At 48.6% G+C, this 119,015-nt stretch overlaps 4 protein-coding genes across 6 annotated transcripts; 2 read left to right on the forward strand and 2 right to left on the reverse strand.

Moving 5' to 3' along the window:
• The first annotated feature begins 5,448 nt into the window (after positions 1-5,448).
• Positions 5,449-35,095, forward strand: slc46a1 (solute carrier family 46 member 1). The gene is made up of 5 exons (XM_060848252.1): positions 5,449-5,779; positions 12,184-13,036; positions 13,570-13,653; positions 30,881-31,037; positions 33,073-35,095. Exons 1-5 carry the CDS (start codon positions 5,540-5,542, stop codon positions 33,212-33,214), a joined length of 1,476 nt encoding a protein of 491 aa, XP_060704235.1. The 5' UTR covers positions 5,449-5,539; the 3' UTR covers positions 33,215-35,095.
• Positions 35,096-35,822: 727 nt separating this feature from the next.
• On the reverse strand, positions 35,823-63,531 carry sarm1 (sterile alpha and TIR motif containing 1). 2 transcript variants are annotated; one of them, XM_060848231.1, is made up of 9 exons: positions 63,213-63,531; positions 59,939-60,554; positions 59,337-59,549; positions 57,273-57,364; positions 56,418-56,653; positions 54,721-54,823; positions 52,760-52,949; positions 44,224-44,345; positions 35,823-39,952 (listed from the first exon to the last, which is right to left on the reverse strand). In XM_060848231.1, exons 1-9 carry the CDS (start codon positions 63,527-63,529, stop codon positions 39,823-39,825), a joined length of 2,019 nt encoding a protein of 672 aa, XP_060704214.1. In that variant the 5' UTR covers positions 63,530-63,531; the 3' UTR covers positions 35,823-39,822. The 2 variants fall into 2 exon arrangements, with proteins under 2 accessions (XP_060704214.1, XP_060704215.1); XM_060848232.1 differs by lacking the exon at positions 59,337-59,549.
• A 13,388-nt stretch (positions 63,532-76,919) lies between these two features.
• Positions 76,920-91,150, reverse strand: vtna (vitronectin a). The gene is made up of 8 exons (XM_060847752.1): positions 91,090-91,150; positions 89,397-89,513; positions 88,109-88,501; positions 85,334-85,473; positions 83,590-83,746; positions 83,346-83,495; positions 78,600-78,857; positions 76,920-77,038 (listed from the first exon to the last, which is right to left on the reverse strand). Exons 1-8 carry the CDS (start codon positions 91,148-91,150, stop codon positions 76,920-76,922), a joined length of 1,395 nt encoding a protein of 464 aa, XP_060703735.1.
• A 6,621-nt stretch (positions 91,151-97,771) lies between these two features.
• On the forward strand, positions 97,772-117,278 carry LOC132830465 (ribosomal protein S6 kinase-related protein-like). 2 transcript variants are annotated; one of them, XM_060848203.1, is made up of 12 exons: positions 97,772-97,950; positions 100,173-100,433; positions 102,931-103,014; positions 104,069-104,137; positions 106,122-106,191; positions 110,353-110,460; positions 111,317-111,357; positions 112,268-112,295; positions 113,584-113,673; positions 114,086-114,174; positions 114,704-114,817; positions 115,250-117,278. In XM_060848203.1, the coding sequence occupies exons 1-12, from the start codon at positions 97,864-97,866 to the stop codon at positions 115,460-115,462; spliced, it is 1,254 nt and encodes a 417-aa protein (XP_060704186.1). In that variant the 5' UTR covers positions 97,772-97,863; the 3' UTR covers positions 115,463-117,278. The 2 variants fall into 2 exon arrangements, with proteins under 2 accessions (XP_060704186.1, XP_060704188.1); XM_060848205.1 differs by having other exon boundaries at positions 97,772-97,890.
• The last annotated feature ends 1,737 nt before the right edge of the window (positions 117,279-119,015 follow it).

The raw sequence follows: 119,015 nt of genomic DNA on the forward strand, positions 1-119,015 counted from the left end.
CAGCTCAGACAATGTATTAGAGGTGTGAGGCTAGAGAGAGTGTGAGTGCGTGCGTGACTATCACACTAACACTCACTCACTCTCTCTCCATCCCTCACACGTATACACACATAAGTCTACGGGGTGAATTTGCATTTGCAGAACTATATTTGCAGATACATTCTATTTTTGCTCAAAAAGCACACAACCTGCAGGCAGTCAATCCATATAACATTTTATAAATTCCTACTTTGGAAATAAAACCAGTCTGACTCAAGACTGGGATACAGACAGACTCTAACCCCACGCCTTTAATACGTTGTCTAAGCTGAGATGTCACCTTTGTTCATGAAACCTTATCTCAAGAAGGTGACTTAAAAGAAATTCTGAGATTTACATATTAATGAACTGAAACCTGCAACCTATTCTAAAAGATGAAAGATTTAACAGCAATCCAGGTTTGTTCAATAGATCATTTCAGTTGCATGACACTGATCTTTTGCTAGAAATTCTGTGCCTAATGATCCTGTCCCCTAGTTACCTGATGAAGGAGCAGTGCTCTGAAAGCTAGTGCTTCAAATAAACCTGTTGGACTATAACTTGGTGTTGTGTGATTTTTTTTTCTTCTTCGTTACAGACAGACCCAGCTCTTGTTTGAAGTGATTCACATGATCATCACTGGTACAGTTACCATTATTCCCTGGAAAGGAAATCACTGAATGCTTTTTTAACAAAAAAATTATACAATTGTCGAATGTGGGTGTTGCTGCCCTGATCACCCTGGAATTGTGATGTGGAGGAGCCGGTGTTGGACTGGGGTGGACAAGGTCAGAGGTCACAACACCAGGTTACAGTCCAACAGGTTTATTTGAAATCACAAGCCGTCGGAGCCCTGCTTCCACAACAGTCACCTGACAAAGGAGCAATGCTCCAATAGCTTGTGATTTCAAATAAACCTGTTGGATGATAACCCTGCTATCGTGTGAACTCTGACCTTGTCCATCCTGGAACTGATTAGCTCTCTTGGACATTTCCAATGGCAACTCAGAGTCACCTACATTGCTGTGGGTCTGGAGTCACGTGGAGGTCAGACCAGGTGAGGATGGCAGATTTCCTTCCCTGAAAGACATTAGTGAACCAGACCAGTTTTTATGACAGTGGTTACATGGTCAACATGAACCAGGCAACTGTCTTTGACTTTAATTGGTTGTATTGAATAAAAAGCTCATACCCCATGCAGGGATTTGAACCCACACCCAGGATATTTACCTGGCTTGATGACTGAGGGGCTGGAAAAGCACAGCTGGTCAGGCAGCATCCGAGGAGCAGGAGAATCGATATTTTGGGCATACACTCTTCATCAGGGAGTCCTTTGTAATGAAGGGCTTATGGCTGAAACGTCGATTCTCTTGCCCCTTGGATGCTCTCTGACCAGCTGTGCTTTTCCAGTACCACACTCTTCAACTCTGATCGCCAGCATCTGCAGTCCTCACTTTCTCTTATTTACCTGCCTCCCTGCTCCAGTGACATTACCACTGTGCTATTCTCTTCAGCTCCAATACTCACCCTCATTTAAAATCATGATCCCAATTCACCCAGATACATATCAACACAGCTCAATCCCTTCACTAAATAATTAGCAAATGAACTATCTGGGGATGTTCCTGCAACAGGAAGCTTAGTGCTGACAAATAGATATTTTCTAATCAGTCTGTTCAGAGATGTTATGACACACTTTTGGAGCCAGTGCAAGTGAATCCAGGGCTCCTGACTCAGAATTATGAACACTACCACTTCACAACAGCCCTTTTCACAAATGAAAAGTAAAACTGTCAACATTCCCTCTCCACCAGGACCGTCTGAATGCAATGTCCAAAGCTAAATGAAATTCTGGAATCTTTGTGTATCCAAAACAAGCAGGAGAATTTGGAGTGCAGGACGACACAGACTAGGAAGCACTTTCTCTTATTTACCTGCCTCCCTGCTCCAGTGACATTACCACTGTGCTATTAGTAATATTATCACTAGATAAATAATCTAGAAACTCAGTAATGCTCTGCAGACCTGAATTTGAACCCCACCATGGTAAAGAGTCATACAGCACAGAAACAGACCCTTTAGTCCAACCAACCCACGCCGATCATAATCCCAAACTAAACTAGTCCCCATTACCTGTGTTTGCCCCATGACCCTCTAAACATCAGGTCATAGACAGAGAACACAGGGGGCCAACACCTTCAGCATATTGTCTAGCTATCACTATTGTTAACAGCTAACCCGAAAATGCAACATTTTAAAAAAAGGGTTTTGTGATTTACACATGAAAGAAGTGAAACTATCACTGTATTCTAACAGATGAAAGGTTTAACAGACAATCAATTTTTCAATGTATAATTTCAGTTACATCACACTGCAAATTTTTGCTATAAATTCTGTGTGTTAGGATTGAGCCCTCCACTATCACCTGATTGAAGGTGCATCGCTCCGAAAGCTAGTGTGCTTCCAATTAAACCTGTTGGACTATAACCTGATGTTGTGTGATTTTTAGGAGAAAGTGGGCTCATGCCTGAAACATCGATTCTCCTGCTCCTTGGATGCTGCCTGACCTGCTGCGCTTTTCCAGCAACACATTTTCAGTTGTGTGATTTTTAACTTTGTACACCCCAGTCCAACACCGGCATCTCCAAATCTTTCCTAATCATGTACTTCTCCAAGCGTCTTCTAAATGTTGTAACTGTACTTGCATCCAACCACTTCCTCTAGCACTTCATCCCACCTATGAACCATTGTGTAAAAAAGTTGCCCAGCATGTCCTTTTTAAATCTTTCTCTGCTCACCTTCAAAATATGACTCCCTGTTTTGAATTCCTGCACACTTTACTATTCACCTTATTCATGCCCCTCATGATTTTATAAACACTCATAACGTCACCAGCCTGTTTCCACACTGTAAGTCAAATCTAAAAAAAAAAGTAGTGGGCGGCACGGTGGCACAGTGGTTAGCACTGCTGCCTCACAGCGCCTGAAGACCCGGGTTCAATTCCCGACTCAGGCGACTGACTGTGTGGAGTTTGCACGTTCTCCCCGTGTCTGCGTGGGTTTCCTCCGGGTGCTCCGGTTTCCTCCCACAGTCCAAAGATGTGCGGGTCAGGTGAATTGGCCATGCTAAATTGCCCATAGTGTTAGGTAAGGGGTAATGTAGGGGTATGGGTGGGTTTCGCTTCGGCGGGTCGGTGTGGACTTGTTGGGCCGAAGGGCCTGTTTCCACACTGTAAGTCTAATCTAATCTAATCAACCTCCAGGGAAATTAGCCCCAACCTATTCAGCCAATTTTTATAACTCAAACCCTCCACTCCTGGCCACATCCTGGTAAACCTTTTTTGAACCCTCTCCAATTTAATAATATTCTTCCTACAGTCGGTTCTGCTCTAAGGCATGTTTCTTCAACAAGAATTGACTATAACGTGATTGAAGAATTTAGACCACTATTTGTAGAATGTGAACTTTCCTTACCTGTATTGGCTATAACACGATTCTAGTCCCACTGGTTTAAATGATGCTGCTAGATTTTCATTGCACGGGAATAGAGCTATTGCATTATATCAGAACCAACTGTACTCCACAGGAAACCTCCCCATCTTGTGGAATTCAAATTCATTAGAAAATTTAAAAACTGAAATTAATTGTCAGGAAAGATCCGTCTGATTCACTGGAGGTAAACCTGCCATCCTAACCTCTACATGACTCCAGATACAAAGAAATGGGGTAGACTCTTAACTGCCCTCTGGGCAATTTAGGATGGACATAAATGTTGGCGTAGTCAGCGAAGCTCTCATCCTGACTGACATTAAAGGGGCAGGAACAATTGACCAGGGTAATATGGGCGACCAACGTACCTGTATCTCTCTTCACCACCCCATCCCCAATCCTGGGTCCACACTTCCAGCCATTCCATTGGCCAAGGGTGAGGCTTGTACTGGAATTACTGTCATCATTAAACCTTGATGTCCTGTAGCTGCTCACCAAGACCCAAGGGAGCTATTCCACATCAGCAGGCATCACAGAGCAGAGACCTGGAACAATTGTCAGGGTGGGGGTGGAAAGGAGAGAACCTGGGACTATTCAGCCAGGAAGGAAGGGGTGGGGGATCACTCTGACAAAAGTTTATAAAAGCCTCGAGTGGAAAACGGGGGTAACAACAGGAGCAGGCCATTCAGCCTCTCAGTTGTGCTCTACTAGCACCTAGAGTCTAATCCTGAATGACCCATGACAGGGGCAACAGCTGAACCTGGGGGTAAAGGGGGGCGGGGTGGGCGTCTCATTGAGGCTGTGGTTTTATTCTGAGGCAACATTCCCCCCGGTGCTGGGGTTTACTCCGGATTTACCCCGGGAGGTGTCTGACTCACCCTCGGACCTGGATTAGTCCAGGTTCAAGGATTTATTCCGGGTTTTGGGGAATGTTCTCGGGTTTGGGGGAATATTCCCAGGTTTTGGGGGGAATATTACCAGGTTTGGGGGAATATTTCTGGGTTTGGGGGAATGTTCCCGGGTTTTGGGGTAATATTCCCAGGTTTGGGGGAATATTCCCGGGTTTGGGGGAATATTCCCGGGTTTGGGGGAATGTTCCCGTGTTTTGGGGTAATATTCCTAGGTTTGGGGGAATGCTCCTGGGTTTGGGGAATGTTCCTGGGTTTGGGGGAATATTCCCGGGTTTTGGGGGGAATATTACCAGGTTTGGGGGAATATTCCCGGGTTTGGGGGAATGTTCCTGGTTTTGGGGGAATATTCCCAAGTTTTGGGGGGAATATTACCAGGTTTGGGGGAATATTCCCGGGTTTGGGGGAATGTTCCCGGGTTTGGGGGAATGTTCCCGGGTTTTGGGGGAATGTTCCTGGGTTTGGGGGAATATTCCCAGGTTTTGGGGGAATATTCCCAGGTTTGGGGGAATATTCCCAAGTTTTGGGGGGAATATTACCAGGTTTGAGGGAATGTTCCCAGGTTTGGGGGAATATTCCCGGGTTTGGGGGAATGTTCCTGGTTTTGGGGGAATATTCCCAAGTTTTGGGGGGAATATTACCAGGTTTGGGGGAATATTCCCGGGTTTCGGGGAATATTCCCAGGTTTGGGGGAATATTCCCGAGTTTTGGGGGAATATTCCCGGGTTTGGGGGAATGTTCCTGGTTTTGGGGGAATATTCCCAAGTTTTGGGGGGAATATTACCAGGTTTGGGGGAATATTCCCGGGTTTGGGGGAATGTTCCCGGGTTTTGGGGGAATGTTCCCGGGTTTGGGGGAATATTCCCGGGTTTGGGGGAATATTCCCAAGTTTTGGGGGGAATGTTCCCAGGTTTTGGGATTTATTCCGGCTCCCTCTCCGTGTCCCTGCCCTACCCTGTTTTCGGGCGGAGTTAACTCTCACTGAGCCCCCCCCCCGGCCCCGGCCCCGGCTCCCGCCCCCCGGCCCTCTCCCCCCGGCCCCGGCTCCCGCCCCCCGGCCCTCTCCCCCCGGCCCCGATCCCCGCTCCCCGCCTCTCCCCGGTCTCTCTCTCCTCTCTCTCTCCGATGCCGGGCCTACAGGAGTCGCAGTGTCCGCCCTCGGGCTTGGGCCGGGTCCGGGTGCGGGTCCCCGGGCCTCGCCTGACGGTGGAGCCGCTTGTTTTCCTCAGCATGCTGGCGCTGATGCTGCAGGCCCCGCTCTCCACTCAGTACATCTTCCAGAGAATCAGCTCCGAGCTCGGCTTCAGCGGAAACAGGAGCCGAGGCTGCAACAAGAGCCAAGGGAGGGAGGCCGCACTGGAGGAGGTGAGGCTGGGGATTGGGGATCAATAATCAGTAATCAGGGATCAATAACCAGGGATCACTGATCAATGATCAGTAATCGGGGAGTCATGATCAGTGATCAGTAATCAGGGATCAGTGATCAATAATCATGGATCAGTGATCTGGGATCAATAATCAGTGATCAATAATCAGAAATCGGGGAGCCATGATCAGTGATCAATAACCAGGGATCAGTGATCAATAATCGGGGATCAGTGATCTGGGATCAGTAACCAGGATCAGTGATCAATGATCAGTATTCGGGGAGCCATGATCAGTGAACAATAAACAGGGATCAGTGATGAATAATCAGGGATCTGGGATCAATAACCAGGATCTGTGATCAATGATCAGTATTCGGGGAGCCATGATCAGTGATCAATAATCAGGGATCAGTGATGAATAATCAGGGATCAGTGATCTGGGATCAATAACCAGGAACTGTGATCAATGATCAGTAATCAGGGAGCCATGATCAGAGATCAATAACCAGGGATCAGTGATCAATAATCAGTGATCTGGGATCAATAATCAGTGATCAGTAATCGGGGAGCTATGATCAGAGATCAGTAACCAGGAATAAGTAATCAGGGATCAAGTTGTTGGAGGGAATCCTGAGGGACAGGATGTACATTGTTGGAAAGGCAAGGACTGATTAGGGATAGTCAACATGGCTTTGTGTGTGGGAAATCATGTCTCACAAACTTGATTGAGTTTTTTGAAGAAATAACAAAGAGGATTGATGAGGGCAGAGCAGTAGATGTGATCTATATGGACTTCAGTAAGGCATTCGACAAGGTTCCCCATGGGAGACTGATTAGCAAGGTTAGATCTCATGGAATACAGGGAGAACTAGCCATTTGGATACAGAACTGGCTCAAAGGTAGAAGACAGAGGGTGGTGGTAGAGGGTCGTTTTTCAGACTGGAGGCCTGTGACCAGTGGAGTGCCACAAGGATTGGTGCTGGGTCCTCTACTTTTTGTCATTTACATAAATGATTTAATGCGAGTATAAGAGGTACAGTTAGTAAGTTTGCAGATGACACCAAAATTGGAGGTGTAGTTGACAGCGAAGAAGGTTACCTCAGATTACAACAGGATCTGGACCAGATGGGCCAATGGGCTGAGAAGTGGCAGATGGAGTTTAATTCAGATAAATGCGAGATGCTGCATTTTGGGAAAGGAAATCTTAGCAGGACTTATACACTTAATGGTAAGGTCCTAGGGAGTGTTGCTGAACAAAGACACCTTGGAGTGCAGGTTCATAGCTCCTTGAAAGTGGAGTCGCAGGTAGGTAGGATAGTGAAGAAGGCGTTTGGTATGCTTTCCTTTATTGGTCAGAGTATTGAGTACAGGAGTTGGGAGGTCATGTTCTGGCTGTACAGGACATTGGTTAGGCCACTGTTGGAATATTGTGTGGAATTCTGGTCTCCTTCCTCTCGGAAAGATGTTGTGAAACTTGAAAGGGTTCAGAAAAGATTTACAAGGATGTTGTCAGGGTTGGAGGATTTGAGCTACAGGGAGAGGCTGAACAGGTTGGTGCTGTTTTCCCTGGAGCGTCGGAGGCTGAGGGGTGACCTTATAGAGGTTTACAAAATTATGAGGGGCATGGATAGGATAAATAGACAAAGGCTTTTCCCTGGGGCCGGGGAGTCCAGAACTAGAGTAGATAGGTTTAGGGTGAGAGGGGAAAGATATAAAAGAGCAAAGGGCAACTTTTTCACACAGAGGGTGGTACGTGTATGGAATGAGCTGCCAGAGGAAGTGGTGGAGACTGGTACAATTGCAATATTTAAGAGGCATTTGAATGGGTATATGAGTAGGAAGGGTTTGGAGGGATATGGGCTGGGTGCTGGCAGGTGGGACTAGATTGGGTTGGGATATCTAGTCGGCATGGACGGGTGGGACCGAAGGGTCTGTTTCCGTGCTATACATCTCTGTGACTCTATGTATTTAGATGTGACCTAGTGATACCAAGGCACACAAGGCTACAGGCCAAGTGCTGAAAAATGGGATTAGAATAGTCAGGTGGTTGTTTTTAACCTGTACAGACTCAGTCAGCTGAAGGACCCTTTTCAGTGCTGCTGGACTTCCACGATTTGATGACTCTGCAATACAGCATCAATCAGTACAGAATTAACAATATTCTGTGATCAATACAGAATCAATCAGAACAAAACCATTAAAAAACAATAGTGAATAATCAATAATTAATATAGAAAATCAGCAATCAATACAGAATAATTGTCAATAATCAATGCAGAATCATCATTCATGAATACAAAATAATCAATACAGAATCAATCATCAATAATCCACCCAGAATCAATCAGCAGTCAGTACAAATCATCTACAATTAATACCAAATCAGCAATATTCAATACAAAACATCAAAAATCAATACAGTATTACCAATATTCAATGCGGGTTCATCATCAATCAATACAAAAACATCAACAATTAATACAGGACCATCAATAACCAGTGCAGATTCTCAGCACAGAATCATCGATAATCAATACAAAATCATTGGTAATTAGCACAGAATCGTCTTTAATCAATACAGAAACATCAATAACATCAACAGTCTATGCACATTGAGCAATCGGTGTAGAAGAATGATAGGGAAACATCAATAATCATGAATAATCAGCCAATAGTGAGTAATTGATGAGCAATCAACCAATAATCAGAGCAGAATAATTAGGACATTAATCCGTCTGGAATATCAACCAACAGGATAATAATTGTAAGGGGGTAAATACAGAATAATCAGTAAATTGTCACAAAGTCATCAGTTCAATGCAAAATAACAGAGTCATCAATAAATATAAAAACATTTGAATCAACAGCACAAATTGGCCATTCAGTCCTTCAAGCCTGCCCCACCATTCAATAAGATCATGGCTGAGCTGTTTGTGTTCCAAATCCCACATCCCATCTATTCCCAATAACCCTCAATTTCCCCTTCCTGTCAATCTATCACCTCTGCATTAAAAGTATCCAATGGCCTTGCCTTCTGAGGCAGAGGGTTCCAAGGCCTCTGAGATAAAAAAAACTCCTCTCATCCCGGATCTAAATGAGTGACCTCGAATTTTCAGCCGGTGCCCCCTTGTTCTGGACCTCCTACAAGAGGAAGCATCCTTTCCACATCCACCTTGTCGAGGCCATTCAGGATCTTGTACTTAAATCCTCATTCAGTGGCAGCAAGCTCATTCTGTCCGACTTTCCTCATAAGACAACCAATTCATTCCAGATATCAATCTAGTAAAACTCCTCTCAACTGCGTCCAATGTGCTTACATCTTTAAATAAGGACTCCAGAAATGTACTTGAGAAGTGCTCTCATCAGTACCTGTACAAACGAAGCATCAAACCCTTACCTTTATGTTCAAGCCCTCTCATAATAAAGAATGTCACCCCTATTAGGTGTTTTAATCACTTGCTAAACCTGCATTCTAACTTTGTGATTCACTCACTGAAGCACTCGGATTCCTATGCACTTCAGACTTCTGCAGTTGTTCTTGGTTTAAGGAACACTGCTTTTTATTCCTCTTGCCAAAGTAAACAGTTTCACATTTTTCCATGTTATACTCCATTTGTCACATTTTTGCTCGTTTGACATTTCTATCAATCTTTGTGGCATCTGCAAATTTAGCCGTCATGCTTGCACTCCCTTAAACTTAGTCTTTAATATAAATTGTAAAATGTTGAAGGTTTAGTCCAGACCTCCTGCAGGACTCGCCACGTTCTGGCAATGCAAAAGACCCATAAGTGCACTCTTGTGTTTTCTGCCAGCCCCAGTCAACCTTCTATCCATGTTAGTTTGTTAATTCGTGCACCGTGAATTCCTACTTTCCGTAATAACCCTTGTTTGAGCGGTGGCCTTACAGAAGTTTATAAAATCATGAGGGGTACAGATAAGTTAGAGGGAGGTGTCTTTTCCATAGGATGGGGGAATTTCAAGACAGGGGGGCATTTTTGAAGGTGAGAGACATTTAAAAAAGACACAAGGGGCAAAATGTTTAGAGGGTGGTTCGCGTGTGGGATGAACTTCCTGACGAAGTGGTGGATGTGGGTCCAGTTACAACATTTAAAAGACTATTTGGATAAATAGATGAATAGGAAACTTTTGGAGGGATACGGGCCAGGAGCAGGCAGGTGGGACTAGATTAGTTTGGGATTATGGTAGACATGAACTGGTTGGACCAAAGGGTCAATTTCCATGCTGACTCTTAAATGTCTTTCATGCCGTACATGCCTTTCAGATAGCCAAGTGCAGTCGGTCAGTGGGGCTCCCCTTTATCCATGTTGCACATCACCCCTTTAAAGAATTAACAATAGATTAGTTGAACACAATTTCCCTTCCATGAAACAATGCTGAATTGCTTGATTACCATAAATTTTTCCATATGCTCATCTATAACCTTCTGAATGATCAATGCTAACAGCATAGCCACAACACTTTTCAGGCTCTAGTTTTTGCCCCCCACTCTTCAAAAGAGACATTATATTTGGTACTTCCCAGACTGATAGAATCTTTGCCAATTCTAGTAAATTTTGGAAGATTGACACCAACACATCCACTATCTCATTAGCCATTTCTTTAAAGACCTAGGATGAATTCCATCAGGACCCGGAGAGTTGTTTACATTTCACGTCAAATATTCTCTGGTGCATAGAGCCCAAGGAATTTTCCGTGGTTACCAGTCTCAGTATAATGTGGTAAGGCACACGGAGGCAATCTCTGTGGGCATGCTCAGGACTGGGGCTTGGGCTATCCACCCAGTCAATGTTATTTTTTATGACCCACCGTTAAAATCACTCAAATGATCATGATGTGGAGGTGCCAGTTTAGGACTGGAGTGGACAAAGTTAAAAAATCACACTACGCCAGGTTATAGTCCAGCAGGTTTATTTGGAAATACTAGTATTCACTGTGCTGCTCTTTCAGGTTACCTGATGAAGGAGCAGCATTCTGAAAGCTAGTGCTTCCAAATAAACCTGTTAGGCTATAATCCAGTATGTGATTGTTGTGTGATTTTTAAACTTAAAATAATCAACCAAACAGCTGATCTCAACGGGCACTGCCAAGCAGGGGTGGTGGAACCGTTAATCAACTGAAGGAGGGTTTGGAAGCAGGGAGGGAGCTGGAGGGGGAGATAATGCACTCCAGCCCCTGCAGCGCCCACCTCTCTCCCTCCCCAGTCCATGCTGTTTTAGGTATCTTTGTCCAGGGGGAACTTCCATGAGCATAGATATCCAATGACCCCATCTTGGATCTTTTCAAATCAACTTGTTCAGAGATGTTGTGACACACCTCTGGAGTAGGTGGGACTTGAACCTGGGACTCTTGGCCAAGAGTTAGGAGCACTACCACTGCTTCAGAAGAGCTCCAATTTTGTTTTTAGTAAATCTTCACTGACAAAACAAGCAATTTACAAGCATTACCCACTGGAGATAGTGCAGCGATTACAGAATAGGGGAGAGTAGGAAGAGAGGGAGGGGGGTTAAATTCAAATGAAGTATTCCAAATCCCATGGTGCCCACCTCTCTCAACACAGTCAATTAATCGCAATTAACTAATTAAATAATTGCTCCATTAGCAAACACTGCCTTGAGGAGTCCTGCAGCAATGACCTGGGGCTGATCATTGACAACAATGACCATCATCCTCTATGTCTCGCCTGTCTTCAAGGATCTCCCCCTGATTCATTTGGATTGGCCAACACTAGTCCTGAAACCAGATAACACAAGTTGTTTGGGTTAAACCCAAGCATCTGTGGAGGGTGACACAATTGAGGTGTGATAGAGTCATAGAGATGGATAGCACTCTTTGGTCCAACTTGTCCATGTAGTCCAGCTATCCTAAATTAATCTAGTCTCATTTTCCAGCACTTGGCCCATATCCCACTAAACCCTTCGTATTCCTATACCCATCCAAATGCCTCTTAAATGTTGTAATTGGACCAGCCTCCACCACTTCCTCTGGCAGCTCATTCCCCACATGCACCAGATATGATAGATGGGATAGAATGTATTCCTATTGGTTAGAGAGTCCAGGACTGGCAAAGGTCATCTAAAGATAGGAGCTGTTCAAGACTATAATTAGGAAATAGATCTTCACACAAGGGTTCTTCACAAGCGGCAATTGATGCTCCATCAATTGTTAATTTTAAACCTGAGATCGATAGTATGTGGTTAACCAAAATCATTAATTGGAAACAAGGAAAAGGCAGTTATATGAAGTTAGGTCGCAGATTAGTCATTATCTCATTGAACAGGAGAGAGCTTTGAGGGGCTGAATGGCCTCCTTTCATTCATTGGTTGGTGTGTCAGGATCTCCTGGAGGGAATCTCCTGAAACTGATCTTGCTGCTCTCTCCTAGGAAGTAGAGACTTTGACCTCCCATTGGAACCTCTACATTAACGTTGGGGGTTTTGCTGTGGGCCTGTTCTCTGCGACACTGCTTGGACCATGGAGTGACCGCGTGGGCAGGAGACCGATCCTGATCCTGCCGGCTGTTGGTCTCTCACTACAGGCTGCAGTCTACCTCATTGTCATGTACCAGGAGCTGCCAGTCGGCTTCTTTCTGATTGGCCGCCTGCTGAGCGGTCTCCTGGGTGACTTTAACACCATCCTGGCCGGCTGTTTCTCATACATCGCAGACATCAGCGACAAACCGTCACGCACGTTCCGGGTTGCCGTGCTGGAAGCGTGCCTGGGAATGGCGGGAATGTTTGGCAGCATTATTGGAGGCCAGTGGAGTAAAGCTCAAGGTTACATCAATCCGTTCTGGCTGGTGTTGGCACTGAACGTGGCCACTGTCATCTACGCTGTTGTTTTCGTTAAAGAGTCTGTGACCGCGAAGAGACCGGGCAAATTGTTGACCATGGAGCATTACCGCTCGGTGTACCGCCTCTATTCCAGCGGGCAGGAGACTGGCCGCAGGCACCGTCTCTGCCTGTATGCACTGTCCCTCTTTATCGTGGTGACTGTTCATTTCGGAGTCAAGGACATTCTCATCCTTTTTGAGCTGAGCTCCCCGCTGTGCTGGCGATCCGATCAGATTGGATACGGCTCAGCCATTGAGCACTTGACCTACTTGAGCAGCCTGCTGGCTCTGAAGATGATGCAGTGTTGCCTTGCGGACTTTTGGATTGCTCAGATTGGGCTGCTGTCGAACATGGCTGGTTTGGTGACCTTCTCAATAGCAGTGACCAGCGCTGTCATGTTCACCGGTGAGTCAGTGCTTTGAGATTTGTAGACACTTCCCAACAGACAGTCAGACTAAATCCTGAGATAATGAAGTGTCAGGTCACTCTTATGAATCCTAACACTCACTGGGATTGGGCTTGGCAGCAGGGATAGGGAGCTCTGTGTTTATTTGTCCTCCCTTTCACTTTCCAGGGTTTATACCTGGACAGTGCTGAAGCAATCCCCACTTTGAGCATTGTTCTGTAACAGTTTTTCCCACCAACCTACGGTTGCAGTCTATCTGGCTGTATTCTATTCTCGTCCTAATTAGAGTTGGCTCACTTAATTATTCTGACCCTGGATTGGCCAATGTCATATTACACCATCATCCTGAACCTTATGATGCAATGATTACTGTTCCCCAAATGTTCCCCCAAGATAACCTACACCATGCCACCTCGATCACATCAGCTTCTGGATGGTGTGACCCCATTCGCTTGTTTCCCACAAATGTCTGTCACTACATTGTGACGATTCAGTCTGTTACAAACCACGTCTCCCTTCTCCTTTTCATTAGGTTATGGGATACGGTTTCTTGCTATGGCGACTACACCAGTGATCCGAGCTAAATTATCAAAGTTAGCTGATGTGACAGAGCAAGGTAAGCTCAAAAACATGCAGTCACTCAGAGAGCATGCTTTTACAATTTTGTTCAACAGAATTCTCCTCCTCAGAATCTCTACTGTATCTTTACTTATTCTTGCATAGGATTTTTTTCGTAAGAAAATGTTATGAGTCTGTGATAAAAGATAAAAACAGAAAGTGCAGGAGAAACAACAGGTCTGTCTGCCTTCAGGACTTCTGGGGTCTGAAAAAGAGCCATACTAGATTCAGAACATTAACTCTGTTTCTCACTCCACAGATGGTGCCAGACCTTGTTGGGAGACAGTGAGGTCTGCAGATGCTGGAGATCAGAGTCGAGAGTGTGGTGCTGGAAAAGGACAGCAGGTCAGGCAACATCCAAGGAGCAGGAGAATCGACATTTCAGGCCAGAGCCCTTCATCAGGGATGAGGCTGAGAGCCTCGGGGATGGAGAGATAAATGGGAGTGGGTGTGGGGCTGGAGAGAACGTGGCTCTTAGCTACCTTCTGATGAAGGGCTCCGGCCCGAAATGTCGATTCTCCTACTCCTCGGATGCTGCCTGACCTGCTGTGCTTTTCCAGCACCACACTCTCAACCTCAGGACCTTGTTGGGTTTATCCAGCGCTTTATGTTTTCAAATGTTCAGCATTTGCTTTTGTGTGTTTAAAGGATGTACTGTAATAGCAGAACATTTAACAATACTTCATATGATCAATCAGAGACCTGAGGGGGAGATGGTGCCTGTCGCAGGTCAGTGCTGAGGGAGTGCTATTGTGACCTTACCCCATTGTGATCTGCCACCCTGTCAACTGTTTCTGCTGAGGGTTAGGCTAAGTTTGGGAGAGGAGTGATCTTTATCAGCACTGTGATATGTCACACATTTCCTGCAAGTATTCTGTATGATGTGGAGGAGCCGATGTTGAACTTGGGTGGACAAAGTTAAAAATGACACAACACCAGGTTATAGTCCAACAGGTTTAATTGGAAGCACTAGCTTTCAGAGCGTCACTCCTTCATCACGTAACTAGTTACCTGATGATGGAGCAATGCTCTGAAAGCTAGTGCTTCCAAATGAACCTGTTGGACTATAACCTGGTTTGTGTGATGTTTAACTATGTACTCTCTAGTCAGCCTTATCCTTGCAGTAAAATACTTGAAGCATAAATAGTTTTATCAGACATAGCCATATGATAAGCAAAGATTGCTCACTGCTGGCCTGATCAACAGATTTATTGGGATCTCATAAAAGTGAAGGTTTGCATAGAATCTGGAAAGGGGGAGTGGGAGAAGGGCCGTATCAGTGACACCAACCCATTTCTGAGAGTAAGCTGACTTTGGGGGGTGAGGAGGGGGAGGGTGGTGGAGGGAGTACAGGCTATGTCAGATGTGAGACAGCTGCCTCTCACACACAAGGGAGTCCTGAGCTACACGTCCAAGTGGAATTGTGCCAGGGTGGTCCAACACTGTCCCATACTTTCTCTGGTACTCAGGATTTAGTGGGAATAGGTGGATGTATATGAAGGACCTGTGAAGGTTTGAGCATGGGTGCACCGGGAATAAGATTAGATCCACCCAACCCTTCAAACCTGCTTCCCCATTGGATAAGATTAAGCCTGATCTTCTTGTTGTCTTCACTCTTGTTTTTTTCTGACTGTTCCCCTTCCCTTCCCTTCCCTTCCCTTCCCTTCCCTTCCCTTCCCTGTCAGTCTGAAATCTATCCAATTCAACCGTGAACAACTCACCAGCCCAGCCTGTTCTGCTCTCGAGGGAACAGACTGACAACTCTCTGAGAAAGAGGATTTCTCCTCAGCTCCATCTTCAAACGGCGATGTCTCAATCATAAACTCTGTCCCCAGTTCCAGTCTCCCAAACAAGAGGAAACACTCACTCAATGTCCATCCATCCAGGTCCCCAAAGACTGTGAGAGTACACCCCCGCCCACCCAGATTAGAGTCTGCCTCAGGCACAGGTAACTTCCTAGAAACCAATATCTCCATGAAGCAGGGGGAGGGGTGGGGATGGTGCTGGTGGTCAGGCTGCTGCAGAGGTTGGAGCAGAGTGAGTTGGTTTTATCTCAATGGGGATCAGAGATTACGTCTGCAATGAGGAAGCTGCTGCCAGATTCTCAAATCTCTGGGTTTATGGTGCTGATACGGCGGAAGTTATTGTTAAAACTCAAGGTCATTCCAGGAGTTCACTGGAAGACAGAGTCCCATCCTGCTGCACAATTATCCCGTGGATAACAGAGCAGCTCCCATTCCTGACCAAAGCAGTGCTGAAGGAGCTCTGCCCTTTGCTGCCTCACAGGACCCTGTCGGGCAATCAGCCCAATCTCTCTCTCTCCAGCTTAGCCAGTGAATGAACCCCGTTCAAACAGCGCAGTGAGGGAACACTGACACTTTTGAACGTTCCCCTGGGAAAGAGCCAGGACAATCTGGGAAGGAGCCAACCTTGGGCACTGGCCCTGCTGCATGCTCAGTTTCAGCCCACGTGTCCCAGCGAGATTGGTCTCACTGAGACCTGAACTGGTGGGATGCTGGGGTAAGTGTCCATGTGAGGCACAGAACTAGGGAAGGTCTTAGAATACATACTGGGGACAAGTGATCAAATCTGGGGAGATGCGGTCATTCAAAGAGGATGGGCAAGGCCGAAGTTAAAGGTATTCGTACAGGAACTGGTGAATTGACCGTGACAGGAGTCCAACTCCCAGAGCTAGCCAGCTAGACATTACCAAAATAATAAAAGGACATAATTAAAGGCTCTGCATCTGGGTGCACACAACATTTGGAACAAACCAGACGAATGGACAACTCAAATAGAAATAAAAGAATATGATCTGATGGCCATTGCAGAGACGTGGATCGGGATCTGAGTACTGGATAGTCAGGACAACTGAATAGTCAGGACACTTAGGAAGGACAGGAAACTCGGGGAAGGTATGACAATGTAGCCCCTTTAATGTTATTTTGTCCTTGGTTATTGTTTTGAGAGGTGGAGGTTCAGATTTGTCTGGGAAAGAGCCCTGTTTAACAATGGCAGGGGAGTGTCCAGTTCTCCCAATTCAAGGGTTTTTTCTAGTTTCTTCTAGTTGTAACCGTGAGACACTGCTGCAGCCCAGAGAAAGGTTCCAAGTTCAGCTTGACTGAGCTTCTCTCTCTCTGCCTGAAAGAAGCTGTGTTTGAATTTACCTTTTGCCAAGAGGTGTGTTTATGGGATGTTACGGGAATTGGAACAGTTCCTTAGTTAAGTTGTGGTATCGAGTGAGTTGAGTTTTCAGATAGTTAAGTTATTCTAAATATTGTTTCCTTTTGTTCATGTTTCAACTGTCATGTTTAAAAAATTGTTTCGCTGAAAGTTTGACCATCTCCATCCCACTTCACATCTATCTTTAAAATAAGAAAAAGTTCTGGTCTAGACTACCTTCTTACACTATTTTGAGGGGATCTGGCCCAGTCTATAACAAAGGGCAAAGGACTTGGATCAGTTCATTAATGATGGTATTAGCTCAGGGGGGAGGGACAGACAACCTAAATTCAGGAAACTAAGACAGTTTGATTAAGGTGAGATATGAGAAAACTCGAGGTCATGTGTGGGAGTGATGTACAGACCCCTTTGAAGTCGCCACATGGAGGTTGGAGCATAAAGGAAGAGTTAATAGGAACCTGTTAGAAAGGGAAGGCAATAACCACGGAAGATTTTAATCTAGTTATAAACTAGACAGGAGGACAAAGATTGCTGAGATAAGGAGTTGATAGAATGTTTTCCTGATAGTTTCGTTGGATAGCATTTTCAGAATTGACTAGAGATCAAATACTAGACCTTGTACTGTCTCTGTAATGAGAAATGATTATTGAATAATCTCATATCATTTTCATATCATATCAGTAGTTAATGTTGTTCCTCTGTTTAAGAAGGGAAATAGAGATAATTCAGAAGCTGTAGACTAGTGAGTCTCACCCTGATGGTTGGCAAGCTGTTGGAGAGAATTCTTAGGGATAGGATTTATGTGCGTTTTGAAAAGCATGGCCTAATTAGGGACAGTCAGCATGGCTTTGTGCAGGGCAGATCATGTCTGACTAACTTGATTGAATTTTTCGAGGAGATGACAAAGGTGATCAATGAGGGTAGAGCAGTGGATGTTGTCTACATGGATTTTAGTAAGGCTTTTGACAAGGTCATTCGTGGTTGGCTCATCCAGAAGGTTAACCTGCATGGGATCCACCATGGTTTGGTCACATGGATTCAGAATTGACTTGCCCATAGAAGACAGAGGGTAGCGGTGGAAGGCTGTTTTTCTGGGAGATCTGTGATTAGTAGTGTTGCGCCGGGATCTGAAATGGGACCTTTGGTGTTTGTAATATATATATTATTGATATATAAATGACTTGGACAAAAATGTAATTGGGTGGCTTAGTAAGTTTGTAGATGATACAAAGATCAGTAGAGTTGTGGATAGTATAGAAGGTTGTCAAAGGATGCAGTGAGATATAGATCAGTTGCAGATATGGGCAGATAAATGACAGATGGAGTTTAATCAGGGTAAGTGTGTGAGGTGCTGCACTTTGGGAGATCAACTGTTAAGGAAAAGGATACAGTTAATGGCAAAACTCTAAACAGCATTGATGTACAGAAGGATCTTGGGGTTCAAGTCCATAGCTCCCTGAAAGTGGCCATACAAGTAGATAGGGTGGTAAAGAAGGGGTATGGCATGCTGGCCTTTATTGTTTGGGGAATTGAGTACAAGAGTCAGGATGTCATGTTGCAGCTTTAAAAGATTTTGGTTAGGCTACTATTATGGACTAGGCCAGACCACTCAAAACATTCTTTTTTTTTGTAGATATTTTTATTGAAATTTAACATTTTTGCAAATTTACAAAAATAAACAAAACTCTCAAATACAAACATTGATGTACAATTAAATCATATATACAATAGTCATAATTTAACAAAGAAAAGAGAAAGAAAGAAAACAAAAAAAGAAAAATGAAAGAAAAAAAAACTCAACTTTCTACTAACCTAACCTATAACTAACCAGAGTGTATACCTAAGTCTCTTACATGCTCGGAATGTATAAACATCAAATATAATAAAACCCGTATTCGCGCAGGATTCCTCTCCCAAGGGGCCCCGGAGCAGCCCGGTCTGAAATCTTCACTAAATAAAAGCCCTTGTTAGGATAGCCGAAATATCTGCATTTATATAATTCAAAAAGGGCTGCCATATTTTATAAAATAATTCAGTCTTTCGGTGCACCATATTTGTGAGGAAGTCAAGGGGGATATATTCCATAATTAATCTGTGCCAATTTGAAAGTCCAGGGGGGCCCTCAGCCACCCAGTTCACCAAAATATTTTTCCTTGCACAGAAAGAGAGAATAGAAAATAGTCTCTTCCCATGCATATCCAGAGATGAGAGGTTCGAAAAGCCCAAAAGGAGAGATACAGGGTCCACCCTAATTTCCGTTCCTAAAATTTCTGTCAGGGTATTTGCCACTTTAGTCCAGTATCTGCGGATTTTCTGACAAGTCCACAGACAATGTACAAGAGTACCCATCTCTATTTTGCATTTGGGACACATTGGAGATGCTCCTGCCTTAAATTTTGCCAGTCGAGCCGGAGCTATATGGGCCCTATGAAGTATCTTTAGTTGGATAGCCTGAGTTCTGTTACAGATAGCAATTCTTCTAGCATTTTCCCAAATGTCATTCCACATATCCTCAGAGATTTCTAGCCCCAAGTCCTGCTCCCATGTTTTAAGCAGGTCATCCATGTCTCCTGAGACTCCATCATGTAGCAAATGGTATATAGTACTAACGGAGGATGCCCCCGCTGGTCGTAAGACATTACGTTCTCTGTCTGATTTATAAAGACTATCTATTAATGTAGTCTTCCTCTGTATATAATCTCGAACTTGGAAGTATCGAAAGAGATCCCCATTAGGTATTCCGAATTTCAGACGCAGCTGCTCAAAGGACATCAGGATCCCATCTTTAAATAGGTCCCCTAAGCATGAGATGCCCCTGGATCTCCAGAGTTTAAAGGTGGCATCTGTAATCCCCGGTTGGAATCCCCATGCGCCTACTATTGGTGCATGGGGGGATGTTTTATGTGAGTTACCCTCATTTTGCCGCATTATATTCCAGGCCTTCATTGTGTTTAATATTATGGGATTTTTACAGTGGTCTGTAATGATTTTCCTCTTATCTGAAAATAAAAGGTTAATAAGTGGGTATTTTACTTGGGAGGCTTCGATATCCAGCCAAATTGATTGTGGATCAGATGAAACCCAATCAGCTATGTAACTTAGTAGGGAGCTTAACTGATATTTCCTAAAGTCTGGGAAGTCCAGTCCTCCCCTTGCCTGTGGAAGCTGTAGCTTCTTCAGCTTAATAAGGGGCCGTCTATGGTTCCAAATAAAGGAGCCCAACCAGCCATATAATTTACGTAGGGCTAGCCTTGGCAGCATCAGCGGGAGCATTCTCATAGGGTATAAGAGACGGGGCAGAACATTCATTTTAATTAATGCTATTCTCCCTAGCCAGGAAATCGGAAAGTCTCTCCATCGCTGGAGGTCCTGCCTTATCCTTTCCATTAACTGTACAAAATTAGCCCTATACAGCTGATCAAATACTGGCGTGATAAAAATACCTAAATATAAGAAGCCCTCCAGGGACCAACGGAAGGGAAAAGGGGATCCGTCCATTAAGTGGGGTATCATAGCCAGACCACCCATTGGCATGGCTTCCGATTTTGAAAAATTAATTTTATAGCCTGAGAATGCACTAAATGTATTAATAACTTGAATTAGACGAGGCACTGACATTAAAGGATTACTGAGGAATAAGAGAACGTCATCTGCATAGAGGGTAATTTTGTGTTTACCTGTACCAATCCTCGGGGCCATTATATTAGGATCAGTCCGGATGGCTTCTGCTAATGGTTCGATTATCAGTGTAAACAACAATGGTGAGAGAGGACATCCTTGACGGCAGCCCCTACCCACACTGAAGCCATCCGATCTTAACCCATTAGTAATAACAGCTGCTTTGGGGTCATTATACAATGTTGAAACCCATTTGGTAAACACCTGTCCAACGCCAAACCTTTCCAATGTGTAAAATAAATATGACCATTCAACCCTATCAAATGCCTTTTCCGCATCCAATGAAATTACTACTCCTGGTATCTTTCCCTGATGACAGGCTTGGATCATATTCAAGACCCTTCTGATATTATTGGATGATCTGCGGCCCTTAATAAATCCCGTCTGGTCCTCCTTTATAATATATAGCAGTACCCTTTCTAGTCTTAGTGCTAACATTTTTGAGAGAATTTTAAAGTCTACATTTAGTAAGGATATTGGTCTGTAAGATGCACCCAATCTTCTGGGTCTTTTCCTTTTTTGAGGATAAGAGAAATATTTGCTTCTTTCAGCGTGGGCGGGAGACAGACCTGACTATGCGCAAAATTATACATATCCATAAGTGGGTCAACCAATATTCCTGTAAATTCTTTATAGAATTCAGCTTGAAAACCATCCGGGCCCGGTGCTTTTCCGCTCTGAAGTTGCCTAATTGCCTCAAGTATTTCTTGGACTGTTAAAGGGGTATTTAGGGCCGACACCTGTTCCGGAGTCAGGCCCGGGAAGGTCAAATTTTTAAAAAATGACTGCATCCTCCTAATCCTATCTTCACAATCCTGCGATCTATATAGTTCAGAATAAAATTCTTTAAAGGTCGCATTGATCTTTTTATGATCATGAGTCAGGGTACCTGTACTTTCCTTGATGGTCGGAATAGTTTGAGGGGCTTTCTTTTTCTTTGCAAGAAATGCTAAGTATCTACCCGGTTTGTCGCCATATTCATATAATCTTTGTTTCGCAAATAATATTTCCCTTTTAGCCGTTTGAGTAAGCGCGGTGTTTAAAGCTGTCCTAAGAGCTGTAATCCTCTGCAATTTTGTGATAGAAGGTCTAGCAGCGTATGCTGTTTCGGCTGCTTTTAGGCGAGCTTCAAGCAGACGCTGTTGCTCTCCCTTCATTTTCCTCTGGGTCGCTGAATAGGAGATGATCAAACCTCGTGCATAAGCTTTGATGGTCTCCCACATCATTGACGGATTGCTAGCCGTACCAGTATTAATTTCTAAAAAAGTTTTAAGTTCTTGGGAGAAGTACTTTAAAAATTTGCTATCTTTTATCAGGAAGGGGTCCATACGCCAATGCCGAGCAGATGTCCCATTGTTCTTTACCTTAGTTTCCATGTATACAGCGGCATGGTCAGAGATTGCTATAGTACCTATTTTACAGGTTGCTATAGAGTTTAGAAAAATCGATGGGGCAAAAAACATATCAATTCTTGTGTGACATTTATGTGGATTAGAGTAGAAAGAAAAATCTCTACCCTGTGGATGGAGACATCTCCATACATCTACCAATCCTAATTCTTTATTCAGGTCCGCCAGTTGTCTAGATCTGGGAGATACTCCAGCGGCACTCTTGGGAATCCTGTCTATTTCCGGATCCATAATACAATTAAAGTCTCCCCCTATAATTGTATGACGGGCACCAAAGGCCATCAGTTTTGAAAAAGCTTCCGTTATGAATTTAAAGGGGTGTGCCGGGGGGCAGTATACATTTAAGATCCCATATTCCTCTCCATTTATGAGGGCTTTAATCAAAATATATCGTCCAGATTCGTCTTTTATCTGATTTAGAATTTTCAAAGGGAAGTTCTTCCGGACAAGGATAACGACTCCCCTGCTTTTTGAATTAAAAGAGGAAAAAAAGGCCTGATCAAATCCGCCCTGTCGTAATTTTAAGTGTTCTTTATCCGACAGGTGTGTCTCCTGTAGGAGAGCTATATCAACTCTCTCCTTCTTAAGATTTGATAATATTTTCTTCCTTTTAACTGGCGAATTACTCCCCCTGACATTCCAGGTGCACCACTTAACCGACTGTTCAGCCATAATCATCTGGACAGATCCGAGACCCCTCGGGAGGGGAAACCCTATCTAGAACATCCCGAGCATGGAGCATACAAGATTTACAAAAGTAAAGATTCTCTGATACACTCGAAACAATATAACAAAAAACTCTTTCTAAGTATAAAAAATATAAAACATTCCGAACTGGAGATTTTCTCCCTTGTTCCCAGGGAGCGTCACTTCCTCTCCCACAGTCCATCTTACCCTCTTCCAACCAGTGCCCCACCCTTGACCCAGGTGTTCCTCAATAAAATGAGGAGAATTCAAATATAATATAAAGCTAGAGTTAACAGTGAACACCCCACCCCCACCCACACCCACATCTAAATATATTTGGGAATATTAATACCATATATAACTATAAGATTACAATCTCAATACGTAATACTTAAATATAATACCACAAAATAACAGGGGAAAGAAAAACAACCCCGCTCCTAAAAACAGAAGTAAAATAGAATAAGGTAACCACCTCTCCCCATCAACATTAACCAAACGCCCCAACATATATATATACATACACACATAGGGGGAAAGATAAGAAAAGATGAAGGGATGTAAACCAAAATAATGGGAAAGGCAGACCAGCGTCCACAATCTCTTACGGTTTATTTAAGAGAGTCCAAGAATTCCTTAGCCTTCTCCGGTGATCCGAAGTTATATATGGATCCTTCGTGGCTAAGGCGTAGCGTCGCTGGATATCGTAAGGAGTACTGGATATTTAAGTCCCTTAAACGCTTCTTCGCCTCATCGAATGCCTTCCTCTTTCGGACCAAAGCTGGGGAGAAGTCCTGGAACAGCATGATCCTGGATCCTTTGTGGGTCATAGCTTGGGGATCTTTTCCCAGATTTCTTGAGGCTTCCAGGAGCATCTGCCTCTCCCTATAGCTCTGCAGCTGGAACAGGACCGGGCGTGGGCGCTGGGTTGAGCCGGGCCCACGTACTGTGACCCGGTAGGCCCATTCCACCCTTACCCGGCCTGATCCATTATGCAGATTTAAAAGTTGTGGCAGCCAATGCTCTAAGAATGCTGTCAGCTGGCCTCCCTCTTCCTGCTCGGGAAGGCCCAACAACCGAATATTTTTTCTACGACATCGATTTTCGAGGTCATCAATGTGGTTTTCTAGGTTCTGGACTCGATTCTCGAGAAAACGGATGTGGTCGGCTGTTGATTTTATCGCAGTCTCTGAGGCTGCGGCCTTCGACTCCACCTCTCTGACTCGGCACTCCAATTCCTGAATGTCTCTGCCCAGCTTCTGCAGCTCGGCTGATAGTGCTTCTCTGCTCTGCCGAGACTCATCGATAAAAGCATCAACCTTCGCCTCCCACCTGGCAAACATCTCCTCAAAGCTCATCTTCGTTGGTAAATCTCCTGAAGTAGCTGAAGACACCTTTGTTGCAGCTGAAGAGGGAGAGGGTGGGGGAGGGGTCCCTGCTTTCTTAGAGCCGCCTGTTCCCTTCCCTTTACTCATTTTCCAGCTAGTATTAGACTATTTAAATGTACTAATAGGTAACTATTTAAGGTTAACAACTATTATAAATGGTTTAGTGAGTGTGGTGGGGGTGGATAGCCCACTTTTCCCAAGTTTTGGGTAGAGCACTGTGGACTCAGTCTTGCTGGGTCGCCGCCATCTTGGATCCCCTCAAAACATTCTTAAGCAGACAGCTCAGACGTTAACTTTGTAGTTTGTTTCGGTAAGGGTACAGGGAAAATTACCCGGATTAAGTTAGCTAGGTTGACTACCAGATTTTAAAACAGACAAGAATTTATTCACAAGATTACGAAATGAAACACAAAGAACAGAATAATGAACCCCTTACAGAACTCAGTCTGTCCAACTAGACTTAATTATGCCGTTCTGAATATACACAACAGTCTCAATAAGCAAACTTCCTTTAAAACCAGCATAAATGGAACACGTACTTATAGGTTGAAGTTGAAAAGCAGAAAAGAGAGAGTTTCCACACAGCTCACTGTTGAATTTCTCACTAGGTCAGATTGAACTAAAACTGCTCAGCTGGAGAGCTGACCACTCCCCTTTCATTATACAGGTCACTTCTAAAACATGACCACTTTGGCCTGAAGTCTCATCTGTTTATATATAAACAGAAGGCCTCTCAAAATCCTTTCCATCTCTGTATAAACCAGACTGATCGGAGCCTGGCCCGGTTTATTACCCCTCTGAAATAAGTCAAGGACAGAGTCTCCTTGAGCTAAAGAACAGTTTTTAGAAAAAAAAAGGACTAGCTTTATGACACGGCACGCTCAGTATTGTGTTCACTGCTGGTTGCCACATTACAGGAAGGATATGGAGGTTTTGGAGAGGGTGCAGGAGAGGTTTCCCAGGATGCTGCCCGGGTTAGAGGGTACAAGCTGGAAGGAGAGGCTAGAAAAACTCTGTTTGTTTTCTCTGGAGTAATGGAGGCTGAGGGGAGACTTGATCGAAGTCTATAAAATTATAAGCTACATAGATCGAGTTTATGGTCAGAATCTTTTTCCCAGAATTGAAATATCTAATACTGGAGGGCATGCATTTAAAGTGAGAGGGAGAAACTTCAAAGGAGATGTGAGGGGCAAACTTTACAGAGAGTGATGGGAGTCTGAGACATGCTACCAAGGCTGGTGAAGGAGGCAGATACAACAGGGACATTTAAGAGACTTTTAGGTAAGCACATGGATATGCTAGGAATAGACCGAGGGCAGGCAGAAGGGATTAGTTTAACTTGACGTCATGTTCGACACAACATTGTGAGTTGAAGGACCCGTTCTGTACTGTTCTGTGTTCATACTGAAGGTGCCCATAGTCGCCAGAGACCCTAATATGGCTGAGTTACATTCAGTTTGATGATCAGAAGAGTCAGGCCAATACTAGTGCATTAAAGTTAAATGAAACCAGAGCTGCCTGAAGAAAACTTGCAAACAATGTTAACACATCCATCAGAAGGTCACACGACACCAGGTTACAATCCAATAAGCTTGTGGTTTCAAATAAACCTGTTGGATTATAACCTGGTGTCATGTGACTTCTGACCTTGTCCACCCCAGTCCAACACTGACCCCTCCACATCACAGACCTGTCAGAAGTGATGTAGTGACAGACATTTAAGAGGATGTTTTGGATTATACAGAATAGATATATTCCAACAAGAAAGAAACGTTGCAAGGATGGGACCTATCTCCAATAGTTAACAAAAAGTTTTGCAGATAATGTCAAAAACAAAGTGTTAAATTGTGCTGGTTGGAACCAGGACAGAAAATTGAACAAAATGGAAAGAACAGCAAAGATTTTTAAAATAATGAGGAGGGAAAAAATAGAGTGAGAGAAAGTTAGCCAGAAATGTGAAAATAGACATTAAGAGTTTCAACAGCTATTTAAAAAAGAATAATGTTACAAAGTGTGACTCTGGGGAATTAATAATGAAAAATAAAGAAATGGCAGATGAATTGAACAAATGTCTTGCATTGGTCTTCATTACAGAGGGTGCAGGTAAGATTCCAGAAATAGCTGGAAATCAGGAAATAGAAGGGAACAAGGAATTCAAGTAAATTATAACCACCAGGGAAGGTGGAACTGAGAAAATAGTTGGAACTGTAACTGTCAAGCTGCACTTTCTCCTGGATGGTGGAAGATAAAGAGATTGGTCAAATAGTTGCTGCCATGTTTTTAATTTTTCAGAATTCGCTAGATTTGAGAAGGTTCAGTCTTTTTGAAACAGCTTTATTCAAAATGAATCAGAAAGCAGGAACCACAGGCTTAACATCTGTCTTAGAGGAAATGTTCCAAGCTATGATTAAGTTATTGCAGTGTATTTACGTACATTCAAGGTAATTGACCTGAGTCAAGTGTGGATCTTTTGTTAAAGAAATCTTGTTTAGGGGATATGGGGGTAATATAGACATGAATAGAAGATTAGTTCAGTTTTGTCTCATTCCGCTGTGGGATGTGGGTGTCATTGGCGGGGCCAGCGTTTATTGCCCGTCCCTAGTTGCCCCTTGAGAAGGTGGGGGTGAGCTGCCTTCTTGAACCGCTGCAGTCCATGTGCTGTGGGTTGACCCACAATGTCCTTAGGGAGGGAATTCCAGGATTCTGACCCAGTGACAGTGAAGGAACGGTGGTATATTTCCAAGTCAGGATGGTGAGTGGCTTGAAGGGGAACTTGCAGGGGGTGGTGTTCCCATGTATCTGCTGCCCCTGGTCCTTCTAGATGGAAGTGGATGTGGGTTTGGAAGGTGCTGTCTGAGGATCGTTGGTGAATTTCTGCAGCACATCTTGTAGACGGTACACACTGCTGTTACTGAGCGTCGGTGGGGGGAGGGAGGGGATGTTTGTGGATGTGGTGCCAATCAAACGGCTGCTTTGTCCTGGATGGTGTCGAGTTTCTTGAGTGTTGTTGGGAGCTGCCCCCATCCAGGGCAAGTGGGGAGTATTCCATCACATTCCTGATGAAGGGCTTATGTCCGAAACGTCAAATTTCCTGTTCCTTGGATGCTGCCTGACCTGTTGCGCATTTCCAGCAACACATTTTCAGCATTATTCCATCACACACCTGACTTGTGCCTTGTGGATGGTGGACAGGCTTTGGGGAATCAGGAGGTGAGTTATTCGCTGCAGTGTTCCTAGTCTCTGACCTGCCTCTGTACCCACTGTGTTAATGTGGTTGGGTGTAATTGAGCTTCTGGACAGTGGTAACCCCCAGGATGTTGTTAGTGAGGAATTCAGCTCACGGAAGCAGAGAGTAGTAATAATTTCTGATTGGTGAAATTTAACGAGTGGTGTGCCACAGGAATCAGTGCTGGGAGCCCAGCTGTTTAGCGTTTATGTAAATTGCTTCTTTGAAGGTATAGTTGTGTAATTTGCTGATGACACAAAGATAGGTCAAAAAGTGAGTTGTGAAGAGGACATGAAGGCGCTATACAAGAATGTAGCTAGACTAAGTGGATGGGCAAATGTCTCGCAAATGGGAATTGTCAGATGGACCATTTTGGAAGGAAGAATAATAAAGAATATTCTCAAAATGTTGAAGGGTTTCTGAAATTTGAGATGCAGAGGGATCACAAAAGGTTAGTGTGCAGATACAGCAAGTAGTTAGGAGGGGAGACGTGAATTGAATACAAAAGCTTCTGATTCAGTTACACGGGGCATTGGTGGAACAGCACCTGGAGTACAGTGTCCAACATTGGGACAGCACCAGGGATACCATGTCCAACATTGGGACACCACGTGGGGCACAGTGTCCAACACTGGGACAGCACCTGGAGTACAGTGTCCAATACTGGGACAGCACCTGGGGTACAGTGTCCAACATTGGGACACCACGTGGGGCACAGTGTCCAACACTGGGACAGCACCTGGAGCACAGTGTCCAATACTGGGACAGCACCTGGGGTACAGTGTCCAACATTGGGACAGCACCTGGAGTACAGTGTCCAACATTGGGACAGCACCTGGGATACCGTGTCCAACATTGGGACACCACGTGGGGCACAGTGTCCAACACTGGGACAGCACCTGGAGCACAGTGTCCAATACTGGGACAGCACCTGGGGTACAGTGTCCAACATTGGGACAGCACCTGGAGCACCGTGTCCAACATTGGGACAGCACCTGGAACACAGTGTCCAACATTGGGACAGCACCTGGGGTACAGTGTCCAACACTGGGACAGCTCCTGGAGCACAGTGTCCAACATTGGGACAGCACCTGGAACACAGTGTCCAACATTGGGACAGCACCTGGGGCACAGTGTCCAACACTGGGACAGCACCTGGAGCACAGTGTCCAACACTGGGACAGCACGTGGGGTACAGTGTCCAACACTGGGACAGCACGTGGGGTACAGTGTCCAACATTGGGACACCACGTGAGGTACAGTGTCCAACACTGGGACAGCACCTGGAGCACAGTGTCCAACATTGGGACAGCACCTGGAGCACAGTGTCCAACACTGGGACAGCACCTGGGGTACAGTGTCCAACATTGGGACAGCACCTGGAGCGCAGTGTCCAACATTGGGACAACACCTGGGGTACAGTGTCCAACACTGGGACACCACGTGGGGTACAGTGTCCAACACTGGGAAGCACCTGGAGCACAGTGTCCAACATTGTGACACCACGTGGGGTACAGTGTCCAACATTGGGACACCACGTGGGGTACAGTGTCCAACATTGGGACACCACGTGGGGTACAGTGTCCAACACTGGGACACCACCTGGGGTACAGTGTCCAACATTGGGACACCACGTGGGGTACAGTGTCCAACACTGGGACAGCACCTGGGGTACAGTGTCCAACATTGGGACAGCACCTGGAGCACAGTGTCCAACACTGGGACACCACGTGGGGTACAGTGTCCAACATTGGGACACCACGTGGGGTACAGTGTCCAACACTGGGACAGCACCTGGGGTACAGTGTCCAACACTGGGACACCACCTGGGGTACAGTGTCCAACATTGGGACACCACGTGGGGTACAGTGTCCAACACTGGGACAGCACCTGGGGTACAGTGTCCAACATTGGGACAACACCTGGAGCACAGTGTCCAACATTGTGACACCACGTGGGGTACAGTGTCCAACATTGGGACAGCACCTGGAGCACCGTGTCCAACATTGTGACACCACGTGGGGTACAGTGTCCAACATTGGGACAGCACCTGGAGCACCGTGTCCAACATTGTGACACCACGTGGGGTACAGTGTCCAACATTGGGACAGCACCTGGGGTACAATGTCCAACACTGGGACAACACCTGGGGTACAGTGTCCAACACTGGGACAGCACCTGGGGTACAGTGTCCAACATTGGGACAGCACCTGGAGCACCGTGTCCAACATTGAGCCACCACGTGGGGTACAGTGTCCAACATTGGGACAGCACCTGGAACACAGTATCCAACATTGGGACAGCACCTGGGGCACAGTGTCCAACATTGAGACACCACGTGGGGTACAGTGCCCATCACTGGGACAGCACCTGGAGCAATGTGTCCAACATTGATGGGTCAGCATTGGGAGTGCAGTGTCCAACATTGGTCATCTTATGTCAGGAACGATAAACCTGCTTTGTAAGCATTCAGAGAGTCATTACCAAACTGACAGCTGGAACAGGAGGGTTGCCTTGGGAGGAAACGTTGGATGGGCTGGGCCTGCAGAGGAGTGTGGAGAGCTGCTTGAACCGGCTCAGATCCTGAGGGGGTTTGACAGGGCAGATATGGAGGGGATGTCCCCTCCTGTCAGAGAATGTCAAACCAGGGTCATAGCTTCAAAATCGAGGGTTGTTCATTCAAGGCCAAGATGAGGGAAAATAATTCTCACTGAAAGTTGCAAATCTTTGGAACTCTCTTCCTCAAAAAGCAATGGATACACTGTCTGTGAATCTTTCTCAGGCAGAGGGAGGGAGAATCTTTCCTCGCAATAAGGGAGTCCTAAACTAGAGGTTTAGGGTGAGAGGGGAATCATTTAAAAGGGACCTAAGGGGTAACTTTTTCACGCAGAGGGAGGTTCGTGTATAGAATGAGTTGCCAGAGGAAGTGGTGGAGGCTGGTACAATTACAACATTTTGATGGGTATGTGAATAGGAAGGGTTTAGTGGGATAAGGGCCCGGTGCTGGTAGATGGGACTAGATTAATTAAGGATATCTGGTCGGCATGGACGGGTTTGTTTCTGTGCTGTACATTACTATGACTGTATGACTGGGAGAATTTCCTGTATGTGTCACCCAGTAAAACTGTAAAGATGTTTGAGACTATTTCCCATTCGACTGGATTCACATCAGATCTGAATGCCATCAACCCATCTCTTTTCCCTGTAATTCCCTAACCCAGTAAACATTTGTCAGAATCAGTTGTTTTGTTGAGCCCCAGTCTGATCAGTCTGATTGTGGGAGAGAAGCTCCTGACTCCACTGCCCTTGTGTAAAGCAGTGCTTCCTGCTAGGAACCACGAATGGCTAATTTCCTCAGCGGTCCCCTTTGGCCTGACCTGCTGCACCATGGGAAATAGTTTTCAAGATTAGGTTAATGCAGCCTAATTAGGTGAAAGTGAGGATTGCAGATGCTGGAGATCAGAGACCAGAAGTGTAGTGTCGGAGAAAGTGTGCTAGCAGCATCCAAGGAGCAGGGGAGTTGATGTTTCATCAGGAATCATCCCATCCCACATTTTTTGACTCTAATGTAGCCTAACGCTCAATCTTTGGCGTTGTCACGGAGGAACAGCTGAGGGAGGAGGTGTGTAAGAGATGTGGCTGTTCTCTCTGCAGGAGCCCTGTTTGCCTCGGTGGCATGTGTGGAGAGTGCCTGTTCACTGGTGTCCACACTTATCTTCAGCTCCCTGTATCCTGCAACACTGCACTTCATGAAGGGATTTCCTTTCCTGTTTGGGGCTGCCTTGCTTCTCCTTCCAGCTGGAATTATCGGGTAAGCAACCTCACCACTTACTGGGTAATCGGGATTCGCCAGTGACCGAGTAATCGGGATTTACTAGGAATGGAGTTACTGCGGTTCGCCAGTAACCAGGTAATCGGGATTCACCAGTAACTGAGTAATCGGGCTTTACTAGGAACGGAGTTACTGCGGTTCGCCAGTAACCAGGTAATCGGGATTCACCAGTAACTGAGTAATTGGGCTTTACTAGGAACGTAGTTACTGCAGTTCACTAGTAATCAGGTAATTGGGATTCACCAATAACTGAGTAATCGGGGTTTTACTAGGAATGGAGTTACTGCTGTTCATCAGTAACCAGGTAATCGGGATTCACCAGTAACTGAGTAATCGGGGTTTACTAGGAACGGAGTTACTGCAGTTCACCAATAACCAGGTGATGGGATTCACCAGTAACTGAGTAATCGGGGTTTACTAGGAACGGAGTTACTGCAGTTTACCAGTAACCAGGTAATCGGGATTCACCAGTAACCATGTAATCAGGGTTTACTAGACACCGGGTTACTGCAGTTTTCCAGTAACAGGTAATCGGGATTCACCAGTAACTGAGTAATCGGGGTTTACTAGACACTGGGTTACTGCAGTTCACCAGTAACCATGTAATCAAGGTTTACTAGACACCGGTTTACTGTAGTTCACCAATAACCAGGTGATTGGGATTCACCAGGAACCGAGTAATTGGAATTTGCTAGGAACGGAGTTACTGCGGTTCACCACTGACCAGGTAATTGGGATTCACCAGGTAATCGAGATGGATTATCCTGTGGTTATGTCTATGTAATATCTGGCCATGGTGTTGGAATCAGCCTTGTGTCCCTGATACAGAGTCCTCTGGTACAGTCAGTATTGACAGCAGCAGCTCGTTCAGGATACACTTTATCAACAGCGTGTGTGCATACAGCTATCAGGGTTCTTATCGCTGAGCACAAGCTGGTGCAAGAAACACTCCTCCCCTACACAGTGCTGTGGGCAAACAGAAATACCCCGACTGGGCAAAGCCACTGGCAATGAACAGGTCCAATAAACCCAGCAGTGCAGCGTTACCAGCCTCAGAGCTCGGGTATGCAGCCAACAGGCACCGGAGGCTAACTACAGAAACCACATCAGACCTTGCCGTCAGTCTGACTGAGACCCTGGGAAGGCAGGGAATGGAGACACCAGGGTGGTGGGACACTGCATGTGCGGAGAAACAGACAGTGATCGGAGACTGATCAAGGTAAACCTCCCTCTACACGGACCTCATCAAACCCTCCCAGGACAGGGACACCACGGGGTTAGATACAGAGTAAAGTTCTCTCTACACTGTCCCCATCAAACACTCCCAGGACAGGGACAGCACAGGGTTAGATACAGAGTAAAGTTCTCTCTACATCAAACCCTCCTCAGGACAGGGACAGCACAGGGTTAGATACAGAGTAAAGTTCTCTCTACATCAAACACTCCCAGGACAGGGACACCACGGGGTTAGATACAGCGTAAAGTTCTCTCTACATCAAACACTCCCAGGACAGGGACACCACGGGGTTAGATATAGCGTAAAGCTCTCTCTACATCAAACACTCCCAGGACAGGGACACCACGGGATTAGATGCAGAGTAAAGCTCTCTCTACATCAAACACTCCCAGGACAGGGACACCACGGGGTTAGATACAGCGTAAAGTTCTCTCTACATCAAACACTCCCAGGACAGGGACACCACGGGGTTAGATACAGAGTAAAGTTCTCTCTACATCAAACACTCCCAGGACAGGGACACCACGGGATTAGATGCAGAGTAAATCTCTCTCTACATCAAACACTCCCAAGACAGGGACACCACGGGATTAGATGCAGAGTAAAGCTCTCTCTACACTGTCCCCCACCAAACATTCCCAGGACAGAGACAGCATGGAGTTTAGATACTAGGTGCTGCAACAGGAGGAGATGATTTCAGTTGAAGTGAGTGTGTGATATTGTCCCTGAACCGAGCCCCCCAGCTGATTCCCTTTCCTGATTTGTTTCCTCCTTCAGTGTACTGGGCTGCCGTGAGAGAGAGGTGCCATATAGACGATTTGAAACCCCAGCTGCTCCTGTCGTGAGTGATGCTGATCCTGCCTCCAACCACAGCGAGGACATTCCCACTGCTGCTGCTGCTGCTGCTGCTACCTGCTGATTATATCATGGAGTTTTACAATGAAACTTGTCTCATCGCTGCTGTGTCTAGCTGTCACTGTGAGGTGATTCATTTGCTTTTTCACATGAAATTTCAAATCTCCTGGAGACGACGAGAACAATTCAGTACAGCGGGAGCCGTTGGCCAGTTGTGTGTGTGTTGGTGGTTTGACGATCATGCAAGTCTCTGTCTTCCAGAACCTTTCATCTTTTCAGGCGATCTTCCAAGTACTTTTGAAAATTCCTATTTTTATTTCTTGTTGGTGTCACTGGCTGGGCCAGCGTTTATTCCCCTTCCTAATTTCCCCAGAGGGGAGTTAAGAGCCAACCGCATTGCTGTGGGTCTGAAGTCACATGTAGGCCAGACCAGGTCAGGATAGCAGATTTTGTAGAGTCCAAGAGCACAGAGAAGTCTGTCCAGTCCAAAACAAACACCTCACTGTTGTAATCTATTTTCCAGCACTTAGCTCCTTCACCTTGAGATCACAGCTAAATCCTTCCACAAAGTGATGAGAGTTTCTGCCTCTCACCCTCACAGGCAGTGCGTTCCAGGTGTCCCCCACTCCCTGGGTGATAACATATTTACTTACGTCCCGTCTAAACCTCATGCCTCTTACTTTAAACCCACGCCCCCTAGTCATTGATCCCTCCAGCCAGGGGAACAGTTTCTTCCTACCTACCTGCATCTATGCCTCACAGAATTTGAGACATCCTATTCATGTCCCCATCAATCTCCTGTGCTCCAAGGGAAACTTGCCCCCCTCTGTCCATGAAAACTCTCCAGGCCAGGGCAACATGCTGCTATATCCCCAGGACATTTCCTTCCCTAACCGGCATTAGTTCATATCGGAGCAGAACTTGTGGGTGGCTCAGTGGTTAGCACTGCTGCCTCACAGCGCCAGAAACCCGGGTTCAATTCCCGCCTCAGGCAACTGTCTGTGTGGAGTTTGCACATTCTCCCCATGTCTGCGTGGGTTTCCTCCGGGTGCTCTGGTTTCTTCCCACAATCCAAAAATGTGCAGGTCGGGTGAATTGGCCACGCTAAATTGCCCGTAGTGTTAGGTGAAGGGGTAAATGTAGGGGAATGAGTCTGGGTGGGTTGCGCTTCGGCGGGTCGGTGTGGACATGTTGGGCCGAAGGGCCTGTTTCCACACTGTAAGTAATTAATCAAAACTTTTTTATTTCAGATATTTCTCAAAATCAGATTTCTTCCTCTGTCCTCGAGAACGTGGTGCTGGAAAAGCACAGCAGGTCAGGCAGTATCCGAGGAGCAGGAGAATTGATGTTTCAGGCAGAAGCCCTTCATCGGTAATGGCTTATGCCCGAAAAGTCGACTCTCCTGCTCCTTGGATGCTGCCTGACCTGCTGCGCTTTTCCAGTGCCACACTCTCAACATGGAATTTGAGTCTCTCCAGTAACCAGGCGTCCTATTGCTGGTACAAGATTTCCCCGTTCACCCCATCACACTGTGCAGTATTTGCAATGTCTCAGTATTCCTATGCTTGATCCCATGCTGTCCTGACGTGAATTTCAGGCATCATCATTTTCTTGTCAGTTTTCCAAGTCAAAAAAAAAGATTTGAGTCAATCTTTGAAAAGGCTTCCTGTAAATTGAACTCAAGACATGATCAGAGATCGAGAGTTTGAAATTTTCAGCTGCAGCTTCACAGCACGTGAAGCAAAATACATTTCAGAATTTGCAATGCTTTTTTGAAGTATTATCAAATTTATGGCTGAATCTAATATTTTCAAATTTTGAATTTCTTGTAATTACAACTTGCAGCCTCTCTCTCTGTCCCCACATCTTAAAGACAGGGAAGGGAAGGAGCGGATGTACTTGAACAGATAATGGTGGAAATAAAGTGATTATTGATTCTGTTTCACTGCATTTTGTACATGTTACTTAATGAGTCACATGACCATTCCTGGTTGATAGGAGACACTAAAGACTGTTCCCTGAGGGAAATTGAGGAAATTCAAAGGTGACAGTCATACCTCAGTGGGTAGCCCGTTGCCTTAGGATCAGAGAGGTTGTAGAGAGAGTGCCACACAGTCAGAGGGCAGTGCTGAGGGGTTGACGCACTGTCGGAGGGTCAGCACTGAGGGAGTGAGCACTGTCGGAGGGTCAGTGCTGAGGGAGAGCCGCACTGTTGGAGGGTCAGCGCTGAGGGAGAGCCGCACTGTCGGATGGTCAGCGGTGAGGAAGTGAGCATTGTCGGAGGGTCAGTGCTGAGGGAGAGCCGCACTGTCGGAGGGTCAGCGCTGAGGGAGAGCCGCACTGTCGGAGGGTCAGTGCTGAGGGAGCGCCGCACTGTCGGAGGGTCAGCGCTGAGGGAGTGCCGCACTGTCGGAGGGTCAGCACTGAGGGAGTGCCGCACTGTCGGAGGGTCAGCACTGAGGGAAAGCCGCACTGTCGGAGGGTCAGCACTGAGGGAGTGCCGCACTGTCGGAGGGTCAGCACTGAGGGAGTGCCGCACTGTCGGAGGGTCAGATACTTTTACACAACGAGGTTGACACCTTTCCAATTGGCCAGAGTCTGGAGTCTGAGCGCCTTTGTCACTAACAGAGAAATAAGGACGCAGCTGTGCAATCTCAGAATCTCTCCTGTAATGTCTACACTTTATTAAAGAGTTTGCTTAATACAGTCAACTGTGGATTGACTTTGTTCCACGTAAATTACATTATTGATAGGTCAGCAGGCCCTGCAATACAATAGGAGGTTGATTATTTCAGCATAATGCCCCTGATACGAAAGAGAGGTTGAAGGCATTTGGAGTAAATTCAGGCTGGGATCAGAATCTGATCTGTACTCACACCATTTCTGGCAAGTTAAATGTATTCCCAGAGAGTTAATAAAGGCACAGGAAGGGGGCGGGTGGGGGGGGATCAATCAGGACAGCAAATCTACCTCAGCTTATAACCTGAGAAAGTAGCAGTGTTGGGTAAACGTGCATAAAGTCCTTTAACACATTGACTGAGCTCACCAGGGGGATAGGATAACCAGCAACAGACCCGGAACCAACATGCAGATACAAGAGATGAAAGAGAATGGGAGGGACAGAGCAAGTCCTTATGAAGGATAAGCAGAAAACGAAGAACCTGAGAGATGGAGTTTTCTGATTGACAGTTAACTGCCAAGCTGTCCTCAGGCATTCTCCATGGAAACACCTCTACCAATCATAGCTGACCAACCAATCATAGCCCACCAACCAACTATAGGCCACCAACCAACCATAGTGCACTAACCAATCATAGCACACCAACCAATCATACCCCATCAACCAATCATAGTCCACCATCCAACCATAGTGCACTAACCAATCATAGCCCACCAACCAACCATAGCCCACCAACCAACCATAGTGCACTAACTGATCGTAGCCCACCAACCAATCATAGACCACCAACCAATCATAACCCACCAACCAACCAGAGTGTACTAACCAATCATAGCCCACCAAACAATCATAGCCCACCAACCAACCATAGTGCACTAACCAATCATAGCCCACCAACCAATCATAGCGCACCAACCAATCATACCCCATCAACCAACCATAGCCCAACCAACCATAGTGCACTAACCAATCATAGCGCACCAACCAATCATACCCCATCAACCAATCATAGTCCACCAACCAATCATAGCGCACCAACTAATCATACCCCATCAACCAATCATAGCCCACCAACCAACCATAGTGCACTAACCAATCATAGCCAACCAACCAATCACAGCCTACCAACCAACCATAGTGCACTAACCAATCATAACCCACCAATCATAGCCCACCAACCAATCATAGTGCACTAACCAATCATCGCCCACCAAACAATCATAGTGCACTAACCAATCATAACCCACCAACCAACCATAGTGCACTAACCAATCATAGCCCACTAACCAATCATAGTGCACTAACCAATCATCGCCCACCAACCAATCATAGTGCACTAACCAATCATAACCCACCAACCAATCATAGCCCACCAACCAATCATAGCCCACCAACCAATCATACCCCACCCACCAATCATAGTGCACTAACCAATCATAGCGCACCAACCAATCATACCCCATCAACCAATCATAGCCCATCAACCAACCATAGTGCACTAACCAATCAATCATAGCCCACCAACCATAGTGCACTAACCAATCATAGCCAACCAACCAATCACAGCCTACCAACCAACCATAGTGCACTAACCAATCATAACCCACCAATCATAGCCCACCAACCAATCATAGTGCACTAACCAATCATCGCCCACCAAACAATCATAGTGCACTAACCAATCATAACCCACCAACCAACCATAGTGCACTAACCAATCATAGCCCACTAACCAATCATAGTGCACTAACCAATCATCGCCCACCAACCAATCATAGTGCACTAACCAATCATAACCCACCAACCAATCATAGCCCACCAACCAATCATAGCCCACCAACCAATCATACCCCACCCACCAATCATACCCCATCAACCAATCATAGCCCACCAACCAACCATAGTGCACTAACCAATCATAGCCCACCAACCAATCACAGCCTACCAACCAACCATAGTGCACTGACCAATCATAGCCCACCAATCATAGCCCACCAACCAAAGCCCACCAACCAATCATAGCCCACCAACCAACTATAGCCCACCAACCAATCATAGCCCACCAACCAACCATAACCCACCAACCAACCATAACCCCCAACCAATCATAGTTCACCAACCAATCATAGCCCACAAACCAACTATAGCCCACCAACCAATCATAGCTCACCAACCAACTATAGCTCACCAACCAATCATAGCTCACCAACCAATCATAGCCCACCAACCAATCATAGCCCACCAACTAATCATAACCCACCAACCAATCATAGCCTACCAACCAACCATAATGCACTAACCAATCATAGCCCACCAATCATAGCCCACCAACCAATCATAGCCTACCAACCAATCGTAGCCCACCAATCATAGCCCACCACCAATCATAGCCCACCAACCAATCATAGCCCACCAACCAATCATAGCCCACCAACTATAGCCCACCAACCAACTATAGCCCACCAACCAATCATAGCCCACTAACCAGTCATAGCCCACCAACCAACCATACCCCACTAACCAATCAGAGCCCACCAACCAACCATAGCCCGCCAACCAATCATAGCCCACCAACCAACCAAACAGCTCTCTTCTCGTGTGAACACGTTGTTCCCCTTTACATTGGTATTTCTTGTGAATTGTCCTAGATTTAAAACTTCAATAAAATATGTGTTTTTCTTTAGCAAATGTTGAGTAATAGAGAATAATTAAATCGTTCACTGATGGTCACATTTTAAATCTAATACCCCGTCCACTTTAGCTCATTCATAAATGGCTGTAATTAGATTTAATACTTTCCCTTCAAATGAAGTATCTCACTATCCACCAGAATTTAAGATTTTACCATTTTATGATCACTCTTCCCCAGGGGATCCCTCATTATGAGATGATGAACTAACTCTGTTTCATTAAGGTTGAGTTTCAAAATTGCCTTATCCCTGGTTAGATTCACGTGACCAGGTGGAGGGAGGGACTCCCGGGAATGAATGGCAGGGAACAGGACCCTGTCTGTGGCAGGGAGACTGGGAGAGGGCAGACGACAGGGACTGGTGGTGGGAGTGGGGGGGGGGGGAGATTGTGGTGTCAGGGGGAGCAGAGGGGCACTCTGACTGGGGGGCTCTGTGTGGGGACCTGAACTTGTAGGGTGTTAGGGTGCTTATTTGGAACATGAGCTGTGAGAGTGACCCTGAGTGTGCATTACAGTGGCTCAGTGGTTAGCACCGCTGCCTCCCAGCGCCAGGGACCCGGGTTTGATTCCAGCCTTGGGCGACTGTCTGTGTGGAGTTTGCATATTCTCCCCGTGTCTGCGTGGGTTTCCTCTGGATGCTCCCGGTTTCCTCCCACAATCACAAAGATGTGCAGGTCAGGGTGGATTGGCCATGGGGAGTGCAGGGTTACAGAGATGGGGTAGGGGGTTGGTTTGGGTGGGATGCTCTTCGGAGGGTCAGGGTGTTCTCGATGGGTTCTACAGATTTGCCAGGTCAAAGCAGATGCCCCTTGGCTACCCTCATTGCCCCCTGAGGTATCTGCTCGTGGCAGGTATGTGTGCAGGGGTGCACTGGGCTCACCAGTAGAGGGTTCACCAGTTCCCTCACTAGAACCAGTAACACCCACTGCCGGAGTGACAGAGGTCTAATGCGTTGCTGAGAAATCTCCCCTCCCTCCCTCCCCCTCACTGCTTTGTCAGCATAAACAAAGGAAAACCACTCAGGAACCTACCCCCTCATTTCCTGATTCCAACTCCCTGAGAAACACTGAAGACCCAGTCTAAGACAGAGACAGAGGGAGTTGCCTCTCAGACATCACACGAATGCCAGCCACTGGCACCTGATTACACACGCGTGGCTGCTGTTGTCTTTGGCTGCTCTTGACACACACAGCACTCGCCATCAACGGTGTGGGGAGGAGAGGGTCGGGTTGTGGAGTAGGAGACTGAGAGCTGTCCTGATCATCACTGGTGGGCAGAGGGTAGGCTCAGGCACAAGCTGCGGCTAGCCGTGGTGGGTCCCAACTGCCTTCAAGCCAGCGTCTGCCGGAACGGCTGGGCACGTTTTCTGGAAAGGAGCATGAAGGAAGCGTAAAATCTTCTCAATACTGGCATCCTGGTATTCGTGAGACCACCTGCATTGGGTTTGGGGGGGGAGTGGGTGAGGGTGGGAGAACACAAGTAGATGAAGACAGAAACAGGAAACCAAACCCTGACGGGTCCAAACCGTACATGGAGAAGCTGCTCTGTACCGATCTTAGTGGGCACCAGGAGGCCATTCACCTCTTCAAGCCCATACTGTCATTCAGTGAAATGACGGTTGCTGAACTTTTCTTAAATTCAGTAATGGGATGTGGACTCAGCAGGCTAGGTCACTTTTATGTCCATTCCCAATTACCCAGAGGGCAAGTATCACTGTGGATCTGGAGTCACGTACAGGCCAGATCAGGTAAAGATGGCAGTTTCCTTCCCCAAAGGGCATTAGTGAACCAGGTGGGTTTCTGACAATCAGCAATGGGTTCATCATCCCTATGTGACTAAGACACAGGTTTTATTTATTGAAATAAACCTCAGCATTACAGTTTCATCACTCCTTCAGAGTCAGTAATTACTCCTCTCAGTGGAAGCACATTCCACCTTCTCCAGACCTTCATATGGAGAACTGTTTCTGAACACTTCCCTGGACGAGCCTGACTGGTCATTTCCACAGCTGATTGACTGTTTTTTCCACAGGACACGAGCATCAATGTGGAGGTGGTCATTTCCTGAACTGCCCTTCAACTGGATAGACCTGGAGTCACGTGTAGGTAGATTGTCTTTCTTAAAGGGTCACCAGTCAGTCAGGTGGTACTGAGAGTTTCACGGTCACCTGCACTGTAACTAGCTTTACATTCCCAGGTTTATTATTTACATTTAACCAGTTATTACGTGGGATTTGAACCCGTCTACCCAGGATTATCTATCCAGTAGCATCATACCAACACACCTCCTTTGCCTTTCACACCACAATGAAATACATCTCTCTCTCGTCTCTCTCTTTCACAATCTCTCTCATTCTCATCACTCTATCTCCTCTCCAACTTCAATCTCTCTCTTCTCACTTTCCCTCTTTCTCAACCTTTCTCTCTCTCTCTCGCTCTCTCCTCCTCTCAAACAATCCCTTAGAAAATCCTGTTAAGATCAGTCAGAATCACTGGATGGAATGTTTAAACGGGAGGCCATAACATGACACAATCCTGAACAAACCCAGTCAGAAATTCAAGAGAATCTTTCTCACCCAAAGAGTGGGAATGATGTGGGACTGGGAGGGAGTGAGGGGGATGTGTCGATATGCTGAGAGAGGTGATGGAAGAACTTGAATCTAATACAAATCTGATATTCAAACTCATGGTCATAAAACAACTGTGTGTGAAAGCCCACCAAGTTCATTAATGTCATTGAGGGAGGGAAACTGCTGTCCTTCCCTGGCCTGGACTACACGTGACTCCAGACCCATAGTCCCTCAATTGCCTCAGAAATGGCCCAGTAAACCATTCAGTTATATGTGAGGCAACTGTTAACAGGCAATAAATACCATCCCAACGGTGATCCATGAGGACATATTGAAAGGTGAGGGTCGACACATCAGAGAGAGGAATATATTTTACAATAATGGCTTAATCTCAGGAGAAAGGAATTGGCTGTTTGGGATTGGGATGAGGAAATGGGGTTGTGAATGTTTGGAAGTCTGTGTCTCCGGTAGATACTGTTTGACGGGGAAGTTGCGGGTGTGGGGGAAAATACAGAGAGACGCTAGATCAGCCTCCATCTTCCTGAAACAAGGACCAGACTCGAAGGCCTGAATGGCCCGCTGTCTGCTCCTGTTTCGGATCAGGATGCTCCGACAGAGTGAAATGAGAGGAGGATGGGTTAGGAGGAACACAGGGCAGGTGGGCCCAATGGGCTGCAGTGGTACAAGGCTCACCCAGAATAGAGCTGGAGGTGGTATCCAGGTCAGCTTCAGCTGATGGAGTGGAGACCACAGGAACCGGGATAGAGGGAACACAGGCCCGAGAAAGACGGAACGGGGGCCTGGGATAGAGGGAACGGGGGCTCGGAATAGAGTGAACTGGGACCGACATAGAGGGTACTGTGGCCTGGGATAGAGGGAATGGGGGCCTGGGATAGAGGGAATGGGGTCCAGGGATAGAGGGAACGGGGGTCTGGGATAGAGGGAACGGGGGTCTTGGATAGAGGGAACGGGGGCCTGGGATAGAGGGAACTGTGGTCTGGGATAGAGGGAACAGGGGCCTGGGATAGAGGGAACGGGGACCTGGGATAGAGGGAACGGGGACCTGGGATGGATGGAACGGGGACCAGGATGGAGGGAACAGGGACCGGGATAGAGGGAACGGGGACCGGGATAGAGTAAACAGGGGACCGGGATAGAGGGAACGGGGGCCTGGGATAGAGGGAACGGGGGCCTGGGATAGAGGGAACAGGGGACCGGGATAGAGGGAACGAGGACCTGGGATAAGGAAATGGGGACCTGGAATAGAGGGACAGGGACCGGGATAGAGGGAACGGGGGCCTGGGATAGAGGGAACGGGGACCAGGATAGAGGGAACAGGGACTGGGATAGAGGGAACGGGGACCTGGGATAGAGGGAATGGGGACTGGGATAGAGGGAACGGGGACCGGGATAGAGGGAACAGGGGCCTGGGATAGAGGGAACGGGAAGGATGGAGGGAACAGGGACAGGGATAGAGGGAACGGGGACAGGGATAGAGGGAACGGGGACCTGGGATAGAGGGAACGGGGACAGGGATAGAGGGAACAGGGGCCTGGGATAGAGGGAACGGGGGACCAGGATAGAGGGAACAGGGGGCCAGGATAGAGGGAACAGGGGCCTGGGATAGAGGGAACGGGGGACCGGGATAGAGGGAACAGGGAACCGGGGATAGAGGGAACGGGGACCAGGATAGAGGGAACAGGGGACCAGGATAGAGGGACCGGTGGCCCGGGATAGAGGGAACGAGGACTGGGATAGAGGGAAAGGGGGCCTGGGATAGAGGGAACGGGAAGGATGGAGGGAACAGGGACAGGGATAGAGGGAACGGGGACAGGGATAGAGGGAACGGGGACCTGGGATAGAGGGAACAGGGACAGGGATAGAGGGAACAGGGGCCTGGGATAGAGGGAACGGGGGACCAGGATAGAGGGAACAGGGGGCCAGGATAGAGGGAACAGGGGCCTGGGATAGAGGGAACGGGGGACCGGGATAGAGGGAACAGGGAACCGGGGATAGAGGGAACGGGGACCAGGATAGAGGGAACAGGGGACCAGGATAGAGGGACCGGTGGCCCGGGATAGAGGGAACGAGGACTGGGATAGAGGGAAAGGGGGCCTGGGATAGAGGGAACGTGGGACCGGGATAGAGGGAACAGGGGCCTGGAATAGAGGGAACGAGGACCGGGATAGAGGGAACAGGGGACCTGGGATAGAGGGAACGGGGGCCTGGGATAGAGGAACAGGGGACCGGGATAGAAGGAATGGGGACCTGGGATAGAGGGAACAGGGGCCTGGGATAGAGGGAACAGGGACCTGGGATAGAGGGACAGGGACCGGGATAGAGGGAACGGGGGCCTGGAATAAGGGAACGGGGACCTGGGATAGAGGGAACAGGGGCCTAGGATAGAAGGAACGGGGGACTGGGATAGAGGGAACAGGGGCCCGGGATAGAGGGAACAGGGGACTGGGATAGAGGGAACGGGGACCTGGGATAGAGGGAACGGGGATCTGGGATTGAGGGAACAGGGGCCTGGGATAGAGGGAACGGGGACCTGGGATAGAGGGAACGGGGACCTGGGATAGAGGGAACAGGGGCCTGGGATAGAGGGAACGGGAGACCGTGATAGAGGGAACGGGGTCCGGGATAGAGGGAACGGTGGCCCGGGATAGAGGGAACGGGGGCCTGAGATAGAGGAAACAGGGCCCGGGATAGAGGGAATGGGGGCCTGGGATAGAGGGAACACAGACCTTGGATAGAGGAAACAGGGGCCCGGAATAGTGGGAATGGGGGCCCGGGATAGAGGAAACACAGACCGGGATAGTGGGAACGGGGACTGGGATAGAGGGGACACAGGGCCCGGGATAGAGGAAACGGGGACTGAGATAGAGAGAACGGTGACCAGGATAGAGGGAACGGGGGCTCGGAATAGAGTGAACTGGGACCGACATAGAGGGTACTGTGGCCTGGGATAGAGGGAATGGGGGCCTGGGATAGAGGGAATGGGGTCCAGGGATAGAGGGAACGGGGTCCAGGGATAGAGGGAAGACAGGGCCCGGGATAGAGGGAACGGGGGCCTGGGATAGAGGGAACGGGGGCCTGGATAGAGGGAATACAAAGATCAGGATCTGGGCTCACATGATGCTGTTGAACTTGAGAATGGCCCTCATATCCTCAGGCAGGGAGTCGGGATCAGGCCAAGTGAAATTATCAGCCACTGGTACAATGTTCTTCTTCGAGGTCATCGCCATGACGATTTCCTTTCAGCACATTCAGAAAAACATGAGTCAGTCCAAAATCCAGGAAAAACACAACAAAGACATTGATTCAAATGACAAACACAGCACATGGCCATAGCGATGGACTTTAAATCATCTCTCACGCACTCACACCCTCAAACTCCCCACACACTGACCCTCACTGGGGTACAATCCCACACCCACTGACTCTCACTGGGGTACAGTCCCACACACACTGACCCTCACTGGGGTACAGTCCCACACACACTGACCCTCACTGGGATACAGTCCCACACATACTGACTCTCACTGGGGTACAGTCCCACACACACACTGACCCTCACTGGGATACAGTCCCACACACACTGACCCTCACTAGGGTACAGTCCCACACACACTGACCCTCACTGGGATACAGTCCCACACATACTGACTCTCACTGGGGTACAGTCCCACACAGACACTGACCCTCACTGGGGTACAGTCCCACACACACTGACCCTCACTGGGGTACACTCCCACACACACACTGACCCTCACTGGGGTACACTCCCACACACACACTGACCCTCACTGGGGTACAGTCCCCCACACACTGACCCTCACTGGGGTACAGTCCCACACACACTGACCCTCACTGGGGTACAGTCCCACACACACACTGACCCTCACTGGGGTACAGTCCCACACACATTGACTCTCACTGGGGTACAGCCCCACACACACACTGACCCTCACTGGGGTACAGTCCCTCACACACTGACCCTCACTGGGGTACAGTCCCTCACACACTGACCCTCACTGGGGTATAGTCCCCAACACACTGGCTCTCACTGGGGTACAGTCCCACACACACACTGACCCTCACTGGGATACAGTCCCACACACACTGACCCTCACTGGGGTACAGTCCCCCACACACTGACCCTCACTGGGATACAATCCCCCCCACACACTGACTCTCACTGGGGTACAGTCCCCCCCACACACTGACTCTCACTGGGGTACAGTCCCCCACACACTGACCCTCACTGGGATACAGTCCCCCACACACACTGACTCTCACTGGGGTACAGTCCCCCACACACTGACTCTCACTGGGGTACAGTCCCCCACACACTGACCCTCACTGGGGTATAGTCCCACACACACACTGACACTCACTGGGGTACAATCCCCCCCACACACTGACTCTCACTGGGGTACAGTCCCCCCCACACACTGACTCTCACTGGGGTACAGTCCCCCACACACTGACCCTCACTGGGATACAGTCCCCCACACACACTGACTCTCACTGGGGTACAGTCCCCCACACACTGACTCTCACTGGGGTACAGTCCCCCACACACTGACCCTCACTGGGGTATAGTCCCACACACACTGACCCTCACTGGGGCACAGTCCCTCACACACTGATGTGCATTTTTCTGGCTCTAGACCCTCTTATTCTTGAGCAGGTGCTTTGTTAGTCTGTGCTGGCCCTTTTAATGAATTGAAGAAATCAGGTTACGATCAGCTGGAGCTGCCCAGTGTGAAGCTGGGACACCCTGTGGCTCAATATTGCCCCCAGCTGTGTGTAGGTGGTATTGTACCTTCAACCGAACTAACATTTTACATTCTGTATTGTCATACTTACAGCCTGTCTGTAAGAAAGAGTAATTTACTATTTGCTTAACAACTGAATAATGCAGATCGCTGAGCTTTTGTAGCAATGTCCCTTTAAACCCCGGAATGATGATTTACCGCTGTCAGGGAGTTACCGAGTTCCAACTGAGGGGAAGCGAGGGAAGAACGGTGGCACGGTGGTCAGGTGAATTGGCCATGCTAAATTGCCCATAGTGTTAGGTAAGGGGTAAATGTAGGGGTGTGGGTGGGTGGCGGGTCGGTGTGGACTTGTTGGGCCGAAGGGCCTGTTTCCACACTGTAAGTAATCTAATCTAAAAGAACGTTTAAAAGGGGGGAGGGGGGAACTTTTTCACAAGGAGGGTGGTTTCGTGCATGAAATGAACTACCTGAGAAAGGAGTAGATGCAGGAACAGTTGGTCCATTTAAAAGGTTTAGAGGGATATGGGAAAGGCATCCGAGGAGCAGGAAAATCGACGTTTTTGGGCAGGAGCCCTTCACCGGGAATGAGGCAGGGAGCCTCTGGGGGGGCGGTGGAGAGATAAATGAGAGGGGGGTGAGGATGGGGAGAAGATAGCTAAGATTGCAATAGGTGGACGGAGATGGGGATGAAGGTGGTAGGTCGGAGGGGAGGGTGGAGTGGATAGATGGGAAGGGAGATAGGCAGGTAGGACAGGTCATGGGGACAGTGCTGAGCTGGAAGTTTGGAATTAGGGTGAGGTGGGGGAAGGGGAAATGAGGAAACTGTTGAGGTCCACATTGATGCCCTGGGGTTGAAGTGTTCCGAGGAGGAAGATGAGGCGTTCTTCCTCCAGGTGTCGGGTGGTGAGGGAGCGGCGGTGAAGGAGGCCCAGGACCTCCATGTCCTCGGCAGAGTGGGAGGGGGAGTTGAAATGGTAGGTCACGGGGCGGTGTGGTTGATTGGTGCGGGTGTCCCGGAGATGTTCCCTAAAGCGCTCTGCTAGGAGGCGTCCAGTCTCCCCAATGTAGAGGAGACCGCATCGGGAGCAATGGATACAATAAATGATATTAGTGAATGTGCAGGAAAAACTGTGATGGATGTGGAAGGCTCCTTTAGGGCCTTGGATAGAGGTGAGGGAGGAGGTGTGGGCGCAGGTTTTACAGTTCCTGCGGTGGCAGGGGAAGGTGCCGGGGAAGGGGAGGGTGGGCTATAGGAGGGCATGTACCTGGCCAGGTAGTCACGGAGGGAATGGTCTTTGCAGAAAGTGGAAAGGGGTGGAGAGGGACCACCTTCCGAGGACCCCTTCGTCCACCTCCAACACACCTGGACACCCCACGCTGGCCTAGTACCTGCCCTTGACCTCTTCATTTCCAACTGCCGCTGGGACATAACCATCTCAACCTATCTACCCCCCTCCCCCACTTGAACCTCTCACCCTCACAATGCGCAGCCCTCCAATCCCTCTGTTCCAATCCCAACCTCACCATCAAGCCAGCAGATAAAGGGGGTGCAGTGGTAGTCTGGCACACTGACCTCTACACCACTGAAGCCAAATGCCAACTTGAGGACGCCTCCTCCTATTGCTCCCTGGACCATGACCCCACCCCCAATCATCAAACCATCATCTCCCAGACCATACAGAACCTCATCACCTCAGGAGATCTCCCACCCACAGCTTCCAACATCATAGACCGGGATCCCCGCATTGCCCGGTTCTACCTCCTTCCCAAGATCCACAAGCCTGACCACCTTGGCCGACCCATTGTCTCAGCATGCTCCTGCCCCACTGAACTCATCTCTACCTACCTCGACACTGTCCTATCCCCCTAGTCCAGGAACTCCCCACATACGTTCAAGACACCACCCACGCCCTCCACCTCCTCCAAGACTTCCGTTTCCCAGGCCCCCAACGCCTCATCTTCACCATGGATATCCAATCCCTCTACACCTCCATCCGCAATGACCAGGGCCTCCAAGCCCTCCGTTTCTTCCTCTCCCGACATCCCCAACAGTACCCTTCCACCGACACTCTCATTCGTTTGGCCAAACTGGTCCTCATCCTTAACAATTTCTCCTTCGAATCCTCTCACTTCCTCCAGACCAAAGGGGTAGCCATGGGCACCCGTATGGGCCCCAGCTATGCCTGTCTCTTTGTTGGCTACGTAGAACAGTCCATCTTCCGTAATTACACCAGCACCACTCCCCACCTCTTCCTCCGCTACATTGATGACTGCATTGGCGCCACCTCGTGCTCCCATGAGGAGGTTGAGCAATTCATCAACTTCACCAACACATTCCACTCTGACCTTAAATTTACCTGGACCATCTCTGACACCTCCCTCCCCTTCCTGGACCTCTCCATCTCCATTAATGATGACCGACTTGACACTGACATTTTTACAAACCCACCGACTCCCACAGCTACCTGGATTACACCTCTTCCCACCCTACCTCTTGCAAAAATGCCATCCCGTATTCCCAATTCCTCCACCTCCGCCGTATCTGCTCCCAGGAGGACCAGTTCCACCACAGAACACACCAGATGGCCTCCTTCTTTAGAGACCGCAATTTCCCTTCCCACATGGTTAAAGTTGCCCTCCAACGCATCTCGTCCACACCCTGGTCCTTCGCATAAACCGTATCATCCTCTGGCATTCCCGCCACCTCCAAATGGACCCCACCACCAGGGATATATTTCCCTCCCCACCCCTTTCCACCTTCCGCAAAGACCGTTCCCTCCGTGACTACCTGGTCAGGTCCACGCCCCCCTACAATCCACCCTCCCATCCTGACACCTTCCCCTGCCACCGCAGGAACTGTAAAACCTGCGCCCACACCTCCTCCCTCACCCCCATCCAAGGCCCTAAAGGAGCCTTCCACATCCATCAAAGTTTTACCTGCACATCCACTAATATCATTTATTGTATCCGTTGCTCCCGATGCAGTCTTCTCTACATTGGGGAGACTGGGCGCCTCCTAGCAGAGCGCTTTAGGGAACATCTCCGGGACCCCCGCACCAATCAACCACACCGCTCTGTGACCCAACATTTCAACTCCCCCTCCCACTCTGCTGAGGACATGGAGGTCCTGGGCCTCCTCCCCCACCACTCTTTCACCACCCGATACCTGGAGGAAGAAAGCCTCATCTTCCGCCTCCAACCCCAGGGCATCAATGTGGACTTCACCAGTTTCCTCATTTCCCCTCCCTCCACCTCACCCTAGTTCCAACCTTCCAGCTCAGCACTGTCCCCATGACCTGTCCTACCTGTCAATCTCCCTTCCCACCTATCCACTCCACCCTCCCCTCTGACCCACCAACTTTACCCCCACCTCCATCCACTTATTGCACTCCCAGCAACCTTCTCCCTAGCCACCTGATGAAGGAGCGGCGCTCCGAAAGCTAGTGCTTCCAATTAAACCTGTTGGACTATAACCTGGTGTTGTGTGATTTTTAACTTTGTACACCCCAGTCCAACACCGGCATCTCCAAATCATTTGTTCAGGGAGAGCTGCCTGATGATAGCCTGTGGATTGGCTGGGCTGTGGTTTGCTCTAGACTGGTGGAAGCAGGAACCAACAAACACAATCATCCCTGTGCCTTCTCTCAGAGTGGGTGCAAGGATCAAACAAAAACAAGAAACTTAAACAGAACAATTCCTTGATCCACCCAATCAGCTACAGAATTGAAAAAAGGACCATCACCCCATAGACAACAGTGTGTAATCATCACTAAAATCAAAAGAGAATTTTGTTTTCCCATCCCAATAATTCTAACTTTTAAGATTAGATTACTTACAGTGTGGAAACAGGCCCTTTGACCCAACAAGTCCACACCAACCCACCTAACCCTACAAGCAATTTAGCATGTCCAATTCACCTGATCCACATCTTTGTGACTGTGGGAGGAAACCCACACAAACACAGGGAGAATGCATAAACTCCACACAGACAGTTGCCTGAGGTGGGAATTGAACCCAGGTCTCTGGTGGTGTGAGGTAGCAGTGCTAACCACTGTGCCACCATGCTGCCTACTAACTTATGTCAGCTCTGTTTGTGAATGTGTTTGTGTGTATTTCGGGTTTGGAAGAGGAATAGTTTGAGTCACTATGTTGTAGATTAGTAATCCCTTTTCAGTTCTCTGTCATTTATGATAGAATTAGTTTGTTCACGATAAATAGAATTATTTTCCTGTTAATGATGAAACTGAGTGTGATTTACTTTGCTACTGTGTTCAGAAATTGGCCATCTTTAATTAATGGGCACAGCCATTGTAATCAGGCTGTCCTCCCTTCCACATCATCTCCACAGTCACAACTTCAACCCAATCAGTGCACCACACCATTTATTGCAGCTGATCAAATATTTGAGGTTAAAGAAGACCATTTAAAATGGTTGGTTATCAGTAGCTGCAAGTACAGCACATGGGAATATTGAATCTTGGGGGGTGGGACACCGTTGAGGGGTGGGGTGGAGGTTGAGTGGAGGTTGAGGGTCCCCGGACTGAGCCCATTGACTCCTCCTGGGATCTGACCAGAGTCTCTTCCAAAGGGGGGTGTCCAGCCAGCCGTCCGTCGCTCCGAGCCAGCCCACCCTTCAGGTCACTGTCAGGAACTGGTTCTCACTCCAACCATCACTGGCCATGGATCGCAAACTGTCTTTCTGTCCCTTCACAGTGAGAGACGGACAGGGAGAGGGACAATGGGGGGGTAACACAGTGAGACAGGGAGAGGGGCAATGGGGGGGTAACACAGTGAGACAGGGAGAGGGGCAATGGGGGGGTAACAGTGTGAGACAGGGAGAGGGACAATGGGGGGGTAACACAGTGAGACAGGGAGAGGGGCAATGGGGGGGTAACAGAGTGAGACAGGGAGAGGGGCAATGGGGGGGTAACACAGTGAGACAGGGAGAGGGGCAATGGGGGGAGGGGTAACACAGTGAGACAGGGAGAGGGGCAATGGGGGGGTAACAGAGTGAGACAGGGAGAGGGGCAATGGGGGGGTAACACAGTGAGACAGGGAGAGGGGCAATGGGGGGGTAACACAGTGAGACAGGGAGAGGGGCAATGGGGGGGTAACAGTGTGAGACAGGGAGAGGGACAATGGGGGGGTAACACAGTGAGACAGGGAGAGGGGCAATGGGGGGGTAACAGAGTGAGACAGGGAGAGGGGCAATGGGGGGGTAACACAGTGAGACAGGGAGAGGGGCAATGGGGGGAGGGGTAACACAGTGAGACAGGGAGAGGGGCAATGGGGGGGTAACAGAGTGAGACAGGGAGAGGGGCAATGGGGGGGTAACACAGTGAGACAGGGAGAGGGGCAATGGGGGGTAACACAGTGAGACAGGGAGAGGGGCAATGGGGGGAGGGGTAACACAGTGAGACAGGGAGGGGGGCAATGGGGGGAACACAATGAGTCAGGGAGAGGGACAATGGGGGGGGTAACAGTGAGACAGGGAGAGGGGCAATGGAGGGGTAACAGTGAGACAGGGAGGGGGTAATGGGGGTAACACAGTGAGACAGGGAGAGGGGGCAATGGGGGGTAACAGTGAGACAGGGAGAGGGGCAATGGGGGGGTAACACAGTGAGACAGGGAGAGGGGCAATTGGGGGTAACACAGTGAGACAGGGAGAGGGGCAATGGGGGGGTAACACAGTGAGACAGGGAGAGGGACAATGGGGGGGGTAACAGTGAGACAGGGAGAGGGGCAATGGAGGGGTAACAGTGAGACAGGGAGGGGGTAATGGGGGTAACACAGTGAGACAGGGAGAGGGGGCAATGGGGGGTAACAGTGAGACAGGGAGAGGGGCAATTGGGGGTAACACAGTGAGACAGGGAGAGGGGCAATTGGGGGTAACACAGTGAGACAGGGAGAGGGGCAATTGGGGGTAACACAGTGAGACAGGGAGAGGGGCAATTGGGGATAACACAGTGAGACAGGGAGAGGGGCAATGGGGGGTAACACAGTGAGACAGGGAGAGGGGCAATGGGGGGATAACACAGTGAGTCAGTGAGAGGGGCAATTGGGGGTAACACAGTGAGACAGGGAGAGGGGCAATTGGGGGTAACACAGTGAGACAGGGAGAGGGGCAATTGGGGATAACACAGTGAGACAGGGAGAGGGGCAATGGGGGGGTAACACAGTGAGTCAGTGAGAGGGGCAATGGGGGGATAACACAGTGAGTCAGTGAGAGGGGCAATTGGTGGTAACACAGTGAGACAGGGAGAGGGGCAATGTGGGGGTAACACAGTGAGTCAGTGAGAGGGGCAATTGGGGGTAACACAGTGAGACAGGGAGAGGGGCAATTGGGGATAACACAGTGAGACAGGGAGAGGGGCAATGGGGGTAACACAGAGTTAGTGAGAGGGGCAATTGGGGGTAACACAGTGAGACAGTGAGAGGGGCAATTGGGGGTAACACAGTGAGACAGGGAGAGGGGCAATGGGGGGGTAACACAGTGAGTCAGTGAGAGGGGCAATTGGGGGTAACACAGTGAGACAGGGAGAGGGGCAATGGGGGGTAACACTGTGAGACAGGGAGAGGGGCAATGGGGGGTAACACTGTGAGACAGGGAGAGGGGCAATGGGGGGGTAAAAAGGCGAGGATGGAGGCGCCCATGGTAATCACTGGCCATTGTCCCAGTGAGAATGCTTTGTCTGTACAGGGCATTGGCACACCGTTCAGCCACTCACACACCCGCTCACCCCCTCGCTCACACCCTGTCCCTCTCCATCCCTCCCCCTTACCCCTCACTCACACCCTGACCCTCTCCGTCCCTCCCTGTTCCCCCCCTCACTCACACCCTGACCCTCCCCGTCCCTCCCTGTTCCCCCTCCCCCCCCCTCACTCACCCTGTGCACCCAGTCTCTCTGCTCGGTGTCTCCCACACACTTGTCCAGACAATTGGCTGAAAGCACTAGAATGAAGTTTCTGGCCCTGGTCACACTCTGACAGAGTTTATCCTCAAACCTGCCGGCCTCAAGCTTCTCCACATCAATAAACACACTGAAGCCTCGATGCTGCAAGTGGACCTTCAGCAGACTGGGGGAGAGGGGGAACGGGAGGAGGGGGGAGAGAGAGAGGGAAAGGGACAGGGGGGAGAGAGGGAAAGGGACGGGGGGAGAGAGGGAACGGGAGGAGGGGGGAGAGAGGGAGAGAAAGGGACAGGGGGGAGAGAGAGGGAAAGGAGTGGGGGGAGAGAGAGAGAGAGAGAGGGAAAGGGACGGGGGGGAGAGAGGGAAAGGGACGGGGGGGGAGAGAGGGAAAGGGATGGGGGGGAGAGAGGGAAAGGGATGGGGGGAGAGAGGGAAAGGGATGGGGGAGAGAGAGAGAGAGAGGGAAAGGGACGGGGGAGAGAGAGAGAGGGAAAGGGATGGGGGGGGAAGAGAGAGAGAGAGGGAAAGGGATGGGAGGAGAGAGAGAGGGAAAGGGATGGGGGGAGAGAGAGAGAGAAAGGGACAGGGGGGAGAGAGAGAGAGAGGGAGAGAGGGAAAGGGATGGGGGAGAGAGAGAGAGAGAGGGAGAGAGGGAAAGGGATGGGGGAGAGAGAGAGAGAGAGGGAAAGGGATGGGGGAGAGAGAGAGAGAGAGGGAAAGGGATGGGAGGAGAGAGAGAGGGAAAGGGATGGGGGGAGAGAGAGAGAGAAAGGGACAGGGGGGAGAGAGGGAACGGGATGGGGGGGAGAGAGAGAGAGAGGGAAAGGGATGGGGGGGAGAGAGAGATGGGGAAAGAGAGTGAGGGAGATAGAGAATGGGTGTGAGCAAGAGACAGAGGGGGGAATTGGGAGAGATAGAGGGAAAAGAAAAGAAAGTGAGAGAGAGGAAGTGAGAGAGAGAGAATGTGGGAGAGCGGGAGATAGAGGAAAGAGTGAGAATGGGAATGAGTGAGGGGGGGGGAGAGAGAGAATGGGTGAGGGTGAGAGACAGACAGAGGGAGAGTAAGAATCATTATAAGTTGAAGCACCCAGGACACTCTGACCCCATGCTCTCTCACAAACGGACCATTCCTGGTTTACGTCAATCGGGGGATGTGAGGGGAAAGGTCAAAGGGCACCTTCTATCGTGCATTACTAATGGGCTCCAATACACCCTGGGAGGGGGCGAGTCTGCTGTCAGAACTACAACCACTGTGTGTGTGTGTGTGTGTGTGTCTGATAGCACCAGCTTACTGCCTGGCTCCAAGGTCACTGCGGGGACTGGAGTCACCTATGCAGCCAGACTGGGTCAGGACCAACCCTCCCTAAAGCACATTACTGACCCTTTAACAGAGGGACGGTTCAGAGAGCAAGCGAGAGACGATGTAAGGGAGTTCCTGATTTCAAAGCTGATGTCTCTGGGGGCAATGTGACGGGGTACTGAGAGTTTACAAGAATCTGAGGAAATCAAACAGACTCAAAGAGGATTATTACGGGGCTCCCCAGTCAGTGCAGGGAGGGCGGGTTCACCTCTCTGGGGTTTAGGAGCTGAGAACACAGTCCCTGAAGGAAGGAGATGCAGTGCAGTTCTTTCATTGAGAAGCTGGGAAATACCTCCAAGTCTCCAACAGCAAGGGCTGTGGAAGGTCAGTGATTAAACAGGAATCCATACGTTTCTGATATCCCAGACATGGAGGGCAGAGACGACAGCAGTTCAGGAATGCAGCTCACCCCCACCTTCTCAAGGGGCAACTGGGGACAGGCAGTAAATCCTGGACCCAACGAGCAATGTCCATGTGTCAGGAACGCATAGTAAGAAAAAGGGAATTATCCACATCAGAACTGAATCAGGAGGCAGGTGATGAGGGACAATACACACACACACACACACACACCTACCTGGCCAGCTGGGAACCTGTCGTCCGTCGGTAACTGATAAAGACATCAGGGTCTTCAGAAGGGGGCTGCTGAGAGACCTCGCTCACACAGGGAGGCACCAACTCTGCAAGACCCAAACAGATTCCCATTAACCAGCACACAGGCAGAATACCCTCACTGTACACAGGTCCCACCCAACGCAATTCACACTGAGTGAGTGCCGCACTGTCAGAGGGTCTGTGCTGAGGGAGTGCCGCACTGTCGGAGGGTCAGTGCTGAGGGAGTGTCTCACTGTCGGAGGGTCAGTGCTGAGGGAGTGCCGCACTGTCGGAGGGTCAGTGCTGAGGGAGCTCCGCACTGTCGGAGGGTCAGTGCTGAGGGAGTGTCTCACTGTCGGAGGGTCAGTGCTGAGGGAGTGCTGCTCTGTCAGAGGGTCAGTGCAGAGGGAGTGCCACACCGTCGAGGGTCAGTACTGAGGGAATGCCGCACTGTTGGAGGTTCAGTGCTGAGGGAGCTCCGCGCTGTCACAGGGTCAGTGCTGAGGGAGCGCCACACTGTCGGAGGGTCAGTGCTGAGGGAGCGCCGCACTGTCGGAGGGTCAGTGCTGAGGGAGTGTCTCACTGTCGGAGGGTCAGTGCTGAGGGAGTGCTGCTCTGTCAGAGGGTCAGTGCAGAGGGAGTGCCACACCGTCGAGGGTCAGTGCTGAGGGAGTGCCACACTGTCAGAGGGTCAGTGCTGAGGGAGTGCCACACTGTCGAGGGTTAGTGCTCAGGTAGTGCCGCACTGTCGGAGGGTCAGTGCTGAAGGATCGTCACACTGTCGAGGGTCAGTGCTGAGGGAGCGCCGCACTGTCGGAGGGTCAGTGCTGAGGGAGTGCCTCACTATCGGAGGGTCAGTGCTGAGGGAGCTCCACACTGTCGGAGGGTCAGTGCTGAGGGAGTGTCTCACTGTCGGAGGGTCAGTGCTGAGGGAGTGCTGCTCTGTCGGAGGGTCAGTGCTGAGGGAGTGCCACACCGTCGAGGGTCAGTGCTGAGGGAGTGCCACACTGTCGAGGGTTAGTGCTGAGGGAGTGCGGCACTGTCAGAGGGTCAGTGCTGAGGGAGTGCCTCATTGTCGGAGGGTCAGTGCTGAGGGAGTGCCACACCGTCGAGGGTCAGTGCTGAGGGAGTGCCACACTGTCGGAGGGTCAGTGCTGAGGGAGTGCCACACTGTCAAGGGTTAGTGCTCAGGTAGTGCCGCACTGTCGGAGGGTCAGTGCTGAGGGAGTGCCACACTGTCGAGGGTCAGTGCTGAGGGAGTGCCGCACTGTCAGAGGGTCAGTGCTGAGGAAGTGCGGCACTGTTGGAGGGTCAGTGCTGAGGGACCGCCGCACTGTCGGTGGGTCAGTGCTGAGGGAGCTCCGCGCTGTCACAGGGTCTGTGCTGAGGGAGCGCCGCACTGTCGGAGGGTCAGTGCTGAGGAAGTGCCTCACTATCGGAGGGTCAGTGCTGAGGGAGCTCTGCACTGTTGGAGGGTCAGTGCTGAGGGAGTGCCGCACTATCGGAGGGTCAGTGCTGAGGGAGTGCTCAGGTTCGGGAAGTTTGAGTTGGGAAGGAGTGGAGGCAATGAGGTGATGTCCCCTGGGTGAGTGTGGTTGACATGGAGTTGGATATTGAGGGTGTGGGGATGGTTTGATTGTGACCATTTTGTGTTGCCCCGATCCCTGCTGACCCCTTTACCCTGTGCTGCAGCAAGAATCCTGGATCGATGGAATCCTGTCTCAATGCGACAATCCATCTCGAGTTGTCTGTCTGTCACTCCGTGTAAAGTGGCCCTCTCAATCCCACAATGCACCAGATTATAGGTATACTGCCGATAGCCAAGGTCAATACTCCCCAGCCAATCCGCGAGGTTACTCCGGTCACAGCTCGAGTAGTTAGCATAAGTCTTCAATTCCCTCAATTCCCGAAGAAACCTGAAGGAGAGAAAAAGTCTCTGTCATTTCAATCATCTTGTTCAAAATGACTGGTCACAGTCAGAGTAAAGTTCCCTCTTCCCTTTTAAACTAACAGCAAAGCTCCCTCTACACTGTCCCCCATCAAACACTCCCAGGACAGGGACAGCACAGGGTTAGATCCAGAGTAAAGCTCCCTCTACACTGTCTCCATCAAACACTCCCAGGACAGGGACAGCACGGGGTTAGATCCAGAGTAAAGCTCCCTCTACACTGTTCTCATCAAACATTCCCAGGACAGGGACAGCACGGGGTTAGATCCAGAGTAAAGCTTCCTCTACACTGTACCCATCAAACACTCCCAGGAAAGGGACAGCACAGGGTTAGATCCAGAGTAAAGTTCCCTCTACACTGTTCTCATCAAACACTCCCAGGACAGGGACAGCACGGGGTTAGCTCCAGAGTAAAGCTCCCTCCACACTGTCCCCATCAAACACTCCCAGGACAGGGACAGCACAGGGTTAGATCCAGAGTAAAGCTCCCTCTACACTGTCCCCATCAAACACTCCCAGGACAGGGACAGCACGGGGTTAGATACAGAGTAAAGCTCCCTCTACAGCTCCATCTTTGGATCACTCACCTTCTGCGGGTTATACTGGATGATATTCCAACATCTTCCTGTAATTCCGAATCCGTAATCAGGAGCAGCAGATCCCCATCAACCTGTAGATCCTGATGCAGAAATGGATCAGATTATCAAAATGGAGAGTCCAACACTCACTCACACCCTCACTCACTCACACACCCACAAACACACACTCACTCACACACTCTCACTCACTCACACACCCACAAACACACACTCACAAATACACACTCTCTCATACACACACCCACAAACACACACTCACTCACACACCCTCACTCACTCACACCCTCACTCACTCACACACCCACAAACACACACTCACTCACACACCCTCACTCACTCACACACCCACAAACACACACTCACTCACACACCCACAAACACACACTCACAAATACACACTCTCTCATACATACTCACTCACACCCTCACGCACTCACACACACACACTCACAAACACTTTCATACACACTCACTCACACCCTCACTCACTCACACACACACACACACACCCCCCCACACACATTCACATGCACACACTCTCTCATACACACTCACTCACACCCTCATTCACACACCCCCACAAACACACACTCACATGCACACACTCTCTCATACACACTCACTCACACCCTCACTCACTCACATCCCCACAAACACACACCCACACGCACACACTTTCTCATACACCCACACACGCACACACTTTCTCATACACCCACACCCAGTGTTGTGTGATTTTTAACTCAGACATAGATTGTAAGATCATTACAGTGACAATTGCCCATGTCAGACAGACTCTAATTGTTAATCCTAACTAGATTAGATTAGATTCCCTACAGTGTGGAAACAGGCCCTTCAGCCCAACATGTCCACACTGACCCACCAAAGAGTAACCCACCCAGACCCATTTCCCTCTGACCTAACATTATGGGCAATTTAGTATGGCCAATCCACCTAACCTGCACATCTTTGGACTGTGGGGGGAAAGCGGAGCACCCAGGGGAATCCCACACAGACACTGGGAGAATGTGCAAACTCCACACAGTCGAACTTGGGACCCTGGTGCTGTGAGGCAGCAGTGCTAACCACTGAGCCACCATGCTGCCCCAACTGTTCACCATCGCTTCCATTCCTGTAACTGGTGCTTATTCCTGAAGCGTAGCGCTAACTGTGTACTGTCATGCTGAGATTTGCCATTCAACACACACGCACTCTTTATGTGTCAGTATCTCTGTATGGGAGTGTGTGTCTGTAACTCTGTCAGGGAGGGTATGTCTGTAACTCTGTCTGGGAGGGTGTCTGGGAGGGTGTGTCTGTAACTCTGGGAGGGTGTCTGGGAGTGTGTGTCTGTAACTCTGTCTGGGTGGATGTGTGTCTGTAACTCTATCTGGGGGTGTGTGTCTGTAACTCTGTCTGGGAGTGTGTGTCTGTAACTCTGTCAGGGAGGGTATGTCTGTAACTCTGTCTGGGAGGGTGTCTGGGAGGGTGTGTCTGTAACTCTGGGAGGGTGTCTGGGAGTGTGTGTCTGTAACTCTGTCTGGGTGGATGTGTGTCTGTAACTCTATCTGGGGGTGTGTGTCTGTAACTCTGTCTGGGAGTGTGTGTCTGTAACTCTGTCTGGGAGGGTGTGTCTGTAACTCTGGGAGAGTGTCTGGGAGTGTGTGTCTGTAACTCTGTCTGGGAGTGTGTGTCTGTAACTCTGTCTGGGAGGGTGTGTCTGTAACTCTGGAAGGGTGTCTGGGAGTGTGTCTGTAACTCTGTCTGGGGGTGTGTGTCTGTAGCTCTGTCTGGGGGTGTGTGTCTGTAACTCTGTCTGGGGGTGTGTGTCTGTAGGTCTGTCTGGGAGGGTGTGTCTGTAACTCTGGGAGGGTGTCTGGGAGGGTGTGTCTGTAACTCTGTCTGGGGGGGTGTCTTTAACTCTGACTGGATGGGTGTCTGGGAGGGTGTGGGTGGTGGTGATGACCCAGAGAGTGGAACACCACCCAGTCAGTTCTGGGCCATGCCTTTGATGCTGGAATTCCCCGGAGAATGCCATAATGCTGCTTCCCTCACCAGGAATCTCTCTCCGTGAACGCTGAATCCAATCTGCTGCAGCCAGGTGTGAACAGCAGCAGCTTTCCAGTTTGGGACATTGAGAGACAATGTCCAGGAGACCTCCTCCCCCATCAGCTCCAGTGCTCTCTTGGCCAGTCTGGAGACTGTGGTATTGCTGGAGTAACTGACCAATCTCTTCAGACTTGATGTGGCTCCAATTTCATGGAATGTCTGAGACAGAAGGCGCTGATTGTTACAGAAGGAACAGGGAAAGGCTGTGCATGCATTTCCAAAATTACAAACTGAAACCGACACAGATTCTTCACTGAAGTATAGTCATATCGACTCAAATCATCAACTCTCTGTATCCCCCTCCCTCTCACAATCTCTGTCCCTCCTTCTCTCTCTCTCTCTCTCTCTCCCTCTTTCTCTCTCTCCCCCTTCACCCCTCACTCACTTTCTACGCCGCTTTCCACCCTCTCACTCCCTGACCCTCTTCCCCCCACCTCTCTCTCCCCACTCACTCTACACCAGTCCCCCTCTAACCCCCACCCCCTCACTCCATCTCCCCGCTCTCCCCCCTACCTCCACCCCCCCTCCCCCTCCCCCAACCACCGTACCTGGGTCTGTTTCTGCTGCTGTTTAATGTCAGCCTCCACACACAGATAGAAAGTGGCCACACACTGGGCCTCCACCCTGGAGCTATCCAGAAGTTGCACCAATCGCTGGAGGTCATTGGCGTTGCGACCTTGGGCGTTGTCCCTGCTCTGCAGCCATTCGTGGGCAAACTCCTCAGGGTGAAGGGAGGCAATGAAGGGCTCCACCAGGTCTAGGGTCCCTGAGCTCTCCACTTCCTTCTCCAGCTCCTTGTTGGTTGCTAGAGCAGTGATGGCCAGGCAGGCATGAAACTGCACCAGCTCATCCTGAGAGAAGGCCAATGGGAACAGCCAATCAGCGGCCTTCTTCTCAATCATCAGCCTCTGATTGGTTGGCCCGCCGTACATGGCACAGTTGGCGAGGGCGATGGCGCAGTGCTGTAGGATACTGGGATCCTGACTGCGGCACCAGTACAGGATGTAGTCTAGGCCCCCATTGGTGATCAGCAGGTGGGAGGTACCCTCGGTGTGTTTGAACATGTGCTGCAGGATCCCGGAGACCGGCCTCGCCAGCTGGACATCTTCACGGTCACTGGCCAAATCCAGAATCACACCCAGGCCAGAGCGAGCGACCCAGTCCCTGTGTCCAAACACACGTCAGTCAGAACATGGGCTACACCAAAAAACACAGCAATCTGCATTCTCCCAGAGAGCAGCAAGGTTCTGCAGGCACTGGGACCCGGAGGTAAAACCAGGGCTCAGTAACTGCTCCTTGCTGAACATCATCAACAGCAGCAAGACCATCATTTTTCAGTCTTCCCCAACCCCACCCTGTTTCAGTTACTGCACTCAAAATGTTCCCTCTCTTTTTCTCTCTATGGGGGTTGCCTGAGTTTCTCCAATATGTAGTTATTATTTTACATCTTGGCATAACATCTTGGAATAACAAACATCATTGCCCTTTTTCCTCTCTAACCCTTTTGGATTAATCATTCTCCTTTTCTCAATCAACCATTGTAGTGACCTCAGTTCCTGGCACACCTTCATCATGAATTGTATTTAAGTTTAAATCACTAGTTTTTGACCCATTCTCCTCTCCCTCAAACTGCAGGTGAGATGTCCTAGAGCCAGCTCTCTGAGTAGCTCAAGAATATGCAACTCTAAGAAACTCTCCTGAAAATGCCCCATGAACCCACTACCCAGGCTACATTCGCCAATCTGATTCACCCAATCCAAACGCAGATTAAAATCATCTTTGATTTTATTACCAGACCTTTATTTATAAGACCACACCATTTTACACCCATTAGCCTGTCCTATAAGATACTCCCACAAAATAATCCTATTCTTTGCTAGTTCTCGTCGCTACCCAAACTGACACCAGGTTAGAGTCCAACCGGTTGATTTGAAATCACACATTTTCGGTGCACTGTCCCTTTGTCAGGTGAAGTGAGGGACAGACAGTGCTCCAAACACTTGTGATTTCAAATAAACCTGTTGAACCATAACCTGGTGTTGTGTGACCTATGACCTTGTCCACCCCAGTCCAACACCGACACCTCCACATCATGTGAGTATGTGACAATAAAGTTAATTTTACAAATATAAATCACCCCGTGCCCCTCTCTAAGTATCCAATTGCCCCTTTCCCTATTTGCCCCCAGCCCTGGTCTATGGCTCCAATCCAAGGTCTAATAGCCCCTCTCTGTGTTTATTTGCTGCATATACCCTCTATATTTGCCCCTCTTCTCCGTCTATCTGACCTCTGTCCCCTCACTAACTGTACCAACTCTCTCCCCATCTGCCCCCATCTGGTCTCTACCTGCCCCCATTCTCTCTGTTTCTCCCCATCCCCTCCCTTTCTGCCCCTGTCCCCTCCCTATCTGCCCATATCCCCTCTCTATTTGCCCCATCCCCTCTCTATCTGCCCTTTCCTCTCCCTATTTGCCCTATCCACGCTCTACCTGCGCCATCCCCTCAATATCTGCACCTGTCACCTCCTTATCTGCCACATCCACCCTCCCTATTTGCCCCTATCACCTCTCTATTTGCTCCATCCCCTATTTGCCCCATTACCTTCACTATCTGCCCCTATCCCCTCGCTATCTGCCCCTATCCCCTCTCTATCTGCCCCTATCCCCTCTCTATCTCCCCCATCCCCTCTCTATCTGCCCCATCCCCTCTCTATCTGACCCTATCCCCTCTCTATCTGCCCCATCCCCTCCCTACCTGCCCCTATCCCCTCTCTATCTGCCCCTATCCCCTCTCTATCTCCCCCATCCCCTTCCTATCTCCCCCATCCCCTCTCTATCTCCCCATCCCCTCTCTATCTGCCCCTATCCCCTCTCTATCTGTCCCATCCCCTCTCTATTTTCCCCTATCCCCTCTCTATCTGCCCCTATCCCCTCTCTATCTCCCCCATCCCCTTCCTATCTCCCCCATCCCCTCTCTATCTGCCCCATCCCCTCTCTATCTCCCCCATCCCCTTCCTATCTCCCCCATCCCCTTCCTATCTCCCCCATCCCCTTCCTATCTGCCCCATCCCCTTCCTATCTGCCCCATCCCCTTCCTATCTGTCCCATCCCCTCTCTATCTCCCCCATCCCCTCTCTATCTGTCCCATTCCCTCTCTATCTCCCCCATCCCCTCTCTATCTCCCCCATCCCCTCTCTATCTGCCCCTATCCCCTCTCTATCTGCCCCCATCCCCTCTCTATCTGTCCCATTCCCTCTCTATCTCCCCCATCCCCTCTCTATCTCCCCCATCCCCTCTCTATCTGCCCCTATCCCCTCTCTATCTGCCCCCATCCCCTCTCTATCTGACCCATCCCCTCCCTATCTGCCCCATCCCCTCTCTATCTCCCCCATCCCCTCCCTATCTGCCCCTTTCCCTCCCTATCTGCCCCTTTCCCTCTCTATCTGCCCCTTTCCCTCCCTATCTGTCCCATTCCCTCTCTATCTCCCCCATCCCCTCCCTATCTGCCCCTATCCCCTCTCTATCTGCCCCCATCCCCTCTCTATCTGACCCATCCCCTCCCTATCTGCCCCATCCCCTCTCTATCTCCCCCATCCCCTCTCTATCTGACCCATCCCCTCCCTATCTGCCCCATCCCCTCTCTATCTGCCCCTTTCCCTCTCTATCTGCCCCTTTCCCTCCCTATCTGCCCCTTTCCCTCTCTATCTGCCCCTTTCCCTCCCTATCTGCCCCATCCCCTCCCTATCTGCCCCTTTCCCTCCCTATCTGCCCCTTTCCCTCTCTATCTCCCCCATCCCCTCTCTATCTGCCCCCATCCCCGGTACCTGTTGCCCGGGGTGAGCACCTGTTCCAGGAGGGATGCTGCTGGGTACCGGTTGAGGGGATGCTGTGGCCGGCTCAGCTCCAGGAGCAGCGGGAGCAAGGAGCCGAGGCGGATCTGCTCACAGAGGCCGGTGGCGAGCTCCCTGCCCCGGGCTGGTACCGCCCAGGCTCCCTGCACCAGGAGCTGCAGGTCCCGCAGACACAGGCGCTGCTGCTCGGGGCTGCTCGCTGCTCTCAGAGCCCTGCATGCAGCCCTCAGCTCCGGGAGCAAGGTGTCAGCCTCCCCCCCGGGACTGCAGCCCGGCCCCGGCATCGCCATCAGGCTCCGGGCGGCCAGGAAGCAGCGCACCGCGGTCCCCAGCAGCATCCGGAGGGCGGCTCTCGGCAGCAGCTCAGCACCAGCTCACAGCGGACAGGGATCAATCAGACACAAACTGATCCCAATCCCACATCCCGGGGCACAAACCACTCCCAAATCCCACATCCTGATCCCAAACCCTCAGCCCAGAGCATCCTGATCCCACATCCCAGAGCAAAACCATCCCCAAACTTGCATCCCAGAGCATCCTGATCCCTAATTCCAGAGCAAAACCATTCCCAAACTCGCATCCCAGAGCATCCTGATCCCACATCCCAGAGCAAAACCATTCCCAAACTCGCATCCCAGAGCATCCTGATCCCACATCCCAGAGCAAAACCATCCCCAAACTTGCATCCCAGAGCATCCTGATCCCACATCCCAGAGCAAAACCATTCCCAAACCCTCAGCCCAGAACATCCTGATCCCACATCCCAGAGCAAAACCATCCCCAAACTTGCATCCCAGAGCATCCTGATCCCTAATTCCAGAGCAAAATCATTCCCAAACCCTCAGCCCAGAGCATCCTGATCCCACATCCCAGAACAAAACCATTCCCAAACTCACACCCCAGAGCATCCTGATCCCTAATTCCAGAGCAAAATCATTCCCAAACCCTCAGCCCAGAGTATCCTGATCCCACATCCCAGAGCAAAACCATCCCCAAACTTGCATCCCAGAGCATCCTGATCCCTAATTCCAGAGCAAAATCATTCCCAAACCCTCAGCCCAGAGCATCCTGATCCTACATCCCAGAGCAAAACCATCCCCAAACTTGCATCCCAGAGCATCCTGATCCCTAATTCCAGAGCAAAATCATTCCCAAACCCTCAGCCCAGAGCATCCTGATCCCACATCCCAGAACAAAACCATTCCCAAACTCACACCACAGAGCATCCTGATCCCTAATTCCAGAGCAAAATCATTCCCAAACCCTCAGCCCAGAGTATCCTGATCCCACATCCCAGAGCAAAACCATCCCCAAACTTGCATCCCAGAGCATCCTGATCCCTAATTCCAGAGCAAAATCATTCCCAAACCCTCAGCCCAGAGCATCCTGATCCTACATCCCAGAGCAAACCCACATCCCAGAGCATAACCGCTCCTAAATCCCACATCCCAGATCATCCTGATCCAAAAAAAATCAAAGCAAAACCATTCCCAATCCCACATGTTAGGTGCATTAGTCAGGGGTGAATGTAGGGGAATGGGTCGGGGTGGACTTGTTGGGCCGAAGGGCCTGTTTCCACACTGTGGGGAATTTAATCATAATCTAATCCAAGAGCATCATGACTCCAAACTCACATCCCACAGCATCCTGATCCCAAATCCCAAAGCAAAGTCACTCCCAAATCCACATCCCAGAGCACCCCAATCTCAAATCTACACCCCAGAGTATCCTGAGCCCAAGCCCATATCGCAGAACTGCCCATCCCAAATCCACATCCCAGAACACTGCAAATCCTAAACTCAGATTCCAGAACATCCCAATCCCAAATCCACATCTCAGGCCATCCCAAGTTGTAAACCCCAAATCCCAGAACATCCCAAGCCCAAATTCAGATCCCTGAGTATTCCAAAATCCCAAATCCAAGATCCCAACAAATCCTCAATTCCCAAATCAAGTCCTAGCCCACCCCTAGTCACAAAGTCTGTTCTGAGCACATTCCCTTTTCCCAAATCTCAAAACAATAATTTTTTGACTCGGAAAAGTATTCTGGGATCTAGGACAAAGAGCATTATATGGAGTCAGGCCACAGATCAGCCATAATCTCTATGGATGGCAGGACAGGCTAGAGGGGCTGAATGGCCAACTCCTGTTCCTACATTCCAATGTTCTTATAGTCTAGTTTGGGGTGCCACATTTTAGGAAGGGTGTAGAGTCATTGGACAGAACACAGAAAGGATTTCCAAAGACATTAAGTGACGTGCTTAGTAGATTGAAGTAGCTGGGGGTGTTCTCCTTAGAGAAGGGGAAAGGAGACCTGATCAAGGTATTCAAAACACTGAGGGATGTGGATGGGGGTAGACAGGGAGAAAGGTGCAGCATTCCCACTGGCAGCTGGCTGGAAAAGCAGAGCCCCATTGTTTTCAAGGTACATGGCAAAAAAGAATTGGTGACCTCAGCATGTTCATTTAAGGTTTTCTTAAGGGAATCAGATAATTACCCACAGAAATTCATTGCAGGAAAATCCAGGAGAGTAAAATTAGGTGAGTTGCTCTTGCCAAGAGCTGGCAGGATTTCAGAGGACTGAATGGCCTCCTTCTGTGGTGCAAACCATTCAAAACACACCCAACAGCTCAAAACCAGGAGCAACCTGTGTCTCACCTTCACAAGTCAGGGAACACTCAACTCACACGAGGAACCGGGACATCAGGGGATGGGGGGAAACGCTGGGGCAGTTAAACTTGTGATTTCAAATAAACCTGTTGGATTATAACCCGGTGTTGTGTGACTTCTGAGCCTGTCCACCCCAGTCAAACACTGGCACCTCCACACTATAATTAAATGCATTCCAACACCAGGGGCACCATTCTGAGGAAGGGTTACTGGACCTGAAATGTTAACTCGGATTTATCTTCACAGACACTGCCAGAGCTGCAGAGTTTTTCCAGCAGTGTCTGTCTGTGTTTCTGATTTACAGCATCCACGGTTCGTTTAGTTTTTATCAGGGCAATGGGCTGGATGCTGTGGTCAGTCTTTCTAATCCTGAAGCAAACGATCCACAAATATCTATCCCGTGCTCAGGTGCTGGATTTCCCCAGATTTAGAATCCTGCCTCAGACAAGCAACCAATCACACTGATGTATTATCATAGACAGAAACCCAGGAAGTTCATTATGATTTTAATCATCACAATGCAAAGAAGATGATGGATATATTAAATATATACTAAAACATTATAAACAAACATTTTAAAAATATGCATTTTATTTATTATTTTGAAGAATTATGAAGTTCAACAAATCTAACATTAGATCTTAGGGTTAGTGAGGAATCAGAGACTCATTTACTATGTTAAAAGAGGCCATTCAGCCCACCAGGTCTACGACAGCTCTCTTGCAGAGCTATCCAGTCAGTCCTATTGTCCTGCTTGATTCCTATGGTGCAGCAGATTTATTTCCAGCAAATTCCCAACTGATTTCCTTTGGAAATGATGGTTTGTATCCATTTCCATTACCTTGTGGGCAGGTCCAGGTCACTCACTGTTTAAAAACATTCCACCTTACATTTATCTCATGCCCAACCTAATCTGTCTCCTGGCCTCTGTCCTGGCTTTTCTCCGTGTCTACCTTATGCAAACATATCATTACAATGTATACCTCCATCCAGCATCTATCCCTCTCCTGTAGCCTCCTCTGTACCAAGCAGAGGTTTACAAAGTGAGCAACTTGGATTCTGGATGTGGGGTGAGGAGAGCACCTGGCTGAGGGAGTAGGGGGGGATACTATCCATCAAGTTTCATTCTGGTCAATATTTTCTGCCATTGTTACTTTTGCAAGTCTTTCAGTTTATTACAGATTAAAACAGGTCTGTCCTCATCTTTGAGTAAAGTTAGTGTGCGCTCCGACCTCTGAGATGTTGACGATGATGTTAACAGATGAGCATCTTGAAGGTGTTCTGAACAGAAACGTTGACTGCCTTTTGTATCAACAGAAATGTCACTGATGTCATGGAGCTCAGTGGTTAGCACTGCTGCCTCACAGCACCAGGGTCCCAGGTTCGATTCCACCCTCAGGCAACTGTCTGTGTGGAGTTTGCACATTCTCCCCGTGTCTGTGTGGGTTTCCTCCGGGTGCTCTGGTTTCCTCCCACAGTCCAAAGATGTGCTGGTCAGGTGAGTTGGCCATGCTAAATTGCTCATAGTGTCCAGGGATATATAGGTTAGGAGCATTAGTCGGGATAAATTGGGGGAAAGGGTCTTGGTGGGTTACTCTTTGGAGGGTTGGTGTGGACTTGCTAGGCTGAAGGGCCTGTTTCTACACTGTAGAGATTCTATAAATCTGACGTGATAGGAAGTTCTTTGGTTGAGATGTTTGTATATTAAGATAAGGAAGTGGAACTAGAGAGTTCTGTAAGATGATGAAACCACAAATTAGCATGGTGCAAGATCACTCAAGGTATACAGACCATCAAAAGGAGAAGAATTAGCATGGACCAACAATAAGGTGCATTCCAGTAACAACTGTGTCTTTAGAAGAATGACAGAAAATGGCTTTAAGAACTGATCATAACATGATTAAATTTTATATTCAAAGGTGAGGGAAGACTCTGTTGCCTTACAATGAAGGGTCAGACTTGGTGTAAGGGCAGTGATATGCTGCTTGTGTCAGATGTGGGGGAGATGAGGGAGCAGTCTCGTGTCTCTGGCGACTATATCTGTAGGATGTGAGACCTGTCGTAGCTCCTCACAGACCATGTTGATTGGTTGGAGAAGCAGGTGGACATACTGAGGAGCGTACGGAGGGCGGAGAGTGTGATAGACATTAGAGTCAAGATTAGAGTGGTGCTGGAAAAGCACAGCAGGTCAGGCAGCATCTGAGGAGCAGGAAAATCAACATTTTGGGCAAAAGCCCTTCATCAGGAATGAGGCCAATTCTTTGACTCTAATCTCCAGCATCTGCAGTCCTCACTTTCACATTCGCTTCACCAGGTTCAGTCAGGGTGACTGCGAGGAGAGGCAGACTAGGAAGTGCAGGAGTCTCCTGTGGCTATCCCCTCTCCAACAGGTAGGCTGTTTTGGGTACTGTTTGCGAGGGATAGCCTCTCAGGGGAGTTTAACAGCAGCAGCCTGTCCTGCAGCACCACAACTGGCTCTGCTGTATAGCAGGTTGGGAAAGATCCAAGCGCAAGATCGTGGGAGGGGACTCGCACGTTGGAGCATGGAGAGGTGTTTCTGTGCCCACAATGGAGACTCCAGGATGGTGTGCTGTCTCCCTGGTGCCAGGGTCAAGGATGTCTCTGAGTGATGGCATAAAATTCTTGGGGGGGAAGGTGAGCAGCTAGAGGTTGATGTCCGCATTGATACCAATGACATGGTAGGAAAAGGGATGACATCTTGAAGAGTGATTATCGAGAGTTAGGAAGCATGTTAAAATGCAGGGCCGCAGGGTGGTGTTATCTGGACTGTTTCCAGTGCCACGTGTTGGCGAGAGTAGGAATAGGAGGATTTGGCAGATGAATGCATGGCTTGAGAGCTGGTGCAGGGGGGAGGGATTCAGACTCTTGGATCACTGGGATCTCTTCTGGGGCGGAGGTGGCCTGTACAAGAGGAATGGGTCACTCCTGAACCGGAGGGGTCCAGTATTCTGTCGGGGAGATTTGCAAAAGCCATTCAGAAGCGTTTAAACTAGTCTGGCTTGGTGGGTGGGGAATGGGGAGGGAGGGGGCTCCAAAACAGTGGGGAGACTGAGGACAGTGCAGGGATTAACAAGAGCAAGTTAAACAGTAAAGGAAGTGTTGGTAATCCTAGTATTAGACAGCACAGGCAAGAGCAAGGCAAGAAGCAGGGGAATTCTTGCATTTATTTCAGTGCAAGAGGTTTGACAGGTAAGGCAGATGGACTCAGGGAATGGCTGGGAACATGGGACTGGGATATTATAGTGATGACAGAAACATGGCTGAGGGAGGGGAAGGACTGGCAGCTTAATGTTCTGGAGTACAGATGCTACAGAAAGGATAAAAGGGAAGGCAGGAGAGGCAGGGATGTTGCGTTTTTGATCAGGGAGAACATTAAAGCAGTACTGCCAGAGAGGACATTCTTGAAGGTTCATTCACTGAATCTATGTCTGATCTAACCTTACTAACCAGTCTACCACGCGCAACTTGGTCAGACACTTTACTGAGGTCCATATGTGACAATGTCCATACTCTGCCTTGCTACCTCCTCAAAAAACTCAATCAAGTTTGTGAGACATGATTTCCCACGCACAAAGCCATGTTGATTATCCCTAATTAGTCCTTGCCTTTCCAAATGCCTGGTGATCCTGTCTCTCAGGATTCTCTCCAACGACTTGCCCACCACCGAGGTCAGGCTCACTGGTCTATAGTTCCTTGGCCTTTCCTTACCACCTTTCTTAAGCAGTGGCACCACGTTAGCCAGACTTCAGGCACCTCACCTGTGGCTATCGATGATACAAATATCTTAGCAAGGGGCCCAGCAATCTCTTCCTTAGCTTTCCACAGAGTTCACATTCTCTAAATGGTGGGAGATTACACAGTTCTGAACTGCAGAGAGATCCAGGCATCCTGATGCATGAATAACAGAAGATATGTGAGCATTGGGTTGTCTAATGAGGAAAGGTTGGACAGGCTTGGCTTGTATCCACTGGAGTTTGGAAGAGTCAGGTGACTTGATTCAATCATATTAGATCCTGAAGGATCTCCCCCCAACGTCAGCAAAATGAAAGGGCTCATCGTTGACTTCAGGAAGCGGACTGGAGGGCAGACCCCTGTCCGCATCACTGGGACTGAGGTGATGGTCAAGAACATCAAGTTCCTGGGAGTGAGGATCAACAACAAGTCTGTCCTGGTCCACCCAAGTTGATGCTATGGTCAAGAAAGCAAAACAACAACTCTACTTCCTCAGGACGCTAAGGAAATTCGGCACCTCCATAAAGACTCTTACCAATTTTTATAGATGTACAATAGAAAGTATTCTATCTGGATGCAAGTGGCTTGGAAAGGCAACTGTTCTGCCCAGGGCTGTAAGAAACTACAGAGAGGTGTGAGCACAGCTCAGTCCATCACACAAACCGGCATTCCATCGACTGACTCCATCTCCACTTCCCACTGCTTCAGGAAAGCAGCCGACATCATCAAAGACCCCTCCCACCCTGGTTGTAATCTCTTCCATTGGGCACAACATACAAAAGCTTAAACTTACAGACCAACAGATTCAGGAACAGCTTCTTCCCCCTTTGTTACTGGACTTCTGAATGGACCTCCCCAATTTCAGATTTAATGTTGACCTCGCTCTCTGCGTGCCTTCTCTGTAACTGTAACATTGTATTCCTCGTTCTGTTCCATTACCCAAAAGCACTTTGTATGGTATGATCTGCCTGGACTGCACACAAAACAAAACTTTTCACTGTATCTAGGTACATGTGACCATGATAAATCAAATCCAGTCAAACTCTCTGTTGGTTGGAGTCACATCTGGCACACAGGAAGGTGGATGTGATTGTCGAAGGTCAAATCAGCTCAGTCCTAACCAGACAAATCATACCTTATAGAAGTATATCAGAGTAATGGAACGGAATGCAGAATATAGTGTTACAGCTACAGAGAAGCTACAAGAAAGAGCAACTGTAATACATGAGAGGTCTGTTCCTAAATCTGATAACAGAGGGGAAGAAGTTGTTGTTAAATCTCAAATCTCTGTATCTTCTGCCCGATAGAAGAGTCAAATATGGCCTCAGTGTCAAAAGTAGGAGAAAGTGAGGACTGCAGGTGCTGGAGGTCAGAGCTGAAAATGTGGTGCTGGAAAAGTGCAGCATTCCTGTAGAAGGGCTCATGCCCGAAACGTCGATTCTCCTCTGCTGCGCTTTTCCAGCAACACTTTTTCAGCTCAATGTCAAAAGTAATCAGTGTCACCTCACCTCAGAAATTCAGTTCTGGTAGTGACGCACTGACTAATTAGGCTGACTTGCCCAAGGTAGTGTTGAGTTCCTTAAAGCTACACGTATCTTGGAAAGTGGGGAGTATTCCATCACTCTCCTGACTTGTGAAATGCACTATGCAAATTCATGTTTTGTTTCAGTCTTTCATGCTGATGAAGGTGCACATGACATGGGAAAAAGAATTTTCCTCCACATCCTCCCTCTTTAACAAGAATCCACCTCCATCTCGCGGCCAGAGCAGCGTATAGAGGAGACAGCTTGTGGATATACACCTCAGCAACACAGAACAACTCGAGTTCAAATCTCACACTTCATCACAGTCTGGGATTGCTCTTGAGTAGGTGAATAGAAATTAACTTTGCTCAAAAGTGTTCAGAAACTTGGGTTTGAAAACAGGAAAATGGTGCAAACAGTTTTAAGTTTCAGAAGGGAACTAAGAAAATCAGTTCCCTGTGACTTAGAGTCACCCAGCTCAGAATTAGGCCCTTCAGTCTAACCAGTCCATGCCAACCAGAATCCCAACCTAAACTAGTCCCACTTGCCCCTGTTCCTGACCCATAGCCCTCCAAACCTTTCCTATCCATAGTATTATTTAAATGTCTATTAAATGATTAGATTAGACTTACAGTGTGGAAACAGGCCCTTCAGCCCAACAAGTCCACGCCGACCAGCCGAAGCGCAACCCATACCCCTACATTTACCCCTTACCTAACACTACGGGCAATTTAGCATGGTCAATTCACCTGACCCGCACATCTTTGGACTGTGGGAGGAAACCGGAGCACCCGGAGGAAACCCACGCAGACACGGGGAGAACGTGCAAACTCCACACAGTCAGTCGCCTGAGTCGGGAATTGAACCCGGGTCTCAGGCGCTGTGAGGCAGCGGTGCTAACCACTGTGCCACCGTGATGTCACTGTACTCACAAACACCACTTCCTCAGGAAGTCCGTTCCTCACACAAACCACCCTCTGTGTAAAAACCAATTTCTCCTAATGTCTTTTTAAATCTTTTCCCACTCACCTTAAAAATGTGCCCCCTAGTATTGAAATCCCCCACAATAGTCAAAAGACACAAGCCATTCACCTTATCTATACTTTCATTATTTTTAGACGGTCACCTCTCAACCTTCTATGGTCCAGTGCAAAAAACCTTGATTAATTGAAAAGTGCAAGTTAAAAACAGGGACGTCTTAGCAACAACTAAACACCAACCATAAAACTTCTCTCACAGAGGAACTGAGATGTAAGACCCAATATGGAAATTGCTGGAAATACTCAGTAGACGAAGCATCATTTGTGGAGAGAAAGAAGTACTGGTTAATGTTTCCGGGCATTTCATGTGAGACAGTGACCAATCTGGCTCAGGAGACCCTTCAGGAGAACAGTAGAAAGAATGAAATGTGAGTCTAGAAAGATAGCGTGAAAAAAACATGAGTGAGGATTAAGGGATGTGGGGAGGTGAGGGTTGAGGGAAATGGGGAGACGGTGGGGAGTGAGGGATATGGGAAGAATGTAAGGAGTGAGGGAAATGGGGAGAAGGTGGGGAGTGAGGGATGTGGGGAGAAGGTGGGGAGTGAGGGATAGAGGGAGAAGGTGGGGAGTGAGGGATAGAGGGAGAAGGTGGGGAGTGAGGGATAGAGGGAGAAGGTGGGGAGTGAGGGATAGAGGGAGAAGGTGGGGAGTGAGGGATAGAGGGAGAAGGTGGGGAGTGAGGGAAATGGGGAGAAGGTGGGGAGTGAGGGATAGAGGGAGAAGGTGGGGAGTGAGGGATGTGGGGAGAAGGTGGAGAGTGAGGGATGTGGGGAGAAGGTGGAGAGTGAGGGATAGAGGGAGAAGGTGGGGAGTGAGGGATAGAGGGAGAAGGTGGGGAGTGAGGGATATGGGGAGAAGGTGGGGAGTGAGGGAAATGGGGAGAAGGTGGGGAGTGAGGGATGTGGGGAGAAGGTGGGGAGTGAGGGATGTGGGGAGAAGGTGGGGAGTGAGGGAAATGGGGAGAAGGTGGGGAGTGAGGGATAGAGGGAGAAGGTGGGGAGTGAGGGATGTGGGGAGAAGGTGGGGAGTGAGGGAAATGGGGAGAAGGTGGGGAGTGAGGGATAGAGGGAGAAGGTGGGGAGTGAGGGATGTGGGGAGAAGGTGGGGAGTGAGGGATAGAGGGAGAAGGTGGGGAGTGAGGGAAATGGGGAGAAGGTGGGGAGTGAGGGGTAGAGGGAGAAGGTGGGGAGTGAGGGATGTGGGGAGAAGGTGAGGAGTGAGGGATAGAGGGAGAAGGTGGGGAGTGAGGGATGTGGGGAGAAGGTGGGGAGTTGGGGATGTGGGGAGAAGGTGGGGAGTGAGGGATAGAGGGAGAAGGTGGGGAGTGAGGGATAGAGGGAGAAGGTGGGGAGTGAGGGATGTGGGGAGAAGGTGGGGAGTGAGGGAAATGGGGAGAAGGTGGGGAGTGAGGGATGTGGGGAGAAGGTGGAGAGTGAGGGATAGAGGGAGAAGGTGGGGAGTGAGGGATAGAGGGAGAAGGTGGGGAGTGAGGGATAGAGGGAGAAGGTGGGGAGTGAGGGATGTGGGGAGAAGGTGGGGAGTGAGGGATGTGGGGAGAAGGTGGAGAGTGAGGGATGTGGGGAGAAGGTGGGGAGTGAGGGATAGAGGGAGAAGGTGGGGAGTGAGGGATGTGGGGAGAAGGTGGGGAGTGAGGGATAGAGGGAGAAGGTGGGGAGTGAGGGATGTGGGGAGAAGGTGGGGAGTGAGGGATAGAGGGAGAAGGTGGGGAGTGAGGGATGTGGGGAGAAGGTGGGGATTGAAGGATAAAGAACATAGAACATAGAAAAGTACAGCACAGAACAGGCCCTTCAGCCCACGATGTTGTGCCGTGGATTATTCCTAATGTAAAATAAAATAACCTAACCTACGCACCCCTCACTCACTGCTATCCATGTGCATGTCCAGCAGTCGCTTAAATGTCCCCAATGACTCTGCTTCCCCCACCAGAACTGGCAACACATTCCACGCATTCACAACTCTCTGCGTAAAGAACCTACCCCTGACGTCTTCTTTATACCTTCCTCCAAACATCTTCAAACTATGACTTCTCGTACCAGTCAATCCTGTCCTGGGGAAAAGTCTCGAGGCATTGTCTCTATCTATGCCACTCATTATCTTGTACCCCTCGATCAGGTCTCCTCTCTTCTTCCTTCTATCCAGAGAGAAAAATCCAAGCTTAGTCAACCTCTCTTCATAAGGCAAGCCCTCCAGTCTAGGCAGAATCCTGGTAAACCTTCTTTGCACCCTCTCCAAAGTCTCTGTATCTTTCCTATAGTAGGGCGACCAGAACTGGACACAATATTCCAAGTGTGGTCTCACCAGGGACTTGTAGAGCTGCAGCAAACCCTCACGGCTCTTAAACTCAATCCCTCGATAAATGAAAGCCAAACACCATATGCTTTCTTAACAACCCTATCCACTTGGGTGGCAACTTTGAGGGATCTATGTACTTGCACACCCAGATCCCTCTGTTCCTCCACACTGCCAAGAATCTTGTCTTTAATCCTATATTCAGCGTTTGAGTTTGACCTTCCAAAATGCATCACTTCACTTTTATTCAGGTTGAACTCCATTTGCCATTTCTCAGCCCAGCTCTGCATCCTGTCTATGTCGCGCTGCAGCTTGCAATAGCCCTCGATTCTATCAACGGGACCTCCAACCGTTGAGTCATCGGCAAATTTACTAACCCACCCCTCGTCGTCCTCATCCAAGTCATTTATAAAAACTACAAAGAGCAGAAGCCCAAGAACATAGTCCCTGCGGGACACTGCTCAACACTGACCTCCAGGCAGAGTACTTACCATCTATAACCACTCTCTGCCTTCTATCAGCCAACCAATTCTGGATCCAGATAGCCAAATCTCCCTGTGTCCCTTACCTCCTGACTTTGTGACTGAGCCTACTATGGGGAACCTTATCAAATGTCTTGCTGAAGTCCATATACATCACATCCACTGCTCGACCGTTGACCTGTCTCGTCACCTCCACAAAGAATTCAATAAGATTTGTGAGGCATGACCTGCCTCTCACAAAACCTTGCTGACTGCCTTTAATCATGCTGTGCTTTTCAAAATAGTCATAAATCCTATCCCTCAGAATTCTTTCCAAAACCTTGCTGACCACAGATGTAAGACTGACCGGTCTGGAATTGCCAGGGATTTCCCTATTACCCAAGTTGAAAAGAGGAACAATGTTCACCTCCTTCCAATCCTCCGGTACGACTCACGTGGAGAGTGAGGAGGCAAAGATCTTCACCAGTGGTTTAGCAACCTCCTTTCTCGCTTCCCAGAGCAGCCTGGGACAAATCTGGTCTGGCCCTGGGGACTTATCAATCTTAATGTTTGCCAAAATTTCCAGCACATCAACTTCTTCATTTTCGATCCATTCAAGCCTATTTCTCAGCTCCTCAAAGTTCTCATTCACACCAAGGTCCCTTTCCTTGGTGAAAACCAAAGTAAAAAAACTCATTTAGGACCTCCCCTATCTGCTCAGACTCCATTCACAAGTTCCCTCCGCTATCCCTGATCGGCCCTACCTTCTCCCTGATCATTCTCTTATTCCTCACGCATGAGTAAAATGTTTTTGGGTACTCCCTAATCCTTCCCATCCTCCTCATGCCCCAAAAGGGGACAAAGGGATACGGGAAGAAGGTGGGGATTGTGGGATACGGGGAGAAGGTGGGGATTGAGGGAAACAGGGAGAAGGTGTGGATTGAATACATGTTTTATATTCAGGCTGAAGAAAGCCTTTGTTTAAACTCTTAGAACAACCAGCTCATGGAGATCTGCTGCTGCATTGTGTAGAGTCCCTGCCCCTAATCCAGAATTTCCAGGAGTGAGGGTGGTACAGTGGCTCAGTGGTTAGCACTGCTGCCTCACAGCACGAGAGACCCAGGTTTGATTCCAGCCTTGGGTGACTGTCTGTGTGGAGCTTGCATGTTCTCCCTGTGTCTGTGTGGGTTTCCTCTGGTTTCCTCCCACAGTCCAAAGATGTGCAGGTCAGGTAAATTGGCCAGGCTAAATTGCCTGTAGTGTCCAGGGATGTGTAGGCTAGGTGCATTGGTCAGGGGTAAATATTGGTAGGGGAACAGGTCTGGGTGGGTAACTCTTCGGAGGGTCTGTGTGGACTTGTTGGGGCAAAGGGCCTGTTTCCACACTGGAGGGATTCTAACTTTAAAAGCCCCACTCTAGGACTTGATACTAAGGAAGGTGTGTTCACCATGAGACCATACCGATTGTGTATCAACCTGTAAATCCTTCCAAAGCACATCGGTGAGAGTGGGAAACCGGTGTGGTTTAAAGAACGCTATCGCCTCCAGCATTGCTCAGGCTACAAAGGCAGGAAAAGGCACATTTTTGCCTTGGGGGTGTTGGGGCGGGTCAGAGCTGTCTGACTGGGTAGCTGGGGTGGGTGAGATCAGAGTGGTTAGATCAGGTGTGATCCCAGTGCAGACTGGGAGTGGATTAGGACCTGTCACATTTTGTTGGTGGAAATCTTGCTGCATGGATCAGAGCTGCCTTTGGACAGGGAACTCAACAACTAGTGTAGGTTTGTCACTCTGGTTTTATTTGTAAATGTACTGATTTGCTCCATTGAAGACACTTGCAAGTGACAATTACTGAGGCTGTTTCGGATGTCACAGTTAGAATGGTGTATTCCCGTGGTGTAGCCTCCCATGTTCCAGGTCCCTGCTTTTATTCATGGAGTAAAGGCTGCTCCATGCACTTGAACCAGTACCTGGCGATGGACCGTGGGTAAGAGGGGCGAGCGGACGCCACTCGCTTCATCTCCAAATCCACTCGGTAATATTTATCTGGAATTAGAAAGTCAATTAGATCCTCGGTTACACAATTGAGATTTTAGTATGCGTTTTCCCAGTGTTTTGGGATTTTTCATTCATAGATGTGGGCATCATTGGCTGGTCCACATTAGTGCCAATCCCTAATTGCCCTACAGAAGGTGGGGGTGAGCTGCCTTCTGGAACCACTGCAGTCCTTGTGCTATGGGTTGACCCACATTGTCCTTAGGGAGGGAATTCTATGATTTTGACCCAGTGACACTGAAGGAACGGAGATATATTTCCAAATCAGGAAATGCAGGGGGTGGTGTTCCCATGTATCTGCTGCCCTTGTCCTTCTCGATGGAAGTGGACATGGGTTTGGAAGGTGTTGTCTGAGGATCTTTGGTGAATTTCTGCAGTGCATCTGGTAGATGGTACACACTGCTGTTACTGAGTGTGGGTGGGGGAGGGAGGGGGTGTTTGTGGATGTGGTGCCAATCAAGCGGCTGCTTTGTCCTGGATGGTGTCGAGCTTCCTGAGTGTTGTTGGAGCTGCCCCCATCCAGGGCAAGTGGGGAGTATTCCATCACCCTCCTGCCTTGTGCCTTGTAGATGGTGGGACAGGCTTTGGGGAGTCAGGAGATGAGTTACTCACTGCAGTATTCCTAGTCTCTGACCTGCTCTTGTAGCCACTGCATTAATATGGTGAGTCCAGCTGAGATTCTGGTTAGTGGTAACCTCCCCCCACCCCCCTCCACTTCCCCCACCCCAAGATGTTGATTTTGGGAGATGGGTCTATGTTTCTGTGCCTATGTAATGATATTGAATATAAAACTGCGATTGTTGGATTCCCTCTAGTCGGAGATGGTCTCAGCCTGGCAGGAATGTTCCTTACCATTTCTCAGCCCAAGCCTGAATAATTGCACTGGGCCATGGGCTGCTTCAGTATCTGAGGAGTGGTGAATGGTGCTGAACACTGTACAACCATGGGTGACCATCCCCACCTCTGATCTTATGATGGAGGGAAAGTCATTGATGAAGCAGCTGAAGGTGGTTGGACCTAGGACACTGCCCTGAGGAACTCCTGCAGAGATGTCCTGGAGCTGAGATGACTGACCCTCCATAATCACAACTATCTTCTTATGTGTCAGGTATGACTCCAACCAGCAGAGAGTTTGCCCCGATACCCATTGATACCAATTTTGTTAAAGTTCCTTGGTGCCACACTTGGTGAAATGTGGTGTCAAGGGCACCCCTTCTCATCTCCCCTCTGTTTGTCCATGTTTAAACTAAGGTGATGGGGAGTGCTTTTCCCTGAGTTTTGAGGAGTTGAGCCATGTTTACCCAGGATTTAAGTTTGGGGGTGTAATGAACTTGGCCAAAGAATTCTAGGTGTAATTGTGATGGCCACCATAGTCACATAGCTGACTTATGCCCATCGCGTGAACACGACCTTCAGGTTTCTCAGAGTGAGTATCTGGTGCTCTCTCACAATCCACTCAACTCTTAGCCCCCCTCAATGCTGAAGCTGGGGAGGGAGGGATGGAGGGAGGGCGAGGTGAATGAACCTTTGAGGTATGACAGCTCCATGTTACCTTTCACAAAGAAGTAGACACTCTGGCTGGGGATGAGGGAGAACAGATCCATGTCCATGCTTGAGGACTGCTTCCTCCGCTGCTGTCTCCTTCGGTTCCACCTCGAGAACTTCTTCGGCTTCTTCAGCTTCCTCGGCTTTTGCCAGCCGAGACTCGGGAATTGTCGGACGAAGAAGAGTTTCCCAATCATGGCGGAGTCCACCCTGCCTGGGATGCCATGCCAATTCTCACTGATCAACCTGGGTCCACTAGCACCAACTGAAACGCAGAACACCGGGCACGAATCAAATCAGTCAGGAGAGATGGTGAGACTCAACACCTGGCTGGCAGATTACAGCCAGAAAACTCAATAATCCAAACTGAATAGAATCAAATGAGACCATTCAACCCATCAATTCAGTACTAGCTCTGTCAGAGCAACTCCCCAGTCCTACTCACCCACCTTTTCCCAAGAAAAATATCAAATTCACTCTTGAAATCCCTGACTGTATCTGCCTCAACCATACTCTCACACAGTCCAGATCCTAACTATAAGCTGCGTGATAAAGGTTTTTCATGTATCATCATAATTTCTTTCATAAATTTCCTTAAATATGTATCTTTCTGTTCTCAGTCCTTCCACCACTAGGAACAACTTCTCCCTGTCTGTCCAGACGCTTCATGGACTTGAACAGCTCAACAACCAAATCCTCTCTCAAACCTCTTTCCCTAAGGTAAGGAGGCGTTAGCAACAACAGGAGACAGATAACCTGCAGGAAAGCAAAAGATATTAAACATAAGAAGGAGGGCTCATGCATTGGGACTGAACCCTCTTCCAGGTCTTATCCTGTCTGGAATTTAGGAACAACAGGCCTGAAATTTTATTCATTAATGGGATGTGGGTGTCCATGGCTGGGTCAGCATTTATTATGCATCTCTAGTTGTCCCTTGAGAAGGTGGGGGTGAGCTGCCATCTTGACCCACTGCAGTCCATGTGCTATAGGTTGACCCACAATGCCCTTAGAGAGGGAATTCCAGGATTTTGACCCAGTGACAGTGAAAGAACGGTGATATATTTCCAAGTCAGGATGGGGAGGGGCTCGGAGGGGACCTTGCAGGGGGTGGTGTTCCCATGTATCTGCTGCCCTTGTCCTTCTAGATGGAAGTGGACCTGGGTTTGGAAGGTGCTGCCTGAGGATCTTTGGTGAATTTCTGCAGTGCATCTTGTAGATGGTGCACACTGCTGCTACTGAACGTCAGTGGGGGAGGGAGGGGGTGTTTGTGGATGTGGTGCCAATCAAGCGGCTGCTTTGTCCTGGATGGTGTCGAGCTTCCTGAGTGTTGTTGGAGCTGCCCCCATCCAGGGCAAGTGGGGAGTATTCCATCACACTTTTGACTTGTGCCTTGTAGATGGTGGACAGGCTTTGGGGAATCAGGAGGGGAGTTACTCACTGCAGTATTCCTAGTCTCTGACCTGCTCTTGTAACCATTGTCCAGTTCAGTATGTGGTGAATGGTAACCCCCAGGGAGGTTGATAATGAGCAAATCAGCGATGGTAATGCCATTGAATGGGATGGTTAGATTCTCTCTTGTTAGAGTTGGTTACTGCCTGGCACCTTTGTGGTACAAATATTACCCCTAACTGGACCTGAAACATTAATTCTGTTTTCTCTCCACAGACGCTACAGACCTGTTGAGTTTTTCCAATAATTATATTTTTATTACTTCTAATACGTTAGCTCAAACCAGGAATGACAGCACTGCACTGAGGGACTCCTGATGAGATGACTGACATCCAACAACAACTATCTTCTTTTGTGCAAAATATGGCTCCAACAAGTAAAGGGTGTTTCTTCTGAGTATCTCTGACTCTGGGCTGTTGATGAGACCTTCCATGACTTTATTGATGCTTGTTGAGACGGTAATTAGCCAGATTGCTTGTGTCTAGGACATTCCTGGTAACTTTCCACATTGCCAGGTAGTTGCCAGCATTGTAAATCTACTGGAACAGCTTGGCTAGGGGAGCAGCAGGTTTTGGAACAGCTTGGCTAGGGGGGCAGCAGGTTCTGGAACAGCTTGGCTAGGGGAGCAGCAGGTTCTGGAGCACACGTCCTCAGTACTATTCAGAACCATGAGGCCATGCTGCTGCTGTAGAAAACTCTGGTGCAGCCGCACTCAGAGTATTGTGTAGAGTTCTGGTCACCACTTTATAGGAAGGATGTGGAAGCTTTGGAAAGGGTTCAGAGGAGATTTACCAGGATGTTGCCTGGTATGGAGGGAAAATCTTACGAGGAAAGATTGAGGGACTTGAGGCTGTTTTCGTTAGAAAGAAGAAGGTTGAGAGGTGACTTATTTGAGTCATTTAAGATAATCAGAGGGTTAGTTAGAGTGAGAGTTTTTACCTAGGATAGTGATGGCTAGCACGAGGGGGCATAGCTTCAAATTGAAGGGTGATTGATATAGGAAAGATGTCAGAGGTAGTTTCTTTACTCAGAGAGTAGTAAGGGTATGGAACACACTGCCTGCAGCAGCAGTAAACTCGCCAACATTACAGGCAGTTAAATGGTCACTGGATAGACATCTGGACAAGAATGGAATACTGTCGGTTAGATGGGCTTCAGATTGGTTCCAGAGGTCGGTGCAACATCGAGGGCCGAAGGGCCTGGACTGCGCTGGAATGTTCCATGTTCTAACTATTGCTGGAATGTTATCAGACCCATTGCCCTTGCAACATCCAGTGCCTTCAGTTTCTCTTGGTATCACCTAGAATGAATCAAATTGACTGAAGACTGGTATCTGTGATGCTGGGACCCACTGGGAGAGGCTCAGATGGACCACCCACTCGGCACTTCTGGCTCAGGATTGCCACAAAAGCTGCAGCCTTATCTTTTGCATTAATGTGCTGGGCCCTTCCATCATTGAGCATGAGGATACTTGTGGAGCCTCCTTCTCCAGTGAGATATAGAGTCATAGAGATGTACAGCATGGAAACAGACCCTTCGATCCAACCCGTCCATGCTGACCAGATATCCCAACCCAATCTAGTCCCACCTGCCAGCATCCGGCCCATATCCCTCCAAACCCTTCCTATTCATATACACATCCACATGCCTCTTAAATGTTGTATTTGTACCAGCCTCCACCACATCCTCTGGCAGCTCATTCCATACTCTGTGTGAAAAAGTTCCCCCTTAGGTCTCTTTTATATCTTTCCCCTCTCACCCTAAACCTATGCCCTCTAGCTCTGGACTCCCCCACCCCAGGGAAAAGACTTTGTCTATTTACCCTATCCAAGCCCTTCATAATTTTGTAAACCTCTATAAGGTCACCCCTCAGCCTCCGATGCTCCAGGGAAAACAGCCCCAGCCTGTTCAGCCTCTCCCTGTAGCTCAGATCCTCCAACCCTGGCAACATCCTTGTAAATCTTTTCAGTACCCTTTCAAGTTTTACAACATCTTTCTGATAGGAAGGAGACCAGAATTGCATGCAATTTTCCAAAACCAACATCCTGTACAGCTGCAACATGACCTCCCAACTCCTGTACTCAATACTCTGACCAATAAAGGAAAGCATACCAAATGCCTTCTTCACTATCCTATCTACCTGCGACCCCACTTTCAAGGAACTATGAACCTGCACTCCAAGGTCTCTTTGTTCAGCAACACCCCCTAGGACCTTACCATTAAGTGTATAAGTCCTTTCCCAAAATGAAGCACCTCGCAATTAAATTCCATCTGCCACTCCTCAGCCCATTGGCCCATCTGGTCCAGATCCTGTTGTAATCTGAGGGAACCCCCTTTGCTGGCCATTCATGACTGGGTGTGGCAGGACTGCAGAGCTTCGATCTGATTGTTGCTTGTGGGATCACTCATCTCTATCTCTTGCTGGGTAAAACCGAGGACTGCAAATGCTGGTAACCCGAGTCTGGATTAGAGTGGTGTTGGAAAAGCACAACAGATCAGGCAGCATCCAATCCTGCTCCTCGGATGCTGCCTGACCTGCTGTGCTTTTCCAGCACCACTCTATCCCTTGCTGCATATGCTGTTTTGCATGCAAGTAGTCCTGTTTGGTAGCTTTACCAGGTTGACCCCTCATGTTTAGGTATGCCAGGTGCTGCTCCTGGCACACTCTCCTGCATTCACTGAATTACGGTCGATCCCCTGGGTTGATGGTAATGGTAGAAGTAACAGAACATGAGGATACAGATTTTACTTGAGTACAAATCTGCAGCTGCTGCTGATTACCCTTATGAAGGTCTGGTCTTGAGACAAAGAGGAAGGGAATAGAGGCATACGGCTCCTGGAAGTGAAGACAGTTTTGGTTTGGCAGGGCAAAATGTGTTGGTAGAGGCTTGGAGGGCCGAAGGGCCTGTGCCTGTGCTGTATTGGTCTTTGTTCTGGATCTAGTGGTAGTCTATCCCATTTAGCACAGTCACAGTACCACACATCATGACGAAGAAGAATCTCAATGTGAAGACTTTTGTGGGAAACATACTACCGTTTCAGCCCAGCTTGTAGACCAAGCTGCAGGAACAGGAGACTTTCCCCTTGCTCCCTGAAACTGAAACCTCATTGCTATCCAACAACTGAGTCTCCTCAAAGCAAAGAGTTCCCCCTCTCCAATCTGTGGTCACATCTGACCCCTGCATTCAAACTCATCCAAGATTAAACTATTCCAAGTCCTCGTCCCCTAACCCCGATTAGAATCCAAAACTGGGCCACCAACATGACAGGAACTCAACCAAGGAAGAGGAGAGCCTAGGATTACCGTTTGAAGTAACTGGGAAGAGACGGATAAAGATATCCTCCCAACTGCTGTCCATATCCGAGTATCTCAGAAACACGTCAGAGATAGATGAATCAGCACACTCCTTCTGGGTTGGCTGGTTTTGGAAGATATATTCCCAATAGGAATTCCCTGGAGAGAAATCAATTGACCAGATGTTCAGTCAGTTCCTGTACCAAGGCAGGTAAAGGTCACTGAATCAGAAGATTGGAAACATCCTCCTTACCTTTGAAGAAATAAACTCGCTCTTTACCATCAATATTGCAGGCAGGCACTGCCAATGATGCATCAATATTGTTTGGAATGCCAGGGAAGCCATCCTGGATCAGTCTTGGGAAATTACGTTCCAGAATTCCATCAGAAAACCGCCAATAAGAATCACCCTGGGGGAGCACGGCAGGTATTAGAATCACAGAGAGTTCCGACTCAGCATCACAGAGCGGGCCCCTCCTCAAGCTAGCAACACATCTCTCCTTGAGAAGAATACACCGCCCAACAAAATTCTCAACTAACAGAAGCTCCCTCTCCATGTCCCCACATCAAACACTCCCAGGACAGGGACAGCACAGGGTTAGATACACAGTAAAGCTCCCTCTACACCTACCCCATCAAACACTTCCAGGACAGGGACAGCATGGAGTTACATACAGAGTAAAGCTCCCTCTACAGAATGCCTCTCATAAAACAAACTGCCCAAGACAAGGTATCTGACAGTTGACAATACTACCTCTGGCAGGAGGGGGTGGTGGTGTAGTGGTAATGCCAGCAGACTAGTAACCCAGGCTAATTACCTTATGACATGGGATCAAGTCCCACTACAGCAGCTGGGAGAATTGCAGTTCAACTTAGAAACTCTGGACTTGAAAGCTGACCTGAGAAATAATGATCAAGAAACTATCACCCACTGAGAAGTCGTTCTGTTCTGTTTATGCCTGTTCAGAATGGACCTTTATCTGGTGTGGCCTACACGTAACTCCAGACCCACTGTGATTTGGGTGACTCTGAAATGGCTGAGCAAGCCACTCATTCCAGGGCAGGTCAGGGAATGTAGTAAAAAAGGCTTTGCCAACAACTCATGAACAAGATGTGTGACCTGGTATCCTCCCCCAGCACTCGCTATCAGTTACACTCACTCCCAAACTGACAACCCATTCTCGTTTCCCAACCTCAACCTGGTCTCAGCCCTAACTCTGTAACCTCTGCCAGCCCCAGAACCCCACCAACATATCTGCACATCTCCGCATTGGCCTCCATTTATTCCAGAGTTTAACTGCTTTGATATTAGAATCATAGAATCCCTACAATATAGGCCATTCGGCCCAACAAGTCCACACCGACCCTTTGAAGAGTAACCCACTCAAACCCATTTCCCTATCCTATAACTCTACATTTACCCCTGACTAATGCACCTAACCTACAAATCCCTGAACACTATGGACAATTTAGATTAGATAAGATTCCCTACAGTGTGGAAACAGGCCCTTCGGCCCAACCAGTCCACACCAACCCTCTGAAGAGTAACCCACCCTCTGACCTAACACTATGGGCAATTTAGCCTGGCCAATTCCCCTGACCTGCACACCTTTGGACTGTGGGAGGAGATCCACGCAGACACTGGGGAGAATGTGCAAACTCCAGACAGTCTCCCGAGGCTGGAATTGAACCTGGGTCCCTTGCACTGTGAGGCAGCAGTGCTAACCACTGAGCCACCATGCTGACATTGTAAATTGCCTGGCCGTCTAGCTCAGCGATTCCTTCCTCCAGGCAGCTCTCCCACTTAAGGCCCTCCTTAAAGCCAACCTCTTTGGCCCGAACGTTTGATCACATGGTCCTGGAACCCCACCTACATTTCAGTGTCACACCGTATTTGAAAACAGTACCTCTGAACAGTCTGTGGATTATTTAATGCTACATTACTTCAACCTGTTGCTCTTTCAGAGAGACGGAGAACAGATCTTAGAAGTTCAAACCTTGAAAATGTAGGTTTTTCCCTCACAGTTAATTCGTGTGAATGCGGCATCAACTGGACCACGCATTCCCCACACTTCACTGATCAGTCTGGGATAGTCTGAAACAACACTGTACTTGTCCAGTTCATAAAAATATTCTCCTGGAAAGAGAGATAAATAGGATAATAGCACATAGAGTCATACTGTCATACAGCACAGATACAGATCAATGGTGGAGAGAGTGAGGACTGCAGATGCTGGAGATCAGAGTCGAGAGTGTGGTGCTGGAAAAGCGCAGTTGGTCAGGCAGCATCCGAGGGGCAGGAGAATCGATGGTGATGGTGGTGAGGCTGGGGGGAAGGTAGCTGGAAATGCGATAGGTGGATGAAGGTGGAGGCTGCTGGTGATAGGTCGGAGAGGAAGGTGGAGCGGATAGGTGGGAAGGAAGATGGACAGGTAGGACAGGTCATGAGGGCGATGCTAATTTGGAGGGTTGAGAGGAGGGGAAATGGGTAAACTGGTGAAATCGACATTGATCCCGTGTGGTTGGAGGGTCCAAGGGCAGAAGATGAGGTGATCTTCCTCCTGGCGTCGAGTGGGTAAAGCTTGGAAGTGGATACAGCCCAGGACTTGCATGCCCTTGGTGGAGTGGAAGGGAGAGTTAAAGTATTCAGCCAAGGGCCGGGAGGTTGGTTGGTGTGTGTGGCCCAGAGATGTTCTCTGAAACATTCTGCAAGTCAGCATCCTGTCTCCCCAGTGAAGAGGAGACCAATGATGTAACCTTGCAAAAGCACCAACAACTGAAGCCCAAATGGACTTCAAACAGGGCCATTATCATTGGAAAATGCCGTATGTGGAGCATACGAGTTGCAGGGTATTCCAATGGAAGTGGACACCCTCGCCAGTCTGGTTGAGCTTGGGGAACCCCACTTGAGTGAAGGCAATTGCATAGCCACATTCAGGACATATCCTGAGAGAGGGACTGTAGGTCAGCCCACAGCAAAGCCTCAAAACAACGCCAAACTTCAGTCAAACGTTTAAACTTTTCTTCAGGATCCAGCCCAGCAAGTTATTGTAGTTTCTGCTGGTATGCATACTCAAGACAGGAAAGGAGTCCTGTCAGACCGAAACCAATAAACAGAACTCATACACCAGTAACCAGGAGAGTGCAAATCCTGGGACATCTGCCTACATATTTGGAACAGTTAAATTGTTCAGCAACATCCAAATCAGAACCAATCAAAATAAAAGTCTGGGTTAACTGGTCACTTGTAGATTGATACTGGCGCTGCTGTTCCAGTGATCAGTCTGTAACGAAATTCACTCTGGATTTCAAACCTTAAGTTTGCATAAGACCTCGGTTAGACTGAGAACCTATACCAGGAACCTGTACAGTTAAGGGTGTGACTTCAGTTCTGGTCCCTTATGAGAAGCTACTGGTTCAGTTACCACTGATTGTAGGAAAACCCAAGCATCATGGGGAGAAACTGGTTGAGAAAGATTACTCTAGATTGGCTCAATGTTTTTCAATTAGAAAATGGCTGCTAGAGTGAAGTTGTAATTAAATACCTGGAGGTAGGTCAAGAAGGTCAAGGGTCAATCAAAGCAGCCAAGGCCACCTTGCATGTTGACCAGGAAGCAATCCCACGATTTTGCAAGGCCCAGTTAGTGTTAATTACCTTATGGGCCGAAGTACAGGCCAAAGGAGGCTGGAAAGTTAAGGGGTCATCAAACCAGTCCAGTTTGCAAAATGTGCTCCACCCATTTACAGAGTAAAGCTCCCTCTACACTGTCTCCTGTCAAACACTCCCATGACAGGGCCAGTACAGGGTTAGATACACAGTAAAGCTCCCTCTATACTATCCCGGAAAACACTCCTCAGGACAGGGACAGTACAGGGTTAGATATAGAGTAAAGCTCCCTCTACACTGTCCCCATCAAACACTCCCAGGACAGGGACAGCATGGGGTTAGATACAGAGTAAAGCTCTCTCTACCATGTCACCATCAAACACTCCCAGGACAGGAACAGCACAGGGTTAGATATAGAGTAAAGCTCCCTCTATACTCATTTCCCATCAAACACTCCCAGGACAGGGACAGCACAGGTTAGATATAGAGTAAAGCTCCCTCTACACTGTCCCCCATCAAACACTCCCAGGATAGGGACAGCACGGGGTTAGATACAGAGTAAAGCTCCCTCTACACTGTCCCCATCAAACATTCCCAGGACAGGGACAGCATGGGGTTAGATACAGAGTAAAGCTCGCTTTACAATGTACCCATCAAACACTCCCAGGACAGGGACAGCACGGGGTTGGAGACAGAATAAACCTGCATCCCAATAAAATAATGGTGGATAGTGAAACTCCCCTCTGTTCCCTTTGGTCAGTATGTGATGGTTTGGGTAGTGTCCATGGGGCTGAGTGTGGGCAGATGGTTACAGGGAGAGCAGATATCTGTGTGCAGTACCTTTGATCAGGGCCAGCCCCACAGTATCACAGTGTATTCAGGTTAGAGTTGGACTGTTCAAAGGTGATATCAGGGAGCACCTTCTCACACAGAGGAGTGGAATCTAGGGGCATCTCTCCCCCACAGCCATACAGCATGCAGTCAGCTTACACATCCACCTCTGAGATTCATCTCCATATGACAGGCGAATGATCTGACAGGTTGCTAGTCAAAGTGGGTAAAATGTGCAGATTAGCCATGATTGGCAAATGGCCATGAATGGCAAATGGACGTGAGGGGCTGAATGGCCTCTTGCGATTCTAATGATCCTTGTTCAGAATTATACCCTGGAAAGCGTAGATGGATCCGTTCTTGAGATCTGTGAATGCATCAATGGGTTGTCTACTGGTGCAGAGATCAACTGGTTCCCGCTGTGGTTCTGGCTCCAAACTTGGTGCTGGCTCTGGTTCCCCAGCCGGTTCGGGTTCTGGTTCTCCAGCCGGTTCTGGCTCTGGTTCTCCAGCCGGTTCCGGCTCTGGTTCCCCAGTCGGTTCTGGCTCTGATTCCCCAGCCGGTTCGGGTTCTGGTTCCCCAGCCGGTTCCGGCTCTGGTTCTCCAGTGGGTTCTGGTTGTACTCTCTCATCAAAATAATCTGGTATGACCGTCCCATAGTCCGCAGTGGGGGAGTCCAAGATATCAGCATATTCATCCTCAGCCATGTGGAACACATCCCCACGAACTGCGATTGGAGAGAACAAGAACATTATAATTATTCATAAACTGCGTATGTTCATCGTTTTCAAAATTACTGATTCAATAAAGAGCAAACGCAGGTGCGACCTTGCATTAACCCCCCACCAGGAACTGACCCCAGTCAGAGGCAGACCCTACAGGAAATGTACTGAGGGAGCACTGCTCTATCAGAGGGTCAGTGCTGAGGGAGTGCCGCACTGTCGGAGGGTCAGTGCTGAGGGAGTGCCGCACTGTCGGAGGGTCAGTGCTGAGGGAGTGCCGCACTGTCGGAGGATCAGTGCTGAGGGAGTGCCGCACTGTCGGAGGGTCAGTGCTGAGGGAGTGCCGCACTGTCGGAGGGTCAGTGCTGAAGGAGTGCTGCACTGTCGGAGGGTCAGTGCTGAGGGAGTGCCGAACTGTTGGAGGGTCAGTGCTGAGAGTACGCTGCACTGTCAGAGGGTCAGTGCTGAGGGAGTGCCACACTGTCGGAGGGTCAGTGCTGAGAGAACACTGCACTGTCAGAGGGTCAGTGCTGAGGGAGTGCCACACTATCGGAGGGTCAGTGTTGAGGGAGTGCTGCACTGACAGAGGGTCAGTGCTGAGGGAGTGCTGCACTGTCGAAGGGTCAGTACTGAGGGAGTGCTGCACTGACAGAGGGTCAGTACTGAGGGAGTGCTGCACTGTCAGAGGGTCAGTGCTGAGGGAGTGCCACACTGTCGGACGGTCAGTGCTGAGGGAGTGCCGCACTGTCGGAGGGTCAGTGCTGAGGGAGTGCCACACTGTCGGACGGTCAGTGCTGAGGGAGTGCCGCACTGTCGGAGGGTCAGTGCTGAGGTTCTGCTGCACTTTCAGGGGGCGTCAGAGCTGATACAAATGTCAGTGTGTCTAAATAGTTTTCTTACCTCTTTTACAAACCGTATCGTAATCCTCACAGCAGCTCGTGTAGAATTTGCACATGTTATCGCACTGACATTTCTGTAAAGGATTGAAGCTTTGGTCACAGCGACCAACACAAGACCCTGAAAAACAACAACCACGTATAAATTGTAAATCACCTGGACCAGTTGTGTCACAACACAGACAGGCAATGAAATCATTCACTTTGTGAATTACCAAACACAGCAGCCATTTTGTGCTCTGTGTGATCTCACAGACAATGGCTTCGTGCTGGATAGGCAGCTAAGGGATCCATAGCACTCACTGCTTTGTGATTAGAGAGATTGAATCTTCCTGTAGAAGGGTAAGCAGAACTGTACATAGTACTGGCCTGTTGAGGCATTAAGTATATCAGATGCTGAAAGAGACAGATTTTTAATCAGGAAGGGAATAGAGGGTTTCTTGGGAAAAGGCAGGAAAGTGGAGTTGAGAATTTTCAGTAGGGTTTGCCCGTAACGTTCTGATGCAGAGCAGGGACTAGCCTCTGAGCATTTGATGCCACTTTTTCTGATTTATCTTTTCTCGCTGCAATGTAGATCGACACTGCTGTTTGAAAAAAAACATCACAAATATATTGCCAGGGTTGGAGGGTTTGAGCTACAGGGAGAGGCTGAACAGGCTGGGGCTGTTTTCCCTGGAGCATCGGAGGCTGAGGGGTGACCTTATACAGGTTTATACAATCATGAGGGGCATGGATAGGGTAAATAGACAAAGTCTTTTCCCTGGGGTCGGGGAGTCCAGAACTAGAGGGCATAGGTTTAGGGTGAGAGGGGAAAGGTATAAAAGGGACCTAAGGGGCAACTTTTTCACGCAGAGGGTGGTACGTGTATGGAATGAGCTGCCAGAGGGAGTGGTGGAGGCTGGTACAATTACAACATTTAAAAGGCATCTGGATGGGTATATGAATAGGAAGGGTTTGGAGGGATATGGGCCAAATGCTGGTAACTGGACTAGATTAGTTGAGGATATCTGGTTGACATGGAGGAGTTGGACTGAAGGGTTTGTTCCTGTGCTGTACATCTGTCCCATCTGGTGGCAGTCATTTAATCCTAATGGCTAAAGCAGCAGCTGCTTTGGACTACAACCTCAAGAATTTTGTTTTTCGTTTGGCTGGAGAGTCCTCAGAATGTTACGTTTTAGCAGCTTATCTGGCAGCTGCAATAGCGATCCCATTACCTTTAGAAACCTGTCATCACCTCCCAATGATCTCTCCCATCTACAAGGACAAGGACTGAAGACTCATTGCAACACTGCTATTTACAATCTTCCCTCCAAGTCACTCACCATCCCGACTTGTAAGTATTACTTTTCCAAATCTGTCATAGAATCAAAGAACCCCCCCAGTGTGGAATGAGGCCATTCGGACCATCAAATCACTGGGTGAAACTTTGAAACTTACTCCCTGACAGCACTGTGGGTCTACCTACAGCACAGGAACTGTTGGTGGTTCAAGAAGGCAGCTGACCACCACCTTCTCAAGGGCGATTAAGGACGGGCAGTAAATGCTGGCCCAGTCAGTGACATCCACATCCTGAGAATCTTCATAAATTCTGCTCCAGAGACAGTCCATTTCAGCGTGGATTATTGCTTTATCCAAAGGCTGGAGCTGTCCCTATTATCAGAGAGCTGGTCATGAAATTCAGACAGCGATCACCTCACCTCGATCAGCCGAGATCGTGCTGAGGAAGGAGCAGGCCACAAGGACAATCACAGGCTTCATCGCTGAAAAGAAGATTCTGCTGAACTCAGGAAGCAGAATTTAGGATTTACAAGCTTGTGTTTGACTTTTCGGGACATTTGTTTAAACTATTCTATTGAGTTTCGGTAATGGTTAATGGTTGACCCAACAATCTCATCGATTTTCCTACAAATCCAACTGTACAAACAGACATCTGTTTACCTTATTGTAGACTCTGCTCCTGAAAACTCAACATTTAGCCCAAATCTTGACGCAATGTCAAAACAGAAGGCCTTTTTGGTAAATGTTTTTAAATAAATACTGTATTCCTTTAAACTATTAATTGTTAATCTTCACTGACTCAGCAACTTTTCTGTCTCATGAGTTGTGTAAGATATCAGTTAGGTCAGAGTTCAAGGTCTCAGGGCAGTTTTAGGTGCTGGATTATATGAGGAACATTCACGTTCTCATGCTGGTGTTTAAGCACTTTCAACTCAACTAGGACCCAGATTGCATTTGATATTGTACTACTCTTCCAATGTAAATTGAAAATTCCGTCCAAATTCATTTGTAAAATTACAAATGTGTAATCCCCTATGCACTGGGAGAGTAAAAAACGTATAATTTCTTTCCATTAACAAGTACTCAGTGAAGTACTTTAACAGCAGTGACCTAGTGTGATTAATCCAGCTGTAAATGGATTATATCACATTATAAATTGTGATAAAGTCTCCAATCCAACAGTTTAATGATGGTGAAGATCTGGACTCTCCCTGGGAATACAGAAGTTGAGCCCTTCCATATTCCTCAGAGGAGCTGCACACATGGCTTAAAACTAAGATATTTTTATACTTTTCTTAAAGAAGGGTATAGGCCATGATCGCATAGTACATTCAAACAATTACTAATCAATACACGATACTGCTTTATTTGACAGTTACTTGGTCCAATGATATTTCCTTGGAACCAACTTTATTTTCCAACGCTTAGGCCACCCTTATCTCAGTAAGTGAGCCATTGCATCTGCACCTGAAGGCCAGTCAGGATGGCTATGACTGTCTTATCTAGTCGAGTTATTTCTAGGCTTTAAAGGGCGTGTTGTCTGCTAATCTCTACTGAAGCAGACTGTGGTTAGTCATTTATGCAGCTTTAGCACAATTGTCAGTTAGCAGCCGAGAAGCCATTTTGTTGTGTTACTTGCATCGAGAAGCCATCTTGTTGCCACCTAGGCTATGAAGAGCATGTTAGGTGGTTGCCCCTGACGACAGCTAGTCAGCTCAGGCTGTATTTAGATTTCAGATTCTCAGTGGAAGTGTGTTATGTTCACTCAGACAATCTTTGATCTTTTGTGGCAACACACGCTGTTAGTGAATTTTGATGTCTGTGCCTGTGGATGATGATGGTAAAGGCTCCAATTTTTTTCTATCACACACACGACCATGCATTTCTCTCCCATTCTTAGCACTCGCCAGTTGTCACAAAGGGGAAGGGGCTTGCACTGTGTAATGAAACAACTTTATTTGGCCATTAAATCCTGGTTGGGATGCCAATGCTGAGCTTCTGCCTCAGAAGCAGGGACATTACCCAGTTCTCCATAAGCTCTCCACCACCTCTGAAACATGGAAGGTAGTGCTGGAGCATTGATGCTGCTGGCGACATCAGTTCAAATCCCATCACAGCAACAGATGTAATTTAAATTCAGTTATAAATATGGAGTATTAATAAAATAAAGTAACAGTGATCATAACAATGATAACCGATTGTTCTAAAATCCATCTGGTTCACTAATGTCCTGTAAAGAAGAAAACCTGCTATCCTTAACTGGTGCAGCTCTCCAGAACCTCAGGGTTCACAGAGTAACAACACACAGCCAACTATTTAGCACAGAAATATCTTCATCCAGAAAGCAGCTGAGGCCAAAACATTTAATGTTTTCAAGGAGTTAAATATAGTTCACAGGATTAAAGAGATTGGGGCGGCACAGTGGTTAGCACTGCTGCCTCACAGCACCAGGGTCCCAGGTTCGATTCTAGCCTCGGGTGACTGTCTGTGTGGAGTTTGCACATTCTCCCCGGGTCAACTTGGGTTCCCTTCGGGTGCCTGGAAAAGTGCAGCAGGGCAGGCAGCATCCAAGCAGCAGGAGAGTCAACGTTTCGGGCTTTCCTCCCACAGTCACAAAGATGTGCAGGCCAAGTGAATTGGCCATAGTGTTAGGTGCATTAGTCAGAGGGGAATGGGCCTGGGTGGGTTACTCTTCGGAGGGTTGGTGTGGACTTGTGGGGCTGAAGGGCCTGTTTTCACACTGTAGGGAATCTAATCTTTGAAAAAAAAGGTCTGGGGAGAAAGCAGGAACAGGGGACCTGAGTTGGATGGTCAGCCATGAACATATTGAATGGTGCAGTACGCTTGAAGGGCCGAATGGCCTACTCCTGCTTCTATACTCTATGTTTCATATCAGTCTGATTCCACAGTAATATGGAACCCAATAGGGCAAAGGACAACAAGGCCTGCTTTTTCCCCAACCCACTAAATAATAAAAATGAGCTCCCTCCCCCCAGCTTGTCTCAGTCCCAACCCTCGAACTCAGCACCACCTTCCTAACCTGCAATCTTCTTCCCGACCTCTCCGCCCCCACCCCACTCCGGCCTATCACCCTCACCTTGACCTCCTTCCACCTATCGCATTTCCAACGCCCCTCCCCCAAGTCCCTCCTCCCTACCTTTTATCTTATGTAAAAACAAGGACTGCAGATGCTAGAAACCAAAGCCTAGATTAGAGTGGTGCTGGAAGAGCACAGCAGGTCAGGCAGCATCTGAGGAGCAGGAAAATTGACGTTTCAGGCAAAAACCCTTCATCAGGAAAAGAGGCAGAGAGCCTGCAGAGTGGAGAGATAAATGAGAGGGGGGTGGGGATGGGGAGAAAGTACTTTAATCTGGACTCTGGTTTCCAGCACCTGCAGTCCTCGTTTCCACCTAGTTGACTTTAACCCTACTGCGAATCCTCTTGCAAGGATGCCTGCCTTGAAGAAGTTTTCCTCCTCTCTCTACAAGAATCTCAGTGAGTCTCTCTCTCACTGCAACCTGCTTGACACACCCTCCTCGTTCCTGAAGGAGGGCTCATGCCCGAAACGTCGATTCTCCTGCTCCTTGGATGCTGCGCTTTTCCAGCAACACATTTTTCAGCTCTGATGACAAGCATCTGCAGTCCTCACTTTCTCTGAAGGGGTTTGTTTCCATGCTGCATTACTCTATGACTTCACAGAGCTATATCGAACCATTTCATTGGCAATATATCTTCGTAAAGTAAATGTTTGCCGTCGTGGAAAATGTTTTATACTGTGTTCAGAAGTGTCTTTAACGTAACAGTAAAGGTTACTGTCAAGATGGTCTTCAGGAACAGTTACAGATGAACACAACTGTAGAAATCTCATTTTCTCGATTGGCAGGTTTTATGAACAATGAGAGATTCCACATTTGTGATGATTTACCTTTAAATTAGTGAAGAAAATCATGCAAACTCAATTTGAAAACAATTTAATTTGTGCTTACACTTGGAATTGCTTGCATTAGCCTGGTCAATTTTAACAGAATGAGCCGAATTCAAACAAATACAAACTTAATGGGAATCAAGGCTCAATATGGGTAAACTGTGATGATATTAAAGCTGGATAAAACACTGGTCCAGCCTCAGTTGCAGCACCGTGTCCTGCTTCAGGTACCACTTCAGCAAAGATGTGAGGACATTAGAGAGAGTGCAGAAAAGATTCACAAGAAGGAGTCCAGGGATGAGTAGCTTCAGTTACATAGAGAACTTCAGAAGTTAGAACTTTTCTGCTCAAGTTAGAAGTTTTCCTCAGAGAATGTTGAGAGGAGATTCATTTGACAGATATCATGGAGGGAAAAACAGGTAAAAACAATGACTGCAGATGCTGGAAACCATATTCTGGATCAGTGGTGCTGGAAGAGCACAGCAGTTCAGGCAGCATCCATCGAGCAGCGCTGCTTGTTGGATGCTGCCTGAACTGCTGTGCTCTTCCAGCACCACTGATCCAGATATCATGGAGGGTTTGGACAGAGGAGTTTGGGCAAAGCTGATCACACTAGCAGAAGGATCAACAATGAGTAGGCACAGATTTAAGGTAATTGACAGTGTAAGTAATGGTGTTACAAGGATAAATGTTGTCAGTGGAACATGCTGCCTGAATGTGGAGACAAGGCTTTCCAAAGGGAATTGGACATAATCTGAAAAGGGATAATTTGCAGAGTTTGAGGCGATACAGGAAGTGACACTAAGATGGGCGGAGTTGCTGGCTGTGCGGGACCCATTCTGAGATTCTGTAGCCTATTTCTATTGCAGCAGGGAAAGCAGAGAGGAGATTTAAATTACTTTGGATTTTGATGAACAGCAAAGAACGAAAAGCCATTTTCTCCGGTCAAGGGACTTCAAGAGATATCAATTGCAAGTTGTCAGTAGCACATTTAGGTGAAGATAAATCCATTCACAGAGGGGTGGCGTACTCTGGCACCTATACTAACAGAAATCATATGTAAAAAAATTTCAGTTCTGAAAGCATAATTATTAAACATTTAAATAATGAAAGACAGGAAGTTTTGTATTTGACCATGGGACACTGGAGAGGCTTGGACAGACAATCACATTTTGTAATAAAGGAGCTGCTTGGATTATTGAGAGGGGCCTAAGGCAGTGAGATTCATCTCAGATTGATATCAGATACCGAACAGCACGGAGCATTTGTTTAGAAATTGCTAACTTGTCAAACCGTACTCCCACTGTTTGTGCTGATCTCTACCATTCACTCATAGGCTATATTACCATCATTTCTTTCAGGGTTTAGGCTATCTTCCATTCACACAATATCAGATTAGAAGGTCAGCAACCCTATTTACAATGTATGGGACCCTGTACCCCGGTGAGAGTCAGTGTGTGTGGGAGCTGTACAACTGAGAGCCAATCATGTGTGCGACCATACCACAGTAAGAGTCAGTGTGTGTGTATGGGACTGGGCCCCAGTGAGGGTCAGTGTGTGTGGGACGGTACCTCAGTGAGGGTCAGTGTGTGTGGGACTGTGCTCCAGTGAGAGTCAGTGTGTGGGATCCCACACCCCAGTGAGGGTCAGTGTGTGTGGGACTGTACCATAGTGAGGGTCAGTATGTGCAGGACTATACCCTAGTGAGAGTCAGTGTGTGTGGGACTGTTCTCCAGTGAGAATCAGTATGTGTGAGGGACTGTATCCCAGTTGGAGTCTGTGACTGTACCCAGTGAGGGTCAGTGTGTGTAAGGGAAGCTATATACATAAGAAACAGGACAAAATGATCACTTTTAAGATGGGAAACTGAATCAAGTGGAATATTGCAAGGATTAGTCCCTGTTACCTTGATTGCATTGTTGATAAATTGCCAAGGATAGGAAAGCAAGTTGTGAAGAGGTTACAAAGCACCTGCAAAGAATTGGTTAATTGAGTTGACACAATATTGGATAGTGCACATTGTGAAAAATCAAAATTGTTAATTTTGGCAGTAATTGAAATTTTGCAGATTATTTTAATGAAGGAGACTGCTAAGTGCTTGTGCATGAATAATTAAAATTAGTACGCAGGTCCAGCAAGTCATTAGGAAGGTAGATGGAATGGTGAGCAAAGGAACAGCACTTCAAAAACAAGTACTTCTCAATAAACCTGTTAAGACTAAAACCTGGTGTGGTGGGATTTTTAACTTTGACTTTTATTAAGGCAGTTGGACACAAAAGTACTACTGAGAAGTCTTGCTACAAACGTACAGGGCAGAGGTGGGACAGGAGCTGAAGTTCTGTGTATAGGAGGGATAGCCACCCATAAGATGTAGTAAAGAGGTTAACTTACTGGATTCCTGCGAGGAAGTGTTTGTCTTCTGAGGAAAGGTGAGAAGGTTGGGTTTTTATTGAGTGGAGCTCAGAACGATGAGAGGCAACCTATTGTAGGGGACCTGATAGGGTTGATGCAGAGAGGATGTTTCCCCCACTTGGAGGAATCTAGTTCAAAGGGCCTCAATTAAAAAAATAACAAGACTCCCATTTGAAATGGAGATGAAAAAGAGTGTTTTTTTTCTCTTAGTGGGTCACTGATCTTTGGAGCTTTCTACCCTAGAGGGCAGTGACTCATTGATGATACAATATTGTTGGATCGATTTGTCAACATTATGACCTACAGATTGAAGGCATAATCAGACCAGACATGGTCGTATTCACTGATAGCACAGATTCAATGGGCTGAATGGCCTTATTTTGTCCTTGTGAAGAATAAGGTGATGCTTCCCAGACACTAACATGGATTTCCTGCTTATTTATCACAGCGGGATCTTTCTGTGCATTTATTTGTGTTTAAATTTCCGGTGACTCCACTTCAAAACCTCCGTAAGTAGAAATAACATTTTGATTTGGAGATGTTGGTGTTGTTTGATTTTTAACATAATATTTTGAGACTTCCTTTTAATGACGAAGGCGCCACTAAAATGCAGTTCGTCCCGCATTTCATCACATGACCCGCCCATCACAGTATCCCAGCGTGCCGCGGGAGACCGGTCCTCCAGTATCCCAGCGTGCCGCGGGAGACCGGTCCTCCAGTATCCCAGCGTGCCGCGGGAGATCGGTCCTCCAGCATCCCAGCGTGCTGCGGGAAGATTACCGGTCCCCGGCCTAGATTCAGGGCTCTCTGACGCGGGTTATGTGAGAAACCCGCAGCCGGGGGGGAAGTCCGGGTGATGGCCAGTGGGCGGACTGCGGCCCGGGTAAGCGGTGCCTTCCGGACAACATTCTGCCGAACGCAGTCGATTCACCCCAACCCTCCGGTGAGAGACCCCGGCTCCCGACAGGACGGCCCTCCACATCTTGGCTCCGCCCTCCTTTACGGACCTGCCCCCTCGCTCCGGAATGGCCCCGCCCATGTCTTACAGGCCACGCCCCTTCCCCGCTGGCTCCGCCCCCTCCCTGATTGGCCCTCTGTTACCCTGCCGAGCCCCGCCCACACCCTGTCGGACCTGCCCATATATCACAAGCCCCGCCCACATCCTCGTAGACCCTGCCCCCATTATGGGCTGTGGCTGTTCTGCCCGACGTGCTGGTGCTGGCTCTCTGCCTTGTTATTAGATTACTTACAGTGTGGAAACAGGCCCTTCAGCCCAACAAGTCCACACCGACCCGCCGAAGCACAACCCACCCATCCCCCTACATTTACCCCTTACCTAACACTACGGGCAATTTAGCATGGCCAATACACCTGACCCGCACATCTTTGTGACTGTGGGAGGAAACCGGAGCACCCGGAGGAAACCCACGCAGACACGGGGAGAACGTGCAAACTCCACACAGTCAGTCGCCTGAGTCGGGAACTGAACCCGGGTCTCTGGCACTGTGAGGCAGCAGTGCTAACCACTGTGCCACCGCCCCCCAGAACCTTCTTCCTGTGACCCTGTACCTTTTCATCCTGAGATCATGTTCCATCTGTAATGATAAAAAGTTAAATGGGCCTATCTCTGGACAGTAATGTAATATTAAAGGTAAAGTGATATTAAAGGTAATGTAATATCAATGCATTGTTTTTCGGTGGGAGTGAAAGCCATGAAAGAATGCAGATGGGTATCCATTGTAATTTAGACTTCATTTAAACATTGCTCCCCTGCTATTGTCAAGTTAAACTATCAATTCAATCTCTTCCATTCAGAAATGCTTTCTGGACAGGGGTATGTCACACCTGTATTGTCTTGGGAAAGCACTCAATCAGGAATAAAAGCAAATTACTGTGGATGTTAGAATCTGAAACCAGCGTCCGTTAGACTCGAAACGTCAGCTCTTTTCTCTCCTTACAGATACTGCCAGACCTGCTGAGATTTTCCAGCATTTTCTCTTTTGGTTACTGAATCAGGAAATCGCCTGCATAAGTGTTCCCCAGGATTAGCACATTAGCATTTGCATTATCTCGGAGGATGATCTCATCCTGACATTGTCCCTGGAGTAACATGTGACTGAGTGACAGGGGGTTGTCTTAAGTGGCATGTGACTGTAGTGGAGTGGCCAGAGAATCTGCAAACATTGCAACTGATCTATATAAAGGAGTTAAAAATCACACAACACCAGGTTATAGTCCAACAGGCTTAATTGGAAGCACACTAGCTTTCGGAGCGACGCTCCTTCATTGTGCAATCACCTGATGAAGGAGCGTCGCTCTGAAAGCTAGTGTTCTTCCAATTAAACCTGTTGGACTATAACTTGGTGTTGTGTGATTTTTAACTTTGTACACCCCAGTCCAACACCGGCATCTCCAAATCATATATAAAGGAGATGTGCTTTCTGTGTTCAGAGTCTCACTTTGACTCAACTTAGTGTGTATGTGGGGGATGGGGTCACCTATCTTGTACAAGCTTTAATAATCTTCAACAGTTTGCAGAGGTTGGTGTGTGTGACACCACAGGAAAAGAACACATCTGCAATTCTAACAAATCCCTGTGCAGTTGCAGCAAAATCTCTTTATTGCCGTAAATAAACAACAATATCCCTTTAGCTTCCTCACTGCTTACTAAGTTTGTAATTTAGCTGAAATCAAAACATTAATTGCTGCAGGAATGCAGCAGGTCTGACAGCCTCTGTGGAGAACAAAGCAGTTAACATTTTGAGCCCAATTGTTTTTCCTTAAAATTCTAAATCATACTTATCCCAAAATGTTAACTGTTTCTCCACCGCTCCCCCACACCCACCCGCAGTCCTGAATAAGGGTTACACCCAAACTGGTGACTTGTCCACTTCCTGATACTGCCTGGCTTGCTGTCTTCTCCCAGTCTCCTGCCTGTCTAGTTTGGAGTCCAGCATCTGCAGTTCTTCAGTCTCTCTCCCCACAGATGCTGTCAGACCTGCTGGATTTTTCCAAGAATGTCCAGCTTCACTTAATATTTCCAACATCCACAGTACTTTGCTGTTATTGACTGTCTGGCTTACAGTCTTCCTCATTGAGAGTTAGTATGGTCAGTCCATTTCCCTAACTCCCATCACCTCTGTTTCTCACTGGTTCGCATTGTAGGGAAGGAATGCCACTGGAAATTGTGCGTCCATCTCAAAATGGAAGAGCGTTTTGTCCAGAGTGGGTTCCTCCCTGTCCAGCCTGTGCCCCCTGGACATGTTCCAAAGAGCTCAGAAGAAGCCTGCACTACCACGGAAGATCCTCAGGGATCGGGCCCAGTCCAGCATCTCCAGAAACACGGAGTGGCCGTTCCCCCAGTTCATCTCTCTCTTCTTTCCAGTATTCACCTTCCGATCACAGCGGCTGGAGCGGGAATTCCAGGTATCTTTCCATGAAGATTTCAAACCTCCGATCAGCTTTGTCTGCAGTTTAATAATGTTTACTCAAAATTATATTGATCAAAGTTTTTGAGTTTTTAGGGAAGAAAACCATGTCTCTCAGTGTCTTTCTGTTTTTATTAAACAAACTGCTTGAACAAAATTCCTTTTGACATGATTTGTGGTCACATATCCAGACCATTCATCATTGTAACTTCCTGTGGAAATAAATCCCATTTAACTTTTCTATCAAAAAGTTAAAGTTTTAAATTGTAGCAAGGTTGGGAAATGGGGAGCCTTCAAAAATGAGATAACAAGAGGCCAGAGACAGAATGTTCCTGTTAGGTTATCTTAGCCTGCCTGGCACCCTCTCCTCATTCCTGATGAAGGGCTCTGGCCCGAAATGTCGAATTTCCTGTTCCTTGGATGCTGCCTGACCTGCTGTGCTTTAACCAGCAACACATTTTCAGGGTGAAGGGTCAGGCTGGTAGGTGTAGAGAATGCTGGATGATGACAGAAATTGAGGTCTTGGTGAAAAAGAGACTGAACAAAAGAAAATGAGGGGCACGGGTAGTGTGAATAAGCAATCTATTTTCTCTCAGGTAGGGAAGTTCAAAACTAGAGGGCATAAGTTTAGGGTGAGAGGGGAAAGATTTATAAGAGACCTAAGAGGCAATCTTTTTGCACAGAGGGTGGTGCGTGTGTGGAATGAGTTGCCAGAGGAAGTGGTGGAGGCTGGTACAATTGCAACATTTAAAAGACATCTAGATGGGTATATGAATGGAAAGGGTTTAGAGCGATATGGGCTAAGTGCAGGCAAATGGGACTAGATTCATTTAGGATATCTGGTTAGCATGGGTGAGTTGGGCCGAAGGGTCTGTTTTGGTGCTGAACAACTCTCTGGCTCTATGACAACCGCATACAGTCATGTAAAATATGAATTTTTAAGACTACTTTTAAAGGTTCAATTTATAGGGTCAGCTAATACCTGGGCACTAGTTTTGAGGGTCTGAAATTCATGCTTGAAATACCATATTGTTACCAGAAGTCAATCTGATCACGTAACTAATCCCAGGTAAAGAAGAAAAACCCAATGCTGAGGAACTTCGATGATTCAAATATCGTATTGTCTGGCAAGATTGCAAGGTTCCGAATCTCAGCTCAACTGTGATCTGGAATTCGATTATCCGATCAAAATAATCCCCGCCCTTGTCCTTCAGATAATCGAGGTACCTCTGTAAATTACGGTGAAGGTAATTACCAGATGAAAACCAGGAGAAACAAGAGTGGATTACTGGTAACAAATGTTATTTATACAGTACCAGAATGAAAACTGAACATGTCAAAGATTCATTGAAATCCTGCAAAAATCACACTCTTCAACATGGTCACGGCCTTGTATAATAGCACACTTAAAATGAAACATTTATTAAAATCTGAATGTGTAGGTGTCTTAAACTTTCCAGCCAAGTTCTTCCATTTCCCTCCCAATTCCTCTCTTTTGTTATGAACCTCAGCAGCATTAACAAATTTGTTAAAGAATTAAAGATATACGTAACTAATATATCTCTTTAATTCAGATATAATGGCACAATTAAAATGATTAACTTGTTAATGATATTAATTCTTGGATGTATAGTGAACAAAATGCGTTAGGTACAAATAGACTTAGTACCGGTCTGACTGAATGAATGCTGTCATGAGCCAAGTGGCCTAAGTAGAGTTAGGAGTGAATGAATAGAGATACAATAATAGTAAACAGAGGGCAATGAGTAGAGTTACTGATATGAATGAATGTGATTTCATTTAAGTGGGTTAATGGGAACATACAGTTTCCTTTCTAAGAGGTTAATGATACGATATAGTAGGGATGACTTTTACACGAGATATTTAGTGTGTAAACATCATGGTGTAGTTTCAAGCTCTGGCCACTAGATGCTCTCCCAGTTCTGGGATCATTTTATTTACCCATACACATCAAAAATGCATCAAAATTCTCTGACTCCAATTTCCATAAGTCGTAATAGGAACTGTGTGGGATTGCTGCAGTACACCGTGTAGATAGTTCACGCTCCTGCTCCTGTATGTTTGTGGCACAGCTACTGAGTGTTGAAGGAGCCAATCAGATGTAAATAGTGTGTTGCTGGAAAAGCACAGCAGGTCAGGCAGCATCCGAGGAGCAGGAGAGTCGATGTTTCAGGCATGAGCCCTTCATCAGGAATGTGATGCCTGCCAGTCAGCAGGCTGGCTTGTCCCAGTAGTGTCAGGCTTCTTGAGTTTTGTATATTGAAATGTTACAAGCATGATGGCATTATTGATCAATTGGGCAATTGCTCACTTATCAGTCAGACATCAACAACAGAGTTCAACTTGAGGGAAATTTCCAGTTTTGAAAAGAAATTCAATCCAAACCAATGTGCAGCTCCCAGTTTCCAACCACTCCACAAGATGGCATCAGACGCTCTGGGTCACTGAATGTTGTTTGTGTCTCTCCTGTTCAGGACATTGAGCTCATCACCAAAGGCTCCATTGGACCGATTCTGAAAGTCTGTAAAAGGACTGATGAGCAGACCTACGCTCTCAAGGTAATTATCGATACAGGTTCATACAACAGTATTAAACACATCGGGGTCCCACAGCGTTAAGGCTGAGGACCTTGGCATTGTGATTTATATAAACGATTGGGTGGCACAGTGGTTAGCACTGCTGCCTCCCAGTGCCAGGGACCCGGGTTCGATACCTGCCTTGAGCAATGGGCTGTGAAGTTTGCACATCCTGCATGGCTTTCCTCCCACAGTCCAAAGATGTGCAGCTCAGGTGAATTGGCCAGGCTAAATTGCCCGTAGTGTTCTGGGATGTGTAGGTTAGGCGCATTAATCGGGGATATGTAGAGTAATTGGGTAAGGAAACAGGTCTGGGAGCGTTGTTCTTCAGAGGGTTGTTGTGGGCTTCTTGGGTCAAATGGCTTGTCCCCACACTGTCGGGATTCTATGATAACACTCCCAGGACAGGGACAGCACGGGGTTAGATACAGAGTAAAGCTCCCTCTACACTGTCCCCCATCAAACAGTCCCAGAACAGGGACAGCACAGGGTTAGATACAGAGTAAAGCTCCCTCTACACTGTCCCCCATCAAACAGTCCCAGAACAGGGACAGCACCGGGTTAGATACAGAGTAAAGCTCCCTCTACACTGTCCCCCATCAAACAGTCCCAGAACAGGGACAGCACCGGGTTAGATACAGAGTAAAGCTCCCTCTACACTGTCCCCCATCAAACACTCCCAGGACAGGGACAGCACGGGGTTAGATACAGAGTAAAGCTCCCTCTACACTGTCCCCCATCAAACAGTCCCAGAAAAGGGACAGCACAGGGTTAGATACAGAGTTTAGCTCCTTCTACACAGTCTGTATGATGTCCTTCATCCTTGAAGTGTTCTTGTGTGCAGTGACTCACTCCAGCCTCCTGATTTGGTTTTGGAATGAGTTTAATAGTTCTGGAACCGGGATGGATTGCATGTTGAAAAATTTCACTGATTTTAGTCACAGTCTGCTGTGGATTGATTGTTTCAGATGTGGTCTCGATGTAATGAATGATGTTTTTGTTCTCGGTCACCCTGTAAGCTGTGCTTTCCCCACAGGTCCTGCTGAAGACAGAAATACTTCGACAGCAAATGCTGCACCAGTGTAAGGAGGGAGTCACTCTGCAGGTAAGGAGGCCTCGTCCAATCAGTGTGTACGGCATTGCCAGCCCCCCCACCCCACACCAGGTCACCACACTGTCCCCACTCCCACTCACCGTACTCCCCCGCCCGGTCTGTGTCTCCTCCACACAGCAGTGGCCACTCCCATGACTGAGGGAATGGGGATGGGGCGGGGGAGGACTGGCTGGGCAACTCTTTTGTTCACTTCTGTGATGTGGGTGTCACTGGCTGGGCCCAGTATTTATTGCCCATCCCTAGTTGCCCCTTGAGAAGGTGGGGGGTGAGCTGCCTTCTTGAACCACTGCAGAGCATGTGCTGTGGGTTGACCCACAATGCCATTAGGGAGGGAGTTTCCGGACTTTGACCCAGCAACAATGAAGGAACAGCGATGTATTTCCAAGTCAGGATGGGGAGGGGCTTGGAGGGGATACATGGTGTTCCCATGTATCTGCTGCCCTTGTCCTTCTAGATGGAAGTGGTCATGGGTTTGGAAGGTGCTGTTTAAGAAGCCCTAGTGAATTTCTGCAAAGCATCCTGTACATAGTGCACACTGTAGATAAACTGATCACATCTTCATCATCTCTCCCTCTTTCTGCATTTGGATCCCATCACTCTGCCACCTTACAGCACCTCGCTCTGTTCTCATCTAGTTCCCCACCACATCGCTCAGCCCTCTCTTACATCTGATTGCAGTGACAAACTGTAAATGGTAACCAGGCTATTCCCACTGTTATACCAGAGGTTAGGGTTTTGTAAAAGATATGCACTGTTCCCCAATTTACGTAACATTCAGTCCAAGCTTGATAGCACGACAGGCCAAGTTTCTGTACGCAATAAGAATTATAATTTATAATGAGCAATTAGACTATAGCTACAAGCAAACAGATATAAACCATTGGCGCAACTAACTAAAACTTTAATCACTTGTATATGTCCCCCTAATATATGCACACACACAGACAGACAAATAGGGAAAGTAGATAATTGGTCGAGGTAGAAACATTGGAGAGTTAGTTCAGTGACTTTGTTTCCCAATTCCAATGTTGCTTTCTCAAGAGGGACAAGGGCCAGGCCCAGCCAGTGATCGCCATGTCCTGTGGGTCTGTAAAAGGAATGGTCACCTGTCTTTGGGAACCAGACCCTCAGTGTTCACTTGTCTTCTCCAGACATTGAGAGTGACTGAGTCACTTGGAAAATGTATCAGTTCAGAAATCACAGCTTGTGGTAAATGCTGCAAGAAAGGTAACTGATTCCCTTTAGGTTTCAGTGGAGGTTTTGATTGCCCAGAACATGCAGCTGCTGGGACTGGGTGGAGATCTGCACGTGTCTTATTCATCCCTCTCTTTATCTCCATGTCTCTGTGAACTGTTGCAAGCTCCACGCTGACTCACCCTCAGTCCTGACCCAAACGCCAGGCCTGTATTCCTCAGTTCCCTCCCGAATGACCTTAGCTCCACTCAAGCTGCTGTCTCAATGTTGAGATTTAACAAGCTTCTCCATATCTACTCCATCAAGTCTTTTAGCATTTTAAACATCACATCAGATCATCCTCAATCCTTTAAACCTTCAGACTTGATTGCATAGTTATGGAGAAACAACAATGACTTGCATTTATATGATGCCTTTCTTGTAGCTAATGAGTGCAGAGCCAAACCACTTGGTAGGGAATTCGGCTACTGTATCTGCTCACAAAGCAGACTGGAAATCTAGAACTGTGGCCCCCTACCCAAGGAGGTTGGGGACCATATGGAGCTCCCAGAATGAGCTGAATTACTTTTGTAAAAGCTGAGGTTCTCTAACCCATCTCCTGCTGCCCCTGTGATCCTAGCTCCCACCCTATAACTCCTGTCGGAATATCCTACTGATGCTTCAGCTGGACTTGCCCCGGACCTGCCCCCACCCCCACCCCCACCCCCACCCCCACCCCCACAAGGTGGATGTGCCTCAAGAGCTATTTGTGGAAATGTTTCTTTGTCGTTCTCCTCCCCAGAAGCAGGCCCACCACCCGTTTGTCCAGGGTTTACAGGAATGCTGGCAGACCTCACGCCTCCTCTTCATTAGTGAGTTCACCAAACGCAGCAGAGGGTCCCATCCTCCCCACCCTCTGTTCCCCCCCCCCCCCCCCAGGCCAGTCTGCTTGTGTTTGATTGTGCTGTGTGTAGCTACTGGCCTGTAGGCTCCCAGCTCCTACTGTTGCTCCTGCCAGTTTACACACACCTCCTCCCCCTCTCTCCAGGATCATTGTGGATAACATGAACCTTCTCCAACAGGCTCCACTTCTGAAGGAGTAGGACTGAGAGGGGCTGGGTCCGTTCTGGAGTCACAGCAATACAAATCATGCAAAAACCTGGTGTGAACCTGCCTTTCCCCACACTCTCAGACAGTACATTCCAGACCCTAACCCCTTGGGGAGGCAGGTTCACTTGAGGGATTAGGGCCGAGTGTACTGTGAGGGTGTGGGGGAGGGGGAGGTTCACTCGAGGGGTTAAGGTCTGGAGTGTACTATCTGAGTGTGTGGAGGGAGACAGGTTCACTCGAGGGGTTAGGATCTGGAATGCACTGTCAGTGTTGGGGGGAGAGGTTCACTCGAGGGGTTAGGGTCTGGAATGCACTGTCAGTGTTGGGGGGAGAGGTTCACTCGAGGGGTTAGGATCTGGAATGCACTGTCAGTGTTGGGGGGAGAGGTTCACTCGAGGGGTTAGGGTCTGGAGTGTACTGTCAGTGTTGGGGGGAGAGGTTCACTCGAGGGGTTAGGGTCTGGAGTGTACTGTCAGTGTTGGGGGGAGAGGTTCACTCGAGGGGTTAGGGTCTGGAATGCACTGTCCGTGTTGGGGGGAGAGGTTCACTCGAGGGGTTAGGGTCTGGAATGCACTGTCAGTGTTGGGGGGAGAGGTTCACTCGAGGGGTTAGGGTCTGGAATGCACTGTCAGTGTTGGGGGGAGAGGTTCACTCGAGGGGTTAGGGTCTGGAGTGTACTGTGAAAAAGTGTGAGGGGAGGGGGAGGTTCACTCAAGGATTGCACCAACTATCGTGGTATTCCTTGGTATTTTGAAGGTTAAAGGCTCCCTTGTTTGATGATATCAGGAATTTGAGGGTTTGTTGTGTTAGATAGACAGGAACTGTTTCTGACTGGGGAATCTGGGATGTAGGGGATAGTGTCTAAAAATTAGAGCCAGATGTCAGGGGTAAAGTAACAAAAAATTTCTACACACGGTATATGATAGAAATGTGGAACTCTCATCCTCAAGCAGTGATTAATGGTTCATTTTAAATCTATGATTGATAGGATTCTGTTAAACAAAGTCATTGTGTGATATGGGACAAAGCCAGATGTATAGGTTCAGGTCAGTCACACTCTCATGGAATGGGCAAACACACTTGAAGGGGCAGAACGTTCTCCTTTTGTGTTATAATGAGGAGGAATTCAGAACTGGAGCTTATCCACAATGGTGAGGAGAGAAGACGTGTGTGCGCATGTGCAGCCTAGATGGTGTGTCTGTGTGTGTGTGTGCGCGTGTGCAGCCTAGATGGTGTGTCTGTGTGTGTGTGTGCGCGTGTGCAGCCTAGATGGTGTGTCTGTGTGTGTGTGTGCGCGTGTGCAGCCTAGATGGTGTGTCTGTGTGTGTGTGTGCGCGTGTGCAGCCTAGATGGTGTGTCTGTGTGTGTGTGTGCGCGTGTGCAGCCTAGATGGTGTGTCTGTGTGTGTGTGTGCGCGTGTGCAGCCTAGATGGTGTGTCTGTGTGTGTGTGTGCGCGTGTGCAGCCTAGATGGTGTGTCTGTGTGTGTGTGTGCGCGTGTGCAGCCTAGATGGTGTGTCTGTGTGTGTGTGTGCGCGTGTGCAGCCTAGATGGTGTGTCTGTGTGTGTGTGCGTGTGTGCAGCCTAGATGGTGTGTCTGTGTGTGTGTGCGCGTGTGCAGCCTAGATGGTGTGTCTGTGTGTGTGTGCGTGTGTGCAGCCTAGATGGTGTGTCTGTGTGTGTGTGTGCGCGTGTGCAGCCTAGATGGCATAGGTGTGTCTGTGTGTGTGTGCGTGTGTGCACATACATGCCTTTGCATACATGTATGTGCAGGTATGCGTATATGGCGACGCTCAGCCCTCACTTAGCATGGGGTGCTGCAGACAAACCTCCTGCAGAGGAGGTGCCTGATATCTGCAACAGGGAATGACAGCAGCTGGAAGAAGCTAACATTAAATAATGTTGAAACAAAGTGAGGTAAGGAGAGGGCAGCAGGTGGCTGGGCGAGGGCCAGATACCTGGCTCGTTCCTGCATCTCTGGCACCAGGAAGGAGAACAGAGGGGAAAGATTCCGAGTCTGAGGAAGGAAGAGGCTTTGGGAAGGGGCAAAGAGAAGTGGTTCCAGGGATGATGGGTTTCCAGGGAGACAGGGAGATGTGGGTAGCTCTCAGGAGAGAAGGCTGAGACAGAGAAATGTCGTCGAGGTATCTAATATCACAAAGGGTTTGGTCAAGGTGTGTACTAAATGGGTGGTGATAACCAGACAGGACACAGCCTTTAAAGTGATCAGCTAAAAATACCTGAACTGAGATGAGAATAAACTTCTTCATACAATTTGGAAAATACTATCCGATGAGCTGGTGAAAGCACAATCACTGGCAGTAACAGAGGGAATTGGATGAATATTTAACAGAGTAATAGGTATATGTCCATGGGGAAAGACAGAGAAGAGACACTGATTAAAGTACTCTCCAGTAAAGCCAGCCCCTGATTAATTGGGTGAAATGGCTTCCTTTGCTTTTGTTCTGGATCAGAACAAACCCTTCAAACATAGTCATCGAGCTGTGCAGCATGGAAACAGACCCTTCCATCTGACTAGGCCATGCCGACCAGATATCCTGGATCAATCTAGTCCCACCTGCCAGCACCCGGCCCATATCCCTGTAAACCCTTCCTATCCTTCCCGACTCAGGCGACTGACTGTGTGGAGTTTGCACGTTCTCCCCGTGTCTGCGTGGGTTTCCTCCCACAGTCCAAAGATGTGCGGGTCAGGTGAATTGGCCACGCTAAATTGCCCGTAGTGTTAGGTAAGGGGTAAATGTAGGGGTATGGGTGGGTTGCGCTTCGGCGGGTCGGTGTGGACTTGTTGGGCCGAAGGGCCTGTTTCCACACTGTAAGTAATCTAATCTAATCATATACCCATCCAGATGCCTTTTAAATGCTGTCATTGTACCAGCCTCCACCACATCCTCTGGCAGCTCATTCCATACACACACCACCCTCTGTGGTCCCTTTTAAATCTTTCCCCTCTCACTTTAAACCTATGCTCTCTAATTGTGGACTCCCCCATTCTGGGGAACAGATATTAAATAGATAACCGCGGTCTTAATGTTTTTATTATTTTAAAGGTAAGTGTAAGGCGTTGCATTCCAGATGGTTAATAACGTGACTGTAAGCAAAATACCCTTTACTTTTACACCACAGTAAAACACAGACAAATAAAAACAAAATAATTGGCATAACTGTAATCCTATCAAAATGCTTAACAGATAATAATATATACAATATTAACTATTATGAACTGTTCCAATATGGTAACATCCAATAAACACGCCCTGAGCAAAGACAAGTTCAGTACAAGAGATTGTCTCACATGTAGTTCTAGCAGCAGGAAGACAACCCCAGCTTTTTCAGTAAGAGAGAGAGGAATTAGAGCTTCCACATCCAGCATCAAGACCCCAGCAACTGCAGAAAGGTAAAACTAAAAACCCCAGTTCTGTGGGAACTTGACCCCACCCATTCAGGCTGCTTCTATTGTTTCAACTTAATAAGAAAAAAACCCATGGTCTCCCCAGCTTTTTCCCTTCCTGCTTTGAGTAGACCACTCAGCATCTCTGTCTCAAATTTTCTTTGTAGAACAAAGGCCCAAAGTACCCCTCAATGTCATTGTATTGAGATACGATGATGTTGTGCAGTTTGTCTCTTTGGGACATCGAAGACAGTACTGAGGTTGTGAACTTTGCTGTCTGTGCTGAGCTAGCTTTATCCTCAGATTTTTCACCAGAAAAAAGACAGTGGGCTCAGGGACACCTAACAAATCGAAATGAGGGTTGGATTCCATTCTGCTGCGGTTTGTGTGAGTGAGATTCCAGCTCGGAGTGATTCCTGAAATCACTGGGTGTGATTCTGTGACAGGGTGAACCTTCAGCTGCCCTGTCCATTCTATGTCCACTGGCAGTGACTGTTCTCCCTCTGGTCCTGTAGTGTGTGATTACCACAGCGCTGGAGATCTCTACATGCTCTGGAGAGGCTGTCACCCACTGGAAGAGGACACAGTGCGGGTGTTTGCAGCCGAGTTAGGTTCCGCTATCGGTGAGTGCACGGGGGTCACCTCAGCTACATTCATATCTCACCGCTTGAGAGAACCCTAACCCACAACCCAGAGGGTCAGCACTGAGGGAGTGCCGCACTGTCGGAGGGTCAGCACTGAGGGAGTGCCGCACTGTCGGAGGATCAGTGCTGAGGGAGCGCCGCACTGTCGGAGGGGCAGTGCTGAGGGAGCGCCGCACTGTCGGAGGGTCAGTGCTGAGGGAGCACCGCACTGTCGGAGGATCAGTGCTGAGGGAGTGCCGCACTGTCAGAGGGTCCGTGCTGAGGGAGTGGGCACTGTCGGAGGGTCAGGGCTGAGGGAGTGCCGCACTGTCGGAGGGTCAGGGCTGAGGGAGTGCCGCACTGTCGGAGGGTCAGTGCTGAGGGAGCGCCGCACTGTCGGAGGGTCAGTGCTGAGGGAGCACCGCACTGTCGGAGGGTCAGTGCTGAGGGAGCGCCGCACTGTCAGTGGGTCAGTGCTGAGGGAGCGCCGCACAGTCGGAGGGTCAGTGCTGAGGGAGCGCTGCACTGTCGGAGGGTCAGTGCTGAGGGAGTGCCGCCCTGTCGGAGGGTCAGTGCTGAGGGAGCGCTGCACTCAGGGTCAGTGCTGAAAGTATCCCTTTATCAATGTCACAGTAACAGTTTAGCTCCACATTATCAGAGTGTTTTCTGTGGTATGTGTTTGAGCACAGTTGGTTACTGCACGTCCTCTGTTACAACATTTTCTGCACTTCAAAAGCATTGCATTGTGTTTTTGTCACTTTGATATGTCCTGAGGTAATGAAGTGTATGAGAGAAATGCAAGTTCCCTATTTCTGTTGGCTCTAAATATTTTGTTTATTTTTATTTTCATCTGTAGGATTCCTCCATGATTTCGGTGTTATTCATCGGGATGTGAAGGTAGGAGTTCTCTCTGTTCATTGTCATGTCACTGTCGGGTCCAAGCTGTAGGGGCCACACTACAGACCGCAGGTACCCTGTCCCACCATCTACAAGGCACAAGGCAGGAGGGTGATGGAATATTCCCTACTTGCCCTGGATGGGGGCAGCTCCAAAAACACTCAGGAAGCTCAACACCATCCAGGACAAAGCAGCCGCTTGATTGGCACCACATCCACAAACATCCCCTCCCTCCCCCACCCACACTCAGTAACAGCAGTGTGTACCATCCCCTCCCTCCCCCACTGACGCTCAGTAACAGCAGTGTGTACCATCTACAAGATGTGCTGCAGAAATTCACCAAAGATCCTCAGATAGCACCTTCCAAACCCACATCTACTTCATTCTGGAAGGACAAGGGGCAGCACCACTAATCCAGAATCTGGTTTCTAGCACTTGCAGTCATTGTTTTTACCCAGCAGGTACATGGGAATACCAGCCCCTGCAAGCTCCCCTCCAAGTCACTCCCCATCCTGACTTGGAAATATTCCACCGTTCCTTCACTGTTGCTGGGTCAGAATCCTGGAATTCCCTCCCTAAGGACATTGTGGGTCAACCCACAGCCCATGGACTGCAGCGGTTCAAGAAGGCAGCTCACCCCCACCTTCTCAAGGGGCAACTAGGGACGGGCTATAAATACTGGGCCCAGCCAGTGACACCCACGTCTGATGAATGAACAAGTATGTGAGAAATAAGCAGGTGATAAGGGATTTGCAAGTTGAAGGTTATAGGAGGGAGGGCTGGTCTGAGTGATGTCCCTCTGTACCCCGGGTCTCTGAACGTATCAGCATCAGATTGAGTGCCTTTGATGTTTTGGTGACCTACCCGTTCAGGGCTCAGACGTTAACCTTTGAACTTTGCCTCTTTACAGATGGAGAATGTCCTTCTGAATGAACGAGGTAAGCAGGAGTTTTCAGATTGATTTCACTCCCAGTGCTGTGATATGTCACTGGCTGTAGTGGGCAGGTATAACAGAGCATTGTAAAATAGAAACCAGGGCCACCATGGAGGTCCCACCTTCCCGACCTTCCCCTTGGGCTGGGGTGTGGTGACTCTCAGTCTGAGGAGGGAACAGACCTACGGCCCTCTGGGAAAATGGCAAGATGTAACAGAAACTGCAAGTGAGCCAACAGTACTCCGAATACCTTCCTGATCGCTTTCTATTCATTCCAGAACTTGGTCCCTCCCTATTTTTCTCTCTCATCTCCTCCAGTCCCTCAAAGATACCTGTGCTTCTCTCATTCAGTCTCTTACACAGCCCTCAATGTAATCACTTTGCTGTCAGTGTCTTCACCTTCAGCTGCCTAGGCCCCAAACTCAGGTATTCCCTCCCTAATCCTCTCCACCTCTCAGCCTCTCTTCCCTTCATTCAGCTATTCCATCAACCTTCTGTCATCAATATCCCTGAATATCTGTGTATGGCTCAGTGTCAACATTTACTTCATTATCACTCTTGTCTAGCTCCTTGGAGTTTATGCCATTCAAGGTGCTAGAGGAATACAAATTGTTGTTAGAATCACACAATAGTTACAGCACAGAGAGAAGCCATTTGATCCGTCTTTTCTGGACTGTACCTAAGTGAGAGTAACTCTCCTCATCTCACATTCCTTCCTTTTACCTACAACCTCGAGATAATGGTCCAATTCAGTCTCCAGACCCCCCAGCAGCCACTTGGGCAGAGCATGTTAGAACCCGACCAGTCGCTCTGTGAGAACGTTTATTCACGTTGCTCCCTGTGCCGATGACCTTCAACCTCTGCCCCTCGAGTGTTTGAGCCTCCCACCAATGGGCACACTGTCTGCTCTGAGGGCAGCACAGGGCTGCGGAGACTAGGTTCCAGGAAGTCTAGGTTCAGGACAAAAGCAATAGCCTTTTTTTCAATCAAAGCAGTTCTATAGCAATAAATTGATATGTTCAGTTGATGAGTATTTCATGAAACTGACATTTAATCATCTCTCCCACTCCCCCTCTCTGTCTCGCTCTCCCCTTTTTCTCTCTCTTCTGTCTGTCTCTCTTCCCCACCCCCCTCTTTCTCTGTGTCCGTCTCACTCTATCTCTCCCTCTCCTTGTCTCTCCCATTCTGTTGCTGTCTCTGTCGTACTCTCTCTTTCTCCCACACCCCCCACCCCGCTAACTCTTTCTCTGTCCCACTCCGCACCCCCCTTTCTCTCTCTCTCTCTCTCTCAGGTCACCTCAAGTTGACCGATTTTGGCTTTAGCCGCAGACTGTGTCGGGGAGAGAGGGCTTACACCATCTGTGGAACCATGCAGTACATGGGTAAGGGCATCAACCTGGAGCGGTGGGGGAGGGGTGTCGGGTTCAGGCCACAGGGTGGTCTGGGTCTGGGGTCTGGGGCCTGCAGTCTGGGCCTGGGGTCTGGGTCTGGGTCTTGGGCCTGGGCCCAGGACGGGTCTCTGGTGATCAGGGATACCTGCTGCAGGACTGTTGTTGAGGTCGGACCGGAGCTGGTGGTTATTGAAGGAAATATCGTGGTCAAACTGTAATTGGAGGGTGTGGGGATGGAGAACAGGGAGATAGTAACAGGAACAAGGGGGAATTTTGGGCTGGATTTATCTAGATATTGACAGAGTGTTTTACCGTACAGCTCTGGGTAAGTGGGCCGTACTGATTTTGGATCCTCGCAGTAGTTTCTCGAGTTGCTGATACCTGACCTGTTACTGGTTCACAGCTCCTGAGGTGTTACGGGGTGGTCCGTACAGCCATGCAGCTGACTGGTGGTCCCTCGGAGTCCTCCTCTTCGCTCTGCTCATTGGCAAGGTAACAACATGGGAGTGTGGTGTTCCAGGCTGAGAGTACAGCCTGGGCCTCCGACGGCATTGTCACTTAGAGATTCTGGCTTTGTCTACTCAGAGGATCGGACACTGCCTCACCACTGGCTGAGCCTGGAGGGACCGAGCTCCCTTCTGGGACTGGGAGACTGTGTGTGTGTGTGTGTGTGTGTGTGTGTGTGTGTGTGTTGGGGGGGGGGATGGGAGAGAAACTGGGGAATGTGGTCGCCAAGGGCTGGGGCTTGGTTTGGGAGGGAGAGAGGGAACATGGATGGACGGGCTAACGAACCTTCCTGTACCTCAGACTCTGAGCTGAGCAGCATTTACCCCTGCTCAGGATCTGTCCCCCATCCCCATCGCCATCCTGCTCCCTCTCCATCCCACTCCTTGTCTCCACGCCCCCTCCCCCAATGCCCGGTCAGGGTTGTGTTTGGAGTCAGAGTGTGGTGTTGCTGCTGGCCTGGAGTGGTAGCCCGTGGGGTTTTGGTGCTGACTTGGTTTCTGTATCTGACCCACAGTTTCCAGTTGAGCCACAGTGTGATCACACCTCGATGCTGCTGAGTGTGGAGCACACAGACATGAAGCCACCTTCCTGTGTTGTCAGCCAGGCTCTCAGTTTCCTGCTCACAGAGGTAGGTCACACTCACCACCACCTTCCTTTGGTAATCCTCCTCTTCCATTCTCAGTGCAGACCCAGCACTCACGGTGTTGCACTCACGGTGTTCCTCTCTCTTCTCCCAGTCTCCCATCCACTGGACCCTGTGTGTCACTGACACCCCCCCCCCCCCGGCTCTGACCCTCACTCAGAGCAAGAGCAGGCCAACAGAACACTGGCAGCTGGCTCACTGAATCAGTGTTTTCCCGGGCTGTGGGGAGGGTGAAATAGGAACGACAGGAATTCTGTCTGCGCCGCCCCTTCAGCTGAATTGCCTGCTGGTGCCCTGGACGGTATCACACAGCTGCTCCATATGGTGAGGGCTGGTCAGGGAGGGGGAGGAGAGAAGGTGGATGTGTGGCCACACTGGGGCTGCCTCCGTCTCACCCTCTCTCTGCTTCTCTTTCAGCTTCTGTGTAGAGACCCTCAGCTCCGTTTACACCATCTCGATGTGTTCAGTGAGCACCGTTCCTTCCACGGTCTGTCCTTTGATCCGGAATCACTGCAGAAGCTGCCCCTGAAACTTCATCTTCCCAACAATGAACCCTTGACTCCAGCCAATCCTGATCCCAGTCTCTTTAGGGGCTTCGACTATGACCTGCTCCAAGTTACAGGCTGTTAGGGGCAGGACAGTAGATAATGTGTCCGTCTGTCTGCCCCTCTCCTGATCGCTGTCAGAAAAGGTAGTTTCTCAATCACTGTCACTAATGTGCATTGCTTCATTCTGTCTACCTTCACACCTTCCCTCTCTCTCTCCCCTCTCTCTTCATTCTCCGCCTCACTCCCTCGCTGAATGAATGTGAGAATATCTCTGTCTTCTCCTTGCCTTGCCTGTGTTTTCCCATGCTGCCTTTCTGCTCCACCTTCCCTCCCCTCTGTTACCCCACGCTTATGCTCTACTCTTTATCAACCCCTGCCGCGCCCCCCCCCCCACCTTCCTGGCACTGTCAAACCCTCAGGATGTTGCTTCCCAGATATCTGGTCTTTGTGTTTGATATTTCTTTTGTATGGACTTGTTTTGGAGCTCAAGATAAACTAGAGATCCCATCATCTGGTATGGACAGGTCTGTCACTGTATAACCCTGGGGGACAGTACTGGTGGGGACAGGTCTGTCGCTGTATAACCCTGGGGGGCAGTACAGGTGGGGACAGGTCTGTCACTGTATAACACTGGGGGACAGTACTGGTGGGGGACAGGTCTGTCACTGTATAACACTGGGGGACAGTACTGGTGGGGACAGGTCTGTCACTGTATAACACTGGGGTACAGTACTGGTGGGGACAGGTCTGTCACTGTATAACACTGGGGTACAGTACTGGTGGGGGACAGGTTTGTTACTGTATAACACTGGGGGACAGTACTGGTGGGGACAGGTCTGTCGCTGTATAACCTTGGGGGACAGTACTGGTGGGGGATAGGTCTGTCACTGTATAACACTGGGGAACAGTACTGGTGGGGACAGGTCTGTCACTGTATAACACTGGGGGACAGTACCGGTGGGGACAGGTCTGTCACAGTATAACACTAGGGGACAGTACTGGTGGGGGACAGGTCTGTCACTGTATAACACTGGGGGACAGTACTAGTGGGGGACAGGTCTGTCACTGTATAACACTGGGGGACAGTACTGGTGGGGGACAGGTCTGTCACTGTATAACACTGGGGGACACTATTGGTGGGGACAGGTCTGTCACAGTATAACACTGGGGTACAGTACTGGTGGGGGCAGGTCTGTCGCTGTATAACCTTGGGGGACAATACTGGTGGGGGACAGGTCTGTCACTGCATAACACTGGGGTACAGTACTGGTGGGGGCAGGTCTGTCACTGTATAACACTGGGGGACAGTACTGGTGGGGGCAGGTCTGTCGCTGTATAACCTTGGGGGACAATACTGGTGGGGGACAGGTCTGTCACAGTATAACACTGGGGTACAGTACTGGTGGGGGCAGGTCTGTCGCTGTATAACCTTGGGGGACAATACTGGTGGGGGACAGGTCTGTCACTGCATAACACCGGGGTACAGTACTGGTGGGGGCAGGTCTGTCACTGTATAACACTGGGGGACAGTACTGGTGGGGGCAGGTCTGTCACTGTATAACACTGGGGTACAGTACTGGTGGGGACAGGTCTGTCACTGTATAACACTGGGGTACAGTACTGGTGGGGGACAGGTCTGTCCCTGTATAACCCTGGGGTACAGTGCCGGTGGGGGACAGGTCTGTCACTGTATAATGTGGGATATATTGAGTATGATTGCATTGTGATGATGCAGCTGCGGGTTCAATGCTGTGACCTCTGCGCTGTTGACTCCATCAATGCCATGCCTCAGGCAGCTGGTGATGTCATTAAATGTGAATTGTTTGGTAAAATGCTTTCTGTATGATCAGGGTAGGATTTGATCCATATGAATCATTGAATGAACTGACTGATAAATAAAGAACCTTCTAGAAGCATTTCTGTTCTGTGAGTGACTGCACTAACTCAGAACATCTGAGTTTGTTGTAATTTTACCTCTGACCTACAAGCATCTAAATTCAGAGCAGGAGGAGGCCATTCACCCCCTTGAGCATGCTGTAGCCTTTGATATGATCGTGGTGGATCTGATTGAGAATGCTATTTCACTTGCCTCTCTACTCCGTACTCGTGAATGCTATAAAATACACGCGTATGCAAAACATACAGGGCAATTGGTCTCTGCAACTGTTTAAAAACAGTCTTTGTAGTGCCTATTGTTTCTTCTCCTTTTCAACAAATAATCAAAAAGCAATAAGCCAACTGCTAAATGTTTATATGGAAGATGATGGTTTCATATTGTACATGGTGCATCGTTGCTTTTATTTAAGTTTAACACACTCATCATAGACCCACTCTTCTCTCCCTCAGAATGAACATGAAATTCAATCATGTTATGATCACTGCTACCTAGAGACTCCTTTACCATGAAATTGTCCCAAAATGCTTTTCAAGGCTACATTTGACAATCTGTCATCTTCAATCTAGATGTAGAATAAAGCCACCTTGATTTTCCTCTCTGTTTTAACACGCTCCTGTTATTTCTTACTGTGAACCACTCAGTGTGAGGCAGTATTGGTGAATGGGGCCCAACGGCCTCAGCAATTTCATGACTGAAATAAACATTGAGAACAACGGGTGAAAATTCTTTTGTATTACCCGGAGTGGTGGGGAGGGGAGCATTAACTCCCAACATTATCCTCTCTCATAGTCAATTGTCATTTGGAAAACAGGCCGGTTTAATGAAATTGCAGTGGTCACGCTGGAGTTTAACCCCATTTGACAATTCCTGAGAGGAAGACCAGTATCCTTGGAGAGCAGAGGGAAACAGTCCACACTGTCAAACCTCTCTCACCGTGGAACAAGGCTGTGTTCATCATTGACGTCACCTCTACCTTCCCAACTGATCCTCGTATTCCTCAACTGTTTTAGTCATTTGGGAGAGGGGTTGCGGGGGTGGTGTGGAGAATGTAATAATAATTAGTAATCCAGGAACCCAGTCTAAAGTTCCAGGGACAGAGGATTGAATCCTATGATATTTGAAACCATAGGAAGCTAGCCAAGTGCAGACCATGTAACCTTTTGTTGATTTGATTTATTGTTGTCACATGTATCAAGATACAGTGAAAATTATTGTTTTGTGTGTTATGCAGACAAATCCTACTTTACACAGGTACATCAGGGTCATGGAACAGAATGCAGAGTACGGTTGGTTCTGATATAACGCGATAGCTCCATTCCCATGTGATCCCGTGTTATCAGAATATCGCGCAATAACAGCACCATGTCGTAGAACAGTAGAAGAGTGGTTGGGAATATGTGTGGGGATGGGAGTGAGGAGTTGGAGGTGGGGGTGGAGAGATGACCCTGAGCTGGAGGGATGTTGCAAAAGCTGACTGTCTCTCCGAATAGGTTTGTGGGGGAGGGGGAAGATTGTGGGGTGGGGGGTGAAAAAGGGGTTGGGGTTGGAGGTGTGTTCGGTGTGGGGGTGAAGGTGGGTATGGAGTTGGAGGTGGGTATAGGGTTGGAGGTGGGTTTGGTGGTGGGTATGGGGTTGGAGGTGGGTTTGGTGGTGGGTATGGAGTTGGAGGTGCAGTGGGTTGGGGGGGTGAAGGTGGGGGTGGGGTTGGTTGTGGGTATGGGGTTGGAGGTGGGGTGGG

This window comes from Hemiscyllium ocellatum, chromosome 31 (assembly GCF_020745735.1).
Source record: "Hemiscyllium ocellatum isolate sHemOce1 chromosome 31, sHemOce1.pat.X.cur, whole genome shotgun sequence".
NCBI lineage: Eukaryota > Metazoa > Chordata > Chondrichthyes > Orectolobiformes > Hemiscylliidae > Hemiscyllium > Hemiscyllium ocellatum.

Bases quoted from the DNA above. Each gene is read 5' to 3' on its own strand.
- LOC132830465 (XM_060848203.1), top strand. From the start codon at position 97,864: ATGGCCAGTGGGCGGACTGCGGCCCGGGTAAGCGGTGCCTTCCGGACA. The intron at 111,358-112,267 runs GTAGGAGTTCTC...GCCTCTTTACAG, and splicing joins TTATTCATCGGGATGTGAAG to ATGGAGAATGTCCTTCTGAA. The intron at 114,175-114,703 runs GTAACAACATGG...TCTGACCCACAG, and splicing joins TCGCTCTGCTCATTGGCAAG to TTTCCAGTTGAGCCACAGTG.
- sarm1 (XM_060848231.1), bottom strand. From the start codon at position 63,529: ATGGCGATGCCGGGGCCGGGCTGCAGTCCCGGGGGGGAGGCTGACACC. The intron at 60,555-63,212 runs GTACCGGGGATG...GTTTGGACACAG, and splicing joins GTGCTCACCCCGGGCAACAG to GGACTGGGTCGCTCGCTCTG. The intron at 39,953-44,223 runs GTGAGCCCAGAT...AACCCAATGCAG, and splicing joins CTCAAGTTCAACAGCATCAT to GTGGTCTCACGAATACCAGG.
- vtna (XM_060847752.1), bottom strand. From the start codon at position 91,150: ATGAAGCCTGTGATTGTCCTTGTGGCCTGCTCCTTCCTCAGCACGATC. The intron at 85,474-88,108 runs GTATAATTCTGA...CTCTCTTTCCAG, and splicing joins ATCCATCTACGCTTTCCAGG to GAGAATATTTTTATGAACTG. The intron at 83,747-85,333 runs GTTTGAACTTCT...GTGCTCCCCCAG, and splicing joins GAAAAACCTACATTTTCAAG to GGTGATTCTTATTGGCGGTT.
- slc46a1 (XM_060848252.1), top strand. From the start codon at position 5,540: ATGCCGGGCCTACAGGAGTCGCAGTGTCCGCCCTCGGGCTTGGGCCGG. The intron at 5,780-12,183 runs GTGAGGCTGGGG...GCTCTCTCCTAG, and splicing joins GGGAGGCCGCACTGGAGGAG to GAAGTAGAGACTTTGACCTC. The intron at 13,654-30,880 runs GTAAGCTCAAAA...TTCTCTCTGCAG, and splicing joins AGCTGATGTGACAGAGCAAG to GAGCCCTGTTTGCCTCGGTG.